Here is a 125,937-nt window from a genome sequence, read left to right on the forward strand (position 1 = left end):
ACACTCACCTTACTGGGGAGCTGAGCTATCTCGGACCAAGGGGGTGCTGGCCTAATACAGGGGAGTCCCTCTCTCCTGTATCCTACCTCCTTCCCTTGTCTGTTCCTTCCTCTGACTGACGTGTGTGCTCTTTTGCCCGCGAAATGTATCCAATCTATCCAGGGCAGTCCTGCAGCCCTATTGGCTCCTATGAGGCACCTGGTGCCTCCCTCGCTAAGCACTATGGGAATTGTAGTCCCGTGGCACTTACAATAACATTGGGGCCGCGTGCGCTCCTTTCCTGTGCCTGCACTAACCCCTAATGGCCGCCACAACCTCTCAATAGCTATCCCTACTCTCGCGCGACTCTCCTGCGCCTTCCCTGCCCTCACGCAACTGTTCCCTGCCTCTCGCATCCTCCCTGCGCATGCGCAAGCTATCTGGGCCGCCGGGGACCTACTGCGCATGCACGAACTGAAGCGCAATGGCGGCGCCCTAGGCAAGAGCCGCCGGAGATCTCCTGCACTCCGGCAAGCTCCCTCTTCGGCCCCCACCCTCCGGAATGGCCGTCGGGTCTGCCGCTGGCCTCTGGCAGTACCCGACAACGTCCGTGGCCACGGAGGCTCCCTGGGGGGTCGAGGGGAGAAAAAGGTGACCTGGCTACACTCTCCCCCTGGTGGAAAATCCAACGTCCTCGCTTGGAGAACGCCATACCCTGGTACACAGTTATACAATAAAAAATGGCATGTCATAATTGGTACACTTATCAGGTCGACTTTACACCTCAGATTACATGGTACATCACACTCAATAATCGAGACCAGCTGAGACCATTTGTGGGGTGCCCCGAACTGAACATGTGGGGGTACCTCATTTTTGCGTCCGTGAGCCTCCCCCAGAAAAATTTCTTGGAGAGCACACTCTAGAGTGACAGATACTGGCTCTTCGCTACTTCCTCCCCCTGGTGGAAGGAGTAGCACAGTGTCTCTGAAGCAGACCTTTACCCGGTCATCCGCGGCAGGGATGCGGTAGACCAGGAGGCCAGGACCTTTCCCGCGGTCCACCACCTGAGGAATGGGGCGTTCCTTTTTGGGCTTAAAGGAGGCAGCTTTCCCTGAATCTCTCTCCACACAGTCTTTGTCCCTACATACTGGCAAGGCTTCCACTTGGAAGCGAGCAATGGACAATGTCTCTTTCCTCAAAGTCTCTGTTTCACCTGGCAGGGGGTAAAGGGTAGATACCTTACCACTGCTGTAATTCCCGGTGGCCAACAGGTCCTCGGGGACGCTGTCAGTTCCCACCTTGGTGGTATCGGGATCTGTCCCCAATTCTTCTTGGACAGTCCACTCACTGACTCGAACTTCGGGAGCGTTGGATCCCAGTCCTGGGACCACTTGTGTCGGAGCGCACGGGCTCACACTCCGCTCAGGAACCGTAGCTTTGGCCTTCTTCACGGCCACCTCCATCGGAGTCTGTGGGGAACAAGGGGGTTCCTTACCACTCGGCTGGCTTGCGATGGGTTTCTCTTCTTCTGGAAGGATCGGCGGTAGACACTGGTCCACTCTCTTCTCTGGACAGCTACCTTCTAATGAGGACACCTCCACCAGGACGCGATGCAGAGGGGAGCCCTTCGCCCGGGCGACCAGACTTAAGGAGCCATCGTGCTCCGCGGTCACCTGGAGGCTCACCCCCGACACCCTGGGGCAGTCGACTCACCCTTGTCGTCTGTAGGTACTGGTCCCCATTCTAGGACCGATGGTACCATCGTAGTAGACCGGACGGGTCGTTGTAGGGCACACGGGCCCACAGCAGGGTCCGCAACATCTGGATACACCTCCTCTAGGGCACACGGGCCCACAGCAGGCTCTGTATCCGCCTAAATAGTTGGTTCGATGATTTCACTAAAGGAAGACGGGGGTATAGACACCTTACCCTGTGATTCCTCTGTCTCCTCTGTATCACCGCTGGGGTGGTTCGCCGGTAGGCGCATCGCCACCGATGGGACTTCAACCTCTTCCCCGGAAGATATCATGACAGGATCCTCCGCAAGGGAGTCACCAGATTCTTCTGTAATACAGCCAGTGGTTGTTGGTATGAAGCTGGCGTGCTCCGGTACCTCCACTGCGGTTTCGCTCTTCTCCGCCAATGGTTCGCTTGGCTCCTTAGCGGGCTGGGCAGGAGGTTCCTGCTCTACCACTAGGACATCCTCTTTGAGAGGATCTGGAACCGGTTCTGCAACATGGTTTTGGACACACGGGTCCACTGAGGCCTCTGGAATTAGGACAGACTCATTAGCAATGTCACTCACTTTAGCAGAGGGGTCAGGCTTCCCCGCTTCTTCCTCAGCTGGCTCCGTAGCCTGGGGTGTAATAGGCTTCAAGAACTGTACACCGCAACATTCACATTCGGGCTCCCACGCCAGTGCACCTCTAGAGCAGTCACAGGTGGGACTAAAGCACTGTACACCCGGTTCTCCGCCTACCTCAGTCATCTTGAAGTCTAGCGGTAACCGGGACATGTCGGCTCCCGCGTCATAGGCTTCTTGCCAACAGGGGCACATTAGCATAAGGATATCTATTCCTGGCGCTCGCCAGGGCACATACACATTAGGGTGTATCCCCTGACAGTCTATCTCATCCTCAGACATCATCTCATCCTCAGAGATCAAAGAGTCTATTACTGCATCGATGTAGGGTTGAAGATCACAGTGCTTGCTCCCCCTGGTGGAATCTGAAGGAAGGGCACTTTCTACAAGGTAGTGGTTTTGGCTCTGCACTGAGTCACTCACATCACAGGGGAGGGGCTCTGATTTTCGCGCCAATCCTGGACAGATTGTTGCAACATCTTTTTGTGCAGGTTGGCAGTCAGCAGCATGTGCGCTCTCCTGATTTGGCGGGAGACGCCATTTTGCTTGGTCTGCGTAGACTAGGGGGTACCCTTCTGAGGGGCCCCCGGGCATGAACAGTGCGGACGGTGCCTCTGCCAGGCATATATCCGCAGTGTGGGTTACTACAAAAAGAATGGTTTTCCATGTGGACATGGGATCTTGTTCTTCCTCTAAGAAACATGAGTACGGCCACCCAGGAATTTTACACATATACTCCCGGACCTTGATTGCGGGTATAATTACGGGAATGCCTCCTACCGCCACTACCTGGCCAGGGTCTAGATATTGCCTCAAAGCCCAGGCTAGGACCTCGTGTCCGGACTTCACAAACATGGTGACAAAAATAGGAACGGGACAATTTGGAAAAAAATGGAACAGGGCACCCCAGGTGGTCTCTCAGAAGCGCCTCCAAATGTAACGGGTATTCCACCCCACCCAATCGCATATATAGTGTGGGTGAGTAGAACATGCAGTGTTACCGGTGTTGTGCATATACATGCAGGCTCACAGGAAGTCTGAGCCTCCGCTAGTGAGAGCCTGGGGTGAATCCTCTGGAACGGATCTTCTTTCAGCGCCTCCACCTATGTAGGATTCTATGGAAGTGTAGAATGACCCTACATAGGAACCCACTCAGAAACCACACACACAGTGATTATATAACTAAGGACTTTACTAACAAATAATAATAACCGGTGTCCCTCTCACTAGGAGACACTAACAGTGACGTCTCGCAGGACGATTCCCAAACACTAGGTGATCCCACCCAATGTCCCAAGAACCCCACCCAATGTCCCGTACTCCTACAGAGATAGTCAATGGGTGACTGCGCAGTCACTAAGAACCTCTAGGCCTGTTGGTGCACATGTGATGGTATAATACCTGCCGAGCACTCCGGCGCTCGGGTCAGCAACAATCTTCTCAAAGGGTCAGACGTGTGATGAATCCGTCTGATCCTCCAACCGAACTCCTTGCACGTGCGAACCGCTAGGGCGGTCCCACTCTGGAATCGTCTCTGTGGACCCCAACGTGGGTCCAACCGCTCCCACAGGAACAGCAGCAGCCGCTGTGTCCCTATCTATCTAAGTGGTACTAACGTGACAGGAACCCTAACCTAGGGCCTGTCCCTGTAGTACAGCAACCTGTAGTGGCTTGGGGAACTCCTATGGCCGGTAGGGGGTAATGACCTGTCCCACTCCCTTAACTACCCAAGTCCCTTCAGCCTCACTACTTTCTAACTAGTCCCAGTGCCTACAGCAGCAAGCTGTAGCTCACTGGAGGCTGCAGCCAACGTGCTGCGCAACAAGGTGCCTGCCTGTCAGACCTCACAGCACTGCCCGCTGTGACTCTGACAAGGCAGCACTCCAAACTAGGGGCTGTGTCCCTCTCTAGGACCTCCCTAAGCAGTTACCCACCCAACTAGTGGGGAGTTGGGGCCTACCTGGAGTGTAGGTACCTATATGGGGCAGAAGCTGCACTCGCTCCCCGCACCCTACTTCCCTCACAGCTCCCTGACTCCAACTCTCTTAACTGCAGACTTCCTTCTTCCAGCTCCCACTAATGTAAGTGGCAGGGTCCCTAACCTGAGGGCTGCCCCTGGCAACACTCTCCTTACTGGGGAGCTGAGCTATCTCGGACCAAGGGGGTGCTGGCCTAATACAGGGGAGTCCCTCTCTCCTGTATCCTACCTCCTTCCCTTGTCTGTTCCTTCCTCTGACTGACGTGTGTGCTCTTTTGCCCGCGAAATGTATCCAATTTATCCAGGGCAGTCCTGCAGCCCTATTGGCTCCTATGAGGCACCTGGTGCCTCCCTCGCTAAGCACTATGGGAATTGTAGTCCCGGGGCACTTACAATAACATTGGGTCCGCGTGCGCTCCTTTCCTGTGCCTGCACTAACCCCTAATGGCCACCACAACCTCTCACTAGCTATCCCTACTCTCGCGCGACTCTCCTGCGCCTTCCCTGCCCTCACGCAACTGTTCCCTGCCTCTCGCAGCCTCCCTGCGCATGCGCGAGCTATCTGGGCCGCCGGGGACCTACTGCGCATGCGCGAACTGAAGCGCAATGGCGGCGCCCTAGGCAAGAGCCGCCGGAGATCTCCTGCACTCCGGCGAGCTCCCTCTTCGGCCCCCACCCTCCGGAATGGCCGTCGGGTCTGCCGCTGGCCTCTGGCAGTACCCGACAACGTCCGTGGCCACGGAGGCTCCCTGGGGGGTCGAGGGGAGAAAAAGGTGACCTGGCTACATAAGTTTCTTGGGGAGTTCATTCTTTTGAAGGGGACGTGGAGACATTACACCCAGAGAGAGCCCCTCTATACTCACTGGGTGTTCCCGTTTCCCGGACACAGTGGACACTCCCGAACCAGATGTTCCATGGATCCGCAGTAGAAACACAATGCCCCGGCGTGGCGGAACTGCCGTATCGGTGTGCTGATGCATTGTACCCCCAATTGCATTGGCTCTGGCAACTCCAGTGCAGGACGAAGAGGTGTGGTAGTACTTGGGGGAGCAGGAGTGCTGCTGAGAGTACTGGGGAACGGAACTTGAAAGTTATGGAAGCGAGTGCGCTGACGCTCTGAGCGGCGTACCTGGATGCGTTGATCCACTCGGACGGCCAAATCAATCAGGACCTCCAGTTGATCCGGCCTGGATTGGCGAGAGAGTTCGTCCTTGATGGGATCTGCCAGGCCTTGCCAGAATACGGAGACGAGAGCCTCTTGTCCCCAGTTAGTCTCGGCTGCTAGAGTCCGGAATTCCACAGCATACTGTGTCACCATCCGCCGTCCCTGAGTGATCTGGAGGAGAGAAACAGATGCCATCTCCCGACGAGCGGGGGAATCGAATACCCGTTGAAACTCGGCTTTAAATGCCGGGTAATCTTGGGTAAGGTCAGAACGTCGCTCCCAAACCAGGGAAGCCCAAGCCAGGGCGCTGCCAGTGAGGAGGTTATAAATGTAGGCTACCTTCTTGCGATCAGTATTGTAGAGATGGGGGGCCATTTCAAACTGCACCTCACACTGGTTTAGGAAACCTCTACAATCTTGCGGTTCACCTGCATAAGGCTTGGGGGGAGAAATCCTTACATCTGAGCTGCTAACTGCGCTTGCGGAGTGGGGGCTTACATCTGGCGGGGTCGCGGTCGGTACCCTGTCTGAGAGTACTGCGACCTGGCGTGTAAGTGCCACAATTTGATCCGCCATGGCCTGGTTTTGCTGAAGCAGATTAGAGAGAAACTGCTGTAGTTCGGTCTGGTCTGCATCTTGTGGGCTCGACATAATGTTACGCCGGTGCTGCCCGCAGACCAGACCCGTCCCCTGAGCGGAAGGGGGAAGTGGTAATACACGCACCCGCAGCAAAGGGAGCGTGTCCGGAGTGTGGTATGAAGCGTTGCCAGGCCAGGTGTAGTAAGGTAGACAATACTTGCAGGTACCGATTGTAGAGATAGAGTGATGAATGCCTTGCCGAGGTCAGGGAGTGGAGAGTGGAGATAGGTCATAGTCCAAGCCGTGTTCAAGGGGTTACCAGAGTGAGCGTTGTCCAAGGGGTGCCGAGATCGAGAGCCAGAGGGGGTAGTCGTACAAGCCGCGTCAGAACCTGTGAAAACACTGAGAGAATCCAGAAGTACTTCCATACAGAGACTATGTTGAGCGACGAGTGATGGGAAGCACAGGCATAATAAAGCTGGGCAGGCCAATGGGAAAAGGGGGCAGGCCTGGAGGACTGCAAGGAGTCTTCCCTGATAGGAGGGAGGTGTTACAGCCCAGCTGAGTGCAATCCTTGATTTGCATGGAACTGTGTGATGCTTGGGGGCGACGCCTCACTGCAGGAGCAGTGGTTAAAAGTGCTCTGTTAGGCGTGTGCTCTGTAAGCTGGGAATGCATGCACATAACGTCTGGGTCTGGCGTGCGTGTAGGTGTGCGTGCAGGAGGGCGTGGGCGCGCCCGGCGCTGAGCAGAGGAATCGCCGAGGGGAGTGATCCCGCGATGGCGGCAGGGGCGAGGAGCCATGGAGGCCGGTAAAGCAGGATTGTTTTGTGTGTCCAGGGGCTCCCTGCGGAGAGGGAGTGTTCTGTGTGGGAAGCGAAGAGAACGCCGATTCCTGACAGACGGGTACTCTTTAATATCTATATTAGTGACATTACAAATGGTCCGAAAGGGAAAGTATATATTTTTGCAGATGTGACACAGATCTGGTGGGGTTGACATTCTTGGGGGGAGGGGAAGGGGGGAACAAAAGGATTAAATGATGCCACTTTATAGATCATTGGTAAGATCTCACTGTGTTGTAACCAGAGGGGCATAAATACATTAGATGTTGTTATGCAAAGAAGAGCTACTAAAATGCTGCATGGTTGTTAATATATATTGAATATCTATGAGATATCTCCCGGGAGAGCTTCCAAGTCCAGGAGAGGAGAGCCTGCTGCGGAGCAGGCGGGCATAAAGAATGGCAAATTAACAATGGTCTACACTATAAAACGTATAGAGAAAGACTGAAGGACGTTAATATGTACAGCGTCAAAGAGAAACGTGAGAAGGGGATAGGATATAAACTTTTAAATACATAAAGTGTTTCAACAGAGTACAAGGAAGCATATTGAGAGGAAGAGAAGTGCTATACAGTAATAAGAGGTCATGTTCTGAAGCTGGAGAGTGGGAGAATCCGGGGAAATGTGAGGGGAAGTACTTCTTCACTGAAAGAGTGGTGGATTTGTGGAATGGCCATCCAGCAGAGGTGGTAGATGCCAATACAGTAAGGGAAATAACAAAAATACTGTGGCTAGACATGGGCCTATCCTAAATATAAAAGAAAACAAACGATCATTGTGATGGTGAAAGGGTAACCAGGCCATCAATAAAGGTATTATGCCCGGCTGGTTACCTCTGAGCCCTATTTCAGGTTTTAGAGTGTCAGCTCTTCAACCTGTGTATTGTACCTGCAATGAATGTAATTGTACGACAATAAAGATTTTTTTGTGTGTGTGTAGCTATGCCACCTTTGGCTACTAACTTGCCCTATTCCTGGCAGTAAGCCCTGATAGATTCTGGCTGCCAGTAGTCAACATGGGGTTTTCTCCCTTCTTGGTGCTGCACTTGAGTGGCAGTGGGAGGCGGTGACATCAGGCCTGAGCATGTCCAATCGTGGGACAGACCTGGTGCTCTCCTCCTAGCTGTACTTAAGGGCAGTGCCGCCCCAAATTTAATAGTGCCTCTTCCCCTTGAGAGAGGCAGGGATCACAAAGGATTGCCTGTAGCTTGGCCACTCCTGTTCCTCTTCCCCTTGGGGGAGAGTGAGTGATACCCTATACCTCTGGTCCTGATAGAGGGCCAGGGAAGAGCCAGGACAGCAGCAGGGGCCCTGACCTTTAAGTGGTAGTCCAGGGACCATCCCAGATTCTGCAGTGGGCTGAGACCTGCCTTGTTCCTGTACTGTACAGACCAAGAGAATAAACCATTCCTGTTGTTATACACCCGCCTAGTGTGTGATCTTACTGGGGGGGGGGGAGGAGGTGTTAGTTCTACTGTAGGAGATCATCTTCACCTACCTGGAGCCTACAGCAGATGGAGGCACTGCACTGCTAGAGAACAATGTGGGTAATGTACCCCAGAAACTGTATCCTGTGTCACCACTTCCATTGGCAGACAGATCAGCCCTCCTGTTACCAGCAGGTATCATGCACCACATGACCAGTAATGGCAGAATCTCCCAGAGGGTGGGGGAAATACCATTACATGTGTTTTATCTTTCCAGGAGTGCTAATCAGTGGAGATTCTCAGGCTATGAGTTTCAGGGGGGACTTTGCGGTAAAAGTGTTGTCAGATTGTGTCTAGGTAGCAGAGTTGCTGGTTACTCCAAAAATGTATCCGGGAATCAGGTCAGATTCCCTAAGACATATAGACACATCACTCCGGTCAAAGTCCTCCCTTGAAAACAGTTACGCGACTTACCGCCAGGCCTCCCTGCTTCAGCACAGACCAGAAAGGTAAATGAGGGCATAGGGATTTATATATCCCGGGCACAGTCAAGGTTGACTAAGTTGGTGGGGGTCCCCCAGAATATGCCCAGGTACCGCAGAATCAGTATAGAGGTTATGGGGGGGGGGTTCTCCAACTGTATATTAAGTTGCGAGAGGGTTTATGAAACCTAAGTCCTAATTTCAGTAAAGGAAAGAGATACAGCCCTGGGAGTGTGCACCAGCGTCCTTTGGTTCTAAAGAGAATTAGGTTTCCTTAAGAGAAGGAGCTACAGCTATGAGATTGAAGCAAAACGTCTTTTCGTTTCACTGTGGGACTTAGAAGAAAAATGGGAAATATTTCATGTTTCATAAAATGTTTAATAGCCAATGTGGCTATAAGGTTTTTACAGTCTAAGGCAGGTTAACAGTGTATGAGGGATATGGCTAGTGAGCTACCCCTCATAGCCCAAAAGACTCAGACAAGGTAAAAAGTGTGAAAGTATATTTTTATTAAACTGAGATGTTTGTAAATGTATTTTACTTATAAGCTGGGACTTTCAAAGACGGTACTCTGAGGGGGGCTAGTGGGCTACCAATGTATGGTGCCACCGAGTCTGCCCTAGGTCCGTGCTTCAAAGTCACAGATGCTGCCAGAGGTGTTAAAGCCATTTAGGCAGGATGGTTAGGTGGAGTACCCACGTCCGGGAAACAATGCCGGCCATCTCAGCTAGCATTTACCTTCCCAGACTTGGAGGCACCTAACCCAGTGGGTGGCTTCTGAATAACAAGTTGCTAAGGTGGCAAACTCACACATGCCCTCGTTACATTCAGAAGACTCGCTTGCCCGGCTTTGGAAGACTCGCAGCCCTCTGATTGGCTGGTTGTAAAGTTTACAGGCTCGGATTGGTTGTAGTATTTCATAAATGAATCTGAGCGCCAAGCACCAAGACAGCAGTGGCAAATTTGAACTCGCCCAAAGATGCTCTTGGAGAAAAAGACGCAAGCCGGCTTCAGAAATTTCAAGGCAAGAAATTTTCTAAGTCCCACTTTTCAGGGCCAATTTCTGAGCATAGAACGTAGTGGTCGCGGCTGGAACTACACGAAAAGAGTACCAGGACGTTTGGTACTACCTCCCGGTCAAGGGATTTTAGCTTCTCCGGAAGAGATACAGCGGTGGCGTCAGGAACTTCATGCCGATTTGAGTTCCAGGACTTTTCGGGCTAAGTCCCGGTCAACCTAAAGACTTTGTTTTATGGACTATTTAGACTAGGAAAGTTTAGCTTTGTAGCCCAGACCCCCAGTAAGTGTGTTGTCTCCTGTATATTGTAATCCATTGTGTGTATGTCTGTTTCTAATGAATAAATCGCAATTTGTATTACTTCTTGGTTTTGCTCAGTGATATGATCCCGGTATAAAGGTGTAAATCCCTGGTCTCTCGTGACAATCATATCGAGTCAGAGGTTTTACAGCAGATGGGAAAATGGGCAGACTAGGGCCAACTTGTTCTGATCCGTCGTCAAATTCTATGCTACAATCCAGGACTGCAGCATTATAGCATTGTGTTTGAGGGGCTTTACAATAAAGGCCTGTCTTCTAAGTGGCTTACCACACTAATTGAATCTAAGAATCATATGTGAAAGTTTAATTTGATGACCTCGTTATCCTGAACATGTTCCGTACAAGGCTAAGTGTGTACTATTGTAATACAAAATGCAAATGCTGTTTATTGAATAATGACAACACCCTGCATGTAATGAGCCTTAGCACCGAGAAACGGTCACATTACATCGGCTCTGAATACTCTTTTGGAAATGTTCTTTGAATTGGAATTTATCGCTCTGTAGTCCCCTCATAATCTACGATGAGGTTCAATGGTTTAAGAAGGAGAAGGGGTGACATTGTAGAGTCATCAGATTCTGCCCCTCCTACCCTCTGAGTGATGTCACTCATGGGGAGTAAATTGGTAGAAATAGCCACACCCTTATTCTACAAATTAGTTCAAAGAGAGTTCTATTATTAGTTCTTCAGAGCTCTGGAAGTGTTTGTTAGTCCTGTATATAGTTTAAGTGTTGTTAGTCTGCAGTTGGCCAGATCATCTGATCTTTTATTATTTTGTAAGTATGGCAGCACACCTTCAGAAGTAAGAGCCTTTAGAAAGGATAAGGAAGCTAATGACTGATTATTAGTGGAAGCGGATAAATGGAGACGTTATGGAACTGAATATATAGTCTCCACAGAGGAAAGCACCAGTGTGCATAACTGAATACAAAGAATACTTCTATCCACATCAACTGTCGTCAAGAAAAGTACCTGCTCTGGGTAGGCCCAGGGCCTTCTAGAGCAGGGTGTGCAAACTTGGGGGGCATGAGATTTTCTGGGGGGGGGGGGTGAGGCGGTTACAGAGGTCCCGCGCTCCACCCTCCAAAAGGAATTTAAATTAAATGCCGGGGGACCGCACAAGGCCTCTGTAACTAACTTACATAGGCTTCCAGAGACGCGTCGTCTTGGTAACCTGGCGTCACGTGACATCATTTGAAGCCGCAGGGGGGGAAAGATTGTTCACCCCTGTTCTAGAGGGCGATTCCACATTCTTTCTATTTTTGATCTGTGTTTTAGATTTTCTCATCTCACGTGCATATTATTTTTTTTTTATGTGATTCTGGATTGTGTTCAATGAAGACGCATCTACCCAGTATTTATAAAAGTTTCTGGTTCCCATTTCTATTTTTTACTTTCATAAACGACCAGTTCGCAACAACCCACCATCCTTTATTTGGCCTGAGAGACTGAACATTCATTTTTACTAAATTCTTCGATGTGACCCCTGGAGCCGGGAGAAAGTGGGGTACATCTCTATTTACTCGCTCTCTCGCCACTTCCACTTCTCGACCAAGGCGCGGATTCCACATAGTGTACTCCGAGCGGGATGGCGCATTTGTGCAGGTTGCCGTGTAATCGCCAGCATGTGCAATAACGGGTTAACCCCGCCACTTTTTCATGGGCAGCCAATTCTTTTTCAATGGTGTCTTGTGTCACATAATTTCACTTTATCGCTCTGGGCATCAGGCACCAAAATTAGATTCTACGCTCTATGGAGCAGTGACTCTTTTAGCCGGCAAAAATATCTATGTAAAGAATTGTGTACTCTGTCAGAGCCAGAAAAGAGAAATGTATATTATTATTTATTTATTTTTTACTCGCTACTCCAACATTGATAAAGCTACATTGATAGCTACTCCATCTTTGACATTACCAGCAGATCACTCATTTACAATGAAAACGGATGGTAGCCGAATTGGCTTTGAAACATGATATCAAGAAGTCTAACCATTTCTCAGGCTGGTTTTTAGTGTCGGCCAGTCCCGCTATAACTAGTATGAGAGAGGAGTGGGAAGACACCTGAATGACCTTTTGTTGCTTATTATCGAGAGCCCTTTCTCACATTTACCACTCTGATTCAGTCTTTGCCACCCCTACTCTCCATGACCTCTCCTGATGCTTGGCGACTAGAAGAAACGTGGTCCATTGCTCAGGACCTCCATTTATGATAGACACCATCCTATCATGACAGAGAGATTAGACAGTGTTACCAAATAGATTACATTGATGGTCCAACACTCCTTCAGGCTAACACGGCCTTGGTTGAATTATTGCTGCTGTTATAATGACACAAGTATTGCAAAGCAGTTGGGCTACCAAGAAGCATTTAATGCTTGTGTAACGGTGTTTCCCTGGCCCAATCTCACATTGACCCTCTTCTGTGGAAACTGACCCCTGTTACATATGGTGTAGTGTGGTGCACCTGCTGCTTACAGGATTCCTGAGTCTCCCGCGATGGTATGGGGGATGGCATCAGGACTGGCTTATGAGGTAGTGCTGAGTTATACTCACTCATGGTACAGCGCCTCCATCTCTTCCAGACCCCCGGTGTAGCAGGGAGGAGTCTCTGAAACAGAACCTCTATGTGCATCTTCTCCCTGAATGACTCCACTCTCAGGCAAGAAGGTTTCTTTGGCAACAGCATACTTTATTCCATCAGACAATGACAGACTGCCCATCATTGCAGCCTGGTCTTCAGCCGCTCATTATAGGTTGCCAACCCAAAGGAAGTCCCTGACCGTACACTCCCAGGCAAGGGCACTGAAAGCAGGTCTAGCTCTTCCCTTACTCTCTGATAGAGTAAGAGGAATAGTCTTCCACACCACTCCCCTGAGGGAGGGCCATAAAACCTGCCAGAGCCCTGACAGTTTGCTGGACAGACTCACCTCACTCATAGGTGGTGAGGCACACTACTAAATATAGGAAATGCTGTGCACTAAATAGCTCCAATAGGCACCACCCCTGTGTCACTGTAATTGGACACAGAGCCTGATGACACTATCTTCACTGAATACTACACAACACATAGGGGTGGGGGAAATGCCCCATGATTACTCCTGGCAACCTGCCCTTAGCAGGGATTATTGCACAGGAGGAGAAAGACATATAACCCCAAAACTAACCAGGGCTACACTTGAAAGAACAAAAAAAAAAGTGTTGTATAGAGCCGTGGTGCTCAACTCCAGTCCTCAACCCCCGCCCCCCCCTCCCGCCCACCAACAGGTCAGGGTTTAAGGATATCTCTGCTTCAGCACAGGTGGCTCAAAGTCGAAGACGTAGCCTCTGATTGAGCCACCTGTGCTAAAGCTGGGATATCCTAAAAGCCTGACCTGTTGGGGGAGCGGGGGGGGGGGAAACATAAGGACTGGAGCTGAGCACCCATTGTATCGAGCAGGGGAGCGCAATCTTTTTTCCCTGCGCCCGCTTATCGGCTGTTCCCTTCTCTGCACGCCCCCTCTCTTACCTCGGCTCTGGCATCTGGCCGCCATGACATCCCATTGCCATGGCAACTTGACTTCACATGACCTTGTGGCGTCAGTTGACGCCTCGTCTCCAGAAGCCGTCTGAGCCAAGGTAAGTGCAGTTTGCAGAGGCCTTTGCCGCGTCCCCAGCACTTAATTTAAGTGCCTTCGGGAAGCACAAGGGGCCTCTGTAAACCCACGCAGACAATCTCAGGGGGGGGGGCATGCCCCCCAGTTTGCACACCGCTGGTATAGAGTGCTAGAGATTGTGTGCTGTATTTTAGGGCAATAGTCATTTTCCAGCCATGGAGTCGTCTAAATCAACGGTGCACAAACTGGGGGGCGCGAGACTGCCTGCGGGGGGCGCAGTTTATAGAGGCCCCGCGTGCTTCCCGAAGGCACTTAAATTAAGGGGAGGGGGAGCTGCAGGGCCTCTGCAAACCTTTACTTACCTTGGCTCCACACGCGTCGCCATGGCAACGCTGCGCCAGAGGTCATGCAACGTGACGTTGTGAGGTCATGTGATGTCACGTTGCTATGGCAACATGACATCATGACGCCGGCGTCGACGCCGGAGCCGAGGTAAGTGGGGTTGAGGGGGTGCACCGGGGTGAGGTGACCGCTGGCAGAGGGGTTCAGGTAAACAAGTTTGCGCCCCCCGGTCTAAATGAACTCTTCCTTCTTGGACGACCAACACATTACCATGACGCGCATAGTAATAAATAGGGACGGCACGTCTTCGATTCCCAGTCAGAGTGATTGAAACAATCATGGCTCAGTTACTTTATTTTTTACACTGATGTCACACTAAATCAGCAACTAATTAGTGATTTTCGTGCTTGCAGGCCATTCTTGCATAAAAGGGAAGAAACTTGGTGCCCGAAGGGGTCACTTTCTATTGCAACATGTTAGGTTTCAGTGGTGACTCATAGCAAGAAGTGCAGCTGCAACTCTAGTCAAATGAGCGGGTTTCTTTTTCTGTTGCACACACTGTTAAAGCGGCAATCCAAGCGGGCCATTTTATGAGTGATTTTTTTTTTTTTAAACCTGGCATTGAAGCCGGGAGTCTTCGGAGCTGAACCCCCATTAAAATTTTAGCTCCAGGGAACCCTGCTTCCAGATATACTTACCCAGTAGTCGCTCAGCTCGCAGGGTTCACGTAATGGCGGCGTTTCAACGTTCCCACACCATGCTGGCCAATAGGAAGCCGTGATGTCATCAGGCTCGTCTTCCTATTGGACCGAGTGAAATGGGAGCTTTCAACTTTGCCGAGATACCGGCAGCACCCCCTTTCCAGGTTTATCTCAGAAAACAAAGAGTCCCCCCTGAGCTGATATTAATGGGGTTCAGCTCCAGAGACGCCTGCTTCCAACCGGTTATGAAATAATAATTTAAAAAAGTGCATGGATTGCTCCTTTAAAAAAGGTACAACGCTGCTGTTCTTTCCCTGTATTGAACACCCTGCAGCATAGACTGAACATGTGACCAGTGTTACCACTGGTTCCATAGAAACGGGCACAAGTTTCCAGGTCTCTAACAGGAGAGCTCCAAAGAGAGAAGGAGAGGAGAGAAGGAGACACACGTGTGCCCATTTGCATGTAATTTCCCAGAATCCCTTGCTGCAGTGGCAGCACTGTATGCGAGGTGATAATGGTTGAAAGGCAGGGTTGCAGACCTGTCTAAAACATGTGGATGTGCTCACAAGTGATATTCTTTATTGGCTATATTCTAACCATGAAGGTTTTTTGTCGCCTGTTTCACCCACCATAGATTAAATAATGTATTCTTCCCAGATTCACTACACAGCCTATTTACAAAGATTGTGTGTGCCCTCACTAATTTTGCATAAACAATTAAAGTTAGGATTGCATTTACAACTTCATTATAACTGTTTATTAATAACTTCATTTTCCCTACAAGTACAATTAGGGTGTGGAGGGATACAGAAGAAGAAAAAAACCATGGTGGTAAAAGGACATTTAATACAATGAAAAAGAAAGGGGATAACAAATATCGAATAGAGGGGGGAAGCTATCTGACAAAAGACAATTAATAAAGCAATACAACAAATTTAAATTCCTTGAAGTTTTCAGGTGACTAAGTTAGCATAAAAAAAATGAATCAGTTTGAAATATTTTGAATTTTTACAAATGGGACCAAGTAACAGAGAAACTTAAAAAAAAAAAAAGAAGAAGTAGCTTGTAGAATAGTTGTTCCATAGTCATTATGACATTTACTTTATGAAGGATTAAGTTAATCGGAGGAGGGTCTGAGTTCTTTCAGAATTTAGACCTGTAGTGGTGGTCAAAATGGGAGAAATTCACTTTCCACTGCAAACTGGGATCTCAGGGATAGTCTTATTTAGAAGACATGCGTGAGGATCCCAAGGGATTCCAACACCAAGTCCAGAATAACAAGAAAAATCTGAGACCATGTGTTGGCTATTATCGGCTATCATCGGAAAAAGACCACCAGATGTGGATCATGGAGACTCGCTCGCCAGAGTTCCACCAACGCCTGCCGGGTTGAGAAGGGAACATTTTATGTACAGTATGGTAAGAAGAAAGAAAAACAAACAAGCACGAATCAGTATGAGAAAATGTAAAAGAATACTAACAAACAATGCTCACTTACATGAGAGATTTAACACTTGATTACTTCAAAGCGCGGTAAGGAGACATCACACAAGTAGTCCTTCAATCTGTGTGGGAAGCGTTCCAGTGTCCGAGTATCTTTTGGGTGTCTGAGTCCAGTGGTAAGAGCCAGCTCATAGTCGACCCTTGGCGTATTTTGGTCTGCACCATGTACCAACAAAACAATATTTTCTACCCTTTCTCCTTGATATTTGTACACATTGATAGTTTTGCAGTGGTAGTGATAATTGATTTCCATTCGTCTACAGATAATTTGATGGCAATATATGTCTCCCATTTACGCATATAGTCAAGTTTATATATCGGGGTCTGGAACTAGGAGCATATTGTATAGACAAGAAATCATCCCCTCTTCTGTAAATAAAATAGTTTTGACCATACCACTCACAATGGTCTCAGTCTCCTCCTAATGTCATGAGACATTACACAATGATGCAATTGAAGGTATTAATAGAACTTTGTATTACCCAGATTATATTTAGATTGCATATCTGAAAAAGACCTGGAGACACAACAGAGTCAAACAGCTGGGAAACCCTGGTGAGGCCAACTTTTTGCCAAGTCTCAAATTGTTTGCATAAAAACAGCCACTGGGAAATGATAGGATTTCTTAAAATAGTGAGAAGGGTATTTTGAGACATTGGCTTTAACTGCAAATCGGTTCCACAAGCATAAGGAGTTTGAGATGGAAAGCAAGACGTGCGCTCCTTCAGGGGTTGTGCAAACTGGGGGGCGCAATATTTTCCAGGGAGGGGCGCAGCGGTTGCAGAGGCCCCACGCTCTTCCCCAAGGCATTTAAATTAAATGCCGTGGGATCGCGTGAGGCCTCTGCAACTTCCCTTCCCTTGTCATCGTGCGTGGCAACGCAGCATCAAATGACGCAGTAGACAAGGTAAGTGGGTGGGGGGGGGGGGGAGAGCAGGCAGGGGGAAAGGTTTGTGCACACCTGGTCTACAGTACACATCTTGGGGAGCTACTGCAGATTAAGACCCTCTGGAGAATGCCAGGCACATTTACTACTTCAAAAAGGTAAATTATACACAAGCACGCTGCTTACACCATAAGGTAGCACTAAAAGTTGCAATTGAAGTTTATTTTATTTGTATTTTTAGTTCTAGGTATGAAGCAGGAGGTCTCCAAAGCTAAACTGCGTTAATTTCACCCCCTGGAACCCCTGCTTCATGAGATAATTACCTGTGGGGGGGGGGGGGGTGCAGTTATCTCTGCCGGTAGCAGCTCTGATGGGTCATGTATGGGCTAACATAATGGCGGCTTCAATGTCCTGCGTCTTGGGGCCAATAGGAAGCCGTGACGTCATTCCTTGCAGCTTTCTTTTGGCCCACATGGCATTTAACCCTGAAGAAGATAGGTAGGTATCTCGGGAAGCAGGGGGTCCCCAGAGCTGAAATTAACGGGGTTCTGCTCCAAAGACCCCCTGCTCCAAACCTAGAACTAAAAAATAAAAGAAACAAACTGCAACTTGTAGTGCTGGGTTGTACTGTAAGTGTTAAATCAGCAAAATGTGAAATCGTATGTTTTTTTTTTTTTTTAAAGTAAATCAGTTTTGTGGTCTTAGATAATACTGCATTTATACAATTATTATTCAACTCTTCATGACATTTTTAATGAGTTTTAAAGCATCCTTTGATTTCTATAGCAGGTTTATCCCACCTCCCCAGCAGTGCAAGATCTTTGCAACACTTTCCTGTTTGTGATCAATTGTTGCCAATAACAATAGATAATGTTACCTTAGTAATATAAGGATACATTGTAGCTGCTGACCTACACTGACTGAAGCGGCCATTATGTTAGTCACACAATCAGGATTTTTACAGATTAAGAACAGGAGCACCAAACGATTGCCAGCTTAGCCAAGGCTGAGCTCAGACAGAAGGCGATGCGATGTGCGCGCGCACGTCCGTCGCAAATTTGAGTTGTTCGGTGGGAGTTTTCAAACTGAAAACTCCACCGGCGGCAAAGTGCAGCGTTGTCGCTGTGACATTTTGCCGGCACAACCCAAATTGAAATGTAGTAAATTTAGTTTAATAAAGGCGAATCAGCTCTATGACGTGTTAGTTACAAGCCCCCCACCACGCCCCCAAACGCCGCGATCTGCCTCCTGCAGTTTGAGCACAGATCGCTGTGCTGCAGGAGCGAGCGCAAGCAAGCTGCTGTAGCAGCCTGTCTGACCGAGCCCTAAGGGCCGTTCTATACTGGTTGCGGCCGTGCGCGCATTTGCAAACGCGAATGCACGTGCCGCATGCTTTTCCCTGTTATAGAGCCGGGAGCTACAGGTATGTATATGTGTGTGTATATGTATATATATATATATATATATATATATACAAATGTAAATACAACTGTATGATCATCTGCATGTCTTAGGCAGGTCTGCAACCCCGCCTTTCCCCATTATCACCCAGCACACAGCACTTCCACTGCAGCAAGGGATTCTGGGAAATGACATGCAAATGAGCACACAGTATATAGATATATATATACACAATATATATATGTGTGTGTGTGTGTGTGTGTGTGTGTGAGTATATGTGTGTGCAAGGGTTGCGTGAGTGAAGAAAGTCCTAAATAAGATTTTTTAAAGAAAAAAAAAAGTTTAATAAATATTTTTATTTTTTATTTGTGCAATCATTGACACACACACACACACACACACAAACACACACACACACACACACACACTTGAGCGCCGGTAGTGGCGCGAAATCATCTTTCCCACCGTCTTCGCCGCTGTCTGTCGGCTCCCCGCTCCCCGCTCCCCGCTCCCCGCTCCCCGCTCCCCGCTCCCCGCTCCCCGCTGTGGGCTCGCGCGGCCCTTGTATAGAAGGGCTGGCTGACCTCAGCCATCTATAACCGCCCTGCGCGCACGGCGTAGCACGCGCCCGCACTATAGAACGGCCCTAAGAAGGTAACATCATACATTGTCACATGCTTTACATATACAAATATGAAGAGAAAAAAAGGGAGTGTAGAATTGTGCATAAAAGGCTAAAACAAACCCCCTATGTGCCCCCAAAAATACAATATTGCATTTGCTAGTCTGTGTGTACATGTGATACAAACACTGCGCTTTTCTGTTTACTACAAAACATGCCTGGGCAAGCAGGGGCTTACAAACGCAATATTGTTCTTTTATAGCTGGTTAGCAACCAATACAAATTGTTATTACTTAACATTGCATTTACAGGACACTTATCCTAAATGTAATGGTAACATCTGTCTTTTTGTATCATTGTAAACGTCATGTAATATGTCACCCCATTCATACCTTTAAAGCCACAGGATAATGACCTGTTCCACATGGGTGCTCTCTGGCAAGTCTGAGAACACGTGGCTCAGAAACATTATAGGATCAAAGAGAAAACTCCCATTGAGCTCAATTACATTTCTTTATTAAATGTGGAGCTTCCCACCACTACATTTTCTTGACCTCTGCCCAATTTTGCAGCCAGAAGACTTTGTTAAATAGACCCTCAGTGCCTTATCAGGTAAGAGAGGAATGCTGCTGCTTTAAGTGCCTGCTGTAAAGGGTAATCACTGGGCTGAGATTGTTTGGAGCTGTGAGTTGGAGAAGCACATGATTGGAGTCAGGTGATGATGTGCTGCAGCAGTGGAACAAGAAGAGAGAAGCAGCTGGGAGAGAGGGTGCTGCTGCTTCTTACTGTGCTGGTGAATGTGCTGCTTAGTTCATGCCATGCTGTAAAAATGAGCATCCAGAGACTGCTGTGGATTTTGAGTGCTGTATGTCTTCTAGGTGAGTGTTATTTTTTTAAAAGGAACCATTCTTGATCTGTTGATTTAATCTAGAGCAAGAGAGCGATGAGACTTTTGCACAGGTAATCAGGCTGGCCAGTGTTTTCAAGGAGATTTGGGAAGAAAATGACTTGTGTGTTGGATTCGGGGAGAAAGTGGAAGGAGTATGTATGTCCAAATAATAATAAATATTTGTTGGAAAACAAATTCTATAATCTAAAACAATATTCTAGGAATGGCAGGCACTCGCAGAGTTTGCTCCAAATATCAATGTTTAGCACTATTCGTGGTTACCCTTCTCTCCTCTCTCCCCCCCCCCCCCCCAACATACCAATAGTAGTGCAAAACTTCCATACAGAAAATCAATGGTTTTTTAATGAGCCTTCTGACTGCCTGACAAACATCAGAGCACTCGGACCATTTCTTGCATGTATATGTATTTTTTTTTAAGCTTTATTATATTTGATATACACATTTAAAATTCCCTCTCCCTAACTTTTTATTTTATTTCTTTAAATATTTGGACTAACAATTTTATGTTGGAAGCTTGTCATGACATACTTTTTTATTTGGACTAACAATTTATCGCCTAATTCTGAAGTACTCATTTATTCTGCACTATCGCAACTGGACTAACACTACTTTTTCTGTTTTTATATATACACTGGCGACACACTTTATTCGAGCTGGGCTAGTCCCACGAATTCGGGTATACCCGGGTGTATTGAGGTTTGTGACTGTTTTCTGCCCGAGTGCATTGAGGTATTTTCCAAGCAGGGATTGAAGCATTTTATTCCCGCTGGCTGCAATACTGCACAGTATATATATATATACTGCATTACAATTCATGAATTTATGCCATCTGGTAGACACGCGAAGCATTGCAGCCTATTAAATCATAATCATTATCATTTAACAGATCAGCCGCCCGTCAGCCAGGCATGAACCCAGGCAGGGAAGGCAAACACAACGGGGCTTGTCAGAGGTGAGGAGCGGCGCATTCCAGGTATCTGCCAGGTACATACTGGGTATTTGCTCGAATAAAGTGTGTCGGTGCAGTATATATATATATATATATATATATATATATATATATATCTCTCTATCCCCTTAATTTCTTTATTAACCTGGGGTGGGGGGGGGGATGTGAGCAGATGTTAATCCCTGCTGATCTATGGGGAAATTCTATGTACAGGCGGTCCTTGGTTATCCGACACAATGTGTTACTGAAAATGGCGTTGGATAGCGAAATGTTGTAAAGCGAAACACATTTTCCCATAGGAACACTGTTTAAATGAAAGGTTCAGTTCCTGAAGGCATTTTTAACACTAAAATACACCAAATATTTTATGCAGGCAATAAGATATGCAGCACACACATAAATTATGTAGTGTATATACTGTATTATATATAATATAATATATTATATAAAAAAAAAATATATATATATATATATATACGCTATTACAACGCTTTGCAACGTTGTTTATGTGCCTGCCTGTACATAGTCATTGCTATACAATTAAAAACATACAGGTTTTTGTCTACAAAAAGTTATGTACTTTAGTGAACAATGTATTTCTTACAATCTAGATAACTGGTGCACAGCTAGAGCATAAAGTGATATGCCCAAGTCACCATGGACCATGTTTACTAAGCAATGTTAAATTATTGTGCACCTTATGGCTCATTCAAGTGAATGGGCTATAGCTGTATGATTTCTTGTGTGGCATCATTTCACTTTGTCTGTGCTTCAGGCACCTACATTAGATTCTACGCTCTTTGGAACAGGAACTGTTTTTCAGCCGGCAAAAATATCTACAGTATGTAAAGCATTGTGCACTCTGTCTGAGCTGGGGAAAAAAGAAATTAATATTATTTTTACTAGCTACTCCAACATTTATAAAGTAGCCATAAATGTAGCTATATTATTGACTTTACTAACAGATCCCTCATTTCACAATGAAAACTGATGTTTGAGCTGTTAAGTGGCTGTTGCGAGCAAGTCATTCGCTGCGCCATATTAATATATGGGAGCAATGTTGCTCCTGACCGGCACTAGCACTGGTTACCAAGCAATATGTGTATATACAGTATTTGTTATTTCTTTTCGCTTCCCCCCCCTTTTTATTATTTATTCCCCCCCCCCCCCCCATGAAATAAACATTTGGGGGGGGGGGAGACTACCATGCAGGTTTACATTCTGTAGGCAGGAGCTACCTCCTTCTAGGGGGTTATTCAGTAATGTCTACAGGATAATGCACTGGACCAGTCATTGGCTGCTCATGACTTAAATGAGAGTGAACATCCATTCAACTGCATTCCCCCACCAGACCGTGGTGAATTTTACCCCTAGGTTGCTCTTTCTCCCCACCACTCGGGCAGCTGACTTGCTGACTTAAATGGGCAAGATTTGTATGCCTCAGCTGCTGGACCAAGAAAGCTTTCAGCACGGCCTACTAACAAGTATGCCATCTTGTCAAAACCAGGCTATACAACTGTTCCCCAAAATCAATGACGGTAATAATATTCCTTGCATAAAGATAAAACACAAGCTTCCAGAAGTAGCAGGCAAGGGATGTGTACTGCACCGTAGGTCAAATCTACTAAAATAACCTTAAAATAGGTAGCTGTGAGCACAGAAACCTGCAAGATGCGGTCTGCGTGAGCATAAGTTGGGCCGGGGCAGTTCGCTAGCCATGTGATTTCAGTCCACGTTGGCAAGAAAGCGATCGAGAATTGTGGCCCCTGCTGTATACATTACATATGTTACACAATCTGTCACTATTTCTCTAACTGTGCATGCAATGTATTGTATATAATGTATAACCTGTTCATTTATGTAACTGTATTTGTAACCATGTATTATTTGTCATATTAACTATGTCCAGGACATACTTGAAAACGAGAGGTAACTCTCAATGTATTACTTCCTGGTAAAACATTTTATAAATAAATAAAATAATTCCTAATTTCCCCAGCCCTTCCACGTATTCCTAAATAAATGTCTTGGGTTGACAATTTGACTGTTGAAATGGTTCAAGATCAAATAACAATATATATTTATTTGTCTCTGCCAGTTGATGACAGATGTTCTTCTGATACTTAATGTAGCTCCTTTTTTGCAGCATGCTTGATTGATGGCCAAGTGACAACCACTCCGGTCCCTTTGATATCCACTACTGTCCCGGTCATTGATGCCAACTGCAGCTCTGTGAATACATCTCAATGCACGGCCTGTCCACCAGGTACATTTCCCAATAATGGTAAGTATACAGAGACTTTGTAACTATATCTCTATCTCTCTCCATGGTTAATTGTGTTGGCATCTATCTTACCTGCACCTAGATCTGATCAACAATATTGTTGATTTTATCCAGTAAACTGCCTAAAGATTAAAATAACACAATTATGAATAAATTAAATGCATTTGAGCAAATGAACTTACATAGTGAGCATACCCACCATCTCATTTGAACTTGCCTGCGGGATTGAGGTCCAGGCCATTCTTCTCTCATATCTGACTCTAAATTGCCAGCTTCCTAGTAAAAATCGGGCGATCACCTTGATCTAGGGTGTGCAAACTTCCTTCCCTTTCTCCCCCCCCCCTCCCATACCTTCTCTCTGCCATTGGCAGCATCAGTTGACGCTGCGTTATCATGGCGATACATCGCCAGCAGCTGCCGGAGAGCACGTAAGAGGAATGGAGAGGCCTTGTTCACTGCCCCGGCATTTAATTTAAATGTTGTGGGGGAAACGCGCGGGGGCCTCTGTAAGCGCCGCGCCCCTGATCTAGAGTCCAGGATGTATATGGTGATTGGGGAAGCAAGCGAGATGTCTCGGTTAGAACTCCCGTTTACATTTTATGAAGCAAGCGTAGGTATTTGAGGGAAAACATTAATTGCGGGTCACTTTAACCCAGGCTGGGCTGAAACTGTTATGCTGCACGCATGCAGGGCTCCATGTTTAAATAGACAAGCAGCAAAGGGTGACACACTGCGAGTGCTCATTGGCATGTCATTACCCAGAATCCCTAGCTGCAGCGGAAGCACTGTAAGCTAAGAGATGATGGGGAGAAACCGCGCTGCAGACCTGTCAGACATGTGAATGTGCTCACAAGTGATATTTGTATTTAATTACAGGGCAGGAAGTCATTTTATTAAAGTGGCTATTTAAAATAAATGTTTTATTTAAGTGTTTATGAGGCTGAAAGTATTTTAAATGGTTAGTGTTAACTTGGTTTTTAAAGTAATTTGAGTTCTAAAAGTTTTTCAACAAATTGTATTTTAGTGGGGTTGGGCCATGGAACATTTTATTGAGTCATGTCTTCAAATGGAGTAGATTAATTTGTCATATTTAGGTGTTCTGCTATGATGAGGAAGCTCTTACTTTAGAGAAGCAATAGTCGCACGCGCGCACACACATATACAGTATGTGTGTGTGTTTAATTATAAACCTATAGCACACAGTTGCATGACTGGTGGTATCTCTATTGCCCCTTCGCCATGTGGCCATATAACCCCACATTCAAAGCAATACCACCACACTAAGCAACTGTATCAGGAAGTCTAGGAATGTATTCTTAAACCGCAATCCAACCTCACAAACCGGTTCCGACGCCGCCACGAATGCAGAAACCGGTCCACTTAAGTCATTGAAATAATGTAGCTCCCTTTACTAAAATCTAAAGTTATTTTGTCACCACCATAACGATTACCCTGCCGCACTCCCTATTAATGTAATATGCTATAATAAAGTGAGACATATGCATTATGACTAAAGTATGTATTATGACTATAGTATGCATATGACGTACTTGACATTCTATTTGGGTTCACCCCTAAATACCAAAATTACATTCATCTTTGTAAAAACTTTGACTACATATCCTGATGCATCCATGCTTCGAAAGCCCATTATTCCCATTAAAACAACTATTGGCACCCACTGGGATACCTCGTCATTTAAGTTACAGTATACTGACGTCTAGCCTTACATGAAACTGTCAGATAACATACTGTACAAGAAGCAAACGTCCCTGCATCGTGAGGGCATGCCACTGCTAAGTTGTTTATTGCAGTGCTATAAGGCAGGGGTGTGCAAACTGGGGGGCAGGCATGAGATTTTCTGGGGGGAATGGGTGGGCCTGGCCCTTACAGGGCACTGCGCTCTTCCCCGAAGCATTTAAATGCATGAGGAACATGTGAGGCTTCTGTAAGTTCCCTTACCTTGTCTCTCGCGGCTTCTGGCGACGTCAGACATGCTGGAGATAAGGGGGGCATGCAGGGGAAAAAGTTTGCACTCCCCTTTCCCCCTCTCTCCTATCACTCACCCCACCTTCCATCAATTACCCCACTCACTCAATCCCCCACACAAAATACATACCAAAAAACCCCACCCCCTAAATACATATTACCCCACCTTCAATCCATAATAAATACACCCATCCCCACTACATAATAATAAAAATACACCCGTCCCCCCAATACATATATAAAATACAATACATATAAAAAAGACCCTCAATATATCTATCTGCAGGGGACCCAGCCGTCACTGCTGGTCCTCTCGTGGCCGGGCCCCGGCTCTCTCTCAGCTGCAGGCCTCTTGCTCACTCTCTGTCCCACGCCGAGCTTACAACACTGGCGTGCGCCTGGCATCCCTCTCATGCTTATGTGCGCTGGAAGCTGGGCCAAGCTTACTTCCTGCGCGCTGACATCAGAGAGGCCCAGAGGCCTGGCCTTGGAGCAAATGACTTCACCGGGAATGCAGTGGTCACTACTGGCTGACGTGTTTTCCCTATGACTTCACACAGAGGGAGCCCCAAGGTGCATCGTTTACAACAAATGCATTCTTTTACTGACACAGTCCGGTGTGAGTGTCTATGATCCTGGGTGATATGGAACAGTATCACCGGTTAGGCACTATAGAAATGTAACCCTACATGCCCGGCTTCCTAGGGAGGCTACATTGTGTGGTATTTATATGGCTACTCTGCATGGGTAACTTGACTCGGGGTGCTTTTACATTCGGGCGGCTGGGGGGGATGAAGTAGCAAAGTTGTGACATAATGGGCGCCAGGAACTTTTATAGCACAACTGTCATTTATTCGTGTCCCCAAATTCCGAGACCGCTTTTACATATCATAACACATTGTACAGCATTTTTATACAAAGACCTACACAAATACTTCTCTGCATCTGTGCCGACTCTTAACACTTGGATTAAGGTACTCAGACTTAATTGATTAGGTAGTTGTGGGACCCAGCTCTCCTTGTCTCTTTGGAACCCTTCAGATCGTGATCAGACCACTCTGGGCCTCTATGGGAAATCCTGATGGGTCTCGTGGTACTTGACTCGGTACCTTGCTGTCTGTATTTGGGAACTGCCACTTCCACACAGACTGATGGGGAACATTCGCGCTGATCAGCAGGCACACAGGGGATCTTTTCTTGAGACCCTCTGAGATGCTGTATTCCTTTTTCTGAATTTTGTATCTCGGCCTTATCTCTATCTCGGCCTTATCTCTATCTCGGCCTTATCTCTATCTCGGCCATATATCTGCAACATAGCATAGACCAGGCTCCCCTGTTTATCACCTTAACATACTTGTGGACCTCCAGGAACCTGACCTTCCCGAACAGTTCCTCCTTCTTAAATACCCCTGTGTGACATATGTATCCCCATAGCAATCAGGGGAAATGGGCAGCATATACCAGTATTGTTGGTAACCCTTTAAGAGGGGGTTACAGAAGATTGTGGGATGGGAAGATTTGTGGCAGGTGTAATTAGGGGTGAGACAGGTCATGGCATTCACAGCAGAGGACAAACAATGAAATAATGCAAATTAGGAAGCTTTCTCCCTGAAAGGAAACTTCAAATGTTTACACTTATTTTTTTTTTATTTTTGTTTTGCGTGTTTTTTGGATTACATAAAAGCTCGAGATGAACTTTCATTATTTATTTTACCTCGGAAGAGGGAAGACGCATGTCATCTAAATAAAGACATACATCTAGTCCATCAGTGAGGGGATCTCTCTATTTCTAGCATGACGGAAATGCCACAGAAGACTTGTGGTTTTTTTGTATTTTTTAATGAATTTGAAGACAAAACCCAGTAATTGCTTTGCGAGTCTTTTTTTGGAAGGAGAAGCGGGGTTGCATGTTTCAGGAGGTGGGATCGGGCAGCTCCTCCACTTTCCCGTTAGGCCGGGTGGCTCCAGGTTATGTAGAATGCGCTCGTCTGCATTTTGTTACTTCAATTGCCTAAAAAATAAAACTCAACAGGAGTAATTTTTGGTTGTCTGGCTACAAAATGGCATAATTTGGATTAATTCTCCGGGCGAGCACACGTTGAGCCTTGCTAAACCATGCAATCTCATTTGACCAATAAGTTATTTTTATTTATTTATTTATTTTGTCTGTTTTTCAGAAAGTCTAAACTTGTTCGTGGATAGAGCATGTTGGATCTAAATTTTACAAAGGTTAAAACCTGTATGCTCAAATCTGCTTAGATCTATACTTGGTACCATATACGTATTTATATATATATATATATATATAATCTCCAGAGGGACGTGAATGATAGTGGCCTGCCCAAGACCCTGAACCTGTTATTAAAGTCCTTATTGCATATTGGTAGTTTAGTTCTTCCTATTATATTTTTTCTATTTTTTTTTTTTTAATAGGAATGTGCTGGGCTGTTACACACAGTAATTGGTGGTCAGGAGTCCATGACTTATGTTTTTCGGGTGGGGGTGGATATGCTTTTATATGTGGAAGAAAAGGTTGTTACTGACTGACTTGCCCAATTGTGACTTTATTTAATTTTTTTTTGCACCACATATTTTGCGTTTTTGTAATTAATAGTTGAAGTACCTAGTTTTGGGAGCAGTGGGATTTCTACATCAAACCTTCACCTGAAGCTGCAGAGAGATCTGGTAGAACCACCTGAATAATCTGAATGCACGTGCGTCTTTATGATCTGAGTAAGCTAGATCCCCCCTTTTTTTTTTTTTTTTTTTTTTTTTTTTTTAATATATCCAAAGAAATTATGGTACCTAGTACGCCACGGCAGAGAGGCTTTTTAGAAATTAAAGTCTGTCTGTGTCATGAGGGGGGGCTCGCATAACCTCCGACACGCAGTCGTAACTCGTCCTGGGCCCCGGGAAATCTGTCGGTGGCCCTGGTACCCGGAGCTGAATACAGTGCGGTTCAGCTCTGACGGACCCTCCGATTTCAATCCTGTCATTAAATTACTCTTGCGTACACTCCCAGGTTTAAATAATGGGTGCACTGAAATCCGTTATCAACAGGGTAGAGCAGTAGAGACGCACTCACAGTTGTGAATCACAATTCTTAAATTTCTTGTACATTGAAGACTATAAAACAATGAAGATACAGTACATCATGGTCCCGGCCTCTTCATACTACCACTCGCTGCATGCCACGATACACATTTTGTGAGTCCGTACCTCACAAATACCATTCACACTTCACCCATTAGGTTCTTCTCCATTGCTCTAAGCAGTCCCTTCTCTACACATCTCTTGTCCAGCACTGATTTTTAAATGGGGCGTTACCCCTTATTTCCCCCAGACCTATTGTATGTATACTAGAGTGTGGACCCACGTCCCCCTTCCCCTCCTATGTAAACGCTAGGCTGCTAGCGGAGAGCTATACAGAGATCAGACAGTATGACGAAACACGTATCTTTGAGTAACAGGCTTGTATTTATAGGCTCCAACAGTAACACATCTGTGATGCTCAATCATGAGGATCATATACTTGTCATGCAACACGTTTTATGCAACAATACATCAACATGTAAATTGCTGTTAGTCTCAATGTCTCTCCTGAAATACAAATGACCCTGTATTAAGGGACCCTTTTATGGATGCTGGCACAGTATTGAAGTTGTGTGGTGTGTTTTAGTTAACCTTTGCAGGCCTGTTACTTTGCAAAGACCTTGAAGAGGAGGGGGGGGGGGGGGGGCGCGACTACTCACAAATCCCAGAAAGCGAGCAGCTGATACGTGGGGTGGACCTTGACTGTCCTATCTGTGGCGGGTCGGGCAGGTAGCACGTGCCATTTGGAAACAGCCCAATGGAACATGTGCCAGTCTCCTGGTGGGTTTGGGTAACCAGTAACATGTTGGCTGGCTTCTGGGGTTCATGGTAGCACGTGCTGTGTCTCGGTCAAACCTGCCACTCCTGTGTTTGTCCAGTTTCCCAGATATTCCCTGTTTCTTGGAAATGGGTAAAATTGCCATGAAAGCGGGAAACCGAATAAAGTGGAAATACTGCCTCTAGAATACATTTTTGTGTCTCCCTTTCAGGAAAGGAGCTACTCTGATAGGGCAGTGGGAGGACAGGCAGTGTAACTCATTAGCGGACTCCTTTCCTGCTCCTCCCCCTTTTATGTCTCTGCTGCTACCTGGAAGATGCATCTCCCCCAGGGATGGGGAGGAATTGAGGGCAGACTGTTGGAAGGTATGGGTTCTGGAGTATGTTTTAAGGTTTTGTTTAAGTGTTGGTTCTTAGGGCTTCCTGGTTAAGGGTCAAGGCATATTTAAAACCAGAGACAGAATGTGAAACACAGACAGAGCTCAGTGCACATCTAATGACACCTATACACGGTACAGTGCCTAGATATAGATATCTATATCTTTTGAATAAAATGGTCTTTTAGTTTAACTCTTTGGCCAAAGTGTTGTAAGCCCTTGAGCCCTTACACGACAGACCACATCTCAAGGGTCCCTAACACTAATATAAATTCTTAATAACCTGTGCATTACCAGGAAGAATGATTTTATTATCTGTCAAAATTAGGGTCAAGGCAGCCTGGACGAGCCCAGCGCACATAGGAGGGAGGCCATGCAGACAGCTTGCTATGATTATTATGCCTGGGGCTGTTACCATGTGGACTAGTTTGCACTGCATCTCTCTGCTGCCTACACCTGTCTTGAATACCTGGATATCGGTGTCACAGAAGATCAGTACTTTTAACACCTTTTTACCCCAAGGGATAACTATCCTCAGACAGGACACAATAATTGAATAAAACTGAGTTTATTCTGGTGAACCAGCAAACCTACACAATATACACTCGCAGTCTGGGGTCGTCTCAAGCCTCCACTAGGTGCAGGAGCCTGCTTCAGTAGGCTTATCCTGCCTTCTTGTCCCAGGCCCCTTGGTGCTATCCAGCACAAAGCACTTTTGAATCTTCCGCTCTGCTGTTTTTCCGATCCGCTCCCCACACTGTCTCTGCTGGTTGGGCTTCTCCGGCGCTCCTTCGCTAAGCGCTGTGCTTGTGTATGCTCCTTTTTTTTTTTTTTTTTTTTTTTACACAAAGCACTTTTGAAATGCGCGTCTCCGATCGCCTCCACACTTTGTCTCGCATTGCCTGCCTCCCTGCACCGGTCGGTCTCCTTGCATAGCCAGGGGCGTCTTAATGTATGGGCACTCTGGGCAGTTGCCCGGGGGGCACCACGCGCCCGGCCCATGCGTGCCCACCAATGCTAAAAAATTTAAATCTTCATTCTAAGTCTAGCTAGGAGGGCTCGCTCTCGCCGCGGCGCCCGGCACCCCGGATCGCTCACTTCCCCCCCCGGCAACCCGGGGCTCCGCTTGCTCTCCGCCTGCCCGACACCCTGGTTGGCATCACAACTGCTCGCAGCCTTGCAGTGCAGCACTTCCGGTGCTAATGAGCGCGTGGGAGGCTGGGAGCGACAGTCTGCATAGGTTAGAATTATACCAGTGTCTTTATTGTGATATTTTTTTAGATAAAAAAAGGGGGTACAGGTTGAGGGTTTTTTTTTCCCCCTGTACTGCAGTTCTAGCTTGCAAAGTGATGTTTCTCTTGTGAGGTATTTTAAAAGTTATATAAAAGATTGTTTTATGAACACTGTAACAGTAAGATGTCAGAATAAATTGTAAACTATATATTCAGGGGATATTAACTATTCGTTAAATTGTTAATTTACATTTTTATTCATGTGAGTGACAGTATAGGCAGGGTCCCGTGCACTGCTTTGCCCGGGGGGCCCTAATGTTGTTAAGATGGCCCTGTGCATAGCCCTTGCTGCCTATCTTTAACATGGAGAGGACCAGCAGCCAATCATGGCCGTTCAGCCAATCACCGTGAGGGCTCAAAGGGGGCTCACCCGGCTGCACCAATGGCAGGAGGGGAACCAACTTCAGTGCCCAGGACCGCCCCTACATGACGAAGCGGGAAATTTGAAACAGCCTATGGGCAGCGCATCCACGGAGCTCAGCCCCGCAACGGCTCCCTTCGGCAAGCCCCAAATCTCCCGCTGGAAAGGTGTCTGCAGGGAAGAAAGGCTCTACCCCGCTGAGAGCCCATCCCCGGACCTGATATCAGGCACCTCCTTGCCCACCACCCGTCCCAGGACTCGGCCTCCCCCAGCCATTGTTCTACAATCTCTATGCAGGCACCTTGGCTAATCTCATTACCGGGGCTGCCTTCATTGAGATGAATACACATAATACAATGCAATGCACTATTTCTAGAACTTGGGCTCAAACATTTTGGTTTTAAAACTTGCTGGCTGGGCAACACATTACATAAGGAAAAGACCTGCATTACAATACATACACGTACCCACAAAACATGCTTGTTTAGCGGGGACAATTACAGTATGTACAGTAATAAACCCCTGAAACACCTTACACACTTTGATTCTGTTTGCCCCCCAATATCCCCGATCGGGGACCCAATCCCAGGTTCTGAGTTTTCTACCAAGTTCCTACCGAGGTGTCAAACACACATATTTTACTCTGCCTATGAACTCGCAAAGGCGGCCGGGGAAACATGGTTTTAAGGGGTTAGAACACACATTTGTATCCGGCTTAGGAGTCCACATACTCTGCCGAATACAGAGACGGTTTTGGGGGGTAGCTAGACGGGCTTTACCCTTTTTGTTTTATCAGGCTGGCTACCTCTACTGTGATTATTGGGGTCCCTACCAGTTCAGAGGGGGAAGACGGTATCTGTCGGAGCTATATGCCCTTGATTATCGGACGTTGTGCCAAACTTCCAGGTACTGCACCCCTTCCTGTCAGTGACCTGGTACATGGGGAGGGGGGGGGGATCCCTCCATCCCCTCCATCCCCTCCATCCCCTCCATCCCCTCCATCCCCTCCATCCCCTCCATCCCCTCCCCCTCTATACCCCACACCTTTTCCCGCCCGTACCACACTCTTAGACCTATGTACAATCTGTCTGTTTTTGCCCCACTGTCCCATACAAAAAAGGTAAATTTTCAGAAGCTTCTGAAGAACCCAACTAGGATCGTACTCGGTTCAAAGAGCCAAAATTCCTATTAACAGCATTTTTCTTAATTGCACGCACCTTTCCAAAAAGCCACAATTTAAGGGCACTGTAAACTTCCATGTCCCAATATACAATATTTACAAACATTCCCAGGGCAACGTTCCAAAGTAATCTAAAAATACTTCTGCTTGTCTGAGTCACTCCACATGTGACTCTCATACGCTTGTCTCCTATGTTTTTGTGGTGGTGTTCAGCATGTAGGGCATGATCTACAAAGCGGTACTTCTAACTTAATGTGAATAGGGCATACGGGGTCTTCTGGCATAGCACTGCTTTGTAAATATGGCCCTGCCTGGGTCTTCCGAGTGCACGCACCGCAAAGGGTCTTCTGCAATCTTTGTAAAACTCCTGCAAGATCTGCCTTGCCTGCAGCCGTCTTATTCTACCTGTATACATCAGCATGCTTTCTCCAGTGCATGGATTGTACCTGTATTCTTGTTGGCGCCTCTGCTTCACTACGCACACATTCTTGTGCGTGTACAGGTGTAGCCGGCGTTACCGCTGCCGGTCACGTGATGCATTAACGCTGGTGTAGAACAGTAGCGCTATTAAAGCGCGCACGCTTGTTACTTGATGTGTTCTTTTTGCGTTGGCAGTGGTAGGATCGGCTGCCAGATCAGTGTTGCTCAACTCAAGTCATGAAGACCACACAACAGGTCAGGTTTTAAGGATATCACTGCTTCAGCACAGGGGGCTCGGTCTTCGATTGAGCCACCTGTGTGAAGCTGGGATATACTCGGCCTGACCATTTGGGAGGTCTTGAGGATTGGAGTTGAGCACACATGCTAGATCTGTCTGTATGGATGCCTTTCACCAAAGTGAAGATTGTAATCCGCTGCAGAGATCCGTTCCCCTCCCAAATGGTGGTTGCAATAATGTCCATTGCAGATAAAGCTAGGACAGACAATGTGAAGCATCGAGCTGCCCCCATCTCTGCCAACTTGTAACCTTACACATGCCCCAAATGTGCCATGTTGTGGAGAATACAACGGTATCATTCCTCCTTGGTGTGTTAAGCATGAGCTAACTGGTTTGGTTAGCAGAGAATGAATACTTGGTTTGCGGGGGGGGGGGTGAGAACTGGCCCTCGTAGAGCAAAAAAGCAAAACCTTTTATAAAAGATGTAACACTCTAATTGGCTTTCTTAAGCAAATCATGTGTAGCCCTGTCTGGCTTGGGCTAATACATCTGCTCTCCTCCTGGCAGTAATCCCTAGTAAGGGAAGGTTAGCCAGGAGTGATCATGGGTTTTCCCAACCTCTCTGCAGCCCAGTGTCTCACAGAGAAGGTAATGTAATCAGGCCTGGTGTCCAATCAGGGGCAAAGGGCTGGTTCTTTCTGGATCTGTACTTAAGGGGCTGCACTTCCTGAATTTAGTCAGTTGCCTCTAATGTGAGAGGCTGGTCTACCCGAGAGCAGTGTGCCCGGCTCTGCACACTGTGTGCCCTCCCTTAGGGGAGCGGTGGGCGACTGTTCCCCCTTACTCTATTGGGGAGTAAGGGAAGAGCTAGGACTGCTCCTGGTGCCCTCTGGCTGGAAGTGTAGTGCAGGCCCTAGTTCAGCTGAGTGATTGCTCTGCTGTGTGCATAGTGAATAAAGAACTACTGTTTACTATACTTCTGTCCTGAGATTTCACCCCATATCCTGGGGGCTGCAAGAGATGGAGGCGCTGTCACCGTGAGTATGAGTCGGGTTATACCCCAGAGGCCTGTCCTGTTATCCCCTAACATCATGCGGGAGACTCAGGGCTACTGTTTATCAGGAGCTATTCACCACACTACTTCAATAACTCCTGTGTGTGGGGGGAGGGGGTGAGAGGGAGAGAAACAGGGTTACACATGTGTACAATGGTTTTGGCTGATTTTTGTTTAGAAACTGTTCCTTTACATGTGAAACCCCAAATGCAATTACATTTTTTTTTTTTTTAAATCCACTTTTATTAGAATACATTTGATTTTGTTTTTGCTCACTATACAAGTCTTCAAAACAACATCTTCCACTGCGTGTAATCTTTTGAAGCTTTATTCACAATACTGTACAATAGTGACTTATGGATTGTAAGCTCCTTCGAGCAGGGCCTCCTAACTACTGTAGCCTATCAACCATACACTGGAAAACAGGAAGTATTATTGACGGGCCTCTTTGCTGAAGCCTGCTTTGCCTTGGGCCAACTCCTAAGCACAGCACTTAATAATAACTTTTGACACCACCCACACCAACCCTTTGATTACTTTTATTGAAAAACCAATTGCCTATGCTGCAGATAGATTTTTGTTCTCCCGTGATCAATCGGCAAAGGAGCAATCGTGGTGGTACCGGCGGCGGCGTGGTCTCCAGAGCTGAACAGCATTAACTCCAGCTCTGGGAACGCCCTACTTCTGGAGATACTTACCTGCGACGTCGGTGCCGGGAGCCGCTCTGGCTCAGCAAGCCGGGCTTTCAAGTTTGACGGTCTCGTGTGGCGGCAGTAGGAAGCCGCTCCGATGACACCGCTTTCTATTGGTCTGCAGGGCCTGAGGTATCTGAACTGCAGAGATATGGTGAACCCTGGTAACCAAGGAAAGCAGCTACCGGCACCTAATTCGCAGGCAAGTATCTCCAGAAGCAGCAGGTCCCCCGGAGCTGCAATTAACGGGGTTCAGGTCATGATGGTTTGATTCTGTCTCTCACAAATCTGCTCCTGGGATTGCTTCATTAAAACCCACTATAGAAATCATCAAAGGATGCTGAGTATATTAATACTCTTTACATATGGCATTGAATAATAAATAAAATAAAAAAAGTAGGTATCTAAATACTACAGAACTGATTTTTATTTTGTATGTATTGCATTGCTCCTTTCCCCCCACCACCCCCCCCCCCCCCACTCACAATGTGTTGGCGCACTCTATAAAGGATCATAAAATACGCGGTATGTTTTCACCTAGTCATTTCCCCGCTTACGGACTTTAAAAATAAAAAACTATTTTTAAAGTGGTGTATCTTCAAAACAAAAAGTACCAAAAACCTAAGTTAATATGGCTAAGTCCTTCTCACTTGGCGCAAGTCTGAAGATCCATCTACATCAGGCTATTATTTTACAAGCGAAACCAAACACCATGCAATTCTGGTTACTGTACACATCTTTCCACCGCATGTATGATTTGTGACACTAATTCTGTTTTTTGCTTAGATTGTGTAAAGGTCACACATTTTAGAGGTACGTGTCGCTGATATTGCATACTTACATTAGTACGAGAGGTGAAGAGATCCCAATGCCTTATTTTACATATACCCATTAAAATATTGATTTTACTTAATACACCTTTTTGCTACTCGGGAGGCGTGCACCGCCGTTGGGATCTCTGCACCTCTATTACCCCCAGTTTCAACTGCCCATTATCCTAGGATATTTCCCAGGTAGCAACCCCTCAATTAACAAATATTTGGGCTTTTGCAGCAAGGTTCTCTACCCCTTTCACTTATACTTACTAATGTAAGTATATCATGCTATCCTGCTTAACAAACTCCAGAGCTCTGGAATAGGGAAGCATGCTTTAAACTGGTTTCAGTCCTACCTGTCAGGTAGATCCCAACATGTGTCCATCTCGGGCTCTAACTACAACCCCCTGGATATCACCTGTGGCGTCCCGCAAGGCTCTGTTCTGGGGGCCCTACTCTTCTCAGTGTTCATTAATGATCTTCCCACAGCTTGTAAGGAAGCCTCAATACACATGCATGCAGATGACACAATCCTATATGCACACAGTCATAGCCTCTCTGACCTTCAACACATACTTCAGTCTGACGTTTTGAGACTCGAAAACTGGATTTCCCAAAACAAACTGTTTTTAAACACTGACAAGACAGTAACAATGGTATTTGGGACCAAGACTAAAAAAAGTTTTTTTTAAGCTTAGTCACTGAGCTCCAGATCAGAACCAATGCGAACACCACCCATGCGAACACCACCCTAACTCCTGTTACTAGTTTTAAATACCTGGGCATATGGTTTGACTCCCACTTAACATTCGGGATGCACATAGATACCCTGACATCCAAAACCTATGCCAAACTAGGTGTACTTTACAGGAACAAATCCTCCCCAAGTCTGCTGGTCAGAAAGCGTATTGCACAGCAGATGCTAATGCCAATTATCGATTATGGACACACAGTATACGGCTCGGCACCTCAAACCCACCTTGGCAAACTTGACACCCTCTACAATTCAATATGCCGTTTTGTTCTCCAATGCAACTACAACACACATCACTGCGAAATGCTCAAACAACTAGATTGGTCATCACTCGAGTCTAGGTGAAAAGTTAAAAAAAAAAAAAAATTAAAAATAAAAAAAACCTTTGAACAGTTAAATTAACTAACCAGTATCTGAACAAGAATAATAATGAAAAAAAAAAACCTTAACTCATAACGTGTTTGAATAATACAGTAAGACTGGTATTTCCTGATCACCCTGGCAGTGGGCACCATTGGTTAATCCCTTCTCACTCTAGGTAGGACAGGAAGTAGACTTTTTCAGGTAGGCCATATAAGGCCCCTCCCTCTACCTGCACCTCAGTCTTTTTCCTGTCCTCACAGCTAGGAGTAGGATTTGTTATTTTCTAACAGGGCTCACCTACTGCACTTTGTGCAGATAGCCAGGGTCTCAGCCTCTCTGCCCTGAAGCTCCGCGGGGGGCAAGACGGAGACCCCTTAGAGTCGGGGGAGCCCCTGTTGGGGGGGGGGGGGGAGCAGCTGCAGCCGCGAGGGGAAGCTTAAGTGCAAAGCCCAGGACCGATCGAAGGCACAGCAGCTGCAGCTGGGAGCCGTGGAGGCCCAGACTCGCCGCATAAGCGCATGGACACTGCGGTAAGTACCCAGCAGCCCGCTACAAGCGGAGGGGGGAGCAGCCATAGCTGCGAGCAGAGGAGGCTCAATTAACCGCAACAGCGTATGGAACGCGGCGGTGAACTACCCCAGTAATTCTGCTGCGAACCGAAGGAGGTTCATATTGACCGCATGTGTATCTGAGATACTGCGGTAAAAGGGTACAGTGCAGGCGGCCGCTCGGGAGCGTGCGCGTCACGGCACGCCGGCAAATGCGTGCACAGACACGCGAGCCGTGCACGAGCACTTGATGACGTCAGAGAAGCGATGACCACACTGTGTGTATGTGTGAGTGAAGCTGCAGCATGGAACGCTCAGCAGGGAGAAGCCAAGTGCTGGATATGGATTCAAATGGAAACACCCAAACTTCAGTTCCCAAGACTAGGTGAGTCCTTAGTTTTAGTTCTACATGGGAAAGAGATGGTATATATATATATACATTAGGGTGTATGTTTAGTATTTATTTTGTTTTTATAAATTAGTTCGGTGGTTACCCTCCCAGAAGCAGGATCTTCAAAAGGGACGGGGGAATCCCTGCAACATAAATGAAGGATGCTAAGAAAACTAAATGGTGTTCAGCTTGTGAGAAACCAGCCCTAATAGGGAAGTAATTATGTGAAGATTGTCTTAGACACCTGCAGGTGATACCAATGAACAAACGAGCATTTCCTTTATTGACGAAGGAGGCTGTTAAACAGAGAGTTGATGCGGCAGTACAGCAAGCTGTTAACCCTGCGCAGGAAAGATCTATATCCCAGACCTGTCTGGATAAGGGGAAAGGTTTTTCGTCATATGGGTCTGAAAGTGATTGTTTCATGTGTCAGAGAGTGAAATGGATTCATCAGATCAAGATATTCAGGAAGGAATCTGAATTTGATGTAGAAGGGTGGATCCACTCATCAAAGCCATATACAGGTTTTGGAACTGAAAGACATTGAGGAGTTAAGCCCACAAAAAAGATAAAAGTTTTGGGCGAGAGAAAAAAGTGTCCTGGCTGCTTCAAGAGTTTCTGTACTGGCCTGCTTTGACAGGCTAAGCAGGCTGCTGCTGCTGCTGCTGCTGCTGCGACTGCTGCGACTGCTGCTACTGCTGCTACTACTGCTACTACTACTGCTACTACTGCTGCTGTTTTAAAAAGCTAGAGTCTTTACTATCCATCAAGTAGTTAAGGACCTCATTCAGGTGGAGTTGGCGCAACCAGACGCAAGAGTATTTACGCCTAAAAGGTTTGGGAAGATGTATCCATTCCCACAAGAGGAGGTAAAATTTTGGGATGTCAGCCCAAAGGTGAATACTGCTATTTCCAGAATAGTAGAGAAGACCACAATTCCAATAAGGAACTTGCGTCATTGGAGGACGCTATGGGTAGGAAGATGGATACGTATGGAAGAAAACATACGTTACAGCAGGAACATCCTCATACCTACCATAGTTGCCAACATGGAAGAAGCAATACACAAAGGTGTGGAAAGAAGTGCTATTCTTAAGCACTGTCCGAAGTAAGATGAGCAGCAAAATCTATGGTGCTGGCGGTATCAGCAAGAAGGGCTTTATGGCTCAGACAGTGGATGGCTGACACAGCATCAAAGAAGAACTTGTGTGGAGTACCATTTGAAGGTGAGTTCCTCTTCGGTAACAAACTGGATGCAATAATAACAAAAGCATCAGGAGGTAAGAGCACTTTTTACCTCAAGAAAAGCAGAAGATTCGGTTTCCAACAGGCTAATAGAAACCAATATAAGGAAGCATATAGACCTGGCAGGTCATCTCCAAGACAAACAACATGGAGGGACGGCCAGGACCAGCTTTTTTGTGACAGTTGCTAGTAGGAGGGCGACTGAAGCAGTTTTCTGCAACATGGGCCCAAACGATACAGGACAATTGGGTATTACAGACCATTCATCAGGGGTACAGTATAGAATTTAGAGAGATGCCAAGAAGAAATATGTTCTTAATAACATGGATACAGTCCAAGGAAAAAAGAAGGCAGAATAATTTGGCTTTAAAGAAATTATTACAAGCAGAAGTAATAAAGAAGGTACCTCAGGAAGAGGAAGTGACATTAATTCCAGAATTTTTCTAGTAAGGGAACCTACAAGGGAGTACAGAGCAATTCTAGACCTAAGAAGGGTGAACATGATTATTCAAGAGCTAGAACCAGGAGACTGGATGGTGGCAATAAGACTTAGAAGATGCTTATCTACAGGTGCCCATAGCAAAGGGACACCAAAGATGCCTAGGGTTTACAGTAAATCAAGATCATTATCAGTACACAGCACTGCCATTTGGTCTGACGACTTCCCCAAGGACGTTTATAAAGGTTCTAGCCCCTCTAGTGGCAGAAATGAGAGAAGAGGGGTAGAAATATACCCATAACTGGACGACATCCGGGTAAAATCAGGGAGTCTGGAGAAACTCCAACACGACCAGAAGATGGTATAACCTTCCTGGAACACCACGGTTGGTTAATAAACAGAAACAAGACCCATCTCATGCCACTCAGCTGTTCAGATTTCTGGGGGTAGAATTTGATACAGCAAAAGGAGAAGTGAGAATGCTACAGTGGCGTAATCGGTTAGCCACGGTACTTATATGTCAGTATATGCTAAGCTATGCCGAAGTTGTGAGTTCAGGCCTCACCTTAAGCAAACCCTTTACTACCAGACGCAAAGAGGCAAGACATAGCCATGCAACAAAGAAGCTCAGGAAAGCTACCAGGGCTTCAGCAGAAGAATGCATGAAGCTCATAGGGAAATTCGCTTCAACATTAAGCGTCAGAAAATGGGCAGCAATACATATGACACCAAGAATCTTGTTACACCCACACACAGAACAAGAATTAAAGTGGGTGAAGATACCCGAAACCTGGAAAAAAAGACAAACACTACACCCAGGGCACTGGGTAAGAATTGCAACAGATGCGAGCAACACAGGTCGGGGTGCCCAGATGGGAGAAACATTGGTGCAAGGAACCTGGACAAACCAGGAAAAGCATCTTCCATCAAATCTGCTGGAATTAAAAGCAGTACAAGGGCCTTAGAAGCTTTCCAAGGCCATATAAGAGGTGGCTCTATAAAAATAGAATCAAACAACAGGTCAGTTGTCAAGTATATAGCTGAAAAAAGAGGAACCAGGAGCAGAAAGCTGATGAACCTCACAGCAGAAATCCTCTTTTGGGCAGAGTGCCACTTGTAGGAAATTACAGCCATACATATCCCAGGACTAGAAAATGTCACAGCAGACTTTCTAAGTCGGAGCATCATACACCCAGGAGAAGGGGCATTATAGCCACAGGTGTTTCAAGAACTGGTAGAGCGATGGGGTCAGCCAGACATGGATCTCAGGGCGACACACCAAAAACTGCAAGGTAAGGAACTACTGTGCCAGACAGTTTCATCCAAGCGCACAGGGTACAGATGCTCTCAGTTTCAAATGGCACTTCAAGTTACACACTTGGTAAATATACCTGTTCCCTCCAATTCCCTTAATTCCGGAAACAATCAGGAAAATCAGGGAAGACCAAGCAGAGGTGATATTCATAGCACCCTACTGGCCAAAAAGGCTTTGGTTTATACACTTGGTAAATATGGCAGTAGATACACCATGGCACATACCAGATCGCAAAGGGTTGATGCGACAGGGGCCAATATGTCATCCGAATACCAAACAATGGGCTTTGACGGCATGGCAATTGAGCAGGAAACATTGAGACTGAAAGGTTGTTCAGACAAAACAATCCAAACCCTTTTACAAGCAAGGGAAAGTTCCACATCGAAAGTATACCATAGAATCTGGCTTTGCTTTCGCGATTGGTGTGAAAAGGAAAAACAGAAGTCCTTTCACCTAGAATTGTATCAATTGTGGAGTTCCTGCAAAAAGGATTTGAGAAACGTCTCAGTCTTAGCTCATTGAAAGTACAGGTGTCTGCACTATCAGCCTTGTTGGAAAGAAATCTGGCAATGGAAAGATTGATCATCAGATTCTTTCAGGCAGTTAAAAGGTTAAGGCCTCAAATCAAGAACAGGGTACTTACATGGGACTTGTCCCTAGTATTGGATGTACTAACAGCAGCTCCGTTTGAACCTATACAGGAGATAGGCTTGAAATGGTTATCATGGAAAATGGCGTTTTGATAGCAATCACCTCAGCAAAGAGAGTGGGAGAACTACAGGCTCTATCAGCCAAGGAACCATTCCTAGTCATACATCAAGACAAGGCAGTTATCAGACCAGTGCAGCAACTCCTGCCAAAAGTTGTATCACAGTTCCACATGAATCAAGAAATTGTGATTCCGACATTTTGTCCAGAACCAAAGAATAAGAAAGAAGAAGGACTACACAAGTTAGAGGTGGTAAGATGTCTAAAAGTGTACCTGGAAGGATGCGAGATATCAGAAAGTCAGACAGACTATTCATCAATTCCAGAGGGACCGAAGAAAGGTCAAGAAGCTTCAAAGACAACAATTTCCCAGTGGATTGTGTCTTGTATTAAAAGGCTTATAAACAAAGGACAAGATAAACCTTTGAACATTAAAGCTCATTCTACAAGGGCCATGTTTACTTCATGGGCATTTAAAAGCCAGGATACACCAGGACAGATTTGCATAGCGGCAGTCTGGTCCTCATTCAATACATTCTTGAAATACTACAGACTAGACGTACAATCATCAGCTGACGCAAGCTTTGGGCGTAGAGTGTTAGAAACTAGTGAAATAAAGTGTATTAATAAAGGTCAAACTGATAAGGCATTAAACTGGTGTTGTCTATTCTGATGTATCCCTCCCTAAAATTTGCACTGCTTGGGTATGTCCCAATGGTGCCCACTGCCAGGGTGATCAGGAAAGGAGAAAATTTAAACAACTTACCGTAATTTTCTTTTCCTGGAACCATGGCAGTGGGCACATAGGCATTAGACATACATAGGGAGGGTAACTATGTGCCCACTGCCATGGTTCCAGGAAAAGAAAATTACGGTTAGTTGTTTAAATTTTCTCCTTTCTTGACCTCATAGAATTCATTTCATAGCATTTTCAGTACCTTAATATTTTTTTTAATTCAGCCTTTTCTCATGACTACAGTAGCAACTTCTGTTTGTTTTTGTTTTGGTTTTTCTCTGCCAACTAAGCTTCATAGCTTCCTGTATCAACGATTTAGATGTGTCAAGGCATCAATACAAACTGTTCTAGTGGCGTGGAGATGAGCTGTATGACTGCCGAGCACCTGGGCTTACAATATATACAGGGATTCTCATATATGATGAGCCCACGCCTAAATCATAACATAAAGGTTCATACTGAATCGGACATTGAATAAGGAAGCTCTTTCCTCCTTGAAAGTTCTTGTTCTCCTCACATCTTGAGTAATATATGCTCGGTCTCTCAAGGTTACTTTCTGTGTGTGTGACCGTTTAGTGTTTCTTAAATTTGATATTTACAGCTTTTTTTTTTTTTTTTTTTTTCCATATCTGTAGAGAAGCCATGTATGCAGGCTGCATTTTTTTGGACAACTTCCCTTTCCACAATACCTGTACATGGATCTCTCGGACATTTTGAAGCAACCTAATTAGTTGATATTGCCTTAAAATTACATTTCATTATTTTGTGTTGAGTTTGGTTTCCTCGCCCCCCCCACCCCCATCCCCATATTTAGATAAAACAAGAATGTGGATGGCTGTCATTCGGACTGAGCCACCTTTGCTGAAGCGGGGATATCCTGAAAACCTGACCTGTTGGTGGCCCTTGGGGACTGGCAATCAGCACAGGGGTGGGCATGTCACATATGCCATACAAACCTACAGAGATGGCCATGTGGGTCGGGTTGCCAGGTGGCTTATCCAAAAATACTGGACACAATGGTGACAGCTGAGAATCGTTAGTGAGGAAGAATGTTATTTATAAATGACCTGACTGTTACGTTATTTTTTTCTAAATTTCACTCCAAGTATGCACCAATTTATATTCTATTTCGTAAAAAGTCTAGGGAGGGAGAACAAATGACGTAATGGTCAGATCATTTATAAATAACTGGCCTGCAGTCATACTGTACATGGCGAGCAATACTGATCTTAATGCTCCTCCTACAAATTCCAAGATTGTTGTGTCTTCTCCTTTCTCCCCTTTCTTCTCACCCCCACAGGACCGCCAGAGAAAACACACACACCAGAACAAATGCACAGGAGACACAGGACACAGCCTCCCCTCTCTCTGCTCCATGCTTTTCTCCCACCCTGATTGGCTGCATTACATAGCAGCAGTCAGTCAGGATGGAGGAAGCTGCCCAGCCCCCTAGCAGCAGCAGCCCAGCTCTCTCTTCTCGGGTGAATTCCGCGTTTGGTTACCAAGTCTGGAGGTGATACCGGACACATACATGTCCCCACTACACACATACATGTCCCCCTCGCTCACATACATGTTCGGTATTACCTCTCATATTTTTTTTTTTTTTTTTTTTTTTTTTACCGGGCTCTCCGGTTCAATACCGGACACCTGGCAACCCTACGTGTGGGTCACCAGTAGAAGACCGCAATCTAATCTCAGTACGCCACTGCATCTTTCTACTGCTCCCCAGAGCAAGACTGACTGTTGTGAGCATGTTGTGTCCATCTGCCCCCCCCCCCCTACCCCCAGACTGCATGGACTGCCTCTTTTATTTATGATCGGTGTGCAGGATACCCCTCTGTTTTGCTAACATAGTTCAGTGTTGGGGAAGTCGCTATATAAAAGATCCCTGCACATGTAGAGTGTATAATGTCACACAGGTGGCTGTAGGCTCGTTATGCCTGAATGTCTGTTTTTTTTCTTTCCCCCCCCCCCCCCCCTCCCGTACTAAGACTGGGTGCATGTGTGTGTTTGCACCTCTGTGCTGTAGCGACCGTGCCACACATTTTATTCCTTCATCTCTTCGCAGATACCGACGGCTGTGTTTGCTGTTCAAGAGGCTCATGCACAAATTTGTCACACTGCCTGTCATGCCTAGCGGGTTACTACCAGCCGCAGAGCGGGCAGCCGTCCTGCCTGCCTTGTCCACAAGGCTTGTATACCAAGTAAGAAACTCTTTCATAGTGCTGACTTTCAATGGTGCCGTCTTACAAGCGTGTATGTAATCTACATGTATGTGTATGTAATTTTTTTTTCTTCTTCCTTCTGCCTGATATTTCACTTGTCTTTGTATTCCGTGGAAATAAGTGGCCGATTCTTACTCCTTGTTTCCCAGGCAATTAATTACCGTAGCAGAAAGAAAAGAGTTAGAAGAGCAGTCAAAACGGGGTAGTGGTAAAACTAAACACCTTTAATATAAATCGTGTCCTTGGGATCACCTTCCAGGACAACAGGAAAATTTCAATATAAATATCAAAAACAATGTTTAAAATAAATGCTGTGCAAATGGAGCTGCTATGCAATTGCACTCCATGGGTCTCCAAGGGGTTAAAAGCGGGAGGTTCCCGGTGGAAAGTCAGAGTCCTGAAAGCCGTGCGCTGCCCGGGCAACTGTTGGTATAGAGGGGTACCCCAGGGCTGAGCCAATACTCAATGTGCTCACCCTGTATCCACTGTTGGTCCGTGGGGGTCCGATGGCTCTCTCTATTCCCGCAGCTTGCTCCGGTCACGCTGAACAGGTAGACGATAGCGCACAGCCCTCCGGGTCTGATGTCACTTCCAGCTGTGACGCACAGACCTTTCCCGGTTGTCTCTGGACTGTGTCCGTCAACTCCGATCCTCCTCCTCAATAGTAATAGCCGATGAACAGGCAAACAAGCCTGAAGCAGGTGCTGCTGTCTGGAGCCCAATTCGTGATGTTGCTTGCTCCGCGCCGCTGCACTGAATGGAAGCAAAACCCTATGCTCCTCCTCCTCGAAGCCATCTAATGGTGAAACGCGTAGGAGCATAGGGTTTTGCTTCCATTCAGTGCAGCGGCGCGGAGCAAGCAACATCACGAATTGGGCTCCAGACAGCAGCACCTGCTTCAGGCTTGTTTGCCTGTTCATCGGCTATTACTATTGAGGAGGAGGATCGGAGTTGACGGACACAGTCCAGAGACAACCGGGAAAGGTCTGTGCGTCACAGCTGGAAGTGACATCAGACCCGGAGGGCTGTGCGCTATCGTCTACCTGTTCAGCGTGACCGGAGCAAGCTGCGGGATTAGAGAGAGCCATCGGACCCCCACGGACCAACAGTGGATACAGGGTGAGCACATTGAGTATTGGCTCAGCCCTGGGGTACCCCTCTATACCAACAGTTGCCCGGGCAGCGCACGGCTTTCAGGACTCTGACTTTCCACCGGGAACCTCCTGCTTTTAACCCCTTGGAGACCCATGGAGTGCAATTGCATAGCAGCTCCATTTGCACAGCATTTATTTTAAACATTATTTTTGATATTTATATTGAAATTTTCCTGTTGTCCTGGAAGGTGATCCCAAGGACACGATTTATATTAAAGGTGTTTAGTTTGACCACTACCCCGTTTTGACTGCGCTTCTAACTCTTTTCTTTCTGCTGTTACGTTTTTATCAGGGACTGGGGTTCCCTGTTTCAAGAAGCTGCGATATTAATTGGGTTGTGGTTCTCTTACACATTTATTTAACTCATTCAGCAAGACCCTATACGCTCCGGACTGGTTCATGTCACATGTTTTTTGTATTTACCTTATATTATTTTCAGCCTCTATTTACAGTTGCATCTATATTTGGCGCACTTTATGTTTCTTTTTTCTTTGTTTGATTAATTACTGTAGCTGGGACAAATGACTAAACCCCCCTCTGAATGGTGACTGGCACAGGCTCTGCTCGCCCTTATTTTGTACCTCTGATTTCCCCCTAGAGCAAGTTGAAAGAGCAGCTTAATAATGGTGAGATCACTGCCTTAGATATGTGGATATGAACTGGTTTCACCCACATCAATCTGTTCTATATACAATGGGAAGTGTGAAACCAGGACTGGCCGTTACCACCATGGAACAGTCTGATGGCGAGTTGGAAAGTATGTTGAAAGTGACACTTGTACAGTGGTTAACATTTAGTCTATTTGAAGTTTGGTCCCTCCTAGGACCAGACTGCACTGCGAACTGTGGCGGCTTTAAATTGAGCTGTTTCTGAATCCGGCAAGTGTTGTGGGGTGTCTTTGTTTTTTTTTATTCTATTTTGAAACTTTGAAACCTTTCCGTAATAAGCAAAAGATATGAGGGTTTTTGCAATGCGCGCCTGGGATTCACTAAAGCTAATATGTGGTATTGCAACTTGATCCAGTGTCAGCTGCCATTGACTTGACTAACATGAACTCGTGGGGTGCGATACCCGACATCATAGCTTGATGACTCCTGGACTTTATATAATGACACTAGGGGATTGTATGACTTTCAGTCCTCCAAGGTCACGGGTAAAAAAAAATTTTTTTCTTAATCTCTATTTTTACCTGAGTAATTATGATCGTGGTAGTTAAACCAATGATTACATATAATTAGCTTTTCACAGACTACAAATGTTACATTGTAACTTTCAGGGTGGCTGAATCCTTTTATAAAGAAGCCAGTTGCATTGCGTTTTAATTGTTAAACAGCTTTGTAATCCAAATATGCGTAATTGAGAACTAAATCCTTCTGCCCCTTTTCTTCTAGCGAAACCCAAAGCACTGCCTGCCAGCCATGTCCCGCTGGCAGCTATTCTAATCACACGGCTTCTCCTGCGTGTTCCCAGTGTGAAGAAGGTATGTTTTGGTTTGTAGATACAGTATTTGGTTATTTGATTCTGGATCGGAAGGATTCACGTCTTCAGGAACGTTCAACTTTGTCAGTATCCGTTCTGCTTGCCTCACGTTATACGCACTGCACTTTGGTGCATTATTTTTTTTCCCCCCATAAGAAAATAATGTTGAGAGAGCGAGATACCTAAAGATACCCTGAACTAACTTGGCTGTTTTTTTTTTTTATGGATAAACAATTGCAAATCCCAACTTTAAGCAGAGCGTGTAAGGAACGGCATGTGACTGCTAATCTTACGCTTGTGCTTTTTATGGAACAAAGGCTGCACTCATTGTCTGTGGTTTGTAGAAGAAGCTCTGTGTGTTGCTTTGATTTTCATTTGCATTTTGTTTTACATGAAGTTTCATAAATGAACGTCTTCTCCCCTCCCAAACGCTCCCCAAATTCTGCAGCCTGTGCAGTTGTTTTAAAATGGTGAATCCAACTGGAAAGATGCAATTTACCAGTACTTTAATCTGTGAGTCAGAGATTGATTTTTATTTTGGGGTGTTTGATTTTTATGCTGGTCTTTGAAGTGGAAGTTCTCAATTCGGCCTATGAACTGTTTGTATTCTACTTCGTGCACAACACCTGCACTGTTGATGGTTGGGCTAAGCAGGGGAAGAATATGGGTGGGGCTGAGCATGCTGTATTTAGTATGGGAGGACATATATCCTCCCAAACCGTGACCACTCACCGAGAAGGAGCGTTTTCACTGGGGGGAACGTAATCCTGGAAAACGGATGTCCATGCCAAGAAAGGGAATAGACAATCGCCATCATTTAACCCTTTAAACATGGCCAGGTTGATGTTTTGTATAGGATATGTTGTAATGAATATTTCCTGCCGTATACCATTAATTACAAATCCAGTGTCATTCGTATCTGCTTCTTAACAGGTTTCTTCGCCGCTCGCCCGAGCTCCACTTCCTGCGAGCCGTGCCCGCCCGGGTCATTCTGCAAGTAAACTCCTTTTTTTTGTTCTGTTCAAGTAAAGGGGAGAAAGGTCATTAATCAGAAAATGCTATTTTTGTAAATTTGGAGGTGTGAGGTCCATGGCAAAATTAAAGCTGTGATGCGCTGAGCCCCGACGAGAGGTACCCGCTCAATCCTACTGAAACTGCTGTTCGATTTGAATGCCAGTTCATGTGGGATCGATCTCTGATCTTCTGAGAAACATAGATACTAAGCTCCTGTAAGGGGTACCGGAGCTCGATCTCACATCTATTGTTGTTGGAGCTAAATCCCACTCTACCTGCCATTAACTTTGATACCACTTGTTGGCGTTTAGTTAATCTTCCCCCTATTTCTTAGATCATCTGAGTGCTTGGGCTTAGATTCCTATACTTATTGCCAGGGACTTCTTAAAATAATGTGACGAGAAAAATAAATGGTATGCCATATATGTATTTTAATTATTATAATCCAAGTGATAATCTAGGCTTTTTAGAAGATGTAAGATTAATAACCCTGTTTGACTGTGTACAGTATATACAATGTGTCCTGGATGTGATAAGTTAGGGCTTTTTTTCCCCCTTTATTTTTAATTTGTAATTTTTTTTTTTATAAACTAAATACAGCACCAGATGTATCAAATAAATAAATAAAACTCTGAAAAAGTTGTGTTGAAAATGTTTACTTGCTGGCCCAGGATTGCACCTTCAAATGATTTGATCTGTGATGTTTGGGCTTTCTCCCAACACGTAGAACTGCTGCTTGCTGCCTGGCTTTGGTTTGGGTATGAGATGTATTCCATTGTAAGCTGTGATTAGCTACTTCTGTGTGAATGGTTAGCAGGTGGCTACGCTGACTGCAGTATAAACTGTAAGTAACTCATCTGTCTGTCTTTATATAGTGCTACCAGATGTACCGGTTGTATTGTCTGTCCTCCTGGAGAGGAAGCCCTGGATGCAGCTTCTGTAGAATGCGCTCCATGTCGCCCAGGTAATTGGCCAAAGATATACTGTAGCAGGCATAGCCATATATGTACAAAAATACACCGGTTTAAAATGGTCAGTATGTAACACTATTAAAGCCTGTGTGGGTCTAGGTATCTTTCTACATGGGAGTGTGTATGGATTCTTGTGTGAGCATCATTGTCCATCAGTGTGTTCATGTATGTAGAGAATGGGAGTAGAACTCCCAAGTGGTGGTGTTGTGTATATACATACACATATGTGTGTCCGAGACAGTATAATCCAATATTAGAGGAGACGTCTCACGATGACCACAAAAGATGCTGAATTCACTTTCAAAGATTATGTATATTCAATTAAAAACTTCCACTAGCCTAATCACTAAGGCTGCGCTTATAGTGACTGCGACTTTGCGGCAAAAACAAATGCATTGCCGCTGTCACGTGCGCTTATAGTAAGCTCTGTAATATAATAACATAGTGACACACATTGATAGCGGGGGAGAAAAATAGTGATTCTTTATATTAGAGATTTTTTACTCGCTCCATTGTTGCGCGGATCCTCTTGAACTGTGGGCGTTCTCCAGCCGAAAGCGGGTCAATGTAAAGGTAGCATTGTGAGGCGGTGCATCTGCTATGCGGGAGAAATTGAGCCGGACTGCAGACTAGTAGCACAAAACAGTAGGAAGGATCCGAAGATTCCAGCGGTGCACAGCTTGTAGAGATGAGAGACCAGCAAGGTGTAGATTAAAAATGAAATTTTATTGAAAAAACATATGGTATGGGGGACACACTCTGACGCGTTTCGGACCTGCGTGGTCCTTAATCATAGAGCTGATTCGCGTCTCCATTACCCCCTGTCTTATAGTGTAAAACCCCTCCCCCTTGCGTCATTGCGCTGTGTGTTTTGGCGCGAAAAATCGATAACTAGTCTATACCTAACAGCTGTGTATGCGCGCGTGTTGGAGGGTGCAGTGAATATTAATTAGCCCATGTGTTGTTCTCTACTATCAACACACGCACGCACGCTGTGGGTTGCTAAGTGACCGCAGTAAACACTGCCTACGTCATGACATTGCGTTTATCAGCGTAACCCTGTCCAGCGTGTGAGAATGTGCAATGTCATGACGTAGGCAGTGTTTACTGCGGTCACTTAGCAACCCACAGCGTGCGTGCGTGTGTTGATAGTAGAGAACAACACATGGCTAATTAATATTCACTGCACCCTCCAACACGCGCGCATACACAGCTGTTAGGTATAGACTAGTTATCGATTTTTCGCGCCAAAACACACAGCGCAATGACGCAAGGGGGAGGGGTTTTACACTATAAGAACCGGGGGTAATGGAGACGCGAATCAGCTCTATGATTAAGGACCACGCAGGTCCGAAACGCGTCAGAGTGTGTCCCCCATACCATATGTTTTTTCAATAAAATTTCATTTTTAATCTACACCTTGCTGGTCTCTCATCTCTACAAGCTGTGCACCGCTGGAATCTTCGGATCCTTCCTACTGTTATATTGCACACCGAGCGTGGATGCACGCACAGGAGAACAGCCATATGTGAGTATTGTATGTCTCCCTTCATTGAGACTGGATGACCGGTAACAGTGCGGCAACACAAGGGTCATGTAGGGCGCAATCCTACAAAGTAACGGTACGTTAACCCTCATTCATGTTATTTGTCATATGTGATAGATTCATGTACTAAGCACTGGGTCCAATACCTAAAAAGTTATGGTTATAGGCTGACTCCACAACAAAATAAGGATTTTTATTATCTACTGAAGTTCTGAACGAGATTGAGCACTGTTTTTGGGACTCTTGCCCCATAAACTACATAGTAGCACAAAACACTTTATTGGCACATAAAGCAGCCAGGGGGAAAAAAAAACCCTTGCGCGTTTCACGCAGACAACTGCGCTTTATCAAAGAACGTGAAACGCGCAAGAGGATTTTTCCCCTTGCTGCTTTTTTTTGTGTGCCAATAAATAGTATTCATGTATGTATACTGTTTGTGCATTAGCGTGTGTATTGGTAAATTTGTGCAATGGTGTTCAAACCGCATTGGGTCAGCAGCTATAAACACACAGGAGGCACCATTACCACACTCGCGGTCATAGAGCCACCAATAACAAAAGGTTACATTTTGTGGTTCCAAAACATTTGCCCGATCGGACTCCCCTGTTAGTGGCACATTAACCATTGACCTAGAAGTCTGTTCCATGTTCTTTAGTAAAGAGACTTTGCTAGATCAACACACCGTGATTTTAAAATATTTGCATATGTGCAACAATTTTCAAAAAGATCAGCAAGGGGGTAACCTGTTCCGCCTTGAATAGAGCCTTCGTTTGGTGCAGTTCAATGATAGACTGAATATTCAATACCATATAAATAATTCGTTTCGGTGCATGAGATGCCGGTGATTCATGCATATTACCCCACAAAGATCCAATTGGGCACCAAAATGGTGCAAGGCGTAACTACTCCTTTTTATTCCCGTTCATATGAAGGTGAGTTAAAGCTGAGCCCCCCTTTTGTAGATCTGGACCAATGTAGGGTGTTCATTGAAATGTAACTTTTTTGCAGGCCGGTGTATGCTTCCTCGAATTAATAATTGGTGCACGTTACGACACAACTGCATGTTCTCAATTTAATATCTGGATATTAATATTAAATATGTAATATACAAATCATCCATCTTTTTGTTTCTTAGGCACATTTAAAGGGCCTGGCAACAGTGCGTGCACGTTTTGCAATGCTGGTGACTTTCAGGTGAAATGGGGAGAAGAGCGCTGCGAAAAGTGTCCCGAAGACAATTATTGTCCTGTAAGTACATTTGTTTCATAGCGTTCTTTTCTCTAATAATGCGGCGTATAGTAGGTTTGTTCAAGTGGAGTGCAGCGTTCTAGTAACTATGTGGTGGTTCTCTCTCTCTCTCTCTCTCTTCTCTCCTTCTTTCTCTCTCTTTCTCCTCTCTTTCTCTCTCTTCTATTCTCTCTCTTTCTCTCTCTTCTCTCTTCTCCTCTCTTCTCTTCTCTTTCTCTCTCTTTCTCTCTCTTTCTCTCTCTTTCTCTCTTCTTTCCTCTCTCTTTCTCTCTTCTTTCTCTCTCTTTCTCTCTCTTTCTCTCTCTTTCTCTCTCTTTCTCTCTCTTTCTCTCTCTTCTCTCTCTTCTCTTCTCTCTCTCTTTCTCTCTCTTTCTCCTCTCTTTCTCTCTCTTTCTCTCTCCTCGGATAATAGCAGCCTGAAGCCATTACATAGGCCCATATTTAGCAAGTGGTGCTATGGTACCTTTACCTGCATGGCCTGTGTCTTGGAATAGGAATGTATTGTGAAAACAATATCCCTCCTCCCATGTTAAGTGAGGTACTTCAGCGCCCATAGTTGATGATGATCACATTTAGCTGCCTCCATAGTCTTATGATTGATTTTTACGAAGTTGGGTACCAGTCTCCTACTAAATAGATGCAGAATAACACGTGGGGCCCAAAGGGCAGCATGACACCGTGCAGATCAAACCTTTCACTGCTTCTTTGCAGTTTGGAAGCTTTATTTTAACCCAACCATGATCACAGCAAAAAAGTATTTTGGAAGGACATCTGGTGCGAATTTACTTGTCCACGAACACTGCCTAGTAAATATGGGCAATGGTCCCTGTGAATGTCATTTGATTGTACACTAAAGGTAGCGATCAAATTGCCGCCTGGTCTTAAACATTTCATCATCCTTAATGTCCTTTCAGGAGCCACTAAATGCTTCTCACAAAAAAGTTATTGAGTCCTAGAATTGTTTTCGTTTTGCTGCGCTCATATAACGGAATATTTTAACGTAGGATTATAGCAGGAGGTCTGAACCCTATTCATTTTAGCTCCGGGGACTCCGTGCTTCCCGAGATACCTCTGTGAGGGTATACCAGTATCTCTGCAGACAGGGAATTTGGGCCTAACGAAATGGTGTTTAAAAGTGACGCAGGCCAATGGGAAGCAGTGCAATATCCAGTGGTGGGATTCAGACATTTTAGCAACAGGCTCTCCTTACACTTTATTTTTTTAATTATTTCACTAATTCCCTCACAGATCCTCCTCTTCCTCCCTCCCCCCCCCGTACCCACACAGACCCGCCCCCTCCCCTCCCCTCATATCCACACATAGCACAGCAGGGACCTCCACTCTCCCTCGTGGTCGCATAGGGGCTCCGATGAGCACAACCAAAAGCTGCACGCTGAATAGACAAGTACACACTGACCGCCAGACAGGCTGTTTTAAGTATTAGATACTTTTGTATGAGAAATAATCTCTTTTTGGTCTCCATATACTACTAACACTATTGCTGCTGTCCTAATTCACTTGCCAAGCATATGGTATACAGAGTAACAACCTTTTACTAACTAAGTAACAAGATGCTGCTACATCTAAGGATACCATATTCAGCTCCTAAATTCACCTACTACGGGTAGATGGCGGGAGTTACACCTGGCCATTTATTATGACGGTGTTTGGCAATGCAGCAGCCTTTATCAGTTCATATACACTTATTAGATACTTGAGCATCACATTTACCTGGACAGGTTTTAATCCTCCAATATAGCTGCAGGTTCTGTACTTTATGCACGGCTTTTATTCGTTTTAATAATAAAATGGATTTAGTTGGATTGGATATTGCTGTTCTAGCACATTGTTTTATAGTGGCTATATTTTATTACTAATATTAAACGTTAATTTGTATTAATATTCACTACTCTCCCAAATTCACTGAGTGCAATACAAGGTGCCTTTTTTTTTTTTTTTCTCTCTCTCTTTTTGCGAAGTCAAATAAAACATAAAAATTTAATTTAATGAGAGTTGAATTTAATGAATTGTCTCTCTCTTATAGGGACAATCCCCCTTAGATTTCCCCCGTGCCTACCTGTGTCCTGGTAAGCGGCGGCAGGCTCCAGGTCTTAAAGGGTAAGCATGCTGGTAGAAGAATCGGCATCAGTGGCAGAGCATTACAGCACGTGATGAGGAGCGCCCTCTAGCAACAGACAACAGAAGTAAGACTTCCGGGTCAGACTGCTAGAGCACGCTCCTCTCCTGCTGTCCTGCTCTACCACTGATTCTGATTCTTCTACTGGCTTGCTTCCCCTTTAACACCAGGGCCTGCCTCCACATACCATCTCCCCCCCACCTGTGTCTCTGGGGGGTGTTAAGGACCGGCTCTGCGAACTTGTTTAATTCTAGAAACAGGTTTGCACTAAACGGTTCGAACCGGCTGAATCCCACCACTGACAATATCCCTTGTGACCTGAAAATTTAAACTCAAGAGATGCTGGCACCCCTATGGAGGTAAGTATCGCTGGAAGCAGGGGGACCCAAGAGCTGAATTTAATGAGGTTCAGATCTGGAGACACCTTATACCAACCCCCATTATATATCTATCTATTTCACCAGATACCTCACTAGGTTGTCTGCAGCAGACTAATGACCCATCGGATTAACACAGTGGGGCTACCAGCTGTGCAAATCCTACTGGGGTCTACCTGTCAGTCAGTCACTCTTCCTGCAACTCCAAGACTCCACTCTCCAACAGACTCTCACAGACTGAACCCAAACACACACAGGAGCAGCCCACTAAATAGATACAGCCCTGCCCCTTATGATGTCAGCAGGACCTCCCCTCTGTCTCAGGCCTGCCACAGAGTCAGGGGCCTACCTCTATCACTCAAGGCAGGGCTTGGTGGGGGGGGAAACCCATGATTACTACTGGCGCCTTCCCTTACCAGGTCTTACTCCAGTAGGCGAAGGATAGGTAGCCCACTATTTCTTACAGGGGCTACACGTATTTTCATGCTAGGGTGTCCTGTTTGACTTGTCGTCAATTCACCGCTATACTGTACATGCAGCCCTGTTATTCAGATGTGAACAGTCTTGGTGCCTTCTGTTCATCAAAAGAAAATATACCTATACATATCCAATATCGGGGGCCACAGGAAAATAATAATATGGGTTCATTTTAATGAAAGGATTGCATTTGCTTGCCCCCTCCCCCCTCATATTTATGACCTTCTTCTCTTTGTGCAATCCACCTGAGGAAGGGCGAAAGGAGAAGCCCCACTTGTGCTGAAACCTCCAGAATATAGTTGTGCTGTGTCGATTTAAAAAAAAAATCTCTCGCAGTGCGTTAAAGTATAGAAAGTGTTTTACAGTTTGCTTAGTCACGCTGATGGCAATAAACTTTTTTTTTTTTTTTTTTTTTTTTGGCAGAGAAAATGTCAAATATATGTGGTGTGTATTTTTAACATTTTTGTCACGTTTGTTTAGTTCTAGGAGCCTTTGGGTGCCCTATGCTACCATACTACCATGTCATGAGGTTTGGCTAACCAGGAGCCCCATGGACTAGTAGCTGTATCATGGGCTTTTTGCTAGGGGCGATCATGACCGGAGCGCTGAGCACAAATGAAGCAGAGGACTCTTCCATTTGCATCAGCGTTGATGTTCTCTCTCAGGGGTCCCCCTACTTGTGGAGATGCTGACCTCCGTACTAGGCGCCTGTAGCCGCTCCGGCTGGGTTTTGAAGTTTTTAATGCTCCCACGTCTTGTGGGCCAATAGGAAGCCGAACCTGATGACATTGTGGCTTCCTATTGGCCTGCGGGGCACGGGAGCTTTGAAATGCCGCCACAATGTGAACCCTGGTAGCAGAGCGGAGAGGCTACCTGCACCCCCTATGAAGGCAAGTATCTCCGTCAGCAGGGGGTGCCAAGAGCTGACATTAATTGGGAGACCGAAATCCTGCTTCTATCCCATGTTAAAAAAAAAAAAAGGCTTGGACTGCCTCTAAGACCTTTTCCCAATGCTGTATTTAATTTTAATAATAATTGGTACCATATATGGAGTTTGGTAAATTTACTGTACCGGTCTTCTAGACGCACGACTGCTCTTGAACTTCTTCTTTCTCTTTGCACAGAGCCCTGATGTTAATCCGATAGAATGTCCTATAGACGCTTTCTGCCCAGCAGGAAGCACCGAACCAAGCTACTGTATGGAGACCTTCTTTCGTAAAACGGGGGACTCTTGTGTACTTGCACCGTTCACCATTATACTACTCGTGGTTTGTTCAGCCTGTAAGTAATCTCTCCTGGGTAAGAGAAAGGAGGCTCTTGGATGCACTTTTTTTTTTTTTTTTTTTTAATCTTTAAAATTATTTGTGGATATATTTGACCAATGTAAATGAAGACAGGAGTTTAGTTCCCTATTCTGAACCTGATTTCCCTCCTTGGTTAGCTTTCTAAGGAGAGGGAAAAAATGAATTTGACATTACCATCGGGGCAGAGAAATCACAACCTTTCTCCCATGGGTACCCCTCTGGTGATTGATAATAAAATATATTTCAATGTGTAACTTTGCACTTAAGTGACTGCTTCTTACATTTCACTCTTTCAATCCATGTATTTTTGCCCTTTTACTGAGCTGTGGAATATACCGGTAGTTGACAATAAACCTCCATAGTGACCTTGGTACGCCAGAGGCCCTATTAATGATGTACTAGGAATGTCCTACCACAAATACTCATTTTCTAGGGGCGGATCGTTTAACTACACCAAGAGAGCGGGCCGCCTGAGTGGGGGGATGCGGTGTCATTCGATCCAGTGGCACTGTACAGGTTAATTTAGCTGCTTTAGTCCCAGAGGCATACACTGATGGTACTGAAGTGGTAAAAACGTGCACAATCCTATTACCCCTTCCTGTATTTTCACTCCCCATTCTGTAACGAGAGCTGGTGCTTTAGTGTGTGGGGTGTGTTTAGCCCTTTTTTTGAATGGCATGAATGTTTACTGGTATTTCTTTTTCTTTTTCCTCTACAGTTCTAGTACTTGCAGTGACCTTTCTAATCAGAAAGCGGAAGCGTGAATATGACAGACGTGTCACTTCTAAGTCTCCGCTCCTGCAGTCACAACGAATGCCCCGTTCTTTATATGGAGTTACTAACGATGCAGAGCCGATGTATGCAGGATGGTAGCCTGCAAAAAAAAATTGTTCATATACCCAGGCACAGGTGTGAGCTGATGGTCATATACTCACCCCCCCCCCCCCCCACCTCTAAGTTTTTTTTGTATATATGGATAATTTAGGTCTTTACAATTTCACTTTGTACAACAGATTTATCAGTTCCTATAAATGGTGTATAGCCAGATATGTATAAACTACAACACATTTGATTCGGTAAAATAAAGTTGCTGCTTTTTTGCATGAAGTGTAAGTACGGATGTTTTTTGTTTTTTCCCTTCTGCCCAGCAGTCATTCTGGATTTGTGCAGTTTGGCTATACCAATATAGCTGTTTTGTGAGGTCTTAAACGTGTGCAATTATACCTAATGAAGATCTGTTCATCCATTAAGCTTAATCACAACTTACAACCCCCTCCTGTACGAGTCCTAGAAGTGTGCACTGCATCACATTGTTAACAAACATTAACAGAGTCATCCATTGCTTTAACATACTGGAAGAAAACTTAGTTTTAAACCGGTTGGGTGCATGGGCGGAGTCTACCAAGATGGCTGCATCCTAGTAGAGTTCTGGGTCTTCCGGGCACTAACAGCTACAAAAGTATATCCAGATCCACAAACGACCTAGCAACAGCCAGAAGTAGAATATACCCTTGCCCACCGAAATCATGCATTCAAAACGCATTAAAAAAAAAAAAGCAACAGCTGGCTGCTGAGTAGTTCTTCAAAATGCCGGAATGGCCAGAATGTGGCGCTTAAGATTCAGTCAGAACCAGGCCTGCCACACCAACCCTCAACTAAAAGATAATGCAGAACCACATGACAGCCTGCAAGATCTTCCAGATGGCTTTGACAGAGGTGGACCTTGAGTTGGAGTCCCTCAGAGAACAGACAAAGGCCAGAAGAACGTGTTGTCACAGCTGGAAATGGACACAGATCTGCTCGCTAGGAGAATGCATGATGGTTCTCTTGAACCAACAGGAGGACTTGAATAACAGGTCCCGGTCCAGAGTCGGGCAGCATCGGTGACACCCAGAGATATAATGGCAAGATGACACTCCTTTTTTTTATATACAAAGGAAGCTCTAATGCAGGCAGCGAGATCCTACCCCCACACTGAACATAGATGGTGACCCCTTCCAGATATATCTACAGTGTGTGTAAGATGGGGGGCTGGTTTTAATTACAGCGGCCCTTCATAAGATATACAGTACAAATGGGGTTCTCTTCTGTTTGAGCCTACACAGAGACAATGATGGCCAGAAATATTCCCAAAGGTGTAGACCTGTATCTAGATCGGGGAGTGACAGCTATATATACCGGAGGCTTAAGGCAGAGAAATTGCAGCAACGCAGACACCAGTGTGGTCCAGAGTTCTCCAAGAGGCCATAACAGCCAACAAGGAAAGACACAAACCTGAACTTAGTCCTGTCGCATCTCCAGTGAGGTGTTGACAGGAGAGATAGCCTACTCATACACCTGCTGACCCACTCAAAGCCATAAAATTACTTTCTGCAAGGTTTCCTCCACTTTTTTTTTTTTTTTTTAAACATTTAAATGCGTAACTATCAACATTTTATTTATACAATGTTTTACCAGGAAGTAATACATTGAGTTACCTCTCCTTTTCAAGTATGTCCTGGGCATTAGGCACCAGCTGTTTACAGTACATTCTAAACACCCACTATAAGGGCTGAGCCATTGTCCAACTTCGATGGCAATACCATGTGTTGTAATTTCTGTGGCATGAAAGCAGGAGGCGTGCCCATCTGTTTGGTTCCCAACTTGTAAGGCTGTCCAAAGATCTGGGTTTCTCAAACAAGTATTCTCAATATAAAGAATTTATTTTGTACACTTTAGATTAGATGGGGCCACTGGCCCATTTAAGGGCCATGTGACCACTGATCACAGAGGACACTAGAGCTCTAGAAGCCTGTGTTAAAACTAACCTATTTGTCTGGCACCACCTTCATCCTGGGGTTTGAGAGCTATTAGTTATCAAACTAATTATATAGGATTTTCTCTCAATATCTATCACCTGCACTTTTTCTTCTTCCTTTACAAATCACAATCACTTATACTCTTCTAATATCTCACACTTAACCCAAAGCACACCCTCTTGAATGTTCTCCATTTGTAGAATATCTGTCTGACAGTTAATTGGTGGAGCCCCAAGTCCTTAAATAGTTTTGTAACCCTTTCTTTACAGATGAGCATCAATGACTGCTTTTCTGAGGGTCTGAGAACTTTTGTTCATGGCATGTTTTCCACACACCTGTATGGTGACGACCAAATGTAATTTCTGATCTTTATATATAGGGTGGGGCCTCAAAAAATATTTGACAATCTACCTAATTTAGACACCTGATTCTAATTATCCCCTTTAATTTAGCTGATAAAACCAGGGTTTCACCTTTGCACATACCCTTACTTAATTACTCATTGTTTAATTCATACTTTTTTTGTTTAAAAATATATGGAATTGGTTAAACACTATTGGATATTTATTTAAGAAAAGACTGGTTTTGATTCAAGGTTATGGAGATTCTGTAATGATCATTGGGGTTCACAAATGGTTTCTCACCACTTTAACACTTGGGACTAATAAAATAGGACTCACACCCTTATAACAAAGCTGTGAGATGATGTTAGCGTGAATACCTCCTTTTTGCATTAGCAACAACCTCAGTTCTAGTTGTTGCAATGGGGCGCTATGGCTGAAAACAGCACTTAACACTGCGTTACTGAGCTCTGAAGATACTCGTTAGTACTTAAGTCTAAGAGCTTTGTGGATCTGGGCCATTGTATTTCAAAAGCTATACATCCTGCACAAAGAAAACAGCAATTGGGAAGAGCAAGATGAAATCTGTTAAAGGAAATCAAATGCAAAATCAAAAATAGCAAATAGCACAGACTGCTGCTTTAAAAAGCAAAAAAAACCTGCCCAATCCCAATACAGGTATTACTTTTTCAGGGGTGGAATACATCCACACAATACACCTGCACTTGTTCATTTGCAGGTAATTAAAGTTCTTGGTGCAGAGGGGTACAAGTGTAAAACCTAACCTCATACAATTGAGAATCTGAACCAGGCTGAGAAAATACCAACAAAATCTCTAGCAATTGCCATGAGCTTTTGCACCCGCTCGGTTTTCAAACTTCTCTGGTTTGCTGGAGATCATGTGACTTGGTTTACCACAGATGGTGGCTGCTTCCCAAAGTTACCATTCTGGAGAAATCTTTGTATATTGATCTTTTAGGTTCAACCTCCATGAAACCCTTGTGTGGCCCACTTAATCTGCAACAAAACCTGACCACTACGGATGCCAGAGTATCTGGTCACATCTGTTGTAGGAAGGTACAGCATAACACCTTGGATTTAGTCACCTGGATGTCTTTGCTAATTTACAAGTATTGCATTTGCTCCATTGGCTCCTAATTATTTTGTATTTACAGCAGGCATATGTTTATAGGGTTCCATGTTTAAATGGATAAGTAGTAAAATTGACACTGCTCATTTGCATGTCATTTCCCAGAATCCCTGGCTGCAGTGGAAGAACGGTTTGATAAGCGATGAGGAAAGAAAAAGAGTTGCAGACCTGTCAGACATGCAAATGCACCACAAGTGGTATTTATTTATTGTACAGTGGAGGGCATTATGTTTAGTGTCTATTTACATATATATTTTTCTTCAACTTTATGTACCCTCTTAATTTTTTGAACAAATACAGCAAGCTTTAGTCACAAATAAAATAGGTGTATCAAACTCAGGTAATGGAGAAGTCGTAAGTGAAGCAGATCCTAGGGGGGGTGGTATTTTTTTTGCTTTATGAACTCTAATAAAAAGAAATATATATATATTTTTTATTATGAAAGAGTTCATAAAGCAAATAATTTTTCAACTTGACCAATAAGATTGGAAACCACTGCTCTATGGTTTAAAGGAACCTATGTGAAATTCTAAGGAACCCCAACAGCAAGATCAGATTAATTTACAGTGTATCTGCATTTGGAACAATTTTAAAATGACCTTAAAATTAAAGGGAACCCTTTAGGGATGCCCGGAGAACCCAAGGGTTCCTAGCAACCCAGGTCAAAAAACACTGCCATAGAGCCGTCTCCATTACACATGCACAGCAAACTGATACAACCAGACTCAAACTTTTAAAGACATTTGGATTCAATAAACCACACGTAAAAGGCAAAACACTGTAATAAACGCAAATGGAATTTAATTTGCAATTAAACTTAAAGCCAACCAGATGTTTCTTTTGGAAACCTCCGATAATTGATATTATTGAAAACTCATGAATACAGGCCAGATTCAAGGCTTTTACAAATACCATGGTAGATATGTAAATGAAATTGAAATGACAATTTTTTTTTTTAAATTACAAAAATGACCGAACACTTGAATTTAAAGTTTGCGCGTGAATAAGGAAACACTCATTGCCAAGTCTTAAAAAAAAAAAAATAGCTGCAATAATAAAATATACCATTTGTATAGACATTCAAGTGTTATAAAAATAGCACATCATGTAAACATAGTGGCAAAGGTATTGATTGTAATGGATACATTCAATAATGTAAACATTTCTATTCATTTTAACATCCATGGCAATTGTTTGAAGTGAACCAGAAATGGTAATCTAAAAGAAAAAATGATGAAATGCATATATCTGAACAGAAGACATTGCAGTCAAATACTCATTTTGTAGAAGTGTTCATGAAAGAGTTGTTAGGTAAGCAGCTTTGACCATTGTGCGATTACAAAAAGAAAGATTTGTAATTGCCCCAAGAAAACGTTTGCAAATATTGCCCATAAATCCTGACAAGCTTGCTTTTCCTTTTCTTGAAATCATTTGGCACAAGATGCAACACCGATTAAGGGGAAACGGGTGTGGGGGAAAAGAAAAAAAAAACAATCAGAACCAAGCTCTTTAAAATATCAATCCATCATCCCATTGCTGCCAAAACAGGTCCAAGCAGGGCTGCCACCTAATATTTTGTATATGGAAGTAGTAAAGGCGGCAACGTAACTGGGGCCCAAAAGACTGTAGTTTAACTGGGCTACACCTGACGAAGCACTACGTGCGAAACGCGTAGAGGCCACGTGAGACTGTTCCCGTGGAGTTTGCAGGCGGAGGCTGTGCAGGGCTCTTCGCATCTCCCTGCCTTTTTGATAAGTTCATTGTTCGGTTCCGGATCCTTTCTTTGAATATTTAGTGTAGGTGTGATATCGTCCTGTTCCCCTCTGCCCTATATTGGTTAAAACCCTGTTTTTAAACCTTTAACCCTTTTTATTGTTGCCATTTTTTGTATACTGTTTTCCCTTTATTTTTACATGTATTGGGATCTATTAATAAATAAAAAACTAGTTCATGTCCCTTAGTGCGCCTGTCTGCCTTTTTCTTTTTCTGTCTGTGAGCTCCCTTCCAGGAGCTCACGTTTATAGGGGGTGTGTGGAGTCCCTTAGACTGACGGCAGCAAGAGGGACTTTATCTACAGACAGCGTTAGCGCGGAGTGTCTTCTTTTGCATATTATGGGCAACACCTATAGTCCTGAATATTTTATCCTATACGCTTTTTCTACACCTCCGATGTGGTGTCCTGATGAAAGGCCACTACTGATAAAAGGCCTCTTTGTGGTAGTCGTACTTGCCATGCTATAAGTAGGCCCCAGTCAGTACCCGGGGCCCCATGACACCAGTTATTTTTAAGAGAATGTAGTTAAACAGTAGTCTACGCTTTCACGTTTGAAAAGGGTAAATGCTCCAAGGAGCCCGTTCTATACGTCTTCATGGTGGACCTCAAGTGGTGGAACAATAAAGCGCCAGCTGTCTATTGTATTTATGTGCACATTGACCAATAACGATGAGCGATGGAAATTGAGAGGATACACACACAGCCATCATTCTGCCTAGTGATAACACAACATATCCCAGTATAATTCGGGATATCAGTTTCCATAGAATTCAATGCTGATGCAAAAATACTGTGATTTATCCAAACATCTCACCAAGACAAACAATAATGTTCGCTGCATCTGTGCGTATATATTAATATGTACACACAGCTGAAAACTAGGATTAAAATAATTATGAGGGGGCAAACAGGGTTTACCACTTTCAACCAAACAAACACTTCCAAAGATACCTTCAGTATGCCCACTATCAGATACTACATGTAAAAACCATTAGGTGTTAAGAGTTATCTTTTTGGTTATAATAACCATGTGAACTGGGCCCAAGTACTAATTTATTCCACTACAATTCATTTTTTCAAATCAACGGCTTGTTTTCGTCAGATTTATATAAAAAGGCTGTATTATTTATTTATTTTAAATTTTTTAATGAATCTGGGGAAAAATAGATTTTACAGGCAAGGCCAGCTTTTAATGAGCCAGTATGAGGAGTGGTTTATAAGTGTAATCTGGACATACGATAGTCTCCATCCATCTAAAAAGCACGACTTGAAATCGCCTACATCTATAAAAATTGGTCATGGTAGTTAGCCCATTTAAAAAAAAAAAAAAAAGTTAGTACTTGCTCAAAAACCATGTATGCTAATGGAAAAAGCATTGCACTTTCTGCAGGTAAGATGCACTTTAAGAAGATAAATGGTGTTAAGAATATTTATCCCCATGTTTGCCTGGACTCTTAATAGAACAAAACTTAATTCCGAAGTGCCAATAATAAAAAAAAAAATTACAATTAATGGTCATTACACATGTTATAATGTAAGAAAATACTAGTCCATTTTGGTTTGTCAAATTTAAAAACGCAATTTATGCAGTTAAAACGATCACCCTATCCTCAAAACGTGTACAAAAAAGAAGCTACAAATGATACATTTCATCATCTTCAAGTTGACGTAATGTTAAGATTACAAAACCATTACAAATAATAAAGTGCGTCTTTTATATCATCGTTCAATCTAGAAGAACCACTTTAAAGAACAGTTTGTGTAACGGTAAAATTCAAAAACAACTAAGTGTTTTAAGGCTTCAGGAGTAGAAACTACAGTATAATTTGGCAGCAGTATGCCAAGGTTTTTGTGATACTTCGAGTTCTTTGGAGTTCTAACAACGGTGTCTTGGCAATAAGCTTTACTTAGTAGAGTCCATTGTCTTTGCTTCTTGAGAATTATCTCCATTTATTCACATTTTCTATCACACAACCTAAGTTCTCATTTACACATCTCTTATCAGTCAGGTTTCTGTTTGCATGTATATTTCTACCTGATCGATTACAACTGGAATTCAGTGCCAACGTAATACCATTAATTAAAAGAAGTACTTACAATTTGCATGGGAGTACAGTGTACATAAAAACGGAGGTCAAGTATACAAGTGGTTTGCACTTTACGTAAAAGTTCAATTTAGTCTTAAGCAGCTGTATTTCAACAGCATAAGATTCCAAATAACCCCAACCATCTGGCAAGTTGAAAGTTCTAACTCATATTGAACTCCCCCATTGTCAAATATTCTTACTGACAGTACTTTCATCAATTACCCTTTTTGTCTTTTTATATATACAGGGAATTTGTCGGGACTAAATGCCATGTTTGGAGAAATTCCAAGTTTAATAGAAGGGGTACATGCCATTTATTTTAACAATTGTAATCTTTTACTCAGGAGTTACCTGGGACAGGTTTTCTCAATAAACACCTGCAACTACAAATGGGTACTCCTTGGACCCAGATTTCCAAGCGTTTCAAGGTTTTCAGTGAGGGCGTTAATGATTTTACAGATGATACTTTTAAACTACAATTGTGCCAAATCGGTGCACTCATGCACCAAAACTCCCATTAAAGGCAAAGGGTGTTTCCCGTGGCGACAGTGCCCCCCGCTCAGCACTTTCTCAGTTTAAGGAATATCCCCCTTAAATGTTAAGCAGACAGGCAGATTGATTTTAAACGTATTTACAGAAAGTGTTAGCCACAATTTTAACCATGTGAGGTAGCAACTGTGCATATGTAAAACCATTACACTGTTTGAGCTGTAGGTGGGAGAGAAAGCTCAATGTTGTAAATTATTGCCTAAAATCAACAGCAGTCATCATATAAAAAAAAAAATATGGGAAACATATGCACTCAGTAATCTTAAAAATCAGACACAGGATAATGACACATCTAATGACACATCTAACCCTGTGTCTACAAAATACAGTTTGTGTGTATTAAAACTTGCACAAAAAATAAAAAAAAACCTGAAACTATTAAAAAATATATTGTTATATTTACCTATATCTCATTAAGAGGGTTACACAACGGTTTGTCTGGACTATAAAAAATAAACTAACATACAAAGGCATTGTTAAACTGGAGCTAATAGTGTCTTGCTTTATAAACATTAAACATCTGCTGGATTGCGTGTATTTAAAATCCCAGAAGTATGCACACAACTCCAGTCTAAAATAAATGCAGGAACCTTTACATTCTTAGACACAAAGTGTAACTAATGCTGTGTAATGTTTTTCCTTTTTATCCTGACATTTTGTGAACCATAATTACAGTTCAGTATCAGTGCAGACACAGCAAAAATATGCAGAGGATGGCTCAGTGAATACATTTTGTCATGAATAAAAAATTAAATGTAAGCTAGCTGTACAGCATATATTGTAAAATGGTTTCTTCCTGGCCCTATTCACAAAATCAGCGTATATTTACAAGATAGTGTTGGCAGTCCATTAGATGAACAAAAGTAGGTTGACTATCTGGTCTTCCGATTCTTCCTATACTTCCTATACTTCGCTTTAGTGCGAACCTGGGGTATATTTTCAGTAACACTGCTTTCAACAGGCTCTTCAAAGTCATGTTCCAAGCAACATAACTGTCCATCTACAGTCCGCCTGAACTGGTCCTCAGCATGGTGATTCTTGCAGAAGGAATTTGGACATAGTGAGCAGTACGCAACTGAAGCCTTTCCGCAGTCGTCACAGTGATGCCATGGACATTCCCACTTTCCTGGAGGAAAAGATGGAAGCCATTAGTATTAACTGGAACTACGAAACAAAAATGTAACTCCCTCTTCCCCCACTAGTTTAAATATTTTGAATGCAGTGACCACAAATGAAGGAGCATCTAGTAATATCCATAATAAAGTGAAGTAGGAAACTCACCAAAAGGCCTTTTAAGGAGATCCAGACAAGAGAGGTGATAAGCTTTCGTACAGAATTTCCTGTCGCACAGGACAAGTTCACCCCCGTCATTACACCGAAAGCAGTAGTCCTCCGATTCCTTTATCCCATCTGCTTTTGATCGGCGTCTCCTCGGCTTTTTCTTGGGCTTTTTCACTTTTTCTTCATGAGATGTTGCGGAGGAGTTCTAAGACAAGATAACACAATTCAGTATATGTCCATCGTTTTGGAAACAGATCGGACTGGTAGAAAAAAAGTAAATAAAAAGAAGTTTCTCTAGTTTATCTCGTCGTGAAATGCATTTATCCCCTTTCACATGCGTTGCTGGCCCATCAGTAGATAAATACTTATGTCTTACGGGTGTAATCACATGTAGCTGCCCAGAAAAAGTACAATATTTTTTTTTTGAGAGTTGAACAGTCTAATTGCCTTTTAAAACCAATTCTGAACCGTACCAATAGCAAAGATTTGGCTGCTTTCATGTTTTTTTTTTGTTGAAGGTTACAAATTGAATTTCCTCGGAAAGGGTTTGTCTATCAACTGTTTTCTGCACCTGTAGCCCACCTTGTCGTTATCAGAGAATCAATAAAGATAATGGGAGAGCGCAGAACTGGCTGGATAAGCACTGGCTGGACAGATCAAACCTCTCCCAAACTCTCAGCTCACCGTATTTACATACCAACGTTTTAATACATTATTTAAAAACACTTTGGGTGAATAAGGAAATCAAACACCTTATACAGGTCAGTGTCACTTTGGTCCTTGGAGGGATTACTTCTTTAAATGGTTTCTGAAAAAAGAGTGTGCTTCATGGTTGTAGTTTCCATAATATTTGTGTCTAGTACAAGATATTGGTTCAAGAGACTACGTAGGGTTGCACTGACGCCTATATTGGTCAATTCTAGTTTGTCTAATAACAGCCCTTTGGAAGGTCCCTTGAAGGTCACCTGGAACTAGGACAGAGAACCAAATTGGCTTCTATTTGTTTGAGATTACTTCATCATTGAAAAGACTATTTTAATTAGATTTTTGCATTTACTTTAGTCAGTCACTCTCTCTATAGGATAAGGTAAACTACATTAAAAGTGTTAAAAAGTGACTGGTCCACAATATTGATTTTTAGAAGCTTAGCATAAGCTAAAACAACCAACGTTAAATCGCTGAATTAATGGACAGAAATAAGCATTGTTTTGTAGCAAAATTTTGGGGGTCATCATTTCTAGGTATTTTGAGTTTTGATTCAAAACACCATCCACAAAAAGTAAAAATCTAATAAAAATATACACTTTACCTTGGGCCTGTCCCCAAGGAAGCCACTGCAGTTAGAAGCACCACATCTGCAGACCGTTTTCTCATTGCCGAGGCAATCCAAGTTGTAGTTGAACGTTAACTCCTCACCTAAGGAAAAAAGGATTAGTAAAGAGGAAAATCTGAATAAAATACAGTGAAAGACACTGAAACACACACAAGTTCACCACCACATTCTGGCTTTGGCAGTACATCGAAATGTTGCACTTTAGCAATTTAAGTCGACACACTGGCAGGAAATTGCAATAGAAATATATACAGTAGGTAGATTTCCTCCTTACAACAGATTCATGGTTAATTTAATGTGTCATTCATACATTTATATACAGTTGCAGATTAATGGGTTAGTGCGCCTTCATTGTAATAAGAATGTGAAATACGTGTATGTTTTACATGGTGTGTAAATTAAAATGAACCTATTTTGTATATCTATTTTATCAATTGAGACGTCATTAACCCCATGGATTCCCAAATAGCTGCAGCCACAGCACTGGCCACATGATCCGGTCTGTATTCATCCCCTCCCATGTCGCCATTATTACACTCAAGTGCTGAGGTCCTTACCATCTCCAGCATTGATCAGTCATCGCCACAACTGCTTGTGCATTCCCGCGGACAGCACAAGGGCAGTGTATGTAGGTGACTGGCATGGGAACAAAGGGATTAACTATACATATTTTGGGCTGCAATATCAAAATGGAACAATGCTTTACTTCATTTATGTTTATTTTACCACCATTAGTGCTGTGAAAATGTATTGAAAAGCAGAAGTGTTTCGGAATGTAAGTCAGTAGCTTGTACACTGATATAGGAGAGAACAAAAACTATATAACAATTCATGCTTAAAAACAAATGTTAGAAAGAAGCAGAATATTGTGCTGCATATTCCCTATTCGTTTTACCCCCCAAAAAGTGCACATTCCCTGTTCCACATATTGTTTCCCACAGTTAAATTTTAAATTTGGCACAAGAAGTAGATGACATTAAAAGGTACGAAATACTACTTTTTTTTTTGCCAACCTACAGTACTGCTATTAAAAAAAAAAAACAGTACAACTTTAAAAGTTAAAAAATGAAATAAACCGTCTTGACTGTTGTGTGTATTTAGGAAATGGCCGCACACTACGTATTAAGTATCCTACAGAGGGTGTCTGTGCTAGATAGAAACAAATATCAAACTTGAAGAAAAGACCAGGATGGTCCAATTATCTGCACTAGTCAAATTGAATGCAAAATAGAGGGTGTTTATTGACCCATAACACACAGGAGCCCGATATTTCGGTACCCGAAGGGACCTTCTTTAGGGGTTCCTCGCCAAGTGAAAATCACACTGTAAAAATACACACATTTGGCACAAAAAGGAGCCACACAGAGTGCGGGGGAGGCAGGAGGGTGTTACCGATCAACATACAAATTACCATAGGTTAAACAAGACAATTAAAAATGGAATAGACAGGCTTACATAATTTAACACCCATAACAGCCATTGAAACAAAAGACAAAGTAAAGTTATCACTGGACATATGGCTTAAAAAGATCCCCACAGAAAATATCGGCCAAGATATGCATGTTTGTGTCTACTTTTTCAACAATGATTGAAGAGAAGCCTGTGCGCACCACAGCAGTAGCTCTTCAGTGCACAGTATAGCTTAATGCAGGCGTGCACAAACTCGTTTGCACCCCCTGCCTGCTCTCCCTCCACCCCCCTGCCTGCTCTCCAGCATCATTTGACGTCGCGTTGCCATTTGACCCCTCGTTGTCATGGCAAAGTTTAACTGAATTTTCATGAGAATGCTAGTCTGGACCATAAATAGATGGTTACCTGTAGGAATGTCACGCAAAGCAAAGAGACCTACACGCGTATCTCCATTCACTGTCCATTTCTGGGTGTCACAGTTCGGTTGGCAGCTGTGATTCATAAAACGAGAATAGTTTCCTTTAGGCCCAGCATCAATAATTCGGTCCTATAAATAAACACTAGTTAGTAGAAGTTGGACCAATAAAACACTTAATTACTCTTCTGGTTGATGTTGTAGTGACAACTGTAGTGTCATATATAGTTGTACAGTATATAACAATCCCAAAATACACAAATATAGCTCAAACATTGTTACACCCTCCCTGTCTTGAGCTTAGGCTTTAAGCCAGGGGTTGCAAAGTCCAGTTCTCAAGGGCCACCAGCAGGTCAGGTTTTCAGGATATCCCTGATTCAGCACAGATGGGTCAATCAGTGGCTCAGTCAACGGCAGAGACGACTGTGCTGAAGCAGGGCTATCCTGAATATCTGACCTGCTGGTGGTCCTTTAGAACGGGAGTTGGCCACACCTGCTTTAAGCAGTAGTGTAACATAGCTTGGGAGAACGGCAGTACCTTGTCAATGGTCAGCATGTAGAAGTGACCAATATCATTTTCCTGTGCATGTCGGATTCTTGCCATGCATTCTTCATCATCAATAAGTTCGCCAACGTACTCATTTACAAACTCCCCCTGCAAACATGAAGCAGATAATTGTCGTAACCGGATTCCTCATGCAACATACTGGAAGATCCATTTAATTTCCCAGTCATTTGCTGAAGACAATTAAAGATACATTAGTGTATGTGTATACATCGTTGAAGTTGAAAGGTTAACCCCTTCACTGACAGAGTGGTATTGTCTTGGGTTTCAGTTCTGGAGCACTGCTTGTTTTTGTAATCAATAGCAAGATTTAGTATGAAAATCTAGAGAAACAGACCAATTCATTTTCTGCTTGGCCAAAAAGGTAACCGTTAAAAATACACATACTAGTTTGGTATTGGACCAAATCGCTCCAGACATGTTTCATCTTGTTGAAATGCCATGCTTACAAATACAGGCGAGTACAATGTGTGTGTTAAGTCACAACAAAGCAGAACAATGTAATTTATGTGCAAGTTTTAAAGCAAGTGATCAATGAAAGAAAACATTGGAAAAGCACGAGTTCATAGGGAGACCAGACCTTTCTCAGAATGATACTAGGATTTCCATTTTCTTGCAGAAAGGATAATTGTCATGAACAGCATCAAACTAATGACACCTAAAACTATGAATAAATTGTTTCAGGCTATAAGGACAGTTTATTAAAACACGTGCGCAGAAAAATAGTTATATGTTGTGAATGTAAAACGGTGGAAAAGGAACGCACAACTAAATAAACATGATCCTTCGGTCCAAGCGCATGGTAGATAAAAAGAAAATCCATGCAAAATTACTTATGTTAAATTAACTACAACCTTATGCACGTTCCGCTGCAGAGATGAGTCCGTTCCGCCTCCGGGGACTGAAAAGTCAATATGGTTGTAGTTCACTTTGTATAAATATATTGACTTTCTTATGCTGCTATTCGCTCTCCTGTATACACACACCACAAGTTCAGGAATACCTTTTTAATATCTCTCTTAGCAATCAGTCCCCATCCTTTCCCTGCCGTTTTGATGATCTTGGTCTCGGGATAGTGGCGCTTGGAAAAGCCTTGGTTGTGACATCTTTCCCCAGCAGGACAGACTTGAGGATGGCATTCATACATCAACATGCGGTTTAGACACTCCGAATCAAAGCCGCACGGCTTCTCGCTGGAGGGCTTACAATTGCACTTGGGAATTTCAGATATGTCAGCAGTGTAAACTTGAACTTTTCCAAAAGGCTTATTCACCTTGAAAAAAAAAAGAAAGAATACCGTCTTTGCTATGATTCATATCGAAGACCAAAGAAACTTTCTAGAACTTCTGTAAAATAAAAAAAAATTCAGCTTTTTTTTGCCAAAACCTACCTTTACGTGCTTATAAGGAGGCGGTTTTTTTTCATTTTCCTGAGTTACTTTTGCTTCTCGTTGGATCTTTATCTCACAAAATCGAGCCTCTGCTTCTTGCAAAGCTGATTAAAAAAAAACAGTAGGCGGGGAGGGATTTTTTTTTTTAAATAAAATCATACCAGCAAATATATTCTATATTTATATGTAGCATCGCTAGCTATTTATATATCCATGTGCAGTGATTATATACAGTATTAAATACAAATCATAGGCTGTAATACCATGTATGGTGGCTTCATGGTTTTGGTTTTACAAGCAATTTAAAACAGTCTGAAAGAAAACCGATATATAGATATAATAAATAATAATAACTATTTATATAGCGCTTTTCTCCCAATGGGACGCAAAGTCCTTCAGTTACAAAAACGGAAGAAAGAAAACATTTAAGGTTATAAAAGAGACTAAACAAAAGGAAAGCTACAATACAGATGGGACGGTGCTGTAGCTAGTAAATGCCGGACAGGTTGTGGTTCATTAATTAAATGCCTGGGTAAACAGGTAGGTATCGAGTCTGTTTGTATAGATTCCCAGAGAGGGGGCCTCTCGTGCTGTACGAAGCAGACTGTTCTAAAGGGCGAGAGCAGCGTGGCTAAAAATTCGGCCCCCAAAGGAAGTCATGGAGATTCTGGGAACTGTTAGCAGTCCATCTGCAGATCAAAGTGAGCAAATGTGAGCATGGAGAGCTGTAAGCTCTCAGATAGCTGGGACCATGGTCATGTACTGTAGTGCTTTGAATGTTCAGAGTGAGCCGTTTAAATAAACGTTATATTTTCTCTCTAAGACACCTCTGCTGTAGTCTGCACCCAGTTAATTTAACTTTGGTGGAGTGCCACTACTACCTGCATTAGTGTACACACACACACACACACACACACACACACACACACACACACACTACCATTCTTGAAGACGTTTCCGATGCTTTTCATCCCATGATGTTTGCTGCCCCTGTCCCCTTCCATGTACGGAAACACCCGAGCTTGGTGTGTCCAGTAATAATCCTTGGAACCAAAGAAGAACACAGGAAATTCTCCTATGGTGTGCTGCATTTTTTGGATATTTGGAGGGACTGCTTTTGGGAGACATACTTCGGCAGGCCACCACCTATTTTAAATACAGAATACTATTAGACCATGTTAGCCTACAGTTGTAAAATGACATACAACACATCTGTATGGGAGTTTTAGATCACAGAATGCAATCCAAAGTAGTACAGACAGAAAACAAACGATATGTAGAATTATGGAAAAGACCCATTGAAATACACTTTTACATATGTGCTATAAAGTCACATGAACGGGATTATATAAAATGTACACACACAGATCCTTAATATTAGCACACATTTATATAAAAAAAATAAAAAATATTACATAATACATGTGCCTATTGCATTTGTGAATCCAAAGAAACATTTGAAAACAATTTAGTGCTCAGACCTGTAATTTCCAAGTTTCACCCAAATGATATCTTGGAATCGAGGCTTCTTCCCCGCTCTGCAGTCGTTGCAGAACCAGCTGCCATCGGGCATTTCAATGTTCAAACAGTCTGGGTGAAATGCAGCAGGGCAGGACTCGCAGCACAGCAGGCTTCCTCCTGTAGCAAACACAGTACTCTGCTGTATGACTACAGGAAACCATTGCAGACAGGTCATGTAATATAAATGTAATGAACCAGCAAGTTTCCTTTCACAGATTCAGTTATAGTGTATTGGGCTTTGAAACATCACAGCTCTTCAGTGTATTCAGCGGGAACATTAAAATTACTGCACATCTTAACCATCAAAGTTCATGTAAAAGAATGGCGTGCATCAAACCAAAAACGGGAGATCGTATATGATGGGGGTTACCGGTCAGAATATTAACAAAGAATTTCTAATAGCAGAATATCAAAATAATATATCGATATCGCACACACAGCAAGCTCCACATGACAGAAAAAGTGCATTAACATTCCAAATACCGGGTTTGCGCGATAAGGCAATATTTTATTTATTTAAATAAAGCATAGTTGAAAAGTACATACTGGCCTTCTAATCGGCCCATCCACTTTGAGAGCCAATCAGCAGTTGAATGTATGAGGTAGGAGGGTAAAATGGAGGATGCTTCACCTTGGGAGTCTGAAGCAGCCATGTTGCTTTTGGCAGGAAGATCAAACCGAAAGATAGACATAGAGACAGAGACAGAGACACAGAGAGAGAGAGAGAGAGAGAGAGAGACAGTAAGAGTGAGAGGCAGACAGTGAGAGTGAGAAACAGTGTGAGACACAGTGCGAGACAGTTTGAGTGAGAGTCACAGTGAGCCAGAGAGATAGACAAACAGATCAACAGCCTGCCAAAAACACAAATCAACGCAAATCTCCAGCAAAATGAAGAAGCAGTATGCGACTGCGGATAAATGATATCCAGCGCTCAAAGAAGCTGGAAACCTACCACTGCCTACAGAGAGAAGACACTCACTCTGGCACCCTACCTACTAAAAGGTAAAAAACTGAACGCTGAGACAGACCTTGTGCCAGTACAGAATGAGCACCCACAGCCTGGAAATAGCAACAGGCACAGACAGAACTGGAAGCCCCAGGAGATGAGACTGTGCCAGCGATGTGAGCTAGGAGAGGTAGAAGATGAAACCCACTTCCTGCTACGTTGCACACAATACTCTGAAGTGAGGGAGTGCCCACATGGAGAAACTCACTGCTCTTATCCAGAACTTTAATAATATAGAAGAGAACCAAAAAATAGCGATCCTCCTGGGAGAAGATGAAACCACAGCAGAACTGGCTGCACACTATCAGCACCTGCCACAGGGTGAGAGACGCCCACTACCCCACATCCCCGTGTGTAACTTACCCATGTACCATGCAATCATTATACCCTACTAGTCAAAGAATGTTCAGTCCGCGCTCTTGCTTCCTTTGGACGTAGAAAAGTAATTTCTCCCCTTTCCTCTTGCAGCTCCTGTGGTTTGGAGTGTCTTCCCCCACTCCAAAGATAGACCCCGGCGGTAGACTCCGTCGGCAGTACAAGATAACCAAGAAAAAAGAACAGGTGCGCACCAAGGGAAGGGTATAATAATATAATGTAGTAACAATAATGTGAAAACTTACATATAATAAAAACTTAGTTCATCTCCAGGTCTCAGCGAAATCCTCATCTGCCAGGCTCTACCATGGATCAGGTAATGGGGCAATGTCTAGTTCCTTTTCGATTTTCGAATTGTGCTAACAGCTCACCCTTATCTTGGTGGCTGGTTTACACGCAAGTGTTTTACTCCGGTCGCGATCCCTCAACGAACAGGCATCCTTGGACAGCTACGGGGGGGGGGGGTCTTTTTTTCCACGCATGCGCACTGCATCTCACACCACGCTGATAAATGCGGAGGTGATACCGCAGTGAGTGCCCTAGAGTCAGCCCCAGCGTGCGGGACTGTAATCGAAAAGGAACTAGACATTGCCCCATTACCTGATCCATGGCAGAGCCTGGCAGATGAGGATTTCGCGGAAACCTGGAGATGAACTAAGTTATTATATGTAAGGTTTCACATTATTGTTACATTATCTTATTATACCCTTACCTTGGTGCACACCTGTGCTTTATTCTTCATTATACCCTACCCCCTATAATTCCTGTAACGTGTAATCATTGTACCCCACCCCATATTATTCACGCGTTGGCAATACTGAAATGTTAGTGAACCCAAGTGATTTAGAACAGCGCTAAACAGTGATAGTGAAGAATAGGTGAATAAATTAATTGCAAGGTGTAATAGAAGTAATTCTCAACCTTCACTGGGAATATGTACAGATTCCCTCAAAAACAGTATTGATATCCAAGGTTTGAAGGGAGCGATGGTTCAGGAACACCCCAAAAAAGAAAAATAGAAAATGATGGTGCAGCAAGTTCACACACTTATGAATAAAGTGAAATCTTGGCTCGATTGAAGTGCCTACTTCCAACAGGTAAGTGGAAATAACAGCATATACAGGGAACAAGGTGGGTGGATGACTCAGGAAGACTCTCAATGAGGTTGATGTTCATGGAAGACAACAAGGAGAGATCATAGTGTGGACCAATATACAAAATTTATAAAGTTAAAATGCATAAGAAATGTACTCACAATGTGCACATGGGTAACAGGCACGTAAGGGTTTACTTGAGGCAGTAGAGCAGCACCGGAACGGATGGTAAGGTTGCCGCTCACTTCAAAATTCCCTCACTCGGGTCGCGGTGGATGGCGTCTGACGTCACGTCCGGCCATGGAGTGACAGCTTCCGGTGGAGCGGTGGAAGAAGCGAGCAGCGAGACGGCACAGCAGACTCTTCGCCTTCAAGTCTGGAGCAGCTGCATAGATTGTTGAAAGCTCTACACGTTTTGCTGAACTGACGAAGCTGACGTCATTTCAGCGAAACGCGTAAGCTTTCAACATTCTATGCAGCTGCTCCAGACTTGAAGGCGAAGAGTCTGCCGTGCCGTCTCGCTGCTCGCTTCTTCTCCCGCTCCACCGGAAGCTGTCACTCTTTGGCCGGACGTGACGTCATACGCCATCCACCGCGACCCGAGTGAGGGAATTTTGAAGTGAGCGGCAAGCTTACCATCCATTCCGGCGCTGCTCTACTGCCTCAAGTAAACCCTTACGTGCCTGTTACCCATGTGCACATTGTGAGTACATTTCTTATGCATTTTAACTTTATAAATTTTGTATATTGGTCCACACTATGATCTCTCCTTGTTGTCTTCCATGAACATCAACCTGAATGAGAGTCTTCCTGAGTCATCCACCCACCTTGTTCCCTGTATATGCTGTTATTTCCACTTACCTGTTGTAAGTAGGCAATTCAATTGAGCCAAGATTTCACTTTATTGATAAGTGTGAGAACTTGCTGCACCATCATTTTCTATTTTTCTTTTTTGGGGTATTCCTGAACCATCGCTCCCTTCAAACCTTGGATATCAATACTGAAATGTTAGTCATGCTAATAAAGTTTATATGATTTAATTAAGACCGCGAGCGAGCGACAGAGACAGAGCGAGAGAGCTGGCCGGCGATTGAGAGCCGGCCAGCCAGCGTGCGTATATAAAAACAGTTTTCTTTCCAGCTGCTTCTAAGATTAGATGGTCGCCTTATCCGCAACCAAATGGCCACCGTCGCTTTGCCACATTACGACCCTCCACCACAGCCGAGTCGCCACTGGAATCTCCACCACCGGCCGCTTCTAAGGTAAGTTTATTACTGGTTAGGGTAGGTGGTCCATTTAAAAGTTTTAGCGTTTCAGGTAGGAGTTAAAGGGCTTTAGTGGTTAGGGGATTCATTTAAGGGGTTTTAGGGTTGTGCATTGTGCAAGGGTTTGCTTACCTAAGTGGGCAGTGGAGAAGCGTCGGTGGCCATTTGGTCGCGGTGAAAAGTCCGAGACCAAATGTCCTAGAACGATTTTCGGGGGGAAATACAGAATGATCACACCAATCTATGCGATTGTGGATAAAGAAAAAGGAAAAACGGAAGGCAAAATAAACCATCACTGCTGCTAAACCAGACAGGGACCAGGTGCTCCATGATACATTTATATTTAACAGCACACATCCTAATAATTAAGATTTAAATAAAGCCAGTACAGAGACAGTATTCAGTATAAAATAACAGCAAAGCAAAGCTTTTGGAACCCCATGGGCCTATTCTCATGTGTACTGGTAACTAAAGTATTTGAGCTCAGTCCATACCTAGTAATCACGGATGTGGCACACACAGTATCGCAATGCTAGTGGTCCCTGTGAAAACATACCAAAACCCCCTCAAAAACACAGATTTTTCCAACGTTCAGCAGCCCACGCCTAATGCTGACCTGCACAGAACCAAGGAGTGGCAGCAATCTTTACACCATACGTTGGGAGTCACAGCCCGGATGGTGATTAGCACCAGCAGACATTTTTGGCTTCACACATTCATTTTACTGCAACTTTTATTACTACTGCAAATCTAACTTATTCGTACTGAAGAAGGAGATAAATGTATCTTATTTGCATTGCTGGTGCCGATACTTAAGGCGTGAGTGCACATGCGGATAGCTTACCTTTGGAGCACACAAAACACCAGCTCACATTGACATGCACATGATGACTGTTGCCCTTCTTGGCAGCAAAATGATTGGTGCAGATGATGGTGGCAGAGGTCAACATTGTGCATCCTGCGGCCAAGCAGGCTTCCCCGCCGTGGTAAGCAACCGGACAGCGAACACAACGTATCATTTTACCTTTAAAAGACAGAACACTGCTTAGACTTTAATCAGCAATTTACATTAGAGAATAAGCAGTTTGTAAAAGTCATGAAAACTAGACACCGTATGAACAGCGAATTCCAGAATTAATATTTGATATTGTAACAGCTGCTTTAAGATCTTGGTATCTCATTCCTATTCTAATAGATCCCTCACACCGTTTGAACACTTTGGGAACCCTGGATATAGCTACATCCTGGGATTTGGCATCCCAGGGGCTACATCAATCTACTTGTGCGGTTTTGTTCGGGGAAGATTGGGTTCTGCGGTCTAGGACGTTTGGCTGCGACAAAAACGCCACTTTGCCACGATGTCCGCTCCTGCGGTCTACAGCCGTCCACCCCCCCCCCTCTAGACAAGCCAGGTCTACCGTACCCGACAACTGCCCGTTTAAATGGCGCGTCTGAACGGCATGTGTGTGCAGTGTAGCAGTCCCGTGCGGAACATTTAAACGTGCAGTTGTCGGAGAGGCAGACCTGCTTTGGCGGACCGGGTGCACTGCGGACCAAACATCGGGGCGAACTATCCCGCAGCGAGCTGCCCTGCGGCAAAGTGTACCCGCGATGTTTTGGTTGCGGCGAAACGTCCCATTCCGGCGTTCTGCGCTTTTGTGGATCTTATGGGACGAGGAGCGGAAGAGGGCTGCTGCTCCACATCCGTTCCGTCATCAGTGATCGCGAGAACCGAAGGAGCAGCGCGGCATGGATGCCGCGGTCCCTCCAGCATTCAAAGGGTTATTCTGTGCTCTTGCTTCTCTTTAAATATCTATTAGCAATTGGTAGAGTGAGTGGGTGGTAACATTGTCCTTGTATTATAGGTAGACTGCAGGCAGCGATAAGGTTGCGAGAACCAAGGAAAAAACCACCAGGGAAATATTATGGGTCACAAGAGTTACCTTTGCCCCCAGATCGGCCTAGCAAAGAGCTGGAAAGACAGCAGGTGCAGAAGAACCGCTCAACCATGTTCTTTTGCACCCACTGCCTTGTAATGTGGCCACATGGCACCTGGTGTGGGGTGGGGGAAGGGGGGAGGGGGGGAGGAGACTTTATTTTGGGACTGATGAGTGAGTCTCAATGATGATCTTTGACACCTGGATATATTTGCATAATAAAATGTTCTCAGAAGATGCCAGAACTAAGTTATACAATAGAGAGGGCATTCCCAAATGAGATTAGGGGGAGGCAACCATAGTGGTATATTTAAATGTGTTAATGTTGTCGATTTGATCCTTAAACGGGGAAAAAAAAAAAAAAAACCCCAGAAGTATTAAAAATATTGCAAAAAATCTTAACCTTTTAATAATTCTTTAGTAACAAAATATTCGGGGGATTTTTTGTCATTTTTATGGAATCTTTCATGAAAATACCTTTTGGTTAATTGTTTCTCTTGTTTGCAACGCAATTATGCGGCTAGTGTTAGATACAAACAGATAAAGACGTGGGACATACTGTACATGAATATCAGAGGACCCAGTGGGCACACAAGAAAATACCTAATATAAAGAATATGAATATTAAATGTAATCTAGATTTCTTTTGCTGGGCAGCTCAATCATACGCAGCAGCGAATCACTGAATATAATCCCAACTGAAATATTAGAAGGGTCTCCAGGCAATTTTACATCAATATTTCTAAAGTATCTAACATTTTACACACCTACGTATATTCTTTATATACACGTACAGTATATATACATAATGTAAGGTGAACTGTAGCTGCTTACAACGGTTTCAACAAAATCTGTACAGGTTTAATGATGGTCAAACAGCTCAATTTATGGCAAGTTGTGCAATTTTTCTTACCTTTCGAAGTTCTGGGATTGGAAGGGTTTAAAACAGAACAGCTGGCACAATTGTGGAGGGGACATCGAAACCCTTTATTCTCAAATGCTGCAAAAGGGTACTTTCGCAGGCAAGACTCGTGGTAGAACTTTCCACAGTGCGGTACAATACAGCGTTTAACATCTGGATTTCTCTCCTTGCACGCAAAACACGTGTGGATACCTAAACATGGGCAAGCAGAAACATGGACAGTGTGAACCTACAAAATGCACTCTTACATCCCTGCTGCTACATGCTATTGTTTGTACACAAAGCAGTATATTCTAGACATATGAATACTGTACTTGAAACAAAATAATTCAGCTGAAAAAATATTAAGATTGTGCATAATTTTAAATATGATTGATAACTAGAACAAAATTAGATCATACAGACTTCTTTTGCTAATAAAGTCACTGCAAAAAATATTTGATATCATTCTGACAATATGATTTCAGTTTTGGAAACTTAAGTGATCATCCTGATAAAGGGAGAACAAAATCAGTTTGAAATAATAATCATTTGGATTAACCAAGTCAGGTTGCACCTTTGTAGGCAGATCACAGCCCTTTCTAAACCCTCGACACGTTAAACAGTTGTGTACACTTTAGAAGCTATACAAGATGACATCTAGAAGAAAATGATTCATCTTTATTCTGTTTTCACAGGAGTCAGCCATTTGCTGGACGCAATAGTGTGGAACACTAGAAATCACTTGCCCAATTGCATACAAACTCACTACGAATTCTCCTTGCTTCTGTTTAAATGGGGCACAGCCCTAAATGGGATGGTAATGGAAATCTCTATGAAACATGGGACTTAAAAGATGAAAATCCATGTAGACAGAAAGCAACCTTTTGTAAAGAGTTTAACAATATAGTTGGCTTGCCTAAACAAACCTAACCATGCTAAAAACCTAACCATGCTAAAAAGGGAATATTTGGCGGGAAATGACAAATTGCATATATATCTTATTAGATTCTTACCGGGGAAGTGTTTGCGATTGAGGCTTTTCTTTACCCTTATCCCATCTTGCCATTATCAGAGAGCAAATTAAGATAGAGGGGCAAGGGGGGCTCTGGCTGTGAATGCACTTGTTGAACCCGTGGCAGACAGAAGAGCAGCAAGAGGAAACAGAACCGCTCCCAAGTTTCAGCGCACTGTGCTTACCAACTTACACTATTTCTTTTTTTAAATATTACTTATTAGGTGTCAGACACAGAGACACACACTTGGAAGGATTTACCATTAAATGAAAAGGAGACATACCTGATGTGCAATCATTGCACAGAAACTTTCCTCCTGGTCTGACAGAAAGCCCAAGGCAGGTCAAATGAAAGGCAGCAGAGCAGAGTCCTTCACACAGCAAGAGGTCTCCAACTTTTTCACAAAGCTGATAAACAAATATTGGTGTGGATAAGAATGACTGCAAACCATCCAATAAAAGCACATAAGGACACAGCTCAGAGGGCAGAGCACCATACTGCTTAGTAATGCACTGCAGACACTCAAAGCAACCAGGGGGAGGGGGAGTGATTTCAAAGACAACATTTTTAAGGTGTCCACAAATCCATTGATGCATTGTATTTATATACAAAGTAGGCTCTGTAATTATATACAAAACACACTTGGTACGTTGCGCAACTAAAAAAATACAATAGAAAATGTGAAATATTTAATAGAAAGAGGCTCTCTGGAGGGGGATCCGAGTCTTCCTACACCACAAAGTAGATTTATGGTACAGTACTTTCTTCTTGCTATATATCCAGCCCTCAGCCATTTTAATTTCTTCACCCATGTGATGTCAGACTTGTTTGCTCTCAACCACGTTCATTCTTTTTCCTGCCTCTTTGGGGGATATATTTATTTATATATATGTATCTCCATACTACTTTGCGTTTTCTGAATGGTCTTCACATTTTGGGTCCAAGTTTCACATCCACACATGAGCACGGGCAGAATACACTGGTCGAAAACCTTCCACTTGAGGCACAGTGGAAGATTTCCTTAAAGCTGCAGTTCAAGCAATATCCTGCATGTGTGTTTTTTTAATAAATCAGTTCTGTAGTAAGAGTACTTTTAGCATTTTCTGTTTTAAAAAAAAAAAAAAACAACTTTGAAAGACCAATTTTCTTGTATTCTATTTTAACAAGCTTTTGTTTCTATAGCAACCATTTACATTCCCCAGATCTAAAGATGTCGCCAAACTTCACCGATCAATAGACGGAGAACGAATTGACCGGCAGCTATGCAGTTCTTTAGGCAAGTAGAGATTGCCCACATGAAACTATTGAAGTAAAAAAAAAAATAAATACGGGAGCTTGAACTGCAGCTTTAAAATATTGTATTGTTTCTTCCAAATGTGCTCCAGCCCAGCTTCATTTTATTCAAAAAGGTTCCCATCCATTGTTGCTTGTCGGTCTGGCCGAGATTTATATGGAGGAAAAAGGGATCCAACGCTCTACGGATTTTGATAATGCTAATTTATTTGTGCCACACAATGTTTCGACCTAGATAAGTCTTTCTCAAGTGACTAGGCACTTCAGAAAGACCTATCTAGGTCAAAACGTTGTGTGGCACAAATAAATTAGCATCATTATCAAAATCCGTAGAGCGTTGGATCCCTTTTTCCCTTGGAATAACTCTGACAGGTACTGCTTGAACCAACAGCACGGGTGGACTGTATGTATTGATTCTTTCATTGTGGCATGCAGCATTCTCTATTATTTACAGATATTTATATGGAGGCTCATTTCTCACATGCTTCGGAGAGTTCACTGATTTTTTTGGTCATCTGCAAAATCGTGTGTGACAAGTATTCACCGTTGATTTTGATTTCCGTCCCAATTCAATGTCTTGAACAACTCAAGTGTTGCTGTGAAAAGCTGTGATGGCAAAAACGTACTTGGCAATTGCATTAGATCAGTTACCTGGCATATAAAATCTTTTTTTGCCGGTCCTCTCTCAGACTTTTTGGACAACATTGATACTTCTATTTGAGATTCATCAGCACTTTCACATGGAGACTCGGACCGCTCATCACCTTGACTATCAGAGACCTGCAACAAAATGCGTGCTATATCAAGATCTAGATTCAATGGAATTTGTATTCAATTTCTTTTATGCACAAAATGAATCCTGCAGAGAAACATTACTACAACCACGCAATCTGCCCAACACTTCTTAATAGTAGTAATATCTATCAACTTCTCTCTAACCTTATGCTTTTTGTTTTGTATCTTGAAAACTGCCTTTTTGAACACATACTATATTGGGATATGCAAGAATGTATTTACAGATCTCGTCCCCTCCAAGGATAAGCAATAACTAACTTACAGGTCAACAGACAAAATAAATATTCACATGGAGTCACACGTTTTCACTGCAAGAGTTTGAATACCAAGATTGGGAACCATGTGACCCAATTAACTCATATTGTAAAATCATAATTGAGAAATCTCTTTTTCTTCTCTGAATGGGAGACATGAGGTCCTCCGGAACTTAACTGCTATATTCAGCTCTCGTGACCTCTCAGTCTTTTAGATACTTGCCAGTGAAGTTACTGGGTTTAAGTCTCACTCCAGGGGAAACAACTGGCTGTAAAATCATCTCAAGGCATTAGGAAGCAGTAATGTAATCGGACCACCATTAAAACCCTCAAAAAAAATAATACAGGAAATACCAGCAACTTCACCGGTAACCATCTCAGTAACTAGGGGATCCTCGGAGGTGAAAATGGCAGCTCTGTTCCTATTCAGGTTTCATATAAATAAATGGGGGGAGGGGAGATTGCTTCTTTAAGCGGAGGATGGAAACTGACAACTGGAAAACAAGGTGAAGTTAGCCGTGTCAACACCTCCCAAGGAACAGAAGCCACCATCTTTCCACCCGAAGGGCTCAGCAACTAGTAAAAGTGCCCACAACAGAGAGGCTTCTACCTCATTTTCCGTTAACGAAACTGGAGATGAACTCTTGCTAACAGCCTGCGTGACCGATCCTACTGTTGAATTCCGATTCCGCTTCTTCAGTGGCTTACAAGCATCCGACAGGTTGTGCATCGCTGTAAAACAGGGTTTATTTTAGCTATATGATAGTTCTTGGCAGAAGTCCTCCATAATTAGCAAACCTTCTCAAGTAAAGTGACACTTCCAGCGTTTTAGATTTTTAAGCAAACACCTGACACTGAAGCAGTTAAGTCATACTACACACAGCTGGGCTTTGTTTGCTTAACCAATTACAATGCAATGTGCTGTTGAACCCTATGTTATTCAAGGTAATAAATAAACCAGCATTCAAACATTACCAGCTTACCGGATGTTTAAGAGAACCTTACTAATTCAACCCCTTTAGTGCTAAAATGTCTTGCAGTAGAGCCTTCCTCTTTCATTCAGATCACGGCTGTGTGTAAGGATTGCGGCAGAGATTAGTCTCCGCAAGGCTAGACATCATGTGACATGGAAAGCAGAGGCTTAATATCACACCGTGATCACGCTGCCTAAAAATAATAACAATTTTCTTTTATTCCCTCAGCTAATATGCACAATTTGCCGACAATGTCAAGATCCACACCAGTTTAATCATTTACGTCCTAATCTTGAAATTAGGAAGTAAGCCGAAAAACAGTTCTACCTCACACCTAAAGATACTCCAAAAAGCAAATGTAAAAGTATATTCATCAATGTGTTGGGTCCATTACGAAGGATTGCTAAATACAAAAAAAATTAAACAGTATTTCTTGTTCGGTGGAAAAGAATCAGATGACATTACAAAAACAGAAAAATAATTTTAATTTGGGGGGAAAAAACAGACCAATTCCTCAGAAGCCATTCCCCATGTGTTTATATTTGAGTGTTTAAACTCTTTGTATTCCGATGCATCTTTGTACACTGGAAGTGACATTGATAGCTGCATTAAGAACAAAACGTGCCAGTGATAACACACAACTTAAGTCATAAGTAATAAAAATACAATAACCCCCCCAAAAAAATTTTTTTACAAAAATTAAAAAACAAGCAAAGGCTATGGACATTAAACTGTTCTGACCTTATACTGTGTACATTTTTTTTTATACATATGCTTGTCTGATTAGGAAACAAGGTTTAAGCTATTACACTGTTCACACCATTAGTGCATTTTGGTCATATGTAGAACTCCACTTTCATATAGTTAAACACCAAAACCTAGGATTTGACAGCAGATGAGAAGCACTTGGCCCACCTACCATAACCATTTTTACCACTGGTTATAAAAGCTCAGACCCCATTTGTGCTTGAGATAGCACTAGGTTGCAAACACTGTACAGAATATATGTAGGCTACTTTACCTGGCTGGCTCTTTACTGGGGCAGTTTCTCTGGCTCTACAGAGTCTCTGAGGTTTTTCGTTGCTGGCTTCCCCTTGCTACAGAAAAAAATGAAAATAGAACTATAGACTATTTTATACATTATGCAAAACATTTAGTGTAAGAACTAAATACAGAATGTCGCATCATTCCCTAGTTTTGCTTATATAAGCAGTCTGACCACGAAACATTTTATATGAATGCCTGTGTCTGTCACATGGAATTCCCTTACTCTACAGCCCATTGAAATATTCAACTTGTATTTGATTAAAGTATTTTAAAGAGACGGAGGGGGATGGGAAGAGGTTAATAAAGGAAAGATACATAAATCATTTGAACAGCGTAACACTGGTAATAAACCAGTGTTCCTTTACATACGAGTAATAAACCAGTGTTCCTTTACATACGAGTAATAAACCAGTGTTCCTTTACATACGAGTAATAAACCAGTGTTCCTTTACATACGAGTAATAAACCAGTGTTCCTTTACATACGAGTAATAAACCAGTGTTCCTTTACATACGAGTAATAAACCAGTGTTCCTTTACATACGAGTAATAAAACCAGCCTATTACTTTGCTAATTAAGTGACAGTCGATTCAAATAAGTCACGAGATGCACAACTGTCTGGTAGGAGCTTCTAAATTAGGGGTGGACGACTGCAGTCCTCAAGTGCAACCAACAGATCAGGTTTTCAGGATATCCCTGCTTCAGCACAGGTGACTCAGTCTGACAGCCACCTGTGCTGAAGCAGGGATATCCTGAAAACCTGACCTGTTGGTTGCCCTTAAGGACTGGAGTTTGCCAACCCGTTCTAAATATTCATGGCAATTCAGATATAGAGCACACAAATGTAATTTCTCTCATGTATGCATGCATTTGGAAAGGAGATACTTCTATGCCCTCTAGTGGAATACTGGAATAGTAGCAGTGATCTTGGGATGCCTACGCATGCCGTCCTCCAAGCAGGAAGTGCTGTGACGTTGGACGTCTGCTAGACAATTTGGGTGGGTGAGATCGAGTACTGTACATGGGACATAACACTGTTCAACAAGTGTGTACAAGTCATGAATTGGTCTGTGCATATGACAGGAGATTTTGACTTGACATACAAGCTATGAGGTGTCATCTACTCCGTATTTGAATCCCTCTCTGGTGGAGGAGCATGCAACATAATTATTACGTTACAGGCCACTCCTATCAGCAAAACTTTAAATGCCCTAGTAACACAATGAACTCCTTTTTTGCCTGCTTGGATTACATTCAGTTTACAAGTGCTATGAGAAGGTGTACAACCCTTAAGCAAGCCCACTTTAATTCTAAATATATATTGTAATGTTGGCATTTAGGCTATTATTTCCATTGATTTGATTTTATATACAAAAAGGTAAATTGCCCACAATGTATATTCTAGCAGGCATATAATAAAGTAATAATTATATAAGGTGTTCTGCTTTTCTTTCAAATAATTTTTCCTTAACACGCTTCAAAACATCCGGACTGAATAATAATAATTATAAAAAATGCATGGTTGTCTGCAGCCTCGATTTTGAACGTTATCAGAAGTCATCATCTCAGCTTTCAAGTCTTGAACCATATTAATTAATTTGAATAGGATTATTTAAGATGAATATCCAACACCAACCCACATATCAGCTCAAGTGTAACACTTGGCAGGCCATTTAAAACTCAAACTAGTCACCCCAAGTTACAGCGGCTATGGCTGAAACAAGACAAAAAAATATATATAGCGGGATGTATTAGCAAAATGTTATGCATGAAACCTTTATCTGGGACCTTTTTAATTGATCTTTTAATGAACACCCCAAATGTTTATAGCTTTTTACCTTCTAGTGCATAATGAGTCAAGAGGCTGGACAGATTCCAGTGGAGATTGGCAATGGCCATATAACATTTATATTGGAAAGTCTCATGTAGGAGGTTTAATCAGGAGTGTTGTCAGCAAAGAACTGCGACAAGAATAAATGTAACAGGACTGGCAGAAGACCGTTTCATAGGGGATGCAAGGTTAGTAAAAAAGTAGGGGGCTGGTTATACCGGAAAAAAAAAAAAAAAAAAAGAAGATATATAGTTTACCTTACGATTAAGGATCCTAAGTCTTTTCCTAGGAGCTTCTTGGATTTCTGTTTCTTCAGCTCGTTTGCGTGTCGTCTTTATGTGGTTTCGTTTATTTCCATGCAATCTACCTTTAGGGGGAGGGTGTGAAACTTGTATGAAAAGCCCAGGAGTAAAAGCCAAATATTTTTTTTCCCCCTCTCTTTTGTTTTAAATGTGGACAAACATTTTATGAAGAGATTATTCCTGACATTTCCCCCTCCCCCAAGAAACTAGCAATCCTTAAGTAATGTAGGTCTCCTTATACACTGTTTCAGGGACACTCACGTCCTTGCACAACAGAAGGCAGGACTTAGGCGACACTGCACACTGGAATGTACGGCTATTAATAGTGGCCTTTAATTGTTATACAACCACATGCTAAGTTTGACAAGCAATTACTGTTGATCAACACAGTGCTACCCATTTAGCTTATTAAAATAGCTTTTATTTCTACATATTTAGTTGACCAAACTGATGAGCATTCATTGGCTTCCATCCTAATTATATATTTTTGACAGCATCAAGTAAAAAATGTTTAACTGAAACCAGCTGAATAGTTACCTTAAAATGCTGTAATGGGGGTTATTTTCCACTGAAACTAAACAAGACCTCAATGAACACAAGAAATGAACACAAGAAATGAAGACTTGCATGCCCTAACATCTTTGTACGTCTATTTGATTGCAGAATGTGAATTTTCCTCCCGATACCCAACAAAGTAGCAATCCAACATTTAAAGAGCTCGATGATTACTATATTTACTCAGTGTACAAAACAGATGCAATGATTTGTTTATTATGATCACGTGATGCAATCTTTGCAAAAGATGTGCCCATACACATACCATCAAGTGTGAAGACACAATCACTGTGCTGTTATTTACGGGTGATTACAACAAGTGTGACTTAGCACAAATAAGGGGAAAATCACAATCAAAGTATTTACAAAGCTTTATATTTTTCAAACTGGGAGCTCTCAATGGGAAACTAAATTGTCCGTTACTAAAGAATAGTAGTTCTATATTTTCCCGGCTTGTAATCCCTTTGGCTTCAAAGAGGCCTGCAGCTGAAATCACAGGCCCCTTTGCAACAAGGGGTTTAACATCTAGTTTAACAAGGAATGGGGTACCATTTTATTTTTAGCTGGCAGGAAAGTGATATTGATGTGACGACTGCACGACAAAGCATGTGTATTGAAACACTTCATTTTTTGTTGTTTACATTACATGCAGTACTGTTTTCCAGTAAAAGGACAAAAATAAATCACTACTACAACTATTAGATATTAAAATTTTAGGAATCCGTTAACATGTCAACGTCTCAGAAAGAGGCCATAAAAAGGCGCAGTTTTCATGGTTATTCTGGCCCGCTAATAAAATAAAATTAGTGCACAACACAAATTTCAATTACTTCTTGATCTTGTTCTCCTCTTTGGTGACTCTTGGAGCACTTTCCGCTTATTTTTCCCGATGTTCTTCTGCGATGCACCTTGAGAGATACAGAAGTGTTTTTTGTTTGTTTGTTTTAACTGGTATCCAATTATTCCATGCCAATTTCAGTTAAAGGTAATGAGTCATTGCTCCAGTGGAGGGACAGAAGAGGAACGGTCACATTACATATTTTTTCTTAGTTACATCCTTTTGCCATTTGCTTTTTCCTCATCTGTACCAATGCCAATAACAGCGGTTGAAGAAGCATACTATAACCACACGAAATATAAACCTGTACTCCAGTTGGAACAGCTGCACTGTAAAAGCGGCAGCTTAGACATCTTTTGTATTATACAGGAGCATCGGTGCACACCTTTGTCCAACATGTTCTACTTAAACATTGGAGAGCCAAAAACAGATTGGTGGACCTCTCCATAAAGCAACGGACCCCGCTTTAATGGCTTTGAAACGCTGGGAAATAAACCTGTTACATAGAAATGAACTTGTGTCGGTTATTGCTAACACATTGTGGGATACCTGCGTGTTGGCACTTGACAACACATTGTAACCTCTAATACGCAGCATTGTGGTAAGAGGCAGAAGTATAGAACATTTAGGGGGAAATGGATATCAATGGCCACTAATGCGGGATTACGCAGCACACCAAGGCTGATGAATCGGGGCGTTAATCTTTCATACTGCAAGCAGATACCACCCTTAACGATTGGAACAACTTCTATATAATTGTCACATCACATCATCGGTTTTCAACCTTCTCTGCCAGTGCACCTCCGCAATTACATGTTTTGGGGATAACCAAATCAATCGCACATACAGTACACATGTAAGACAAGTGCATACATGTGTCCCTGGTAGTTCCTTGGTTTTCCTAAAGCCTGGCGAACATCCCTTGAGGAGAGGATCCAGAAACACTGCATTAGGTTACCTTTACAGCTTTGTATTTCAGCCCAAAATTGACGGCGCTCCTTCTAGTACGGAGTTTCCCCCTCTATGAAACCCATTAAAGCAAGAAGAACAAATCTAAAATCATTCTATACACCGTCTAACAATGCGCAAATTAAAATAGAGAAACGTACAGCATTTTACACTGGATATTTTGCTTTGAAAAGACAGTCACCGCATGGCATACCATCCAACTTTACTGCTAAAATGGTTCTAGTTAGTCAATAGTTGATTTCCCTTTTGAGGTAAAACGAGTGCTACACACAGTGCTTTTTGAAGAGGATGGCTTTTCTTGTTAGTAAAAATTGATTTATTCTGCGCCTGTGCCATATGAAGACAGGGCATCGAGACCACAGCTACCATAGGCTGGACAAGTACAAGAAAGTAGCAAATACGGGCTAACTAATTAAAGGGGGATTAGTAGAAACGCAAGTGATTTTTTTTTTCCTTTTTTTTTTTCAGTTTTAAACAACCAAGATAGATATTAAAATCCCTTAGAGTACAGTGCAGTTTCATGTTTACCAGAATCTTCTTCAGGTTTGGGAGAGGAGACAATAGCAAACTTTGTGTTATAGCGAGCTTTTTGTTTATCACTGAGCATATTCCACTGCGATTCAAGCAATTCTTCTATTTCTTCACCTGAGGCATCCGGGTGTTCATTTTTTACCTATGAAAACAAGTGTTAAGATTCTCAAAATAGCCGCTTTCATTTTTATTAAAAAAAATAGAAATAAATAAAAAAAACGCAAGCCTAGTAACACAGGATAACACCCAGCCTCTCTAAAAACATTTATATTCTGACGCCAGGATAATGTTGTTTCGAAGATGTACTGGAACTCGTCTGCGGAAATGTGCATTGTTTTTCTAAATCCCTTTCACTTTCCAATCTCTGGCACCTTACATTGTTGTGAATTAATCTAGTTCTCACACTTATGAAAATGGAGCTTATTGACCTTTTTCCAGATCCACTTTAAATTTCAACTTTTATCTCCACGGCATAAGAATTGTTTTAGTCAGGTAAGCTGCTCAAAGCTAATCAGCTATTTGCTATTTACTTTAAGTTACTCAGAACATCCCCAAAGCGGAAAAACGTAACAGCTTCGAAATTATGAAAGAAAATTAAAAGAAGCATAAGAAAAGCGACTAGATGCCAAGTGCTTCGCGCCAAATGTAAAACATCTCCAAGCACAGACATCCTTCAGCTTTCTTACCCTCTAGGATCCTAAACAAAAACAGGCATGGAGATCAATAGGTGCTACACAAAATAAGCCAATAATGCAAATCCAATAGAATGTTTTAAGTACCATTATGTTACCGGACTGCATAGTCCTTTTCTTCTTGCATGAATATTACATTTCTTATGTTGTTCCCATTGGCACATAACAGGTTTCATAAAAATTATTGGCAGCTCTAAATAGGTTCTGAATTTTCTTCACATAACATCTCATTCTAGAACGATTCCCATTATTGCTAAAACACGCATTTTAAGTGCTTAATGTTTACATTTGTAAGATACAAACCTCATGTTTATGTTTCTGACGAAATACCAGAAACTGGTTCATTGCTTCTACCTTCCTGCTCCTTGGGGTATGTGCTCCGGATTTCTTTTTGATTATGGGGGATGCCATTCCACCTCTTGACTCTGTACTTTCTGAAACTTTTGGAGTAGTGGGTTTCGCATCAGGAGAGTCGGCCTCTTGACAGTTGGTAGCTGGCAGCCTGGACACCCTTCTTCTCTTGCTAGGTATGGCATCGTCTTTCTTGGGGGTCTCGGATGTCGCGTCCAGAGACTTATTTGCCTTCCCGAATGGCTCCATTGGCAAACCTGCTTCTTCTGCTACTTTGGGATTAAGATGAGGACGGTCTTTAATATAAATGAAGGTAAATTTGCTCTTTCGTTCCTCTGTTGTCATGCTTACAGCGTCTTTAGCTTGCTGCATACCGATGTCCCACTGAGTTCGGATTTTCCCTACTATTGGTTTTAAAAGCTGGGGGCAAAGAAAAAAAAAAAGGGGGATGGGGGGGGGTCAAAAGTTTTCAAATGTTCTGCACATTTACATACCAGCTAAGATTTATGTATACAACATGTTTTAAAAAAAAAAAAAAACCTTCAAAGCATCACTAACTAGAACCTTTTTGTCTCAAACTGTCCATCTGCCATAGGATCTTCTCCTTACTTGGTTGTAAAGTACACAAACGTTGGACATCTTTGCTCTTGTGTACTATAATTTTTCCTAGACTATTTTTGTAATGTATTTTCGCTATAAAATAAACATTTCAACATTGGTATACACTACATTACTCGCCAACATTGTAAAATGTTAGGAAATGTACACACACACACACACACACACGGAGCTAACAAGCATCATGCAGTCTATACCAATGATAAATTCCGTCCAATCTTGGAATGGAGACGATCTCGCTTGCCGTGCAATTGTCGCAAGCTTTCTTCCCATCTTTTTGCCTATGGCCCAAAATATACCACGTACATAGGAAATAGTTATGTTTTATATTTAAATTGTCATTTTTTTGTGCTTGAGGCACAGGGAGATCTTAATTTGCTGAGGTTACAAGGATGTATGTATTTATATAGCGCTATTAATGTACATAGCACTTCACAGTAGTAATACACGCGACAATCATTAATAAATAACAGATCATGGGAATAAGTGCTTCAGACGTAAAAGTAACATTTAGGAAAAGGAATCCCTGCTCCGAAGAACTTACAATCTAATTGTTAGGAGGAACATACAGATACAGTAGAATTACGGCATACTGGTAAGTGCGTCTGCAAGGGACCAAGCTTTCTTTATCAGGTGTATAGTATTAGCCAAGGAGCTACTCATATGCTTCGTTAAGCAGGTGTGTTTTAAGGTGGATAGAGAGGGTGCTAGTCGGGTATTGAGTGGAAGGGCATTCCAGAGGTGTGGGGCAGTCAGTGAGAAAGGTTTATGGTGGGAGAGGACTTTAGATACAAAGGGGGTAGAGAGAAGACATCCTTGAGCAGAACTCAAGAGATGGGATGTGCATAGCGAGAAATTAGGGCCAAGATGTAAGGAGGGGCAGAAGAGTGTAAAGCTTTAAAAGTGAGGAGAATGGAGTGTGCGATATGGGATTTGATAGGAAGTCAGGAGAGTGATTTCAGCAGGGGAGGCGCTGAGACAGATTTAGGAAAGTGTAGAGTAATTCTGGCAGCAGTGTTTAAGATAGATTGTAGGGGAGACAGGTATGAGGCAGGAAGGCCGGAAAGCAGGTTACAGTAATCGAGACGGGAGAGAATCAGGGCTTGTGTCAGTTTTAGCAGTCGAACAGAGAAAGAGACGTAACTTTGTAATATTGCGGAGGAAAAGCGACAGTTTTTAGTTACGTTTTGAAGGTGAAAGGAGAAAGGGAGAGCGGAGTCGAGTGTGACCCCTAGGCAGCGTGCTGGCGCTACTGGGTGTATGACTGAACTTCCAACAGTAATGTGGACGGAGGTAGTGGAGCCAGGTTTGGGAGGAAGTATGAGGAGCTCTGATTTTGCAAAGTTAAAGTTTAAGTCGGCAGAGGGCCATCCAGGATATCGCAGAGACACATTCAGAAACTTTGGTCTGTACAGCAGGTGTAAGATCAGAACCTGACAGAAGGAAGTAGTCCCATGAATCAATTGATGATAAGAAATGAGATCCAGTCCACAATGTCCCGTTCTTTTAGATTGAGACTTGTCTGGAAATACAAATAAAACAACCATTGCGCAGTACCCTATGGTCAGTGTTACACACCCCCACCGTTGCTATCTACTTACTTAAAAATAGATAAAAATGGGCCTCAAAAGGTTTCTTTACTCTCCTCACGGATGGCTCCAACTGATTCCTGCTACTGGTGACAAGATCCTTACTTCCAGCATCAGCAACACCATAGACCGAGTGGGAACAGAAATGGGCACCAATAGTGTAATACTATAAACATTTATTACTAAAAATAACAGGCTTAAAAACATGCACTCACATGCCGTAATGCCCTATGCGTGTCCTACAACGTGCCGTCCGCTTACATGGGAGGATGCCGAGGGATTGCAGGAGGAGGCTGGAGTCGGCGTAGATCCCTGTTTCGTGGCCGCGACTCGGAGCGCCTGGTCCCTCCTCCGATGACGTGCCCCGCCAATCAACCTCTTCTCCTCACACAGGGTCTGCACGTAGCGGCACGTCTTGCAAGCTCCACCCTACGCGCGTTTCGTGACTCTGACGTCACTTCTTCAGAGGTAATGGAGCTGTGGGGGCACTGGAGGTAATTTATACCTTTGTGCATAGCTGCCGAGGGATTCCCATTGGATAATTGTCCTCATTGGGAACTCCTACTAATTGTCCACTTGTAAACTGATGGCGGGCAATTTGTGTATAACAGGTTTAACCACTTCATGCCTGGACAGCAATAAACACTAGATACATACACTTTGGCATGCTGTGGAATATCTTAAAAAAGACAGTATTGATACATCCTAATGCCAATACATCTATTAAAAATACATGAATAAAACTCTAATTGCATATGGAAATAAGAATAAAAAGTAACTAGCAACCTTGTGGCTTCTTATTTTTAATTTGCAAGATAGCTGTTACGCTAGCTCCCTGCCAATGTCAGCATAGAGGACCCAGAGGTGGAAAGAGAATACTTTAGATACAAGAATCAGATAACCTGGTTAGGTAATAATCAACATCAGCAGTATACAGACCTAACTATCCCTCAGGAATGCTGCCAGGTCAAATTCAATGTTAAGTCCTCTCGGGGTCATGGTTTTGAGGGTATATATCCAGTAGCTTTCGCGTCTGGATATAAGATTTATTTTATCACCCCCCCTCCAATTCTGCTTGGGACATTCAATCCCTTTGCAGATTAACCCTTCAGGATTTTGTCCATGCTTACTTTTAAAGTGACTGGAGACACTATGTGTCTCCAGACCCCTTTTAATGTTGTAAACATGTTCCGCAAGACGTCGTTTTAATGGTCTACCTGTTCGCCCTACATATTGTAGTCCACATGGGCACTCTAACAGGTAGACCACAAAAGGAGTCTTGCAGGAGATGAATGACTTAATGGGAAATTTGATCCCTGTGACATTCGATTGAAATTGCTTACATTTGGAGCTGTACCCACAGCCGATACATTTATCACATGTGAAAAATCCATCCAATTCCTTTAGCCATGTTGTATTTTGTGCTTTCATGGAATTGAACGGACAGCTCGGGGATACTTGGAGTTTTAAATTATCGGCTTTTTTAAAAACTATCTGAGGGTGTTTGGGTAATATTGATTTAAGGATTGTATCGCCCTGTAGGATGCCCCAATGTTTCCTGATTATTGGTGTTATTTTATTTGACATCCCATTATATTTGGTAATGAAGGGAATAAACTCTACACCGTCTGTTTGTTTCGATCTCTTATTGTCCATACAGATAAGGTCATCTCTATTGATACTTTTTACAGTCTCTAAGGCCCTCAAAACCATATTAGGATTATATTCTCTCTGGATAAATTTATCCTTAAGGTCATTGGCCTGCATCTCAAAAATATCCGGTTGAGAGCAATTCCTTTTTGTTCTTAGGAACTGGCCCTTGGGAATATTATTAATCCATCTATGGTTGTGATGGCTAGATGCCAGAAGATACGTATTAGCATCTACCTTTTTATAAAAGGTCTTAGTCTCAATGGACCCTCTCTCAATGAACAATGTGAGATCTAAAAAGTCTATACTTGATGGGCTGGTGTTAAATGTGAATTTTAAATTCATATTGTTGTTGTTCAAATATGTTTTGAACTTCCCAAGTTCTTCAGTGCCTCCACCCCAGATACATAGCACGTCATCTATATAGCGTTTCCATAGTACAAGGTTTGCCCCGAATGGGCCGCCGGATTGGATATATTCCTCCCACATGCCCATAAAAATGTTGGCATAACTGGGGGCGAACCTTGTACCCATGGCAGTGCCACATATCTGGAGGAAGAAGCTGTTGTCATAACTGAAATAATTATGCGTAAGTATATAACGTATCCCCTCTTGTATGAATTCTCTGAATCCCTGTTCAAGACTGTCATCTTGGTTTAACACCCTTCTAATTGCTCTGATACCTAAGTCGTGATTTATGACGGTATACAGAGACGTCACGTCACACGTGACCCAAATGTAATGATCTTCCCATTTCAGGTCCCTAACCAAATTCAATACGTGTGTGGTGTCTCTTAGGAATGACGGGATTTTGGGGACATATTTCAGCAGAGTGGAGTCAATAAACTGAGACAAATTGGATGTCAGTGATTTTATCCCCGATATAATGGGGCGTCCAGGGGGATTCCAAAGATCTTTGTGAATCTCTGGAATAAAATAGAAAATTGGAGTCCTTGGCTGTGATACATCCAAGAATTCCAATTCACTTTTGGAAATATTCAAAAGTGAATTGGAATTCTTGGATGTATCACAGCCAAGGATTCCAATTTTCTATTTTATTCCAAAGATTCACAAAGATCTTTGGAATCCCCCTGGACGCCCCATTATATCGGGGATAAAATCACTGACATCCAATTTGTCTCAGTTTATTGACTCCACTCTGCAGAAATATGTCCCCAAAATCCCGTCATTCCTAAGAGACACCACACACGTATTGAATTTGGTTAGGGACCTGAAATGGGAAGATCATTACATTTGGGTCACGTGTGACGTGACGTCTCTGTATACCGTCATAAATCACGACTTAGGTATCAGAGCAATTAGAAGGGTGTTAAACCAAGATGACAGTCTTGAACAGGGATTCAGAGAATTCATACTAGAGGGGATACGTTATATACTTACGCATAATTATTTCAGTTATGACAACAGCTTCTTCCTCCAGATATGTGGCACTGCCATGGGTACAAGGTTCGCCGACAGTTATGCCAACATTTTTATGGGCATGTGGGAGGAGGAATATATCCAATCCGGCGGCCCATTCGGGGCGAACCTTGTACTATGGAAACGCTATATAGATGACGTGCTATGTATCTGGGGTGGAGGCACTGAAGAACTTGGGAAGTTCAAAACATATTTGAACAAAAACAATATGAATTTAAAATTCACATTTAACACCAGCCCATCAAGTATAGACTTTTTAGATCTCACATTGTTCATTGAGACTAAGACCTTTTATAAAAAGGTAGATGCTAATATGTATCTTCTGGCATCTAGCCATCACAACCATAGATGGATTAATAATATTCCCAAGGGCCAGTTCCTAAGAACAAAAAGGAATTGCTCTCAACCGGAGATTTTTGAGATGCAGGCCAATGACCTTAAGGATAAATTTATCCAGAGAGAATATAATCCTAATATGGTTGTGAGGGCCTTAGAGACTGTAAAAAGTATCAATAGAGATGACCTTATCTGTATGGACAATAAGAGATCAAAACAAACAGATGGTGTAGAGTTTATTCCCTTCATTACCAAATATAATGGGATGTCAAATAAAATAACACCAATAATCAGGAAACATTGGGGCATCCTACAGGGCGATACAATCCTTAAATCAATATTACCCAAACACCCTCAGATAGTTTTTAAAAAAGCCGATAATTTAAAACTCCAAGTATCCCCAAGCTGTCCGTTCAATTCCATGAAAGCACAAAATACAACATGGCTAAAGGAATTGGATTTATTTTTCACATGTGATAAATGTATCGGCTGTGGGTACAGCTCCAAATGTAAGCAATTTCAATCGAATGTCACGGGGATCAAATTTCCCATTAAGTCATTCATCTCCTGCAAGACTCCTTTTGTGGTCTACCTGTTAGTGCCCATGTGGACTACAATATGTAGGGCGAACAGGTAGACCATTAAAACGACGTCTTGCGGAACATGTTTACAACATTAAAAGGGGTCTGGAGACACAGTGTCTCCAGTCACTTTAAAAGTAAGCATGGACAAAATCCTGAAGGGTTAATCTGCAAAGGGATTGAATGTCCCAAGCAGAATTGGAGGGGGGGTGATAAAATAAATCTTATATCCAGACGCGAAAGCTACTGGATATATACCCTCAAAACCATGACCCCGAGAGGACTTAACATTGAATTTGACCTGGCAGCATTCCTGAGGGATAGTTAGGTCTGTATACTGCTGATGTTGATTATTACCTAACCAGGTTATCTGATTCTTGTATCTAAAGTATTCTCTTTCCACCTCTGGGTCCTCTATGCTGACATTGGCAGGGAGCTAGCGTAACAGCTATCTTGCAAATTAAAAATAAGAAGCCACAAGGTTGCTAGTTACTTTTTATTCTTATTTCCATATGCAATTAGAGTTTTATTCATGTATTTTTAATAGATGTATTGGCATTAGGATGTATCAATACTGTCTTTTTTAAGATATTCCACAGCATGCCAAAGTGTATGTATCTAGTGTTTATTGCTGTCCAGGCATGAAGTGGTTAAACCTGTTATACACAAATTGCCCGCCATCAGTTTACAAGTGGACAATTAGTAGGAGTTCCCAATGAAGACAATTATCCAATGGGAATCCCTCGGCAGCTATGCACAAAGGTATAAATTACCTCCAGTGCCCCCACAGCTCCATTACCCCTGAAGAAGTGACGTCAGAGTCACGAAACGCGCGTAGGGTGGAGCTTGCAAGACGTGCCGCTACGTGCAGACCCTGTGTGAAGAGAAGAGGTTGATTGGCGGGGAACGTCATCGGAGGAGGGACCAGGCGCTCCGAGTCGCGGCCACGAAACGGGGATCTACGCCGACTCCAGCCTCCTCCTGCAATCCCTCGGCATCCTCCCATGTAAGCGGACGGCACGTTGTAGGACACGCATAGGGCATTACGGCATGTGAGTGCATGTTTTTAAGCCTGTTATTTTTAGTAATAAATGTTTATAGTATTACACTATTGGTGCCCATTTCTGTTCCCACTCGGTCTATGGTGTTGCTGATGCTGGAAGTAAGGATCTTGTCACCAGTAGCAGGAATCAGTTGGAGCCATCCGTGAGGAGAGTAAAGAAACCTTTTGAGGCCCATTTTTATCTATTTTTAAGTAAGTAGATAGCAACGGTGGGGGGGTGTAACACTGACCATAGGGTACTGCGCAATGGTTGTTTTATTTGTATTTCCAGACAAGTCTCAATCTAAAAGAACGGGACATTGTGGACTGTGGATCTCATTTCTTATCATCAATTGATTCATGGGACTACTTCCTTCTGTCAGGTTTTATATCTGTTAGTGCGCCAGGGAATCACTGTTTGTACTGTATGTATTTGTGCTTTTTGTCTTTTTGTTCATGCTCTGTATACATGCCTTGTGGATAGGTTTGTTTTATTCCTGAGGCAGCTATTCCCCAATCTACTAAAATAGTTTGTGAGGGATCACTATTAGGGTTTCCCATATAGGGGATCCTCTTCTGTTTGTGGAGCACCTGTTTATTTTAATTAGTATATAGGTCTAGGGTTTTTAGGTTTGAGCGCTGATTATATGCTTTTAGTTTAAATTCTTTCACCACAGGTGTAAGATCAGGGGTTAAAAAATAAATGTGTCGTCAGCACAGAGGTGATATTTGAACCCAAGAGATGTGATTAGGTCACAGAGAAAGTGTACATAGAGAAAAAAAAAAGAGGAGAGGTCCAAGGACAGAGCCCTTGGGGTAAGCTACAGATGTCGATAGAGGAGGTGGAAGTGGTTTTGGCAGAAGAGATGCTGAAAGTGCAATGGGAGAGGTAAGAGGAGATCCAGGATAGAGCTTTGTTACGAAAGCCTGGAGTATGACGAATGTGAAGGAGAAGAGGGTGGTCGACGGTATCAAATGCTGCAGAGAGGTCGAGTAGTATGAGCAGAGTTGATAGTTGACACTGTGCTTTGAACTGGGATCACCCGCTACATTATGTTCTTGGCTGATGTAGCTCAGTGGTAAACTGTGCACTTGTAAAATCACCAACTTCAAATAGAAGAAATTCATATTTTCTACTGACCAGAGGGTCCCGGAGCCAGAACTTGGGATGCCCCTGGAAGAGGTCTAAAGTGTTAGAGAGTAATAAAGCTGGGTGCCAAGTCAAAAAAGAAACTGGTCAAAAACCAAATAAATAAAAAAGTTCTCTTGCGATATAACCAATATATCATACAGAGATATCACTTTGTTGGCAGGGTCAAGTGTTCAGGGTGGAAAAAACAGCCAGTGTAATACATTTGTGGCAATGCCACTGTTACCATAACTTTGGGTGTTTTTCTTTGAATAATGGAGCTATGAGTTACATTGTTATAGTCATTCATAAGGACAGGCTCGTGGGGATAAGATAAATGAAAGCTGTGCACCTTGATTTTTTCGGCTTTGGTTGGCGCTTGTTTAGCACTTTCCTGGCAAAGCTGATCATATTCCTGTTCTCCTTTGAATGGGACCAAACTCTTCTCAAATATCCAAGCTCTTTCGGGAGCATTGCCAAAAAACTGTACGTGATATTGACGAACACTCCTCCTTTGCCCTGAAAAAGAAAGCCATATACAACAGGTTTGAGATTTAACAATTATTCATAGAAAAAACAATTTCAACCCATTAAGCATCCAATTACAACTCGCTGTCAGTCTTTGCAGTCACCACAACCTATGGCAACCATCTTATTCTCACTGGTGGGACCAACTTAAATGGGCAGTAGAAATGGAAGGAAATACAAAATGCATATGACTGTAAATTCATGGGCCTTTAAATGACAACATTTACTACTTTACAGGGAATATTCGGTGTTTAAATTGCTACGTTTTCAGCATGTACCTTTGGACCCAAGTAGACACACCAAAATAAACAAAATCGAAAGGGTGTTCCCTTAAATACAGTAAAAGGTTAAACAAAACCCTGATCTTTTGATGTAGATAACACACAGCGCAAGCCAAACCTACCCTTTATCTTAGTGTGGCTATATAGGACGGGGTCAGAGGTCACCATACATGGCCACCATGGATAACCAGAGACTTTGGACCACACCATGTCTCCGATGGAGTGCTTAAATGAAGAGTCCTCATCTTTGATCTCTGATGTCTCTGAATCAGAAAGAGACTTAGAAGAAAAAGAAAAAAAAATGTAATATATAAATACATGTATGAATACATTCTGTAAACTGCACATGAACATAGAGATGGGCAAATGTGCCGACATTCCACTCGCTCATTTTCCCCCTTCACATTTGTGTAAACATTTAAACATTCTTGAATATTTTAATTTATTTGTGAATATTCAATTGTCAAAAACTTAACCCTGTGTGCTTCCCCCCCCAATTTTTTTTAATATTCATTTCACACATTTTTAAAATTTAATTTCTTTTCAACTTTTGTATATTCCTCAATGTAGTAACTTTCTTTTTGCTAAATATTCCAATAGTCGCCGATTGTCAACTATAACAATTTTTTTTAAATGTTTTTTTTTTCTTCAAACGTCAACGAATTTGCAAATATCTGAAAACACAAAAACCATTTCCGCCAATATAAATTTGAGTGAATACTTTGCCAACGTCTAAACAATCGCGTGCAACGGGGCGATGGACAAAATGTTGCGAATGTAAATTAGAAATGTTTAAATAGTTTGGATACCAACATACAGAATTTAAACTGAGCGCCGTATATTTCTGATCTGTGCCTTCTAGTCGCTTAAATGTTTTAGAAGTCGGCAAATAAAGCAGCAGCCATTGATTGTTCCTTGCTACGTGGGGCAGTTTCACTCTATTGCACCTACTGGACGGACGTTAAGTAACTTACGAACGGTGTAACAGGTCTTTAAGGGTCAGATTGCCCTTTCACATCCAACTAGTGCAGAGTAAATGAGAACTTCTGTATTAGACGATATTTTATTTATTTGGATTAATTTATATTGTTATATCAATTGTTACTCCAAATAAAAAAAGGTATCACCTAATACTGAAGTACTCATTCACTCTGCACTATCGCATCTGGACTAACACGGCTATTTCTATTTCATTCACATCGACCTGGCGAATATTGTTCTTCCAAAATTAACAAAACAGTATTTTTTTTTTTGGTCTTTTTTTATTAAATTCACTAAGCGCTGGTCAACAATGGCACTATGGTAAGCCAACATCAGCAGCACAGAGCGAGTGGCTATAACGGGCGATTTGGCCAGATGCTTTTTGCTCCTCACCTACATGCATGTAAATAAATATAAACGTGAGTATAAAGTGCGTGCGTGCATAATATGCGTGTGACACCCACAGCGATTGATCTAAAACGTTAACAGAGCTTGAGAAAATCAAACAAAGTTAACGGGGGGGTGGGAGGGAGAGAACCTGTTTTGTATTACACATTCATGTAATTTGCATTTTTAAAACAAATACTGGTTCTGGCTCTTCAATGTAATTTGCCATGCAAAGTAGCCTAATCTGCAGGAAGCCTAAAATGATTAAATCCTGTTAGAAATGTTCTCTAGTGGCTTTACCACCAAGGTAAATCCCCAAATGACGTTATCCAGTACAAAACACCCTTCTTTCTGGAAGATGGATCTTCCACGCAAGAGAGATGCAATTAGGATATATTTGTAGCACAGGAGGGGAGCATGACACATACACGGAGGGCGAGGTTTGCCAGAAATGTTAATATTCCTAGAATAAAGTTAGGTTTTCAATCCTATAAATAAAAATCATACCCTTTATTCTACTGCCAAGACCTGCAGCACATCGCAAATTCTAGTGTGCTGAATTTCCCACTAACCACTAGAGGTCACTAAATACTTCACTACTAAAGCTCTCAATTAATACTTCACAGGCACAAAATGGAGTTCTCTTTTAAAGATAGATACACGCACACAAAAACGTTTCCAACGCGTTTCATCCCGTGATGTTTGTTGCCCCTCTGCCCTTCCATGTACATAAACAGTGAGCTTGGTGTGGCCAGCAATAAACTTAAAAAGCACACATATATACAAGTGTGTGCGTTTGTTTGATATAAACCTCATTAAAGCGTTCCTTTCACTTTTTCATGCTGTTAGGTCTCATCTTATATTTTCTAGGCATATACAAGACCGTTTTGCAACCATTTTGTGGGATGTCACTGGTAACTAAGACGCCCATCCAACGCACAGGGCATATGGCCTGCTATTCACCACGACAAAGAGGAGAGTGTCTACAGAAAATGAAGACTAGTTTCTCAGCACAGAAACAGTGTGTGTGTACAAGTGAATTTATTTGCTATATGGTGGATGTTTCTTGTCGCCTTTTTAACCCACCATAATTTAAAATGTGTACGATAGATTAAAGTGTATGATAGATATAGATATATATCTATATAAAAACACAGATCTTGACAGGCCGTATGGCCTCTTTCATAAATATTTTCTAACAAACACACAGTTTATTGTATTATCTTATGGCTTTAGAGGACCCTTCATCACAAGGATATAGATATATATATCTATATCTATATATATCTTAATATATAAAATCGAATGGTTAGTGAGGTTAGTGCTATCTGCAGTGAATCTGATTGGTCCGTGACTCATTGGCCAAGAGGTACGCCCCACTGTGACATCACCTCCTTCACTCTCACACACTTGCAGTCACACCACACGCCCAGAACCTCTGAGGACTCCTTGGTAAGTTGACATATCACACTGTCACCCCCCACACTCACACACAACCCTGTACACACAGTCACCCCCTCACACTCACACACTCAGTGTCACACAACACTGTACACACACTCACACTCAACCCTGTACACTCACACTCAACCCTGTACACACACACACACACACACACACTGTCACCCCTGTGTACACACACATTCACACTCACCCCTGTCAAACAACAACCTGTACACACACACTGTCAGCCCTGTGTACACACACACACTGTCAGGCCGGTGTACACACACACACTCATCTCTTTTCATCCCGCTCTCTGGCCACATGCCCGTCTAAAGCGCTCATATATGCCCGCCGCCGCGCACATTACACCGCCCGCACGCGTCCATTACCTTTATTGTCCCTGTGCACATCATCTCTTGCCGCCGCGCACATTACACCGCCCGCACGCGTCCATTACCTTTATTGTCCCTGTGCACACGCGCGCACATTACACCCCCTCCGCTCACCTCTCCCGGCGCTACCCTCATCTCCATCCGCGGCGGGGGAACAGGCAGCGGACCCCCTTCCTCCCTCGCGGCGCCTCATCTCCATCCCCGGCGGGGGAATAGGCAGCGGACCCCCTTCCTCCCTCGCGGCGCCTAAGATGGCGGCGCAACCGGAAGGACACCCTTCTTCCCTCGCTGCGCCGAGTGAGAAGATGGCGGCAGCCGGAAGTAGAGGTAGGTGTCGCGTGTGTGTCGCTCTAGGTGACGTATGTGTGTGTATGTCACTGTGTGTCTGTGACTGTGTGTGTGTGTGTGCCACTGTGTGTCGCCCCCCCTGCCTTTCATGACTCCCCCCCCGCCTTTCACGCCCCCCCCCCCTGCCTTTCACGCCCCCCCCTGCCTTTCACGCCCCCCCTGCCTTTCACGCCCCCCCCCTGCCTTTCACGCACCCCCCCTGCCTTTCACGCACCCCCCCTGCCTTTCACACCCCCCCTCACGGCCTCCGGGCAACGCCGGGTCTCTCAGCTAGTATATATATATATATATATATATAACCCCCTTAATCCCACATCATTTTTAGGTGGGATAAGAGGGTATTAAAAGACAGGGGTCATTTAAAGGGAGAAAACCATACTATTTTTTTAGCTCTAGGTGCCAGATATTACAAAATTTCGTTACCGGTGTTTCCTGGGGGTGGTTTAATTGGGCGTTCAATACGCAACCACAAGCATGGACATTGCGGCTTCTTATTAACCCGCAGGATTTGGTGGCCATTTGTTTCCCCTGAAGCGAGCAGGGACACTGGCAAGTTTCTCATAACAGTTGGGTCCTTCGAGCTTAAAGTAACGTCTTTTTGTTTAGGACACCCCCCCACAACAAACAAATTGGGGCTACGGTAAATTGTCAGCATTGATGAACAGTACAGACTGTATATCTGTTTGCTACTGTACCAGCCATGGAATTAAATGTTCCAGGTCCTCCTACTGTTACAATTTGTTATGTTGTGGATGAAAATTGTTTAACTGTTCCAGGAATTGCTTTAAAAATAAAATGTTTTGAATGCAAGTCGGACCTGATTTAGTGTGCAGAAAATGCAAGATCATCGCCCAGAACAGCACCACCAAAGCAACAATCAGGGCGGTCACATCTGTACATACTGCAGGGGTGGGAAAAACGCAAGTGCAAAGCATGTCTGGGAGCGCTGAGGGAAAGGGGCTAGGTGGCGAGGAGTTTCAGAGCCCCTGGACCATGTCCCTCAAATTAAACTTGTGGAGAGGTGATGGATGTGCAAGGTGAAGCGCTCAGGGTGCATAGTGTGGCTGGGGGCAGGGAGGAGTTGTGTCAGTCATAGATACACACAATTTTTGCCCATCCAATGGCTACTGCGGCTGTTCCCCTAAATCTGTTGTAGGCTCAAAGAAAGCAATGGGTACTGGAAATACAGGAACACTATGTTTTGTCCATTGTAAATATAAAAAGCTATTAACCACATAAGATGGCAATTAAAATTATATTTTACTAGGACAAACATATTCTAGCCAATGAGCCCTATGGGAGTGTATGCTTCTAAATTAAAATCAGTCAAACGTTTAATAAAAAAAAAAAAAGTAGGTGACGGAACTAAATAATTAACCCTTATTGCTTTAAAGCTGCACTATGAAGAATAGCCCAAGAGGAGAGGTTTGTTAGAATATCTAGGATTCCTTCTCAGGAGAACCTTTGATTTGTGACCATATAGAGTGCGCAGTGGGGACACCGTTGTGGAGCATTTCCATAACATCACGAGGCTTTCCCAGTGACAGCTGAACTGTGAAGTTCAGGGGTAGTAAAAAGAGAAGAAGAAAAATATGCCCTAAAGGTTTAGAAAAAGCACACAAAAAGAGCCATTTTAAACAGGGTATTAATAATGCTCTTTTAAAGACCTGTGCGGGAGCTCAAATTACACACACTGTGCAGTATTCTATTTTCCAGACTTGTAAATCTGATTGGCTGGCCAACACACAGAATCTGGTTGGCTACAGCTGGAAACACCAACCAGAAGAGTCTGAAAATGGATTCAAACTAAAACCAAATTGGCGTGTCAGTAAAATTAAAATAAAGGTGGAGCGCAAAATAAAACTGATGGGGTTGGAGAGGAGGGGTGGGTAGAAACCACCCTCTGGGAGGTGAATTCTGGTACCTGCGACAGTGGCCACAGTGCAAGTGAACTCTGCCTGGATACGGGAGCGCCACGGGAACAACTCGGGAGACCAGGGAAGCCTCCCCAGCGAAATGCCGCTTCCTAGATTTATAGCCAGTTTGGCTAATCCCAGGAGCAGGTTGACTAGGAGGTTCCTGGCTCTATTGTTCCGAGACACGGGGCTCCAAAAGAGAAAAAAGGTGCGGGGGGAAAAGGCAACCAGAACTACAAAAAGGAGGCCCCTTATGAGTGACAAGAGGGGCTGCAGTCTGCGGCTGGGGAAGGATCTCTCCCGTGCTCGATAGAACATTACTATTTTTCAATAATCCGCGTGGGATCCTGGTGATACCCTTAATGGCACTGGAAGTTATCAGAGGCTGGAATTCAGATTCTGCAGGAACAGCACACACTTTCGTTGTTGTCAAACACTGTTTGTGGGTGGGTGCCACCAAGGAACACAAATAAAAAGGAAGAGGGAGAAATCTTTATATTATCACTGCAACAAACCTGCAGAAAGATTATCTGCTCACATTTGGCACCTTACATCCTTTTTTAATTAAAGTGCTGTAAGAGACACCACAATTTCCCAATGTCCTCTTGAAAAAAATAACAATTGTACGCTACTGGAAAACATAAAATGGTTGCGATATTTATTTATTTATTTTTTAACCAGACGGTTGTCATGATTGGTTTGTAAAGTAATGTACCAGATTGCAATGTCGTAATACATTGAGGTTCCTTGTTAGCACCAGCCTCTACTTCTTTGGGAAAAAAGAAATAGTTCAATTATCTTAATTTCTCACCTGGTGTTTCAGAATAGCTAGTAATGGAACTCAATGCACTTAATCGCTTGCCAACGCTAGCAGAGAGGCCCCCTGAGGTTTTCCAGGGTTTGCACGATTGCTGAAGCCAATAGGAGGATTAGGACATCTGACCCGGAGGCATTGCTTCATTCCAACATTCCTCTTAAAAACACCAAAGTTACAGTCTCTGTCACCCCCAAGAACTAAAGTGAACTAATACCAGTGCCATGTTTAACCATTGCAATGCTGGAACCCCAGTGCCAAACTTCTAGGATAGCAACTCTGTGACGGCAATCATGTGGTTATGGCACATCCATCAATGACAGATCTGTTTGGATCAGGTTCAGCACTCCGAGAGGAGTGAATGCAATCAACCCTCGAAAACGAACATCGGCCATAACTAACTGAATGTTATAATGCAGGGGGGGGGGGGGGCGTCTTCTAAAGGGACACCAACAAGTCAGGTTTTCAGGATATCCCTGTTTCAGCACAGGTGACTCAATCAGTGGCTCTGTCAGAATGAAGCAGGGATATCCTGAAAACCGGACTTGGTGGATCATGAGGACTGGAGTTGGCAACCCCCGTCATAAGGACTTCTGACTTGTAAAGTCAAGCCACCAACTAGTCAACTATAGGCAACTTTAAATATATAGCAGGGTTAAGGCTTGGGCAATAACATCTCACGATAACGATATTACATTTATTGTGCCAATTATATTTATTGCGAAAAGTATCTGTTCAATAGAAAAAAAACATTCACTTTATGTACAAGTTAAAGTTCTTCTTAAATAAAATAGATTTTACAATATATATGTCCTTACAGTCCACCGATGAACATCAACATGTCACTTAACATCAGAGGTGGAGAAGGGAAGTGTGCAAACCGAGGTCGTTGCTCTAATTAAAGGGTGGAGAGTAAAGGGTGGGTGCGGGATCCCTTTTATATTGGCAGATACGCCACATCTTAAACTGCATGTTACCAACTGTCCCCAAAATGTCAACTCCCACCGGCAACAGTAGCATCTCAAGTCACAGGAGTGTCTGTCAGTGGGGCCACGCCCCTAATGATCCCTGGAACAACCTGTGGCAACTCGCCCTCCACCCCCCCCCCTTTTTATTCCCAAAATAGCAGGTTCAAATATACCAAACTGACACCATAGCATACACTTTCCCTTTGTTATGGACATTTACTGTATTTTGTTCCCATAATGTACTGCGCTTCAGAAAACATCCTCTCGCACAAAACCACACAAATATAACATTTGTATGAAAAATTAAAAAAAAAAGTAATAAAAGGATTCAGAAATCCTAGATTTCTTTGCAGTAGTGATTACTGAATACTCTGATGTCCATTACTTCTGGAACACAACAAGTCTTTTCCATTCTGTTTCTGTTCTAAAAAGGTGTACAATGAGAAAATGGACATGCTCAATCTTATTTTAGAGTGCATAAAAAAAAAAAACCCGCTAAATGCTGCTTTCTGGTGGTCTGAAGCCTTTCCACGTCCTAAACCTCTAACGTTATTTGTCGCATCTCCAAATTTGTCCAGCAGTTTCAAGCCAAACAAACTGCTAGCGACATCCTATGGCAGTGGTCTGGTCGGAGAAAGCGGAGAGGATGATTTCGGTTCTCATCATGGGACACTATTTTTTTTCTAACTTAAAACAGATACAAATTCAAATACTACGAGGCTCACCCGTCTCTAGACTCTGATTCAATTTCCAACCGCTATGTAAAATATAAGCTACCCAAGTCTAGATATTTTATAAGCGTCAAGTCATTTTCAAACGGTCTCATTAGTTGTCAAGCGATTTGCCTACCACCAACTATTTTGATCTCACAAAGTTAAAGCTGCACTTCAAGCTGCCGTTTAAAAAAAAAAAAAAAAAATATATATATATATATATATATATATATATATATATATATATATATTTTTTTTTTTCCCTTTCAATATGTGCATCAATACAATCTGCACACTGACAAGTGATTAGCGAAGCTACAGATCGAATTGTTCTCCTGTAATCAATCGCTTGCTCAGGGTTATTTAATTCAGTTCTTGCACAGCATTGTGGGCAATGTAGTCCTGGAATATGATTGACTGGCAGTTACTAGATAGATACAATTAGTTCACTGCTAGTGAGAGGGCGGGGCTCAACAGCCAGAGCCTATCGGAAGGGGCTGTCACTTTGGAAATGCTTCCTACATTTAAAGACATTTTTAATGTTTCTAAACTTTCTTTTTTAAATTTTAAATGCAACAAGTATCTTCTCATAGTACAGAACTGATTTATTAAAATAAACACATGTAGGATATTGCTTGAACTGCTGCTTTAAAATATAAATATTGATATCTTCGTTTGTTGTTTTTAAGTATTTAGTTTAATAAGTAAACTAAATACTTAAAAACAACAAACAAAGATATCAATATTTAAAGTTTTATGGTTGGACAGAAGAGGAAGGTGGCTAGTCAGCCTTCAAGTGACTATAATTTCACCATGCTTTAATTGATTGTGGGAGTGCAAAAGGAAAGATTAAGACTAGTACATGTAGAATGTTCTCCAGTTTCTCAAGGGTTTCCTTAATAGCCATTACAGCTTGGACATGGCAGCTCTGGTTTTTGGTTACACTTGCAATTGCCTTAATCTTCCATCCATGTAGTCACAACCTGTAAATCCAGTGCTTATTGTGGCCAGAAAGTTAATACTATGCCAGTAAATTAAACCTCAGCCCCAAATATTTGCCAATCGGGCAGAGAAGTCTTCTTACTAGCAGTAAAAAATAATGCATGCCATTATTCACACTACTAGCCCTTTCTAGATTTTACAATGTAACAATGTCTATAACGAGTTGTAAAGCCAAGATCCCGCTGCCCGCACGCCTGGCGTCGCGTGTACAGCGCTTCACCGCGATCTGCAGGCAGATTTTTTAGGCGCGGGACGCGGCCATGTTGCACATTCTCTGTTCCAAGCCTGAGTGAGTACTCCATGGTCTTTATAGCAGAAGTTTGTCTCGTACAATTTGCTTGTTACACTCTCCGCATATTACATTTTATTACCAGAATTGTGCCTAGAATATCAGCCCAATTACACGGGCGCTGTTTAACAGGCTGTTCCTGTTTAACCCCCCCCCTTTTTAGACACCCATATGTTTAGAAGTATAAATAGCAGATAACTGGAAAAAACACATTCAAGAATTAGAAAGTATATAGCACACTACATTAATAAGGCAGAAATAAACTGAGCAATGGCTGCACATCATTGCACTGTATTTCTCTTGCCCTTTCCCTCTCTGCGTATCCAGTCTCTGATTGGCTCCCTGGCGCACCATGTCTCTGCGTCGCCGCACGGGAACACAATCCAGTTGTAGCCCCTGTAGGCTGACGCGTCACAGTATGAAGTGAGCCAGGAAGCGAGGGCCTGGTAGGGAGGCGGCAAGGGACTGGTGAGAGGCGTGCACGCCGCTGTCTGCAGTGGGGACCTAGCCTAGTGGTCAGCAAGCATCCAATGCGACCCCACCATTTAACACTATATAAAGTAGAACAGGGATTCTCAACTCCAGTCATCAATACCCCCCCCCCCCCAAGTTGGCTCAAACAGTCCCTGCATCAGCAAAGGTGGCTCAAATCAGAGCCACCTGTGCTGAAGCTGGAATTTCCTTAAAACCTGACCTGTTGGGGGGGGGGGAGGGGGGGTTGATCTTGATGACTGGAGTTGAGCACCACTAAAGTAGAACATTGTTTCCCCCAATTAAACTTCTGTCACACAAAAAGGGAATAATTCAATATGAACCTAGAGAGGACCGCACAATAATAAAACAAAATGCTGAAACACACACACCCACACAAAAACAGCACCAGAAAATAAAGAATACCTTAATTTCAGATGATTCGGAAGAATTGGACTTTGTCGATACTTCAACACTTAGTTTATCATCTGTGGACCCAAACTTTATACTTTTTCTTTTCCTCCCGCTCATGCTTTTCTGCTCAGTTTCCTCAGGCTTGGAAGGGTCATCTCCTCCATCCCCACATATAGAGGATTCAAAGAGGGGCTTTCCATTCATATAGGTTTTGGTGATTTTCAGCTTTATTTCCGGGGAGTTATTCTTGGTGGGGGTGGTGTGGGGTGGAGTCCCAATGCCTTGTATCTCTTGTGCATCAAAGCGCACTTTGGCTTCTTGGGCACCGGATTCTCCATTAAACACCCGAGAAGTTAGATCCTTCAATTTTTCCACCGGGATAAATGGTAGTGCATCATGGCCATTAAACTTCTGTATGACCCCCTCTTTTAGAGTGGCTGAAATATGCGCTCTGCCCAGGAATACGGAGCACTCTCTACTCACTTCTGGGTTTGAAGTCTTTCCAGTTGGGTTCCCAAGGATATGAGGAACTTGTTTCATTGTGCGGCGGTTGTTTCAGATTGACTACAGAGAACTTTAAGTCGTTTTCACCAATCTCACACTACTGTAGAAAAAGAAAAAGCACAAGCATATGAAGATGGAAGTATGAAAAACTACATGAAGATAATTCTTAGATCTAATGTACGCCTTTACCAAAGGTCTAAACTTCTGCTTCAGATCCAATCACAGAAAAGCATGAAATTACATCACAACTAACAAGTTTTACTTTTCATTTTAATCGACATAGTTCAGAAAAGTGTATACACACAAGAATTGCATGCTAGTAGTGTGTGTGGTGTGTGTGTGGTGTGTGTGTGGTGTGTGTGTGTGGTGTGTGTGTGGTGTGTGTGTGGTGTGTGTGTGGTGTGTGTGTGGTGTGTGTGTGGTGTGTGTGTGTGGTGTGTGTGGGTGGGTGTACAAACCTAAACATTATTACAAAAAAATTAACCTATCCTTTAAACCTTGTTTTTTTGGGGGAACCCTTTATATCCCAAATGGAAACCACCACACAAGTTGAAACAGGTCTTCAAAAAAGTTAAAGCCACTAACAAATGTTTTTTTAACCGGTCTTAAAAAAAAAACATTTGGAAGTGTGTAGACCCTTTATGGTGGAGGTACCACCATGAAATACGTTTAATATTGTAACTCCGGAGTCAGAGGACGGGTCTGCAGCTTCACACTTCCTAAGCAATTACAGAACTGAAAAAAGGTCTATTTATAAAACCATTTCCAATTCAAGTTGTAATTGGTTTCTGAATGGATTTGCATTTCAAATAATACAAAAAACACACCCAATTTTAATCAAAAGCCATCAGACGGTACAGAAAACTCACTTTTGACCTTTCTGGAACAGTTTAACCTCAAACGACCACAATTATACAATTACATTTCTCAAGAAGTATGTTAGCAAGAGCAACAGCTTTTCCTGTCATACTTGCTAGACAATATATTTTCTTTGTGCCTTGGCCAAACTGACTGTTTTTGTGCCATATAAAATAAAAGCAAGCCATTTCTATGCCAAGACTACATTACACATGCATTTTAAATGTGCAAATTGCCTTAGTCGTTTCATTTTCATCCAATTCAAAGTCCTAATTGCAAAATCCTCCTGCAGTTGATAATGGGAAATGAATGTTTAAAAGCTTTTGCAGGGACTTCAAAATTGGCATATTATAATTTGGTAAAACATAGCATCTATTTTAGCATGGATAACGGCAACTGTGGAATGTCGGCAGCATTGTTCCGGTGAGGCGGGAAACACCAGCAATCCTTAGCACGTAATGAATGCACTTTCACCTATCCTTATACTTTGCAAGTAAATCAGCAGAGCCAAACCGTTTCAAATAAAAACAATTGGAGATGGCTTACATGACAAAGCTTTGACAATTACATTTACAATACATTTTGCTCAATGGGACTGCACTTTTTAGAAGGCCAAACTACTTAGCCCCAACAAAAAAGACATTTCAGATAAAAAAGACATTTCAGACTATTTGTGTCTCTTTAATAAAACGTGCAGTTCTCCTCAAAAATAACTTCTTTAACAGGTGATCAATGTGATTGATGTCTTTAATATCAGATTATCAATTTTTTCCTAAATGTATCAAATATACATGCAGACCTCAAAAAAGCCGATAAAAAAATAAATAAATAAAGTCTTCCCCAGAGCCTCTCAGATCAGGGTATGTGAAGTCCAGTAACACGAGAGGGACTTCACAAACATGTTCATTTTGGTTACGGTCTCAATGTTTTAAAGAAAAAAAAAATTAAAATTCAGTAAGCAGGAAAAACAGAGGTGGAAACAGACACCTTATTGTACAGAATCGCAAAGAATGTTTTTTTTTTAAAGCTTTTCAAAGGAGTTGGGAGAAATGTAATCATGGTTAAAGCAAATATTTAAAAAAAAAAAACGACAATTAAAAGTTAAAAAGGTCACGTTATGTACATTTCCTTTCACACATTGCCCAAACCCTCCCAGTCTAAGGACCAAACAGGAGAAAGGGGTATTTTATATGTGGGTAGAATGGGATAAGCTGAAACAAACCTCTCCCACCCTCCAGCTCCCCATATTTACAAACTATGAAAAAATGTTAAAACCACTTAGTACCATGTACTAGGCTCCATGCTCTCACAAATTGTTAGTGATCATGGTCCTTGGAGGGACTGCTCCTTTAACTGTAAGGGCTCGTTGAGCAGGTACGCTCAAGCTGGACACGTTGCGGCAATGCACGTGTGCAGCATGAGCGGGTGCGCCTGCTCGGCGCTCAGCACGAGCAAATTTGAATTTGCCGCTCGCAAGCTCGTCACGTGTGAGGTTCTCCCAATGAGGGCGAACCAGCTCCGTGACGTAGAGGCCGCGCCCCCACCTAGCCGGACAGGAATCGCCCAGCCGAGCGCAGCGCTGGAGCGCCAGCGCGCCTCTACCCACCCTGGACGAGACCTAACGGTCCACCTAAATAAAGAGGCTTAGAGACTTTAGTTTCGGTCAGATTGCCATCAGGCTACCACCACACAACCTTTACACCAAGCTTATGTACACTCCAAGGGAGGAGTGTGCACTATATGGGATGCTGGCTATTTCCTCCCTTTTCTGTGTGCGCACAATTTTCAGCAACGGTTTGCAGAGGGAAAACCCCTCTTCTCTACACCCCTCCCCTTAGTCTTTATTGGCTTTCAGATACAGACATGAGTGGGGAAAAGAAAAAAATCATTTGACAAACATTCGTAGGTCCCAAACAAATCACGTGAATCCTTGCTTATAGCGTGGTTAGATTTAAGGAAGCTAGATTGTTGCTTTGAAGTCTATGTAGGACTGCAGCATTAAGTGGAGCTGCCTTTTAACACACTAATCCCCCAAACACATTTAGAATTAAATCCATACTACAGGAACCAGGCATCAGCTTTTTTTTTTTTACTTTCCCCACATTTTTAAATATGAACGTTAGTGATATGTTTTTATTATTGGCTTCTATGCCCATATTTGGGAGACTGTTTTATTTCAGGGATGAAATATAGCATACAAACAATTATAAAACCTATCCAGAATTATGTAAATTACACATATTGCCCAACACAGCAGCCAGTGATAGATTTGCCAAAAGTAATCCTGAGCATTAGAGAAATGAGAGTTGCTTCTTACAGGCTGATGCCTGAAAAGCACAGAACAAAAAAATTAGTCAAGAAAAATGTTTCACACAATACAAAGTTAGGGATTAAATGTATCATTTAGAGTGCAAACATTTTACTGGTAAATTGTGCATTTAAGAATTATTTTAATGGGGCCGTCCCTGCTAGGTGTACTAATGACTGGCATGCCTAATGAGTTAAATCTGGATGATTGATGCCATTTTTAGCAAAAATTGAAAGTGAGCTCAGACTTCAAGGGTTTAATTTCCGCCCTTTTGTCAAGTGAATCAGAAAAGGGGGGGGGGGGGGGGAAACACAAAATGAGTGTGTCTCCTAAAGAATTCACTATACTGCACTCCTACTTAATATAAAATTTAACTTTTAATATAATTACATAAAACATAAATTACCAAATCGTTGTGTATTGTGCAATAAAAATAAATTAAATTATCAAAACAAGCGTATGTGTCAGTGATTGTACGTTGGAATAATCTCAAACAACAATTATATTAGAGATAGCAGGACACAAAACGTTTTGATAATTTAATTTATTTTTAATGCACAATACACAACGATTTGGTAATTTATGTTTTATGTAATTATATTAAAAGTTAAATTTTATATTAAGTAGGAGTGCAGTATAGTGAATTCTTTAGGAGACACACTCATTTTGTGTTTCCCCCCCCCCTTTTCTGATTCACTTTTCAGTTCACAGGTTGCACCCACTTCTTCAATTACCACATATTTATTCATTATTTTGCTTAAATTGGTGTGGTCTTGTGATCACTCCCTAACCCTAGTGTTTTCTCTTTTGTCAATTGTGTTCAACAGGAGCTTCCACAGGCATAAACACTCCTTCCTCCTCCTATTTAGATACTTTCTTATACTGTACCCTTATGAAGATGTTGTCACGATAGAGATCCAAAAACATCATGTGTGATGTATGCTGCTATAGTCCCCAAAGAACTATCGAGAGCCTACAAGGGAAGTGTCACGGATTGAAAACAAGAATTAAGAATCTGAGGAACTTTAGGTGTGACTGATGGATAGGAATATGGAGGCATGTTGTCCTTGAGATCTATTGCCGCCAGCAAGTCACAGATTCTATAGATACCTAAACCATAGCAAACCAGATTTTCATGGATCTGGCTAACACGATCATGGTCTGTAGATGGATCCTATACTAAATTACAACATCTTCAGCAATTCTTCCGGCCATCTGAAGACTGCATCCTCCAAATTAATGGTCATCCGTCTAGTGAATCTGGATACCGCAGCATCTACTCTGGCTGGATTTTCCCACAATCTTCATCTTCGCGTTTTAATTTGTACATTATGTTAAACTTCCTTGTAGCGCTACTCTTCTTGTTCGGACACTGCCATTTGTATATAGTGTATATATTACTATACATCAAAGAAAATTTGAAGATGCTCTCTGGCACATTCCTGTCCAGATAGTGTAATTATTTTTCTCTTCAGCAAGACAAAGTGTTGATGCAACCTCTTTAATGAGGTTGTCAATGCACTCCACGTTAAAGGTGAAATGTTCTTCCTTCGACATATGCGGATGACCGGAGGTATACAGTCTAAGGCAGATTCTCCACCTGAGAAAGCTGACTTGTAAAACATTTCCAGCCTCGGACCCCTGAAATAAACTTTGAATGCTTCTTCTCTGGCGGCTTTGAAGAGCACCACCATAAATGGAGATGCCCCAGACACTCGTGTATCTTTCACAGCTTAGAAGTTCAGCTGTTGGGAAGAAAGTAGTTCCAGAATGTCCCAGAACATACTTGAAAACGAGAGGTAACTCAATGTATTACTTCCTGGTAAAACATTTTTATAAATAAGAAAATGGAGAGTTGTGGATGAGGCCTCACACACGAGCAACTGAAAAGCAGTTTTATAATCCACACCAAAAAAAAAAAAACCCTCCTGGCTGGTACGAGTTTATATGGTCTCAAACAAGTCAGGCAATCTGTCCCCTAGCTTCAGCTGGGAGTAGTCCCAAATTCCCTACTGTTATGCACTGACATGGAGGGGTGGGAGACAGAGGTTTTCAGGAAGTCCAGTTGTACTTCAAACTTTCAGCTCCCCTCAATCCACCTATAATGTCACTAGTTCAGTAATGACCATCCAACAGATCAATTCAAGCTTGATTTTGTCTTAGGCTGAGTCCATAGAGACTTCAGTCGTGCGGAGGCTGAGGCCTTAGTTCACGCGCAGTCCAGGGACGGGACAGTGACATCACAGAGCTGGTTCGCACTCATTGGACGAACCGCTCACGTGACCGGTCCTGCGCTCCCGTGAGCACTTAAAAAAAAAAACAATTGTCGGCTACGCTTCCGCACGCCTGCGGAAGCGTGTGCGAGTCCCTGCTAAAGTCTCAATGTGGCTGCAGGGGCTCACTGCCAAGCGTGAGCGCGTGTCAGTGCCTAAACGCTGACCATGCCCGCGGCCTAAGTATAGTTGGCAACAGAAGTTGCCAAGACATGTCCTACTTGCACTTTATTCTTACTGTATGTCACCGCTCTTGGGATAAAGGGCAGGCTAGCGAAGTTAGGCCAGCTTATTCTTTGAGAGATGGCCTTGTGTATGGCCCAATACCCTTTTAACTATTTAGATTAACAAATCCATTAGGACAAGTTGGCCATTATTGAATATGCTGTGAAGCCATTTTACCAGTCATTTGAATGGCCGTAACAATTTTCCAGCATGAGGAAGATCATTTCACAGCATATTAAATAACACCATTGTAATTAACGTATATATGCAATAAACAACTCTTAAAAATACACAATTACCATTTCATCCTTGAATGAGTATTAAAAAATATATGCATGTACTGTAATGGGCCTCATTCCTATTACTTTGATAAGAGGAAGTAGCCATTTGACATGCATGCATACATGTGGGGAACAAACATTAAATAAATGTTTAGAAGCCAATCAACTGCATAGCCTTTAAAATCATTGCTACAGCAAGCAATGGTTTGACAGTACTGAATGCGACAGCACCCTTAAGGCCTCACAATTAACATCTTTAGATCTGCAAGGTCAATAGTGTTCATTTTTAAGTGCAACAGAAAAAATGTTTTCAGGCAAGGTGCTTTATAAGCTATTTATACATGCCTCAGAGAAATCAGAGAGATTTCCGATACGGTTTCCATAGCAGATAAACAAGGCAAGCAGTGACTCACTGTCTGTCTAATATGGGTGAACCTGACAGGGAACGCTAGTGACCTAGCATACCTTAGGCTATGTCCCCGCTGCATGCTGAAGCGCCCGTCATAGGGCGCTGCTGGGACAAGAGCAGCCCCCACTACCAGGGTTGGCCACCGCAATGCGCGGCCAGAATTTTCTGAAGACAGAAAAACTGTTCAGATCGGCGACAGAGCGCTGGCCACACCCCCAGCAGTTCAGCCAATGAGGACGAACATGCCGGGTGACGTCATGGCCGCACCCCCCGACGCAGCACTACAGACCGGGGAATACAGCTGCAGGCGCTGCCAGCCTGGCAGGCGTGCAGCGCCGACACCAGGGACAAAGCCTTATACATATATGTAGATGTACTTTCTGTATGTCACAACAATCACACTCATGATTTTTTTTCCTGATGGCTAACTTGATTACCTCTATTCTTCCTATAGATTATAAAATGTACTAATATTTTTGAATGATGGGGAAAATACACATTTTCTTAGCACTGCTAACCGCCCTTTCCATTTGTTGGTTATATGGTTATTGGAATCTCAATTCATTTTTTAAGATTGCAAACAATGTATTCAGTGAGACAGTTGCGACCAATTCTCTCCCCCCCCTTCCCTTCCTCTCCTCCCCCTTTTTATGCTGCATTATAATTGCCGGGTTGTAAGAATAAAGTAAAAGAAAATGGCTATAGTTTCAGCTCACAAAAACAGTTGCAGGCTGATGACTCAATGCACGTCATGATATCTCAAAGCAAATTTTAGTATTCTGACTTCCTGTTTATTTCATTGCCTGCTGTGGCGGCAAAAGGGTTAAGAAAATGTGATGCTTTGTAATACAATATTGCACAAAACACCTGGCAGCTAAAATGTTAAATATTTTACAGGTGTCGGTTAAGGGTTCTGAGGTTAGCACATGTAACACCAATGCATTATGGCACAGAAACAGTTAATCCAACATAATTTGGCCTATTTGAGTGTTTACAGTAAAAAAAAAAAAAAAATGTAGAACAAAAATGTATTTTACCACAGACTGAAGAACATACTAAATGGATTGTAAGTTCTTCGGAGAAGGGACTAATTTTCCTAATGTTTATTTTATGAATGAGGCGCTTGTATTATCCCATTATGTCACATGTGTTACTGCTGTAAAAGCACTATGTACATGGATTGCACTATATAAACACGTACAAACAGCACATGAATATGGGGCATGTGAGGTTCTAAAATCTCCATATCCTCTAGGGCAAGCTCGTATTGGCCAATCACACAGCATTACAGCCTGCAAAAACGCTGGTGTCTGAAGAGATACTCATCATGCAGTATATGCAGGTGCTTGCATCCTACTCGGTACAGCTTTCTACATCATTATTTCCTACTTTGCACAGCTAGTGCAACTAGTCTGATCTGTTTGTACAAACCTATATCAGTCATAAGAAACCAGTCCTGACTGAGCAGCCATTATACGGAGGGGCTGGTTGTCCATTTGTTGCACTAATTCTTGGTTATCTACATTCACATCTCAATATCCGCAAGCTAGCGTGAAGAGGTTATTTGAATAATCCCATGCAGTCACTACAGGACTGGGATAAATAAGTGTACTAACATGGCATCCTCTACACAGACTGCCAAAATGACACCTGAAAAGGGCAGCAAATACAGGGATGGAGCTGCTGAATAAATACGTAAAAATGTCTTCATCGCTAGTGATACGCGTAAAACAAAAACCTAGCGTTTCAGATTAGGTCTTTAAATAACAACCTCTTAAAATTAAAAGACATGTACCATTTATATTGTGCCAACCTGAAATGTAAAAAAAAGCAAATATATATGCACCAACACAGCTGGAGCACTGTACAGTGGGGGGATACAAAGATGTGAGTAATAAAAATAAAATACAGGTATTTTTTAGAAATATATACACTTTTTTTTTATCGCTCACATTGTACTCCCACTCACAATGCTCCAGATGTTTGGCGCATATATACATATTTATACACTAATATTCACTGATGTACAGTATCACGTGTTTAGAACACATCAGATTCTTTTTTGGGGATTCTTAATCATTAGGGATATAGAGCCGGAGGAGTGTGACCCCAAAAGGTAACATACAGAGAGAGGTGTGTGTCAAGCTCTCGATGCCCGCATACAATTTCCAAGCCTACCCTCAACTTCTCCCCATACCACAGACCTCTTGGGGCAGCAGCCATGAAAGGCTTGGAGTGAGGCTAGTGAGGATGGGAGGGAAATCATTGGGATGATGTAGGAAGAAAGAGGGACACTTGATACCATTAGATGCCTGTCCCATCCCATCCATCGCCTTGGTTAGGAAACTTAATTCAGGGGAGAAAATGGGGATGCTTCTTAAACTGCAGCAGTAAAAGCAATCCTATCCCGGCATCTGCTTAACTACAATTAATACATACACACACACTATACATGAGTGACACAGGAATATATATATATATATATATATATATATATATATATATATATATACACACACACACACACACACACACACACACACACACACACACACACACTTTAAATATTTCTTTACGATTATGTTTCAGTCTCAATAGGGACCACAACGTAGAAAATGTTCAATAAATCTTTCAATTGGAATAGTGCTGGTAATCCACATTTTTTTTTATAATAGTCCTGCAGTTTTACCAACTTATTGCCAGTAACCAGGAGCACAGCTGACCCATTTAACATATATCTTGAAGCAGTTCAGACGTATACACAAATATATATTATGATGGGAAGTGGTTTAGAAGTACATACGCACTAATTACATATATGAAGTGGTTTAGGTGTGTGTGTGTGTGTATATATACACATACATACACATATACACAATCCTGCTGCCCTCCCCCCATCCTATACCAGAACCCGGTAATTACAACAGATAATAGCCCCGTTATTGATAGTGATAATTACATGAGCTCACACGCAGGGCCCGGATCCCGCCAAGTTTCAGGCCTAACCGCCCACATACACCCCCTCCCCCCTTCTCCTCCCATTACTACAACTACAACATGCAACCGGAGCAGGAAAGGCCCGAACACGGAGGCCATCACGGGACACACCGAAACAAACACACGCAATACGGGCACATAAAATAGCGAGAAGTGACCTGTTTGTCGCATCCTTATGGGCGCGATGGGGTAAGGGCTGCTGCTGGCTGGCAATCAATGAGAGAGAGCGCGGCGCGCGGCGGCTTAAGCTCCGCCCCCCATTCGCTCTTGGCGGCGGGGCACGCCCCTCCCCTCGCAGATGTCCGCGCGAAAATTCCAGGCTGCTGATTGGCTGCAGGGCGAAGGAAAGACGGGGGGGAGGGAGAGAAGGGGGAAGATATGACCGGTTATTTTCAAATGTAAAAAAAAAAAAAAAAAAAATGTAACGTTCGGAAGGTAGTGACGTAGGGAACAGAGGCCGCGACGGCCGAGTGCGGGGCATCCGTTAACGGTCACTCTTGCCCCTATGACGTCTTTATGCTTGAAATTATCTGCCCGCGCTCCTCTACACCCTTTCGCTGCCAGGGGAGGCTTTTGCAATGCGTTGCAAATGGGGGTTAGAGAGTGTAGCAGAATGTATGTGGAATGTTGAAATGAAATCAAAAGATATATATATATATATATATATATATATATATATATATATATATATATATATATATATATATATATATATATATATATATATATATATATATATATATATATATATATATATATATATATATATATATATATATATATATATATATATATATATATATATATATCTCACACTAGGAAAAAAGAGGGAAACACGGTCTTGTTTTGAAATACAAGTTACAACAAGTAAGAGCAGAGCCCTCAGTGTCAAGCTGCTGAATAACAGGGTCTCTGACTCCGTATGTATAATGTTGTATGTTGCCATCAGTGTATGCAGCGCTTTACAAAAATGACAATAGAAAATAAATGACAATCTCTGGGACAATAAACGCAACAGGTAAATGGCAATGTAGGACAAAGGGAGACCTTGTCCCGAAGAGCTTACAATCAAAGGCCCTGATCCACAAAAGGGTGCTAAACTTTAGCACTTAATAGTTAACTCTTAATGGAGGCTTGCTACGGCTTGGTCCCCTTTTGTGGATCTGCGTCTGAGGCCGAGCTCAGACTGGCTGCTACGTCCAGGCGCTTGCGTGCCCGCCTCCGCCGCGCGCTTCTGCAGTCCAGCGATCTGTGCTCAAACTGCAGGAGTTGGGTCGCTGCGTTTGGGGGCGTGACGAACACGTCACGGAGCTGGTACGCCTTTATTAGCTGAACCAGCTCACGTGACGCAAATGCAGCCCCAAATTTCAATTTGGGTTGTGGCGGCAAAATGTTGCAGCGTCTACGCTGTGGTTTGCCGCCACAACCAGTTTCTAGTGTGACAATTGTCATCCACTAGCCTCAATGAGTGACAAACGTGCGCACATGTAAGCGCGCACATCGCGTAGCATCCTGTCTGATCTGAGCCTCAGGCCTCAGCCAGGATGGCAATGAGCGGGCAGGCACGCTCACGCTGGTCGCGATTAAACACATTGCGGCAATGTGTGTGGCCTGTGTGAACAAGCGCCTGAGCATGCGCGGCGCTTAGCTGCTTGTAAAGCAAGCAAATTTGAATTTGCCGCTTGCTTGCGCCGCCGCGCATGAGCTCCTGCACGCTAAGCGCCCCCCTGGCCGCAGCATGGTGCAGCGACGCGCAATCATGCTTGAGCGACGTGACGTCACCAACTCTGAGCAGGAGCGCTAGCCTGTCCTGCAGCAATTTACGATCGTGAGCAGGGGGCGTGGCACATAAGGGAGGGGGCGTGTCATTGCCTGGATCGGGGCGTCAGTGAAGGAAGTATTGTGACGTCACATTCGTTGTTACCGCGCTTAGAAATCAATTTGGCCTGTCTCCCCAAGCGCAGAGCATTGGAAAGCATACGAGCACCTACTATCATTGATTCGATCGTGCCAAGCGCACGTCACCGCACCATGGCCACAGCCTTAGTGTATAGTATTTTAATGTGTTTGGATTTGGGAAGGTATGGGTTTTTTTTAGAATCAGTATTCATTATATTATAGGTCCCATTATAGAGTGATTGGCACTCTTTTGCATGGACGGTTACTCGGATCAGAGGGATTTTAGGGGGAGGTTCTAGTAAAGGAAATTGCATTTTGATGGAATAGTACGGACTTTTATCAGTGAGACCCCACTGAGGTCTATGAGATTGTCTGTTGATGCTAATAATCAGTGACGCCAGATCAAAAACAGTTGGAGCCATACTTGCCCTCTATTCTGTGGGAAGATAAGGGGAACATAGGTAATGTGATACCCTGTATTGCATCAACAATGGTCCAATTGTAGTATACTATAAACTAAGCATTGCTGGTCCAATGAGAGTGACTGCCTCTCGTGTGTTTCTTTTAATGATCCCAAAAATGTTATCAGGAAGGAAACTCTCACTAAATTTCAGCAAAATCCGTTTTACAGATGTCAGTGTAGTCTTACTTATAATAAAATTATATGTGTTATTGCTCCAAAAAATGTTCCTGGAAAAGCCAAAAATGCAATGTACACACAAATTTACTGGATACCCGTTTCATTATTTTGTTTAATTTCTGCTTAAGAAATAGAAAATAGGACTGTAATTGTGTTAAATCAGCAAAAAAAAAATGAAGACTCCAGGGTATTTATAAAAAAAAAGTAAAACTTTACAACTTATTTGATGTTAAAAGCCCTGATTACAAAATAGTTCTTTCTTTATACTGTATGTTTTTATATATTTTTCAGAGCGCTCATTGTTTTTCTTCTCAAACTCTCCAGACTGGGGTAAACTCTCCGAGGCCAACAATGCAACCATAAATAAATAAGGTTATAGAGGTCATGTATTTCTGTTTTGCACTACATTCATCATTGGAGTTACCACACGTATGCAGATTTTGTTTTATTTTAGAAACCTGATGCTGTACAAAACGATTATTATTCTGCTACCTAGTCACTGGGGCTTTAAAGGCCATTCAGAGATAATCTATCTTGCCCACAGGAGTTAAAGTGACTTTGCAATTTGTGAAACATAACAGAATTATATCATTCGCTTCCTCTTGTATTCCAAACAATGAGCTGCCATTACATATATATTTAGGCACTGTACCGTGTATGAGTCTCACTGGATGTGCTAAAAACTGAGCTTTGTCTGTGTTTTATGTTCTGTCTCTGGTTTTAAAATGAGCTGCCATTAACAGATTACATCGTCATCAAGAGTTTTACAGAGGGACCAGGGCTGCAAATACGATCTTCCTTCCTTGCATAACCATTAAATGCATATATAATGCAAAAAGCTAATGCATGTGAAACCGATTCCAGTGGCTGCATGAACTAGCCGTTTACTACAGGTCCCGGGGACCCGATGCAGGCAAGGGACACCTGCGACGTCATTTCCCAAAGCGCACGATGACCAGATCCCGCCCACCCCACCGGGCTCTAGGCCTCGTTCAGGGTGCAGGCTTCGGAGGGAGGGCGTGCTGACGTGCGTGCGGCCGTGTAATACAATGTATTTAAAGTGAACTGTGGTTGTCAGGGTAGCAGCTGCCCTGTCTCCGAAGTAGGGAGTTGACGCTGGCTACAGTTTCAATAAACAAAAAAATCGTTTTTTGAAGCTGCAGCAGCGTCACTGGGACCTCGTCAGCCAATGAAATCATTCTTGAGAATGATTTCAAGACTGCAACTTGGATCCCTAACCTGCCGTCTGTAGCCCCGCCCCCTCCCCGCCTCCTCAACTCCTGAAAAAGTCTGCTGGGGATAGGGTGACCACCCGTCCCCCTTTTGCCGGTACAGTCCCGTTTTTTCGGGAGCTGTACCGGTTTTCTGTGTGTACCGGAAATGTCCCGGATTTTCCTTACTGTGTCCCCATTTTTTTTTTTTGTCCCCCCCCCCCCGGCAGTTTCCTACCTTGTTGGCCAATCCCCAGCGTCCCGGCATTAAGCCCCGCCCCCCGGCATCATCCTTCACCAAGGACTGGCATGTGGAATGGATGGAAGGAAGGGTGCCTGGGGGCGGGGCTTCCGCTTCCTGCGGCAGAGTACACGTGGTGTGTGTCTCTGCCCGCGGCTCCTGGCTCTTCTGCGCGGTGTCTCCCCCCCTCTGCCCGCCCGGGGGGATAGGAGGTGGGTTTTTGATCCTTTGCCTCCTGTCCTGGCGCTCCCTTCCCCCCCCTGTCCCCTTGGTTCGGGAGATGGGAACGGGGGCTGGCAGTGGTGGCTGCGCGGTGTTCCCCCATTCTGCCCCGGGAGCCCGTGGCTGCCCGCCGGGGGAGGGGGGGCGGCAGTTTACCTTTGTGTCCCGGCGCTCCTATCCCCCCCCCCCCTAGGTGCGGGAGATGGGCGCGGGGGTGGGTGCAGGGGGAGGCGGAGAGCCACCTGCTCGTGGCTGCCTCTGTCTGTACTCCAGTCTGTGTGTGTGTGTACCAGTGTGTACCAGTGTGTGTGTACCTGTGTGTGTGTACCAGTGTGTGTGTGTGTACCAGTGTGTGTGTGTGTGTGTGTGTGTGTGTGTGTGTGTGTGTGTGTGTACCAGTGTGTGTGTGTACCAGTGTGTGTGTACCAGTGTGTGTGTGTACCAGTGTGTGTGTGTACCAGTGTGTGTGTGTGTACCAGTGTGTGTGTGTACCAGTGTGTGTGTGTACCAGTGTGTGTGTGTACCAGTGTGTGTGTGTACCAGTGTGTGTGTGTACCAGTGTGTGTGTACCAGTGTGTGTGTGTGCCAGTGTGTGTGTGTACCCGTGTCTGTCTCCCCCTCTCCCCCCCCTCTCTCCCTCACCCTCTCTCCCTCCCTCTCTGTCCCTCTCCCTCTCTGTCCCTCTCTCTGTCTCTGTCTCTCTCACCCTCTGTCTCTCTCACCCTCTGTCACCTTCTCTCTCTCTCTCTGTCACCCTCTCTCCCTCCCTCTCTGTCCCTCTCCCTCTCTGTCCCTCTCTCTGTCTCTCTCACCCTCTGCCTCTCTCACCCTCTGTCACCTTCTCTCTCTCTGTGTGTCATCCTCTCTCTCTGTATCACCCTCTCTCTCTCTGTGTGTGTCACCCTCTCTCTCTCTCTGTGTCACCCTCTCTCTCTCTCTCTCTCTCTCTCTCTCTCTCTGTGTCACCCTCTCTCTCTCTCTGTGTCACCCTCTCTCTCTGTGTCACTCTCTCTCTCACTCTCTCTCTGTGTCACCCTCTCTCTCACTCTCTCTCTGTGTCACCCTCTCTCTCACTCTCTCTCTGTGTCACCCTCTCTCTCTCTGTCACCCACTCTCTCTCTGTCACCCACTCTCTCTCTGTCACCCACTCTCTCTCTGTCACCCACTCTCTCTCTGTCACCCACTCTCTCTCTGTCACCCACTCTCTCTCTGTCAACCCCTCTCTCTCTCACCCACTCTCTGTCTCTCTCACCCACTCTCTGTCTCTCTCACCCACTCTCTGTCTTTCTCACCCACTCTCTGTCTCTCTCACCCACTCTCTGTCTGTCTCTCTCACCCACTCTCTGTCTGTCTCTCTCACCCACTCTCTGTCTGTCTCTCTCACCCACTCTCTGTCTCTCTCACCCACTCTCTGTCTGTCTCTCTCACCCACTCTCTGTCTCTCTCACCCACTCTCTCTCTGTCTCTCTCACCCACTCTCTCTCTGTCTCTCTCACCCACTCTCTCTCTGTCTCTCTCACCCACTCTCTCTCTGTCTCTCTCACCCACTCTCTCTCTGTCTCTCTCACCCACTCTCTCTTTGTCTCTCTCACCCACTCTCTCTCTGTCTCTCTCACCCACTCTCTCTCTGTCTCTCTCACCCACTCTCTCTCTGTCTCTCTCACCCACTCTCTCTCTGTCTCTCTCACCCACTCTCTCTCTGTCTCTTTCACCCACTCTCTCTCTGTCTCTCTCACCCACTCTCTCTCTGTCTCTCACCCATTCTCTCTCTGTCTCTCTCACCCACTCTCTCTCTGTCTCTCTCACCCACTCTCTCTCTGT

General features: G+C 43.3%; 2 protein-coding genes across 4 annotated transcripts; one reads left to right on the forward strand and one right to left on the reverse strand.

The window, feature by feature from the left end:
• The first annotated feature begins 19,789 nt into the window (after nucleotides 1-19,789).
• LOC142466207 (uncharacterized) lies at nucleotides 19,790-62,306 on the forward strand. Of its 2 annotated transcripts, XM_075571115.1 has the most exons (10): nucleotides 19,790-20,086; nucleotides 23,214-23,351; nucleotides 44,210-44,345; nucleotides 46,912-47,000; nucleotides 47,933-47,996; nucleotides 48,889-48,977; nucleotides 51,666-51,778; nucleotides 55,894-56,050; nucleotides 56,792-56,982; nucleotides 60,468-62,306. In XM_075571115.1, exons 1-9 carry the CDS (start codon nucleotides 19,927-19,929, stop codon nucleotides 56,944-56,946), a joined length of 1,101 nt encoding a protein of 366 aa, XP_075427230.1. In that variant the 5' UTR covers nucleotides 19,790-19,926; the 3' UTR covers nucleotides 56,947-56,982; nucleotides 60,468-62,306. The 2 variants fall into 2 exon arrangements, with proteins under 2 accessions (XP_075427230.1, XP_075427220.1); XM_075571105.1 differs by lacking the exon at nucleotides 60,468-62,306 and having other exon boundaries at nucleotides 19,791-20,086; nucleotides 56,792-57,183.
• NSD2 (nuclear receptor binding SET domain protein 2) lies at nucleotides 61,139-120,220 on the reverse strand. 2 transcript variants are annotated; one of them, XM_075571082.1, is made up of 23 exons: nucleotides 120,062-120,220; nucleotides 110,061-110,652; nucleotides 100,030-100,186; nucleotides 99,451-99,617; nucleotides 90,666-91,133; nucleotides 89,668-89,812; nucleotides 88,163-88,240; nucleotides 86,733-86,842; nucleotides 84,619-84,694; nucleotides 83,234-83,355; nucleotides 82,226-82,354; nucleotides 80,565-80,688; nucleotides 79,278-79,478; nucleotides 77,272-77,451; nucleotides 72,648-72,804; nucleotides 72,107-72,312; nucleotides 71,167-71,270; nucleotides 70,780-71,049; nucleotides 69,750-69,866; nucleotides 69,202-69,343; nucleotides 67,363-67,469; nucleotides 66,054-66,258; nucleotides 61,139-65,898 (listed from the first exon to the last, which is right to left on the reverse strand). In XM_075571082.1, the coding sequence occupies exons 2-23, from the start codon at nucleotides 110,586-110,588 to the stop codon at nucleotides 65,645-65,647; spliced, it is 4,047 nt and encodes a 1,348-aa protein (XP_075427197.1). In that variant the 5' UTR covers nucleotides 110,589-110,652; nucleotides 120,062-120,220; the 3' UTR covers nucleotides 61,139-65,644. The 2 variants fall into 2 exon arrangements, with proteins under 2 accessions (XP_075427197.1, XP_075427206.1); XM_075571091.1 differs by lacking the exon at nucleotides 88,163-88,240.
• Between the last annotated feature and the right edge of the window lie 5,717 nt (nucleotides 120,221-125,937).

This window comes from Ascaphus truei, chromosome 1 (assembly GCF_040206685.1).
Source record: "Ascaphus truei isolate aAscTru1 chromosome 1, aAscTru1.hap1, whole genome shotgun sequence".
Classification (NCBI taxonomy): Eukaryota; Metazoa; Chordata; class Amphibia; order Anura; family Ascaphidae; genus Ascaphus; species Ascaphus truei.

Coding starts and splice junctions, on each gene's coding strand:
- NSD2 (XM_075571082.1), bottom strand. CDS start 110,588: ATGAAACAAGTTCCTCATATCCTTGGGAACCCAACTGGAAAGACTTCA. Junction 91,134..99,450: donor CCAAAGCCGAAAAAATCAAG/GTGCACAGCTTT, acceptor CTTTGCCCCCAG/CTTTTAAAACCAATAGTAGG. Junction 77,452..79,277: donor CAATCCCAGAACTTCGAAAG/GTAAGAAAAATT, acceptor TGTCTTTTAAAG/GTAAAATGATACGTTGTGTT.
- LOC142466207 (XM_075571115.1), top strand. CDS start 19,927: ATGATGTGCTGCAGCAGTGGAACAAGAAGAGAGAAGCAGCTGGGAGAG. Junction 23,352..44,209: donor AGGTACATTTCCCAATAATG/GTAAGTATACAG, acceptor ATCTCTTCGCAG/ATACCGACGGCTGTGTTTGC. Junction 51,779..55,893: donor CCGAAGACAATTATTGTCCT/GTAAGTACATTT, acceptor CTCTTTGCACAG/AGCCCTGATGTTAATCCGAT.